Raw genomic sequence first — 144,179 nt, 5'->3', positions numbered from 1 at the left:
GCCATGACTTGCCTTTGTCAACTTAAATGCTCATTGGCACTTTTTCCTAGACAAAACATTCACATTATTCAGTATATAATTTAAGAAAGGGGAAGGCTAGCAGCTACTTTTATAGATTTTATTTTCCTGTTCTTTGTGTAATGAATTTTTACCAAGTTAAAACTATTACAATAAAATTACATTTAAGTTAATTTTAAAGCACTTTTGTATATACTCATATATGCATATAAAAAATCTCAAATGTGACTCTCCATTTTTGTGATGCATTAGAATAATCTGGTGTGCTTTTTAAAAATGGTGATGCCAGTGCTCTAAACCCATAGATTTTGATTCATTTTGCTTGAATGAGTCCCATGTTTCATATTCTCTCCTTCACAAAGGTCAAAATCTCAAGTCATCCTGGATTTTTTTTGCACCTTCATTTTTTATGTAACTAATCCTTGTATATGCTTTTATGGAATTCTTTTCAATATCCACTTTTCATTCTGTATTGCCTACCACTGTGCTAATCTAGACTCTCATTAATGTTTATTAGAATTATCACAACAATAGCCTCTTAAATAGTCTTTCTAAATTTTCTTATGGTACTAGATCTATAAATGAATTGAGTAATAGTTACTATTTACTGAAGATTTCTAGTATGCCAGACACAGAGCTAGTAGCTATATTAGATCATCAGTGACCTGAAATAGATATTTTATTTCCTTTACCCTATTCCAGAGGTGGAAACTGAAGCACTGTGAGATTACATAACTGTTCATAAAACTCAAATCCATTTGAACTTCAAGTGTCTTCCCCTAAAACATTCTGTTTCTTCTCTCTCTTTCTTCCCCTCTCTCAATCTCTCTCTCTCTTTCTCATTCAGTGTAAAATGCTCCTTTGTGTTAAAATTACGTTTCCTTAAGCTTCTATAGTCTTCTGCATGCTCCCCAAGGGCAGGAATTTTATGTCTTTCACGCAAAAATTGTAGTATAGGGATGCCTGGGTTGCTCAGCAGTTGAGCGTCTGCCTTCGGCTCCGGGCCTGATCCCTGATTCTCAGGTTAGAGTCCCACATTGGGCTCCTTGCATGGAGCCTGCTTCTCCTCCCTCTGCCTGCATCTCTGCCTCTCTTTCTCTGTCTCTCATGAATAAATAAATAAAATCTTTAAAAATAATTGTCCTATAAATTATACTGACTAAATGATTTACCAAAATTTACATAGAGAAGACTTTACAAGATAAAGTTTAACGTTTGCAGCATTGATTTTCTATTTTCTCTAAGATTATATTTTTCTTTTAAGTCAAGCATGATCCTTCATCTTCATATTATTAATTTACGTGATATATCCATTGTTTAGATATGGTATAAAGACAAATGTCAGCTCTTTTATGATAAAATCTCTAAGATTCCAAATTAGTGAATGAGAACATTATGAATGAGATTATCTAACTGCCATAATTGAACCTTCAAAATTTAAATGATCTCACGTAGATATCAGATAATATTAGTATAACCTAGGGTGTGTATTATTTTTACAAGAATAAAAATCAATTTAAAAATTAGAAATATAAGGATACCTGGGTGTCTCAGCGGTTGAGCATCTACCTTTGGCATGATCCTGGAGTCCTGGGATCGAGACCCACATCGGGCTCCCTGCATGGAGCCTGCTTCTCCTTCTGCCTATGTCTCTGCCTCTCTCTCTGTGTCTTTCATGAATAAATAAATAAATAAAATCTTTCAAAAAATTAGAAATACAATTTTTCATCTCTTTTATTATCCTAATTGTATATAAAATAGGCACAGTAAAAGAACTAGACTGGTAGGATATGACACTGAAGGGTTAAGCATTTGTGGGGTGATGGGGGATTTTTTCCTATATTCTGTGCTTTTAAATTTTTTTAGTGATATATATATTTTGTACTTGAATGGAAAACAGAAAATTTATTTTTGAAAGAGCAGCATGTTAAAAATAATTACATATTTCCCAATAAAATCAAAGGTAAGTGCCCTAGGAAAACCAACAGTTTGTGATTTTACTTTTTAAGTTTCACAACCAAATAATGAAACAATGATGGAGGTGAGAGCCAAGTAAATTTTATCATTGACTGAAAATGTTAGGATTTTGGTCAATATGTAGAAAGATTCAAAATATAAATATTGAAAGAATGGAATGACAAAAGTAATGACAGAGGTAGGAGCAAAGAAATATCTCTTACCATATTATTTGCAGAGAAAATTACTAAAACAATCATAACCCAAGGCCCTACTCAGCTAATATTTTTTGGAAGAAATTACAGCAGCACAAAAACCCACTGGAAAATGTCACTAAGTATGCTGTGTGAGCCAGAGAAGGAATATCTAAATCATACTAAAGCTATTTCGATATATGACACCTGAACACGTACACTATTTACTAAGAAATGTAATCATTTTTATAGATATAATGATCTACCTTAATTGTTAAAAGGTGAATATTGTTAGCATAGAATAGATAAAAATGCTGAAAAGAGATTTTAAATATCAGCTCATTAGATAATCAAGCAATAAAATAATAGAAAATGAGCATACCAATTATAAAATGTTCCTTAAGTAATTTTACAAATGTTTACTGATCTCTAATATGGCTAGGGAAGCTGCATGTTCCTGGCAGAGGACAGAGTATCTGCAAACAACCTAAAGCAGAAAACTTTATTCACTAGAAAAGCTGAAGGAAGGCCAGTGTAGTGGAACACAAAGTTCAATGCGGAAGAATCCTATGAACCAAGTTCCGCAGAGGAGAGTTGCAGGGCACAGTTCACATTCTAAATGATGCATTGTGAAAAACAGGTGTAATTGGGATGGTGGGAGGTGGTGGGATATATATCAGACAGGATCCAGCAGGAGATAGATGACACACTCAAGGAGAGATAATTGAAGAAATTAATGAAGTGACTTTGCAAAGGTGTGGTCAGGGTTAAAGGAAACCAACAAGTGTTGTTCAAACATCCTGGGCTAGCAAACTTGAAGCAATAAAGGAAGAGGCTATAGGAACCTAAGGAAAAATTACAGCTACAGAAAGAACATTCCTGGTAATAAAAGCTGCGATCTTAAGAAAGAAAACTCATCATTGTTAAACCATGACCCATTTAGGAGGGAACAGGTGATTCCACAGTCACATCTCCTACAGATGACTTCCCGTTGGCTAAATCCAGTGAAAACCAGAGGCTGAGAATCTTAACCTTGGAGATTAGTCTCTAGAGACCCATAGCAAGATGAAGAAGGGTAGAGAATAGATCACAAGGTGCAAGTGGCACATATCTAGTATAGAGTACTGGGGTAGCATAGGAGAATGGTGAGGAGTCTGAAGCACTTGGGCAGGTAAGAAATGATGTGCTTTAACTAGAGAGATCAATGCGGAGATGGATGAGGAAAGGAGATGCCAGAGATATCATGAAGTTGGAATTATCACGACAGATATCTATTTCTAAAGCACTTCCTTTGTTAGCTGTTACCCAGCCAAATTGCATTTAAATTTGTAAGATTGACTCAACGAATATGAATTTTTATATATGATTATGAATAGCATTAACAAGCTTATAACAGTTTTATCATTCTCCATAGTTGTCTAATTTTGTCAAGTCCTGACTATTTGCAAATACTAAGTAGCCTGATATTTAATCCTCTTAAAATCTCTATGAGGTCAATATAATTATATCTATTTTCAGGTGAGAAGAGATATGAAATGAAAGATAACATAATTTGTTCAAGTCAGAGAGGGTGCCACCATTTGAACCCAGTTCTCTTTACCACCAGCCACCATATTAACTTGCCTTACCATTCTACCAAACTATTTCTCTATCTCCCAGAGAGGAGATACTGTGTTTGGTGCTGCGGACTTGAAGAGTATATATGAATCTCAAAATAGACTTTGAATTTGTCACCTCAATAGGGGAAGGGTCAAAAGTGATACATGATACTGTACAAACACAATAGTCACTGTGTAAGTGGTATGGTCCATTTAAGAGGATGTCTTCATTGAGGGGAAGGGACAGTCCAGATCAATAAAATCTAATCTATTCTATAGTTTTAAGAGGAGATTTTATTGTTGCAATTATGTGACTTCATATACACACTCATGTACATGGATCCACGAAGAAATCCAATATGGCATATTCTGTCACAGAAGTACATAAACATGGTCTCACTCCTATATTTTAACCAACAATTCCAAATTTTACCATACCTAATTATAGGTACCTAGTTCATGTATTCCATTCCCACACTGTCTGAGAAATTAAGACTACATTTGTTCCAAAAGCTGTCCTTTTTATTACACATACCAAGAAGAAGAAAGGAGAGACTAGAGAATTATTTGTCTACTATTAGCTTTTATTTTCTAGATGCTTCATACTATCAGTAGAGAAGACTGGCCCATCACATTCTAACATACACTTTTGACGATGTCTTTCTGGTCTGTTTCCTGCCCTTACCAAAGATACGTACCATGCTTTAGAAGCATGGTTATATGTCTCGTGCTTCATCATCACAAACTCAGCTATTGTCTTCCAAAGCACAGATAATTTGAATGGTTTCTGGGTGTTGAGTGTCTGGGACTAAGCCTCAACCAGGACTTCTGCCATTCTTTCTCAGTGAAAGTTTCTAGCATGGAATCTCCCTTCCTTTCTGAAGTCTTCTTATGGGGTATTTATTACAAAAAAAAAAAAAGAGAGAGAGAGAGAGGGAGAGAGAGAATTCTGACTTCTCTTAAAAAACCATTTCTGTATACCAATGACAAGTGGTAACATGTTCTAATCTAATCTAAGACAAATAAAGCCCTGTTGCTCTACATTTTTGTAGCTTAGAAGGCAATATCTGTGGGTCTTAACAAGACTTTGAAAGCATACTAATTTAAAATTTTACTTCAAATTTTAATCATTTAAACTTATTTCATAATAAAGGTTAAAAACTTGCCTTATATTACACACACATAGTATAAACATGGCAATTCACATATTAAAATCATACAGAAATACAGTGATAGCACATAAATATTAATGCAAATAATGGAGAAAGAACTCCTTGGGTCAAATAGACCATAATTATGTTAAATTATTTTTATCTTAACACTATATTTTAAACAGTCTAGAAAATCCAAATAAAAGGACCAATCAATGGGAATTAACTATGCAATTAGTAAGTGTAATAAAGAAAAGATATAGGACGATTTCAGTTCTCATGGTAGAACTTTTAAAGTTTTTTATTTATTATTTTAAAGTTTTTATTCTATTTCCAGTTAGTTAACATGTAGTGTTATATTTGTTTCAGGTATACAATATAGTGATTCAGCACTTCTATACATCACCCAGTGCTCATTATGACAAATGCAGTCCTAATCCCCATTACCCAGTTAACGCATCCCATCCCAACCCCTCTGATAACTATCATTTTATTCTCTATACGGAAAAGTCTGTTTCTTGATTTGTCTTTCTTTTTTCCCCCTCTGCTACTTTGTTTTGTTTCTTAAATTCCACATATGAGTGAAATCATATGGTATTTGTCTTTTTCTGACAGATTTTTTTCACTTAGCATTATACTCCACAGCTCCATCCAGGTCATTGCAAATGGCAAAATTTCATTCTTTTTTTATGCCTGAATAATATTCCATTGTGTGTGTGTGTGTGTTTGTGTGTGTGTGTGTGTGTGTGTGTGTGTGTAACATCTTCTTTACCCATTCATCAATCAATGGACACTTGGGCTGCTTCCATATTTTGACTATTGTAAATAATGCTACAATAAACATAAGGATTGCATGTACCCCTTTGAATTAATGTTTTTGTATTCTTTGGGTAAATACCCAGTAGTATGGTTACTGGATCATAGGGTAGTTCTATTTTTAACTTTCTGAGGACACTCCATGCTGTTTTCCACAGTGGCTGTACCAGTTTGCATTCTCACCAACAGTGCCAGAGGGTTTGTTTTTATCAACATTCTTGCCAGTACTTGCTGTTTCTTGGGTTTTTGATTTCAGCCATTCTGACAGGTGTGAGGTGATATATCTCATTGTAGTTTTGATTTGCATTTTCCTGAAGATAAGTGATGCTGAGCATCTTTTCATGTGTCTGTTGGCTTTCGGTTCATGTCTTCTGCCCATTTTGTAATTGGATTATTTATTTTTGGGGTGTTGAGTTTTAAAAGTTCTTTATATTTTTTTGGTACCAACCCTTTTTCAGACATAGCATTTGCAAATACATTCTCCCATTCTGTGGGCTTTTACTTTTGTTTATTGCTTTCTTCACTGTGCAGAAGCTTTTTCTTTTCTTTTCTTTTTGATGTATTCCCAATAGATTATTTTTGCTTTTGTTTCCCCTTCCCCAAGAGACATATCTAGAAAAAAGTTGCTATGGCCAGTTTCAAAAGGTTACTGCCTATGTTCTTCTATAGGATTTTGATGCTTTTGGGTCTCACATATAGGTGTTTCATCCATTTGGAGTTTATTTTTATGTAGAGTGTAGGAAAGTTATCCAGTTTCTTTTGCATGTTCCTGTCCAGTTTTCCTAACACCATTTGTTGAAGAGATTTTCTCCCATTGCATATTCTTTCCTGCTTTGTCAAAGATTAATTGATCATATACATGTGGATTTATTTCTGGGTTTTCTAGTTTGTTTTGTAATATAACTTGAAGTCTAGAATTGAGGTGGTTCCAGCTTTTCCTTTCTTTTTCAAGGTTGCTTTGGCTATTTTGGGTCTTTCATGGTTTCCTAGGATTGTTTATTCCAGTTCTGGGAAAAATGCTGTTGGTATGTTAATAGGGGTTGCCTTAATTATGTAGATTGCTTTGGATAATAAGCATTTTCACAATATTTGTTCTTCCCATCCATGAGCATGGAATGTTTTTCCATTACTTTGTATCCTTTTCAATTTCTTTCATCAGTGCTTTATAGTTTTCAGAGTATAAGTTTTTCACCTCATTGGTGAGGTTTATTCCTAGGTATCTTATTATTTTTGGTGCAACTATAAATGGGACTTTCTTAATTTCTCTTTCTGCTGCTTTATTATTGGTGTATACAAATGCAACAAATTTCTGTATATTGATTTTGTGTCCTGTGGCTTTACTGAATTAGTTTATCAGTTCTGGTGGGGTTCTTTTGGTGGAGTCTTTTGTGTTTTCTATTTATATAGATCAGCATGTCGTCTGCAAAAGTGAAAGTTTTCCCTCTCTACCAATTTGAATGCTTTTTATTTTTTTCTGTCTGATTGCTGTAGCTAATACAGTACTGTGTTGAATAAAAATGGTAAGAGTGTATGTCCTTGTTTCTTTTCTGACCTTAGGGAAAAGCTCTCAGTTTTCCCCATTGAAGATGATGTAAGACATGTTTTTTTCATATATGACACTTATTATGTTGAGGTGTGTTCCCCCTAAACTTCTTTTGTTGAGGGGTTTGATCATGAATAGATGTTGTACTTTGTCAAAAGCTTTTTCTGATCATATGTATCTTATCTTCTCATTGATGTAATGCATTAACTGATTGATTTGCAAATATTGAACCATCCTTGCAATCCTAAGTCCCACTTGATCCTAATAAATGATTTTCTTAATGCATTGTTGAATTCAGTTTGTTAGTATTTTATTGAGATTTTTTTTTTTTTTTGCATCTATATTCATCAGGGATATTGGCCAGTCTTCTCTTTTTTAGTTGTGTCTTTATTTGGTTTTGATATCAGGATAATACTGGCCTCATAGAATGAATTTGGAAGTTTTCATTCCTTTTCTATTTTTGGAATAGTTTGAGAATAATAGGTATTACCTCTTCTTAAAATGTTCAGTAGAAGTCTCCTGTGAAGCCATCTGGTCCTGGACTTCTGTTTGTTGGTGGGCATTTTTGATTACTGATTCAATTTCTTTGCTGATTACCAGTCTGTTTAAATTTTCTATTTCTTCCTGTTACACTTTTGGTTGTTTATATGTTTCTAGGAATTTATCCATTTCTTCCAATTTGTTGGCATACAGCTTTTCATGATATTCTCTTATACTTTTCTGTATTACTGTGGTGTTTGTTATTTCTCCACACCCATTTGTGATTTTATTTATTTATTTTCTCTTGATAATTATGGTTAGAGGTTTATCAATTTTATTGATTTTTTTCAAAGAACCAGCTCCTAGTCTCATTGATATATTCTATTGAGTTTTTTAATTGCTATAGTATTTATGTCTGCAATTATATTTATTATTTCCCTCTTCTGCTGATTTTAGGTTTTGTTTGTTGTTCTTTTTCTAGCTCCTTTAGGTTGTTTATTTGAGATATTTCTTGATTCTTAAGGTAAGCCTGTAATGCTATAAACTTCCCTCTAAGAACCACTTTTGCTGCATCCCAAAGGTTTGAACTATTTTGTTTTTGTCTTCATTTGTTTCCATGTACTTTTTTAGTTCTTCTTCTTCTTTTTTTTTTTAATATTTAATTAATTTATTGACAGGGGAGGGTCAGAGGAAGAAAGAAGGAGAAAATCTCAAGCAGACTCTGTTGAGTGTAGAGCCTGATGCAAATGCTTAACCAACTGAACTATCCAGGCAGCCCTTTTTGTTCTTTTATTTCCTAGTTGATTCATTCATTGTTTAAAATCATGTTATTTAACCTCCACATATTTGTGGTCTTTCTAATTTTTTTTCTTGTGGCTGACTTCTAAATTCAGAGTGCTGTGGCCAGAAAGGAAGCATGGTATGACTTCAGTCTTCTTGAATTAGTTGAGGATTGTTTTTTGAACAATGTGTGATCTATCTTGGAGAATGTTCCATGTGCACTTGAAAAGAATGTATACTCTGATTTTTTAGAATGGAATGTTCTGATATCTCTTCAATCCATCCATTGCAGTGTATCACTCAAAGCCATTATTTCCTTGTTGATTTTCTGTTTAGATTATCCTCCCATTGATGTAAATGAGCTGTTAAAGTCCCCTAGTATTATTGTATTATTATCAATTAGTTCCTTTGTGTTTATTAACTGTATTTGAGTGTTCCCATGTTGGATGCATAATTATTTACAACTGTGATATCTTCCTGTTGGGTTGTCTCCTTTATTATTATGTGTCATCTTTCTTTGTCTCTTGTTACAGTCTTTGTTTTAAAGTCTATTTTGTCTGATAGAAGTATTATTACTCCAGATTTCTTTTGACATCTATTTGCATGGTAGATGTTTCTGCATGCCCTCACTTCCAATCTTCTGGTGTTTTTAGGTCTAAAATGAGTTTCTTGTAGGCAGCATATAGATGGGTCTGGTTTGTCTGCCTTTTTTTTTTTTTTTTTTTTTGTCTTTTGAATGGAGCATTTAGTTCATGGTGAAATTATTTTAAACAACCTATTTCATTAAAGATAAAAGTGTATGAAGTGCTACAGCTGTTTGTAAAATGTGAGGCCGATATCAGGCTTTGAGGTTGCTGGATGGTTACAATGTTAAATCAAAATGGTGGCAAGACTAATAAATCTGGAACTATATCAGAAAGTACTAAGCAAAAGGAAATTAAAATTTTAAAAAGTGGTAAAATTATTAGTGGATGAGAAGGAAAAATAGAAATAGTATGCTTTATCAGTATTGAAAACCAAATCATTTGTGTATTTCAACAATTACTAAGTATAATTTGAGGGAGGTGATTGTTGCTACATGTTGTAGACAATCTTGAATAAGTTTAAGAATTGGGATTACATCTAAATATCCCATTACTTTCACATTATAAATGAAATAAACAAAACTATGCCTTTAGTGTTACATATTCAAGCCTAATATATTTGTATTAGTTTGAAATAAGCAAACATACCAGTAAGTGGGAAAAATATGATATCTATATTCACTTATAATGTCTTCTTTCATTTTATAAAGATGCTTAGAGATATTTTTGTTTGCTCTTATTTTTTCCTCTTAATAAGCCATTTTATTTTCATTTTTTATGAGTTGTTTTATAAAATTTTGTAATGCTACTCTTCATTCAGCTTAAAACCATAACAATTGGTACATATAGAAATATAGGTGATATTTAATCTTGTATTGATTTAAAAATTGTCATTCTAGAGGAATAGTTTAGTATCACCTGGCTTATGGTAAATGTTATCATGTAATACAAGTTTTGAAATTCCTATGTTATCCTTAGTGTTATGAGTTCAACACAAATTACAACTCAAATTACAGGCAATAGAATTTAGAAACTAAATTAAACATCTGTGTCTTTCTTTCCTTAGGTAAAACTTGATGACAGGAAAGAGACAAAACTTTGGTTTTATAAAAATCTTTGACTATTTTCACAAAGGAATAATCCCCAAAGGAAATAAAGCAAGCATAGATTATTAACATTATATAGGAATAATGTGACTTGCTGGATGGGCATATTAACTACCCTCCTTCCCCCCCACACACACATACATATTTGGGATAATATGTCCTCCTTGTTTATATTTTGGACAAAATTTCATTATTTTTTCACTATATTTTACAGCATGCACCTATTATGACTATTGCTGTGTTAGTGTCACCAAAAGTAAGTTGTCAATATTTCTTTACAGTATATTTTTAAAATTAGTTGTAAACTATCACCTGTTTTCAGATGTTTCAGATCATAGATTTTATTCAGGAGAGGGGAAATAAAGTTGAGGAAGAAAAGCAATCATATTTTTAAGAGGGAGGATATATAGTACAACACAAAGAGCCTTAACTAGGGCAGAAACATCAGATGAGAAAGCTCTGCATTTAGAAAGCAAACTTGAAAGTAAAATACAAAAGAAAGTGCCTAACACTTGAGAAAAAAACAAGCTGTGCTGGTAGGAGAAAAGACATTGAATGATATGTAAAATCAGTCCTCCTTTCTCATTTATCATTGTTTTTTTCTGTAAAATTGCATATAACAAGAGTCCAGTTATATTTTCATTCATGCATTCATTCAATATCTGTTAAATAGCTAAAAAGTTTGAAGCAAGTGGGTGGTGGGGATAGGAAATGAAAAGGAATTATTGCCTCTGGAAGTAGACAGTCCTATTAGAAAGATAAGACACTAAATACACCTCATTCGTTATGTATTGAAACCCTGTAGAAGACAGGAAGTTGTTAGGTGTCAAAACAAACACTAGGAAGCAGGCACTAAAGAAGATTAGAGGAGGGAGCAATATCAGAAGATTAGTAGAGAAGACTTCACAGAAATGGAACAAGATCTTGTAAAATGTGGTTAAGAATTTGGTTTATGATGAGTGGAGGTTTTGTAAGTAGAAAATCCAACATAAGTAGTGGCATGGAGGCAAGGAATGGTGTGAAGGAACAAGATGTATCTGTCTAACAGTAAAGGATGAGTTGTATTAAGGAGTGTGAGAAAGAATAATAGGAGGAAAAGAAGTACCTAGCATTTATTGAGCATTACCATATACCAGACACTTTACAAATTCTTATAATAACGTCATGAGGTAAGTACTATAATCTCCATTTTATAGGAAGAAAAAAAATTAAAGAGATATATTTGGAATTGATTAAAGAGACTTTCATAAAAGAAAATGCTATATTCTGTGTGTTAAGTGAAAGAGACAATTTACAGAAGGAAATGCAGATAACTAAGAAAAAAGGAGAATATAAATTAGAAGTAAGGACAATACACATTTTGTGAATTAAATTTTACTTTTCATAGACCACTGACTATTTAAAAACTAATCTGTAAAGTGAATTAAAGAATGCCAGTCTAGGGAAATTCGGCTTCAGTGAATAAATTCACAATATTAGCACTGAACGGTGAGAAAGCAAAATTGCTTCTCTTTCAGGTAATGGCAGATCTCATTTGATATAATTTTTTTTTAAATCCATCACGGTGATGCAAAAATCTGCCATACAGATTCTACTGTCTGTCAGTAGCTAAGAACATATTATACCCATAAAAAAGTCACTTAATTTTCCTCAGAAATAAAATGGGAGAAGTACAGGGAAGAAAGAACAGCTGGGCATACTTTATAAATGATAATAGACTTGGTCTCTCATTTCTTCTTTAAATTTGTAGAGCTCTTGCATCCCTCAATACTTGCCTATCCTTCCTTCTGTCCTTCTTTTTTATGGCTTGGATGCTGATATATCATGCTATAGGAAGTTCAAAGAACAGATGAAAAATGGTTATGCAGTTTCACATAAGGATATAAAATCTGGTAAGGATGTGAAGCAGATAAAGGTGAAGCTTTATCTAAGGAACATAAAATTAGTAGCTACAATTTTTAATTTTTTAAATTATGAATGAACAAATACAAACATTAGGAATAGGGTATCTTACTTTAGATGAGTTCTCATATTTGGTAAATAGTGGCAAAAGAAACAAAAAAGGCTTCTCTACAATTGAGTTAAATGATATAGTATCCATGGTTTTAGGGCACTGATTTTGAAATTTGTCAAGTTTCACTTGTAATTGCAGATATGCTGAAGAGATTCATGACATTACACAAAGTAGAAGAAGCTGGCAATCTTAGCTCAGTACATGAATGTTAAAAAAAGTAGTAGCATTATCAATCTCAAATAAAAATATTTTATTTGATTCATCAAATTCTTTACATAAGTTCTGTCATTTGGTATCTTTTGGCAGCATCTTTTGGGAACTATTTAAATATTTTTAATCTAAAGGTAAAAGGTTTTTTAGGTTATACTCTTTCTGACTTCTAAATTTAATATAGAGTATATGTTGCCAATTTTCAAAACTGGCTCCAAGAAATCAAGGACTCTGGGGGGGAGAGTTAATACTTAGAATATAGAATATAAATCTCTGATTTATTAAAATATCTCCAAAACCATATTGGTAATATGAGATTAACTGAGCAATTTTTATTTTAAGTATAAGATATGTATTAGGCTGAGAAATAATAAACTACCAATTTTCCAGGCTTAAAATGGTGGACAGGAAACCTGGATGGCTCAGTTGGTTAAGTATATGACTTTTGACATGTTGTCTCTACACTTGGCATGAAGCCTACTTGAAAAATAAATAAAAATAAAATAAAATGGTGGAATAAGGTATTTCCACTTTTAGTCAAGATGTATAATAGGGACCAGATATGATCTTTTATCTGAATCAATATAATGAGGGGAAAATATTTTTTAAAATTAAAGTAACAGTTTTTAAGACTGGGCATCAGGCAGCTAAAAACTGTGATCCATGAGCGTTGGTAAACAATTAGATCAGTTTTGTGTTCTCCCCAGTTTACAGCCTTGGGAGTGTCCAGATATGGTGCAGAAAGGGCAAAACCAAGGGAAGACTTACGGACTTCCTGAATTGAGAAGATTAAGATGAGAATCCAGAAAGATCAAGGTACCTAAAGTTCATAGGACAGAGAACCAAAATGGAGTTAGTTGCACAGAGTGAACTTTGGAGATCTGTAGATTTCCACCAAGTATTTAGCAGAGTATTTGGGAGGAAATTACACAAAGCTAAGAAAGAACCATTAGAAAGGATTAGTGAGAAGAGAGCTGGTTCTGATCCTGGACTCAGAATATCCTACCAGTGAGATTGGAGAACAATATAAATTCAGGGAGCACTGGGTAGAGTACACAGAAGGATCTAGACTCATTACTAGGGATAATTAGATGAAACATTGCTCTAGTACAGCCTAATATATCTTACAAGCAAGAATGAAGAGGATCAAACTATTTCTAAACAATTTAATTGAATTGTAAAACAAAGCTCAAAAATATACACAGGAATACAAGAATATTCAGTATCCAACAAAGTAAAATTCACAATTTCTTGTGACTTTATTTGTGAGTCAAGATTACCAGCCATAAAACAAGCCTCAATAAGTTTGAAAGGATTCAAGTCACACAAAGCATGTTCTCTGACCAATATGGAATAAATTGGAAATTAATGATAACTAAAAAAATGTGTGGAAAAATCCCCAAACATTTCAAAGCTAAGTAACACACTCGTATAGAACCTATGAATCAAAGAAGAAATCAAAAAATAAATTAGAACACAATTTAATGGAATGAAAATAAAAACACAACCTTATAAAACTTGTGGAATATCGCAAAAGCAGTTCTTAGAGGGCAATTTATAAAACTAACTACCTATGTCAGGAAAGGAGAAAAGTCTCAAATGATCTTGCATTTCTATATTAAGAAACTAGAAAAAGAAAAACAAATAAAACCCAAAGAGGAAAGAAAATAATAAAAATCAGAGCAAAAAATAATAAAATAGAGATAGAAAAATAATATAGAAAAATCAATGGAACCAGAAGCTGCTTCTTTGAGATTAAAAAAAAAAAATTGAGGCGGTTTCTCAAAAATGAGAGGTTTCTACCCAGACTGATCAGGATAAAGGAGACTGATCATGAAAAAGGACAAATTACCAATTTTAGGAATGAGAGAAGTAATATCATGACATATTTTATAAATATTAGGTAGATAATAAAGAAATATTATTGTGCCTATAAAATCAATGACTTAGGTGGATAAGACTGACATATTCCTTGAAAAATATAAACTATAAAAGTTCCTCAAGAAGAAACCTGAATAGACTTAGGTTTATTAAAGGAATTGAATTTGTACTTAAAAATCTTCCTATGAGGAAAATTCTGGGCCCATTGGTTTCACTAGTAAATTTCTCTAAATACTTAAGAAGTAAGTAGTACTCTTTTTACACAGATTTTTTCCAGAAATTGGAGAGGAGGAAATGTGTCTCAAGTGTCTTCCCAGGTTCTTAATTATCTTACAAAAAAGAATATATGGCCGCCTGGGTGGCTCAGTTTTGTTTAAGCATCCAACTCTTGATTTTGCCTCAGGTCATGATCTAAGGGTGTGAAACTGAACCTCCTGTTGGGCTCCTGTGCTCAGCATGGAGTTTGATTGAGAGATTCTCTCTCTCCCTCTCCTTCCATCTCTATCCACCCCCCAAAAAAACTATAGGCTATTATCTTTTCTGTATACAGATGCAAAGGTTTTTAAACAGAATTTTCAGCACTGTTGATGTGCTCCAGTAGTACACAAAATACATATTGATCAAGTAGGGACTATCACAGGGATATAAGATTTCTTTAATATTCATAAATCAGTCTATGGTAAATCACCAAATTAGCAAATTAAAAAAAAAATAAGAGCCTTATGATCATCTCCAGCCTGTAAAAAGAAAAAAAGAAAAAAAATTCACTATACATACCTGATAAAAATCTGCAGCAAACTAGGAGTATAAAGGAACTTCCTCAACCTGATAAAAAGTATCTATGTAAAACCTACAGCCAACATTATACTTAATATTTGGTGAGAGAATATATGTTTTCTCCCTAACACCAGAAAAAAGATAGAGATTTGTGGAATAACTAGTGGTTATAAGCCACAGCTATAAAACAAGAAAAATAAGTAAAAGAACTTCAGCTTGGAAAGGAAGTTACAATACTGTCTTTATATACAGATGACAATATCCTCTATCACAATATTCTAGAGAATCTATAAAGAAGCAACTTTAATGAATAAATGAGTTTGGTACATTGCAAGCTACAAACAATACACAAAAAGCAATTGTATTTCTATATAATAACAATTGGAAATTGAAATGTAAAAACCAATACCTTCTAAGCGAGCATCAAAATTATGAAATATCCAAGGTTCAATATGACAAAAGATATGACTTTTCCAATGAAAAACATAAAACATCAGAGAGAGAAAAAAGGTAAACTCATCTTGCTGATGAGTTGAAAGACTCAATATTATTATGTCATTTCTCCCCAGATGGATCAATAGATTAAATGGCATCCCAAAGTAATAGGAAGTTTTTTGTTAGAAATTGAGAAGCTTGTTCTAAAATTTACATGGAAATGCAGACTCCTGAGAAGGCAAACAATGTCGGAAAAGAATAATAAGGTTGAATGATTCAGCTAATATTACTTGATTTCAATACTTATTATAAAGCTATAATAATTCAGACAGTATAGCCTTGGCATAAAGAGAGGCATATAAATCAATGGAACAGAAAAGAGAGTCCAGAAATGGAACCTAACATATATGACAACTGATTTCTTTTCAAAGGACAAAGATAATTAAGTGGAGAAAGGAAAATATTTTCAACAAAATCATGCTAGAACAATTGGACATTCATACACACACACAAAATTGACTTTGATTCATACTTCATAGCATATATAAAAATTAATTCAAAATCAATGTAGACTTAAATATAAGTCCTAAAAGTACAAAACTTATAAAATATAGATAAAAATCCATGTGACCTAGGCAAAGATATTTTAGATATGACACCCGAAGTGCTACCATAAAAAATTATTTAATATCTTTTGGAATTAAAAATATATCTATTGGAATATAAAAGAAACTTCAGACTGGTAGAAAATATTTGCAAAGCATTTATCTGATAAAACATTTGAACCAAGAATATATTATAAACTCTTGAAACTCAACAAAAAGAAAATAATACAAATACAAAAAATGACAAATGATTTAAGCAGACACTAAACCAAAAATCCTATATGAATGATCAATAAACACATGAAAACATGTTCAGCTTCATTAGTCAGAAAGAGAATGCAAATTAAAACTACAACTACAATATCTTTAGAACAGCAAAACAACAACACAACCATACCATGTATTGGCACTATGTGGAAGAGGTAGGACTTTCATATACTACTTCTAGTGTGAATGTAAAATGGCACAACTGCTTTGGAAACAATTTTGCAGTTTCTTAAAAAGTTAAACATACACCTATTCTATGATGCAGCCATTTTAATACCAGAAATTTATCACAAGAAAAGAAAGTATAATTCATTTCGAGATTTGGACAGGGGTTTTCATAGTAGCTTTATTTGCAATAGTCAAAAACTAGAAAAAACTCACATGTCCATCAATAGGTAAATGGAAAAACAAATTGTGATATAGCTATATAATAGGATATCACTCAAGAAAAAGAAGGAATAAACTATTAATTTACTCAGCATGATCTAATCAAAATAATTATGCTGAGTAGTAGAAGCCAGACCTTCCTCCTCCCCCACCAAAAAAAACCACACTGCTAAATATTTATGTGGTTTCATTTTTTAAAAAAAAAATTATCTGTTTTTTTCTTTTTTAAAAGATTTTATTTATTTATTCATGAGAGACACAGAGAGGCAGAGACAAAGGCAGAGGGAGAAGCAGGCTACATGCTGGGAGCCCGGTGTGTGCCACTTGATCCTGTGTCTTTAGGATCACACTCTGGGTTCAAGACAGACGCCAAACTGCTGAGCCACCCAGGCATCCCTGTGATTTCATTTTTTAAAACTCTCAAAAATGCATACTACTCTATAGTGACAGAAAGCAGCCCAGGAGTTACCGTGGAGATGCAAGAGAGGTTGGGGCTAGAAAGAAGTATTACAAAGCAGAGAAAATTCTGGGACAATATGTTCATTATCTAGATTATGATCATGGGTTGATCAGTCAAAACTTATCAAATTGTAGTCTTTAGATAGGTGTAGTTTTTGTATGTCGATTATACCTGAATAAAGCTATTTAAAAAGTTGTAATACTGGCAGTTACATATGTTCAATCTGTACAAACGCTTCATTCTATTTAATCAGAGATATATTTTGAAGGAATAGGACAGGATCTATGTTTAGAATATTGCTTTGTGGTTACTTTGTTATTAAATTCCTATTAACTCATTTAATTGTTCCCTACATATACTGAGGGTCTACTCTGTGTCAAGAATTCTGCTGTGAAAGCTTTTGGCATTGTTTTTAGTTTTTCTTTTTTTTCCTTTATGTAGGAATTCCTTTTAAAAGTTTAGGACAGAAAAATCATTCCAATTAATTGAGCATTCTAGTTAATTGTAAAATGGCCAGTCTAAGAAATTTAGAGTAAATAGAGCAATTAAAATAGTGGTCTTGTAAAGATCAGTTTTACTGTTCTACTGTGTCAGTATCCTCAGTGCTGCCCTTCTTGACATACTACTCTACAAATTTTGAAAAAAGCATATGATAGCATAGCCACTTAATATTTGTGAAATGCAGGCAGCCCTGGTGGCTCAGCGGTTTAGCGCTGCTTCAGCCCAGGGCCTGATCCTGGAGACCCGGGATTGAGTTCCATGTCAGGCTCCCTGCGTGGAACCTGCTTCTCCCTCTGCCTGTGTCTCTGCTTCTCTTTCTCTGTGTCTCTGATGAATAAATAAAATCTTTAATATACATATATATTATATCTTACAAAAAAGAATATATGGCCGCCTGGGCCATATATATATATATATATATTTGTGAAATGCCACAGGCAACTAAAGAGGAAGGAATCAGACCAAATCGTTTTGTCCTCTGGCTTAAAAACATTTAACGCAGCTAGGTGATTTGAGAATTAGTATCATTAAGCACATCATTAATATTTTATTAGAAGAGCACATATTTGAAAACTCATTGTCCAACCTAATCACTCTCAACAATGGAATGATGTAAGAAAAACAAACAGGAAGTTGTCTAAATTGATCTCTGTGGTTCCAGAAAATTTTATCAATTTAATCATTGATCTTCATCCTCACAGTTCCTCAAGAAAGCCATTCAGAAGCCTTTTCATGCTGATATCACTTAAGAAACACATTCAAGTTACCCTAACATACCCTAAGGTGGCTTGCAGGAATTACAGCTGATAAACTCGACATCTGTCACTTTAATAACTTTAGAATGAAATATTAATCAGAACTTTTATAAATATTCAGAAGAGAAATTGATGTTTATTTGTCAGCAACATGGTTCCACTAAAGTTAGTCAATACAAACTAATTTTTTTCCATTCCTAAATTGTCTCATCAAAGTAGGAGAAAGTATAGAGAAGATGTGGATTTTAATAAGGTTGTTGCCAGTGTTTTCCACCCCATCCATACGTATAAGATGGACAAATGAGGCTTTAGTCAAAGAACATACTGGTACAGCAAAGAAACAGGACCTATGGATGTAGTCAGAAAGCTTTATTTTTATGTCTTACTGGCTCTTTATACTAACTCAGAGAGGGACTACTTCCATTTCGCTAGGTGAAAACTGGGGCAGCTCCTGACTTTTCTGAACCCTTAGAGAAGACATTTTGCAGCCACTTTAATCTGCAAACACAGACTTAATTCAGAAATTAAATTTAAATTGACATAATAATATAACTATATTTGATTCAAAATAGTTAAAATAATCTTCTCTCACCCCAACAAGACTTTCTAGGTGGGAAGCTGAAGAAAGAGATCATGTCCCTTTCTCTCTTCCACTTTACCTTGCTTACTGCAGTTTTTTGTTTGTTTTTTTGGGGGATTTTAACGCATTGATTCCTATATATCCTCCCTTCCCTCTTCCTTTCCTCTTTCTCCTTCCTTCCAGTTGCACATCTGGCTCTGACAAACATGAGGATTAGGGCAAATTGGCAAATTCTAGAGCAATAGAAATTCTTCCTTTGTTTTGCCTCCAGTTCAGTAGCCCATTATCAATCCTCCAGATTTCTCAGGCAGAGGCCCCTTAAGGTCAGTGGCTTCCATCAGTATATATATCCAGCTTCTATCTGTATGACTATAGTGGCTTCCATCAGTATCTCTCAGGCTTCTATCTATAAAACTAAATAGGTTCTGGCACTAGCTCCAGTATGGGGGTGGGGTCTTCATACCAACAAGCAATTCTCAGAACACCAGCTGGGTGTCCTACAATTCAATTCAATTCTTACATCATCCACCCAGAAATAGCATCAGATTCCATATGTTAAGGGTTCAGTACTACAACGCTGTCTGTACCGGCACCCTCCACCCTCAACTTTAAAACCAGTCTCAGGTCCAGGCTATTATCTACACTTCTGACTGATCCACTATAAAATCAGAGGTTCCCAAGGCCCCCTCTTTGGGTTCTATTATTTTGCTAAAGTGGCTCACAGAACCTAGAGAAACATTTTATTTGCAATATTACCAGCCTATTATGAAAGGATATAACTCAGGAATAGCCAGATGGAAGAGAGGCACAGGAAAAGGCATGGGGAAAGAGCTCCTTGCTTCCATGCCTTCTTTGGGAGCACCACTCTCCCAGCACTTCCACCTGTTCACCAATCTAAAAGCTCTCCAAATCCAGTCCTTTTTTTTTTCAAATGGAAACTTCATTACATAGTCATGATTGATTAAATCATTGGTCATTGGCCATGAATTCAACCTCCAGCCCCTCTCCTCTCTCTGGAGGTCAAGGGTGGAAACTTAGTGTCAACCCTTTAATCAGCAAGGCTGGTTTTCCTGACAACCTGTCCCCCACCCCATTCTTAGGTGAGGTCTAAAAGTCACCTCATTAACGTAATAAAAGACCTTTCTAGCTCCTATACTTAAGAAATGCCAAGAGTTTTAGGAGCTCTGAGCCAGAAATCAAGACAAAGACCAAATATATATTTCTTATTTAAATCACAAAATCACAATAACTTTTTTCTTTTGATTTGTTTCACATCATACACTGCTTAATCCCAATGGGGGTGCAATATACAGCAGCATTTTCCCAAAGAAATCTTCCCCAAAGAAATATTCTCCTTTCTTCATTTTTGTCCCTTTTTATAACCTTAGTGTGATTGAAAGGTTTTTAAGAGTTAAATCCTTTGAAAATGCCAGACTGGGTAATTTTTATATCTCTGCTCTGTCGTTGTGCCTCAGTTGAAATCTCCATTTTAATAACCTGATATAGTATGTAGTTCTCTACCACTCTACACAGAGCACTAATGAATAGATCCATGCCTATCTGAAACTAGTCTCTGATGGCCTGCTATAGATACATATCCTGTTCAACATTTGAAAGAAATACTTTGGATGAAGATAGTAAAAGCTTGTTTAAGGTAGCTAATTTCTGAAAATATATATTATATAAAATATAATAAAAGTATACCTATAGTCCTGAATTTAGGTATAATACACTACTCTCGGGGATGATATTAAAGGAGGGAGCTGTCTGGTGGGCAGCAAGTCAAGATGGCTGAGTCCCAGGCAGGCAGCTACATCAAAACATAATATCTATACTTGACAGACTACTTGAGGATTATCTCTTCTATTAGACTTTTCAAGTTTCAATTCAAAGAACTCTTACTCAAATAGCTTAAGTTAGAAAGGGAATTTATGTCTGTAATAGCTGAAAAGTCTAAAGATAGGCTTCATTCTCAAATGTATCTAGGTGGTGTGAAAGATCCATTTCTATTTCTTACCTTTTTTTCCTCCATAATACATTATTTCTCAGATAAAATACATATAATAGCAAGATGGCCACCTGTTATTCCAACATTGTAATTGTGGTTTAGCAATGCTGATAGATTTTTTTCCTCAGTAGTTCCAATTTCAGTGCCAGGTTAGCTCAGAAAAGCTTATCTTGAGGCCATGCATCCATCTTTGATCCAATTGCTGTGCCCAGTGGTTGAGTTCAACTCCACTTCAATCATTTGGATACAAGGATGACTTAAAGGAGGGCAAAAATGAGTAGCATACAATAGGAATTCTAGGTATTGTTACCAGAAAAGGGAGAACAGAAATTATATAGGTAGAAATAAAGCTATTTACTGAATCTAGACACAACTTTTCAAAGAAATTTTGCAAACTGTAATGAGTTTGTAACCGGGTAGTGGATTGTGGAATTACTTTGTTCTTATCTTCTCGATGGAAAGAATTCAGTCAAGAAGACTCCATAGAGAGTTAAAGCAGTAAAGGTTTTTAGTTTATCAAAGTGAAACTACACTCCACAGAGAAGCAGGTTGACCTGTGGGTAAGTTGCAGCCTGCTGTGTTTTGTACTGTTTTTTTAGGGGGCCTATTTGGTCTCCTCATACCCCTCCCTGCATTTATCATATTACCCTCTCTGGCTGAGCTCTGGTTACCTCCCCTCCAACATTTTTTGCACAGATTCCTGTCTACCATCTTCCCAGAAGCACCTCAGTGTAACTAACCCATGAGGGAGTGGGCGGAGGGGAGCCCTAAAACAACAATGCAAGTAATATTAGAATGATATAACAGCCTCAGTATTATTAGCAGACAAGGTTTTCTTTAAGTGTAGATGGTCCAAAGTTGGGAAAGCCCCTCTTGCCAGTATATTTTGCTTATCACTGTGCTAAACGCAAAGGGATTGGTCTAAGGGTAACAGATTGGTCTCTGGACGGGGACTGGGTGATCCCTGGCAATTTGCCACCTAACCTTCTCCTTTCTCCCCTTCTACTCGTTTCTATCTAGCCACCTACTCTAGAAAGTTCAGTGAACAATGGGTAAAATTATAAAAGATGCATTAAAAATGTCATGTGAGAAATCAGTGAAAATTAGTCATGTTTCGCTTAAATAAGGGAAAGATGGGGCAAATGGGTGAGGTAGTAAATGAGAGTTGTTTTCTTTTTTTTTGTATTTTTTTTATTGGAGTTTGATTTGCAAATATATAGCATAACACCCAGTGCTCACCCCGTCAAGTGCCCACCTCAGTGTGAGAGTTGTTTTCAAACATTATATAAGCCAGAATGCAAAGTGGAGTTAAATCAGTCTCTAGAAGGCAAAACTTAAACTAGGGGTTGAAACTTACTGGGAATTTATTTTTATATTAACTAATTTTACAAAAATGTGTGGTGATGTTAACCAGTTGAAAAAAGATGTTTCATAGGCAGTATATTTCCTTTCATTGGTAGTACTTAATATGATACTTCAAGGATTTAGATAAAAAAAGTGTAAGGCCAAGCTGGTAGTAACAAATTGACATTTACTTTTCAAAATGGCACAGCATGAAAACATGTGGAACAAACACCCTGCCACTCTTTGCCACAACTTTGCCACTCTTACCTACATGGAAGAATAGTAATAATGCTACTTGCAAATACAGGAGTATATATTTGCTCACTAATGTTATTTTTGCACTAAAATTTATACATTGTGCTAACTTAAAAAAACTTTTATTTTAATCACCCAGTGCTCATTAGGACAAATGCACTCCTTAATCCCCATCACACATTTCACCCATTCCTCCACCCTGCTCTCCTCTGGCAACCATCAGTTTATTCTCTATAGTTAAGAGTCTGTTTGTTGGTTTCTCTCTCTCTCTTTCTCTCTCTTTCATTGTGCTGACTTTTAATATTTTCTGCCGTATAACAAGAAAATTGCTAATTCAGATTTAGCTTTAGTAAAGCTGAATTTTCTTTCTTTCACAGTTTTATGGTTGTATTGTTTTTCTTCATTTATTCAGAAAACAAAAATCAAGAGGACAAATGAAATAATGAGTTTTTCTTATAATATTAGAAATTAATTTGCTAAGTAGAATTTTGAGTGGGATGAACTCTGCTCACCCCATTCAGTAGGCATGACTAATGTTTACTCATTATATTCTTCTGTTGTTCTAATTATCTATTTATGGGTCATCATTCACTAATTTGACTTGTGGAGGAGTTTTGAGTGTAGGAGGCTTGGGATGGGTCTGCAAATTTAAATTCAATGTTCTCCAAGAGTCTTAAAAATTAAAAGCAATCTTGTTTATTTACCTGTCAAGAATCCTACTTCAATAGAAAAAAAAGTCTACAGGTAGAATATTTTCCACTTTACTGTGACATCTGAGAAGAATAAATTATATCTTTGTATATCTGATTACACACACGCACACTTATGCAATTACACACATATTTATTAAAGTTGCAAAAAAGGAGAGACTTAATAAAAACAAATTGAGGATAGGGGAAAGAAAGAATATGAGGTATTCACCTGGACTAGAATTATAAACTCCTCAGGATCTATGCTGTCCAAAAGGAATATATTTCTTTATGTGTGTATGTGTAGATATGTGTGTGTATCTGTTTGCATACATAAACCTATAAATATATTAATATACATACTCCTTTCACAAATATTAGCACTTATTTCAGAGGAAATTGAAACTAATAATGATAGTTACTACTCTCATAATTCCATCTGGTGACCTTTTTTTTCCATATAAACCTCAAACCTCATCTTATATGCCACACCAACTGGATCTAAGATTGGGCACCATACCCAAGGAAAGCCAAACAATAATTTTCCTGTACCTATGATGAGATTATCGTGATTTAGTCCAAATTTATTGGACCAATCAGATTTCTTTTTGTGGGAATTTGAACTAGAGAGAATGGAAAACATTAAGTAGAAAGAGATCTGTAAAGGGGTATTCATGACGATTTATGGCAGAATGAAGTTATAAAGCAGAAAGCATGACTGTTATCGATTGCATGTTTGTTGTCCCCCAAAATTTATATGCTGAAACCCTAAACCCCAACGGACTCATATTAGCAGATGGAATCTTTAGGAATTAGGATTAGATTAGATCATGAAGGTGAAGCCCCCATTATGGGATTAATATTCTTATAAAAATAGGAGGAAATCTCTCCATCTGTTCCCCATGTGATGATACAAGGCCATTTGCAAACCAGAAAGCAGGCGTCCACCAGACACTGGGCATGCTGGCACCTTGATTTTTGACTTTCTAGCCTCAAGAATTGTGAGAAATAAATGCCTGATGTCAAGCCACTCATTTTTTAGTATTCTTTTGTAGTAGCCTGAGCTAAGACAAATCAGCAGGAATTCAAAGTAAGCTTATTGATAAGAGGGTAAGAATCAATCATCTCTAGTGAGAGCTGAAATATTCAGAAAGACACCATGGAAAAATATGGCTTGGGGGAGATCATATCCTTCGAATTATCTCAAATTTGAATGCTATTTCCTACCATTCTCTCCTTCCCTCTTTCTTTGTTCTATTATTTAAATGCCTCATTCTTGCAACTAACTTCTAAACTTACTAAAAGTCAGCATAAATAAGCAGTTAATAGGGGAAAAAATTAGGGTTCAAATTGTATTGAAGCTGTTTACTGTGTGATTTTGAGCAAGTTACTTAATGGTCAGTGGATCAGTTTCTCATTTCTTTTAAGTCAACTTTATGGAGTTATAATTTACATAAAATAAAATACATTCACTTTAATTGCATAGTTAGGTAAGTTTGAAGGAATATATATATATAATATAAATAATATATGTATAACATATATATAATATATATAGTAAACACTACCTGATGATAATCAAGGCCTAGAATAGGTCCTTCCTCTAAAAGAGCACTCTCATGCCATTTTGTAGCCATTACGTTCCCCTCCATACATACACAAATAAACTCTGACCTCAGGCAAACACTTATCTTTTTTCTGTTGGTTATTTTAATTTTCATTTTTCTAGCATTGCACGTGAGTGCAATGTTACAGACTCTTACAAATTCATGCATGTTGCATGTATCAGTAGTATGTTCCTTTTTACTGTTGAAAATATTCCACAATAGAGATATACCACATTTTGTTTATTTAGACATATGTTGATGGAAATTTCTTTTTTTCCGGTTTATTTTTTGGTCATTAATGCAAAGTTGCTATGGACATTTGTGTGTAAGTCTTTTGCGGAGACTGTATTTTCTTAACTTCTCTTGGTTGTTACATTGAGAGGCAGAATTCCTAATCGTGTGGTTTAATTTTATAAGAAGCTACCAAATCATTTCCCAAAATAGCAATGTGTAAGAGTTCTAGTTTATCCACATCCTTACCAATACTTAATAACATCAGTCCTTTTAATTTTAACCATTCTAGAAAGAATATACTTATTTTGTTATGTTTTTGCTTTGCATTTCCCTGACAGTTAAAGATTTTGAGCATATTTCATGTGCATATTGGTCATTTGCATATCTTCTTTTGTGAAATATTTGTTTAAAACTGCCCGTTGTTAATGAAATTATTATTCTTGTAATTTTAGTTTTATATCTATATATAATCTGAATATAAATCTTTATTAGATGTAAATATTACAAGTATCTACCTTTTCATTTTCTTAATGATATTTTAATACCAGAAGTTTTAAATTTTGATAAAGTCTTATAAAATTTTCATTTTATAATTTTTGTTCTTTGGTCTTATATCACTGTCTTCATTAATGTAGCTAGTTTTATTATAAGTCCTCAAAACAGGTAGTATAAATTCTTTAACTCTGTTTTTTCTTTTTTTGTAAGGTTATTTTGGTTATTGTAGGTCCTTCATATTTCCATGTCTATTTTAAAATAAGATTGTCAATTTCTCATAAATCCAGTTGCATTTTCTTAAGATTGTATTTATTTATTCATGAGAGACACACAGAGAGAGGCAGAGACAAAGGCAGAGGGAGAAGCAGGCTCCATGTGGGGAGCCTGATGTGGGACTTGATCCAGGGACCTCAGGATCACGCCCTGAGCCGAAAGCAGCCCATCAACTGCTGAGCCACCCAGCCATCCTTCCAGTTGCAGTTCTAATAGGAATTATGTTTACTCTATAGGTCAATCTAGGAAGAATGGCAGTTTAAAGATATCGAGTAATGAAGATAAATTCAGTCTTTGATTTTTCTTAGTAGTGTTTATTTTATTTTCCAGTGTGCAAATATCGCACATTTTGTTAAATCTATTTTTAAGTATTACAAGTTTTTGGTGGTAACATACATAAATTATGCGCATATGTGCGTATATATACATGTATATACACCTTTGTTTTGCACTTTTCATTGGTAATATCTAGAAATATAATTTATTTTGGTATATTTACATGTATTCTTTGATATTACAAATTCACTTAGTAGTTCTGATACCTTTTTATTTTTGAAAGTCCTTAGGCTATTCTACATTAATTACCATATTGTCTGATACTAGAGATGGCTTTACTTCTTTCTTTCCAATCTCGTTGCCTTTTATTTATTTTCTTATCTTACTGTAATGGCTGGACATCCAAAACAAAGATAAATAAAAAGGAAGGAATACACAATGCTATTTATTATGAATGAATGTTGAATTTTCAGTTCCCTGTATTTATTAAGGTAATAATATAACTTTTCCCTTTAATTATATTAATATGGCAAATCTATTGTTTGTTTTTTGTATTAACTCAAATTTGAATTCCAGTATAAAACTCTCATGGTAGTAATATATTATCCTTTACATACATTGCTGGATTTTCTTTGCAGTATTCTGTTAAGGACATTTGTATCTAAGTTCATGAGAGACATTTGTTTATCCTACTCTTTTTTATGATGTCTTTTTCTGGCTTTGGTTTCAAGGTAATTCTGGCTCCATAAATTTAATTTCTTCTTACTCTATTTGCTGGAAGGGCTTGTGAAGTTTTTAACTTATATCATTTCCTCCTTGACTCTTGAATTGACAGGTACAGACTTTGAGCCTGGAGTGTTCTGTTTTGTTTGCAGGAAGGTTTTTTTATTTATAAAATCAATTCCCTTAATTGACATATGACTATTAAGATATTTTCTCTCCAGCCAATTTTGTTTATGTATGTGACTCCATTTCTTAATTCATAAAATGAGAATAATATCCCCCTCATTAAGCTGCTCTGAAGATTACATGAGCATAAATGCTCTTTTTAAAAAGATTTTATTTATTTATTTGACAGAGAGAGAGAGCGAGAACAAGTAGGAAGAACTGCAGCCAGACCAAGAGAGAGAAGCAGGCTCCCACTGAGCAGGGAGCCAGATGTGGGGCTCGATACCAGGATGCTAAGATCATGACCTGAACTGAAGGCAGATGCTTAATCAACTGAGCCACCCAGGCACCCCTGGTTTAAATAAAGTAGGATCTGACATAGGGTAAATATACCATGAGCAACTGTTAGCTATTAAAGTTCAATAATTATTATTATACACTGAAGTAAGATGAAGAGCATGCAGAGTAGTCTATTATTCTCATTAAATCCTGAGAAGTAATTATTATAACAAAAAACAATATTTACATCTATTGCATTTATGACATGTCCCCACTCATCAATAAACTGGATTTCTAATCCATATGCAAAGCCAAATTAAACCGTTAGAAAAATTAAATTCTTAGAAACTATTTCAAATAAATAGACTAAAAGTTTCAAAGTCTGGTATAAGCAGAGATTTACTAAGTCCTTTATATTTCTTATTTCTTTTTTTTTTTTTTTCCTATTTCTAAGTAAAAAAAAAAAAAGGTATCTGAGCTGTGGAGTTTCACACACAACATTAAGACTGAGGACAAGGAATTAGACCAAGTGCTAAATAAGAGAGGTTGAGTCATGTAGAATTGAAATGCTTTTTGTTAACAAAAGAGCATATCAGTGTCTTAAAAAATGCAATATATTGGTGCATATAACTAGAAGGTTAGAGTTAGTGTTGGCTTCTGAGTTGATCAATCCAAAATTTCATTGATTTCTTCAATTACCCAGTTTCTTTCTCTTTCTCCCAATTGTCATATTCATCTTAAAACAGGATTCTATATACTTTCTTCCACATTGAACAATTCTCCTTCCCCTGGGTTTGAGTCAGAGTTACAAAATATACCATTGTTGAGCCAATAACTGTCAATACCAAGGGTATACAATGCCCTGAATGTCTCAGGCCAGGGTTGCTGAAAAATCTCATATAAGAATGATGATGTTACCATGGTTGACTTAAATAGGGTGCCCTGCTGGAGATGAAATCAATTCTCTAAATTCCACTGCAGTCGTACAATAGGATACAGGTGGAATAAATGTTATGGTATCATTTATGGTATCCATTATTCCTTATCCTACTATGGTAGACACTGCTATTTCTCCCCACATTCCACTGTTTCTTTCCGCTGTTTCCTTAGTAATACTCAGATTTTTGGAATATTCAGATTTTTAGCCATGTATTTGACCATTTCAAATAGTCTGTTTTTCAAGCTAACATGCAGCTAGCTCTGTCCATATGGTTAATTTCTGGTGATAGAAATATCATATGCAATTTCCAGGATATATCCTTAATAGGGAGCATATTCTCCTTATCCTTCTCTCTTCCTGAAGTTTGGGTATCAATTTGATGGCCACAGCTTGAATAACCATCTGGGCCATGTTGAGGATGGCTAAAGGGAGCTTAGTTTCCTGATGATCATGGAACTCAAATCCAGCCCTGGATTTTTCAGCTACGTACTTCTTTTTCATGAGGGATAGGAATAAATTAATATTTTATTTCAGCCATTATTTATTTTAGGTGTTGGCATTTTTAGATAAATCTAATTTTATATTTAATTTTCCAAAACTAATGTCTGAATTGTATTATTGTACTTTTAGAATTCTATTATGTTATTTCACCTCTATCCTAATAGTATTAATTAGTTGGGACCAACATTTGGGGGTGTGTAGCTCAAAGCTCTGTATCCATAGTTCATTAACTTCCTGCAACTTTTTAATATGAAAAAAGATTTCTAATTTTCCTTAGGCAAACATCTACAGGTTATCTACTAAATCGTTTCTGAATGCAGGATATAGATTAGCCTGTGTTTATTTATATATTAATACTTGCAAAACCCACAAAACATGAGCTATGTAAGATCTCCTTCTGTTATCAAACTGAATGATAGCTATAGGGAATCAGTGAGTCCCATCTATTTACTCTGTTCATTCCTTTGCACTTAATGTTCTTCCAGACTCGTTCATCAATTTCACTTTAGTTTATCTCGGTTTCTATTTTTGGCACCTGTGAGATAACTGATGCTTTTTGTTTGTTTGTTCACCTCCCCCCAACCCCTTCCCACTCAGTCCCTCCGGGAATACTCAGACTAGAGAAATCCGTCTTCCGCTACCATGAAAACATTCATTTGGGGTCTAACAGAACTGATCTTTATCTCCAAAAGTTAGGAAATTCAGTTACTTTGGCAACAACTCGGGGATTACCTAGGTTCTCCAAGTTTAACATAATAGAAAACTATCGAAAACACTTCTGTTCAAGATGTCCAGCCAGTCCATAATAGAACTTCTATCCACAGAAAACAAGGTGCCCTTAAAAGGGAAGCGAAGTCCTGAGCCAAACTTTGCCATGCACGTTCCGAGGAGGGAGGGCAAGGCGAGGGCGGCGCGCCTCCTCCCCGGGCTGCCTGGCGGTCTGCGGAGTTGCAGTGCGGAGCATCATTGCGGCGCTTTTTCAGGGAGTGATGCGCTGCGCTGTTTCGGGGCTTTGTCTTTATTCACAACACATTCACGTGTCTCGGCGGGGGGAGCAGGGAGGGGGGAGGAACTGCACAGTTGCCTGCCAGCCTGTCCTCTTTGACTGTCTGCCGAATAAGCCGAATTGTAACTCTCCATTAGAGAGTGATAGATACTGAGAGAGGAGGAGAGGAGAGAGAGGAGAGGCAGGGAGGGAGACAGAGACAGAGACAGAGACAGAGACAGACGCCAGCACACCGAGATACAGAGGAAGAAAAAACACGCAAAAAGGAGTGGGGCGGGGGGGGGGAGAGAAAGGATGCTCTCGGCACACTCCTATGTTAGGTCTCTGTGCAAAGGCGGAAGGCTGCAGGAGCAGCATCAGCTAGCTTTTGGGCAGTAATTCTAACTATTGCCCGCCAGCACCGTTGTCAGGACGACTTTGAAGAGGCAACATATCACTTATGCGTAGCACACTCTAGTTCTGCTAAAACTGGGGGTGCAAACAGCCTCCTTGTTTTCTAATTTAGCGACTTGCATCTTTTTGACACTCAACTCTATCGAGACACTGCTACTACAGGTAAGACGCAGTTAAGATTTATCTATTTGTGACATCATTGTAGTTTTACACACTTTAATCATGACGACTTTTAAATATAATGCCTGATTTATGTTGAACTGTTTTGCTTTATTTCTTAATTATTAGTCTCCCTTGGGTAAATAATTTTTATGAGAGCTGCAGTTAAACGAGGGAGCTACCAAATCTTTCCTAACAGGAATGTACACAATTGTTTGCATTTCCCCTGAGTTCATAGTTAGGAACTTGATCTCAAACTGTGATCCGAGATGCAATTCATATTGTATATTATTTCTAAATATATCCAATTATTTACTATCATTTGTATAAGTCATTATCCTTCCCTGACTACAGGGCTGTGCTATGGGCATGGTACCCAGTATTTTTTTTTTGACTTTTATAGTTTGGGGTAACCAGTGATGAGGCATATAACTTGTAGAGTTTGATCAGATCATTACAATGTGGATTAATTTATTCATTCAGGAGCATGTGCTGGGAGAGTCTTACTAACAAGGTGTTGTCATGAGCAAATATATGTATTAATTAAGATAGCAAACACGTAAAATGTTTGTAATATTAAGAGAAAATGCAAGGAAGTTGATAAATCATATGTTTATTGATATCATTGAGTCTCAGGTTTGCTTTTTAGATTAAAATTTACCTTTGTCTTTATAACTGTGCTCCATGTTTACCTGTCATTATTTTTTAAAATAAGATTAGCTCTTAGGTGAGGTCACTCAATGTTGCTGACATTACTGAGAAAACTGAAACTACAGAAATATAGTAAGAATGGGTTATGAGTTGGTAGATTATAGGAGTAATATTGTCAACAGGTTTGTAAAATTTTGCTCTGCTGAGTTTTGACTAGAGCATCTTGTAGTGTTAGTCCCTTGTAACTTTGATTATATTCTGCTGTCCCATTCAGGGTACCAGGAACTGGGAAGTCTAATTACATTGCTGTATATGATCAGAGGTAAAAGCAGTAGGCAATTTTAATTAGAAAGCCACTTTTTATTTGACATTTTAATTTAAATTAACACCAATTAATATATATATGTTTTCTATCATTGTGTGTCTGTAATGTTCTATTAACTCTATTTATATGAATTGCTCCTAATTGATTTCCTAACCTGGAATACTTAACATGCTAGTATTCTGCAATCATTAGAGTTACACTTGGTAGTTAATGGCTTTAACTCTTACATACAATAAAATGTGTAGCATGAGATTAAAGCAAATCCTAGGGGAGCACATGTTTAGCACTAAAGTATTGTGAAAATAGAAGCATTTGCATGCAAAAATACATAATTCATTGGAAGGCTTGTGATTCTTGTTCCTGTGCCTGACTTATTTCATTTTCCAATTTCACTTACAAAAGGTTTAAATCCATGGGAAGTGTATGTAAAATATTCAATTGACTGAGGATGTGAAAATTAAAGGAGGAAAGAATTATTACTGCAGTGACTTTTTTAGGACTGTTTGGAAGTTGGTAACTGGCATGAATGTAATGAATTCATTTTAGAGTTTCTCCTAAGGTGCACAAAAAATCAAGAGAAGTTGATGTGAAATGTATGTCAATATGAGAAATTTTTCAGAAGAAAAAAGTGAATGCTGAAAGAGTACAGAGGAGGTTTACAGCTTGTAGAGGGTAGAATATTTGCAGTAAATGTAATTGGTTTCTTTTATGAGTGGCAGGGAAAAAGAGGTATCAAGAATACCATTTCTCAGGCATGAATGAAATCCCAATGGCCAAATATCTGATGGAAAAATAACTCTTCTTTTGACTTAGTTACCATATTTGAATATGCAATTACCAAAATTTTATCTTGCCTGAAAGATCTCTTAGAATTATAAAGTGAGAAAAGTTACTTACAAATTATTCAGATTTTTAAAGTTTATTAATGTCCTTTTTTTGACTCATACAGCTTATGTGAGTTTTCTTTTCTCTCTAAGGAATGCATATATAGTCAACAAAATGGATTATGTGTGTTTGTCTTGAAAATACAATATTAATTTTTAAATTATTTACTTAAAGTTGTGTAGTCCACTCATCCTTTTTCTTCAAGAAAAAGGCATGTGCTAGATTTTCTTCTTTGATACACTACAAAAACACCATATTTGTATTTAGACATATCAGGGCAATATGCATTATTACATGATTTATATACATTCAGTATCATGCTCACTTTGTCTTCATTTCCCTAAACTCATTAGTGTTTCCAATTATGTAAGAAATTTAAAAAGGTCTAATAAGAGTAAATTCATAATTAACAAGATTTCTAGGACCTTGGAATTTCTAACTATTTCACAGAGAAACTTTATTTTTAACTATAGAGAATATTCATCCTATTAATAATACTTCTGAATAATGATCCCAAAGTTGCCCAAAACATTGTCAAGAATATGTTCCTGCTCTCAGTTTCTTTATAGTTTCAACTTTCTAATTGAGAAAGTTTGACAAATTTTGCTTTCAGTACCATTTAAAGTTGAGCTACATCACAAATAGGAAGTTTATCTGGATCTTTAGAAAAATGAGATTAGATGATAGAGTCATTGTATTCTCTGAGACATTTGTTGAATTTCAATGTGGCACAGATCATATTGGCGAAAATAGAACTTGGTTAAGTTAATTTTGAGGCTTTGGCTGACATAATAATAATAGTCAAAAACAAAAGAATTTGTTTTCTTGTTATCTAAGAGGAGTTTATACTGTTATCTGCATATATATATATATGTACACACACACACACATATATATATATTACATCAGCTTTTTATAACTTGTTGAAATAGATTTTGTCTTCATTGATGTGACATTGGTCTACTGAAATGTTCCTTCTTGATTTCTTCAGGAATTTGTTCTGGGGTATCAAATGAGTCTTTCATTTGATGGACAGTGTCTCTAAAACTACCAAAAAAAAAAAAAAAAAAAAGGAGAAACAAAACAAAACAAAACAAAAGCATCATGTAATCCCAAGCCCTTTTTCATGATGACTTTAATATGAAACATGAATAGAAATAGTTATGACTAAAAAAACCCTGAAGTAACAAGCAAGAATAAATAATGAGAGATCTCCAGCTAGTTTTCTGGTTCAGTTACTTCACTTAAAAATATTCTTAGACTGTAGTATAGATCCTGGAAAGCAAAGCTCCTTGCTGATCTCAGTGACATGATAAAATGGCAAGTGGCAGCTTCCTCATGCTACCCATGGGCACAAGTTAATGCTGACCCTTAGGAAGAATTTTTTGGACTGAAATAATTGTTACATTTTTAAGTTATCAAACTGAAAAATATAAGTCTCTACAAATAAGTTAAAAATAATCATAATTGTAAATTGTTGATTGGCTATATTGAAGTCAGTTGCAGTCTACATTTTAAAGGTTATATTATAGAAGGCTTGACATAGTCATAAACTTCCAATGTCAAAAAATCTGATCTCTGTATTCCTTTCACCAAATAACTACTAATAATATTTCTATGCACATATTACACAGCCTTCCTTAAAAATACAGTTATAAGTATGTCCTGCTTCCAAGAGGGCTGGTGCAGGTATATCTGTTTATTTAGTAAAATGGTAAATTATAAAGTTTATATTAGCTTTAAAAGTTTTTTTCCCAAAAAGCTAGTTAAAACAGTTTTAAAGAATGTGCTTATTTAAATACATTCAAGATCATTAATTTAACCTAAAAATTGTATTATTCACCTCTTTAGAAGCCTGACCACCAGGCAAAGTGAGGTAGATTTACAACCACAATTACATGAGTGTATGTATACACTCACAAATGGAAACAATTCTAATTTTAAAACAAAGTGCCTATCAATTTGCTTTCCTACAACTGGGTACATGCAAAATGACAAAACTGTCTGAGTTTATACCATCACTTGTATGTTATATAATAGCACTATGTATATATAACAAGGTAAATGAACTTGGCACATATATAGAAAGGTTAAATTGTTAGTTTTGTAGCATATGAAAGTCAGAGATTAAAGAGTTTTTCTTACATGAACCTTCTTTACCAGATTAAAGGGTTTCTGACATTTAGGAAAGTTCTGTTCAGATTAGCTCCCAGTGTTTTCTTTAATCTGCAAAGCCAAATATTACATGCTTTAAGGTTACTCTTAGAAGGAGGTAGATTCCAATTAATTAGTTTCTGCCGATAGATACATACATTGTAAATATAAACCATAGGGTTCTAATATAAATTAATTCAATTTCTACAAGAGAAGACTGAAATCAATATTCTCTTTTAAGTATTATAAGAAAACATACTACCATTAGGAAATTATTTAATGAAGGCAAACTTCTAGTTGTGATTCAAAGTGGTATTAGCACTTCAAAAGAGAGTATGTGTTACTTAATCTGTGATTAATAAACATAAAATATGACTTGGAGGTGCCCTTGAAAATTGATATTATTCCCAAGGTTCTTTTACTCTTTTAGAATGCAAATAATCATTGATTTTTTTATAGAAAATATTTTAAAAATAGATTGTCATATAATTCAATTTATCATTTTTTAAACCATAATCAGAACACTTATTTATGTGAAATAAGGGGAAGACCTATGATATGACTTTTAGTAAAACTGTTTCAGCTTAAAGTATAGTTTTACATCCCTATTTGCTAAAATAAATCTGAAATCATATTTCCAGAATACATTTCTTATCATCTGGAACACCTATAAAATATCATCACCATATCTTCCCTTTTTTAAAAGCTAGTCTTGTAAATGATGTTTCATCTCCAGCTGAAAACATGTGGTAAGTCCAGATGTTCAAACACAATCACTCCCCAAAGGCTTACAGTTACAGGTTGATTCAAGTATGGCTATGGATAAATATACACATCAGATCCCTAATTTAAAATTAGAATACAGGCTGTGAAGTGCATAAAAATGGTAAGAGACCACAGTTGGCTGTGTCAATTCCTTGATTAAATGAAAATGCACTTTCTGCCCCATCAACGCAGCACATTTGAGAGTAAATAAATTCTTACAAAAGTGTTAATATGCATGTAAACGGATAGATAATAGATATGGCAATATTCTCTGAGTGAGAAACATGATTTACCCACAACCTTATTTTAAATACATTTTGAATGGCATTATTGGTCCAATTGGGAAATTCCAGGGTTCAAAAGATTTAAAATGATTCATTTCTCTAGTAATTTACAGTGATTAAGGCATAAAGAAAGAAGTTGATTATAAGAATAATAACTTAATTGTTTTGATTTCCTAACAGTTTATTCAAACTTCAAACTAACAAGGAGAAAATCAGAAAGAGAATGCCTTTCCCTAAGGAAAGCTAGCACTTGCTTCCTAAGGATATTTATGATGCTTTGCTGGCTAATTTATCTAGACAGATAAAACAAAAGCAAGTGGTACATGATGGAGCAGTAGTGAAAACAGCAGACAGATTTATGAACCACAGGGCAACTCCCCTGGGACTTCCCCATAATTGAGTTCTTTAAAATTATACATTTTGTTGCTTTATATTTTCCTTTTCTTTCTGTCCTCTTTATATAGTCACATTCCAAGAGTCCGAATAAGGGTAAGAAAACCCATCTTCAGCTTTTTCTTAGTTCAAAATTTATTATGCATGTTGTAATCAGATCTCCCAAACCACTCAATAACTTTCTTTCTACTCCAAGGGCTGTCACCAAGCCAAAGCTGTAAAGAGGAAATGACCAAGAGAAACTCCGCCATCAGTGGTTGGTGCATGGTGTTGGTTTCCACCTGTCTGGGGAAGGAAATAGACTCTGCCTGGATGAAGTCATGTTATCAGAATCAGAGCCTTACAATTTAAATAGGCTCCTGGTTTAAATCCATTTTAGGTCAATCTTTGGCCCACTCTATGTAAATTAATGGAGGGAAAGCCTTACAAAGTTGGGGAAAAATAATCGAGTCTCCTGCAAAACTACATACAAGGATTAGAAGTATGTGGCTAATATAATAGATACACAGTAGTCTACCTTATTTCTAATAGAATGGGGCAAGGGAAAAGAAGGCAAACAGATTTAATTAACTGCTTCCACTTTCTAAACATCAGAGTGAGTGGCCCTTGGTCAAGTTGTAATTAGAGCAATATTTCCTGATCAAAGGAAACTTTCATAATTAGTAATTACTACTACTGCTTCTGATGTTGCTGCTGGTAATACTGATTGAGTATTTTACCATATGCTATTCTAGACACTTTATATGCATTATCCAATTACAAAAAAATAGAAATCAAAATTAGTATCCCTTTTTAAAAATGACAAAATAGGCCCGTTTAAGTTAGATATTTTGCTAAAGAACTTATTCAGAATTGAAAGGCAGTCTGTGAGTCTCCCAAAACTTATACCCACTAGAATTTGATATTTATTATTTTAATCTAGGATCTGTATACTACTTAGTAGGAGTTAACAAGAGACACAATAGCCATTAGAAAAACAAAGGAAGCAATCATAAAAATATAAAGCTTAAAGGATTTTTAAAATTTGCATCTAGTTAATGAACTTTGATGATCAATCATTGCTAGCAGCTATACTTCTTTTCTTTCTATTTATTTTACAAATCTGCAATATAAACTTCTTGAAAATGATGAAACTGAACCATGTTCAATTTCCTTTCTCATTCCGAGAATTTATGAAGTAGTTTTCAAATAAATTGTCTAAATCATGGACATGTCAAGACATCAGTGTTATATCCTGTCATAAAAATGCGAATAGGTTCTCCTTATTGTGGCTTAGTGCCTCTAGCCAAAAGCAGTGGATCTGCTTGCTGAATTTAAGTCAGGCTGGTTCATTGGCCAAAGAGTTACTATTCCCTCAAACATTCATAAGATTTTGAAATTGGTACTATCTGTGCAATGTAAATTGAAATATTTATTTGTTGCTCTTCTAGTCAATGCCAATCTTTACTTCAGATACTGCCACTTGAATCCCTTTGGAAAGCATGGACATTGATCACTACTACAAAGTATTACCTGAATCACCTCAATTCATTTCATGAAATTATATTTTACATTGTAGATGATATAGAATTTACAGATACTATAAACACTTAAACTGCAATGTACACTTCCATTGTAATTATAAATCATAAAGCTTTATAACATTTTTTTCATGAGTCTCTGAATGCTTGCTTAATTAGTCCTTTGATTTAAATCTGACAAGCTATAGCCCCTTCTACTTAAAATAACAGAGGTCAAACCTTGCAAGCCTTCATTCTACATAGTCTTTCCCAAGCCTTTAATCTAGAAACATTTGTGGGTGTGGGTGTGGGTATGTCTGTTTAAATAAATAAGTAGATAGGTGAGCAGATAAAGAAACATCTCCACATAGAAACTCTAAGATTTGCTGATTGGCTTGCTCAGAATGAAATGTAAAGGCTATTATAAATATCTACATTTGTCAAAATTCAGAAGACTTATCAATGTCTAGCAAAATTCAAAATATTAAGAGTAAGAATTATAAGAAGTCACAAAGATTTGAAGTAATTCATAATTCCTTAAATTTGCTGAAACTACATTTAGAGAAAATCAATAGGGGCATCTACATGGCTCAGTTGGCTAAGCGTCTGACTCTTGGTTTCAGCTCAGGCTGTGATCTCATGGGTTGTGAGATGGAGCCCCAGGTCAGACTCCATGCTCAGTTAGGAAACTGCTTGTTGATTCTTTCCCTCTGTCCTTCCCCAACTCTATGGTCTGTCTCTCTAAAATAAATAAATACATTTAAAAAGTTTTAAAAATTTAAAAAAGAATTCCAGCAAATCAATACTCCAGGACTCTCTTGCACTAAATTGGGTTTAATCCTATCATGTAATAATTGCCTATATGTTTTATGGATTGTCAAGATTTAATTTTTGATTGCATATTTGGCTTTCTTTCTCTTTTTCAGAGAGAAAACATAGAATAGTCCTGCCGTATTTCAATTGTAAGAATTTTTGGATGATATGGAGGTTGGTTGGGTAAATGAATACTTAGCATTTATACTTTTTTTGACAAAACTAGATGGAACATTACTTACTACCTCTTAGCCTAGGATGATATTTTGATAGGGTTATAGTAGCCACAATTCTTAGTTGTCATCATGTTAAGAAACAGGAATCAGTTGGTTACCAATAAATTTCCCACACCACAACTGGTTCTTAAGATAAGCGTGGAGGCAAATAGCCAGAGCTGTGGGTTCAGCTCACATTCATTAAGTATGCTGATCAAGAATATACTAATAGCATTTGGCTAAGATACACATCTGCTCATGAATCAGCTGAATATTGGCTTAAAATATTGGTTTGAACTCAATAATAAAATAATAAAATAGTTTTGGATTGTAACCCAAGGTATATTAATTATTCATATTCCACTTATATATATATATGATTGAAATATATATATATGATTGATAAATATATAAATAGGAGGATAAACAAATCTCCTATACAGAAGGCTGCCAAATAATTTATGTAAATAGTCTGTCCTGAAGGACAGGAAACATAACTCTCCACTCCTTAAGTGTTGGATGCTCCTATTGACTTCATTCCATAGAGTATCCTCTGGAAGTGGGAGGGGATTTTTATAGTGAAGAAAAATATGTAAGCTAACTTATCCAAATTTCTTGTTTAAATGAAAATGTTCTTTCTTCCCCATCAATGTAGCACTTTTGAGAGAGTCAGTAAATTCTTACAGAAGTATTAATATATATATAATGTAGTATTAAACTAACTTACTACCATACCACCTCAGCCAGGTGGCCAAAGTCAACATCTCTAGCATGTCAAATAAAAACAAATCCAGACTTAGACAAGGAGACTTTATTCAAAAAGATTTGTGATAGGGGAGTTGCTCTAATCTTGGAAGTCTGTATGTATCTCAAAACTAAACAGTAAAAGCTTTTCTTCTATATAATAAGAAGGAATAAGCACCAAGTAAGAAGTTGGGTGCTATGGGCTGGATTGTATCCACTCCAAATTTAGATGTTGAAGCCCTAACCCCTAGGACCTTAAAAGATAGGGCCTTTAAAGGGGTAATACAGGTGAAATGATGTCAAACGTGGATGGGCCCTAAAGCAATCTAATGGGTTTCCTTCTACAAAGAGGAAATTTAGACACAGTAAGAGACAGAGACAATGCACACATGCAGAGGAAAGGTCCTGTGAAGACAGCCATAAGGCTAACTATAAGCTGAGGAAAGAAGCCTCAAAAGGAACCAAACCTGCTACCACCTTGATCTTTGCCGTCTAGCCTTTATTACTGTGAAAAAACTAATTTCTATAGTTTAAGCCACCCAGCCTGTGGTGTTTTGTTACAGCAGCCCTAGGAAACTAATACATTGGGCAAAGGAGGGAGAAAATGACCAGTGTGATTTGTAGGAAATGTGTCTCACTATATTCAGCCGATTTTTAGGAAAAGCTAATAAGGGGATACATTCTGAATTTTATTGCTTGCTCAGGCTTGGGGGTAAACAAAGTGCAGGGGTCCATAAAGAGGAGAGAAGCCTGACAAAAATCTGGTCAAGACAATGCAGAGGGTAAGAAATGGGCAATTGTGAACTCTTAGTCAAATGGTAAGTTGTGTAGATTGTATGTTCCCTTGATATAATGTGATGAGAATGGCATTTCACCTTTTTTTGTCTTCTTTCTAAAACCTATAGCTCCGGCATAATCATGAAAAACAATCAGGTCAAAACTGAGGATATTTGATAAAATACAAATCTGTCAAGGTCACAAAAAATAAGGAAAGTCTTAAAAAGTGTCATAAATCAAGAGCCTGAGGAGAATGCTTATTTTTTTTTTTGAAGGGAATGCTTATTAAGTGGAATATGATTACCTGAGATAGGATCCTGGAATTTTTAAAAAGTGACATTAGGTAAAAACTAAGGAATTCTAAGTAAAGTATGCATGTTAGTAGCAATGTATTAATACTTGTTCCTTAACTGTGACAAATGAGCCATAGTAATGTAAGATCTTAGTAATAGGTAACATTCGGTGTGAAGTATATAAGAATTTCATGTACTGTGTTCACAACCTTTCTGTACATCTGAATCTATTTTAAAATAAAAAGTTTACTTAAAACAATGACAAAATAAAAACAAAGAATCTCAACAATAGTCCATTTCAAACAAGATAGCACAAATACATCATTAGAAAGTTTAAATCTGCCTTTAAATATTCTTTTATCTATTATAAATCATGATTTAGCTACCACTTTAGGGGATGATGGTTTTGGCAGAAAGTGAAGTATTTCTGCATTTACTAAATTCTTTGAAGGGAATATTTTGCTTTATGCAAAATGTCAATCAATGCAGAACTTAGAATGCTAACTCATGTACGTTTACTTCTGGAGCATCTTTTCCCCCAAATCTCCAACATAACTTCATTTGGCCTATAGCCAGACCTTCACAGATTTTCTTCAATGATTATGGTATTCAGGGTCATTTTTGACAGAGGCCCTTATTGCCCTCAAGGCTAAGCCTCCCTCCATGTCTACCTTACTAGTTATCTGTTACTCTATCAATTTAAAAAAAAATATTTTTGCACTCTTACAATACATATAGCACTGAATGCAATCCATCTGATAATGTATTTTTTTTTCCAGGAGCAACAAGAACAAAGTCTAATCCATTTAACTACTCTTCTTGTACTCAAATAAAAAGTAACTTTTTTCCTGCCTCTGGTACCATTCCCTACATGTGCAGAGAAACAAATGCTACTTTGTTTCTAAGTGTCAGGAAGCATTGTCTCATTACAGTATCTCCATTGATGAAAATTTTTTTATGAACCATTGTCAAATCAGAGCTAACTCCCACTTAAGAAATCACCCTGCAAGGATACTGCAGAAATAGCTTTTGTGCCCATAGACTTGAAAACTTCATCACACTCTTCAGTTGGCATTTGTATTTAATTATATCTTGCTTTGAATTTTTAAAAAATCATTTCTGTTTTTTAAAGATAATCAAAAAGGGAAATAAGAAGAACTGACTGGACAAAGATACCCATTTGATTTTACTGGCTATTTGTCGTTTTGCTGCTCACTTCATAATTAAAATCTGATTGCTATTAGGACAAAAATAGCTCCCAAGAATAATAATATATATATTTTAAGGATTTTTATTTACCTATTCGTGAGAGACACACACAGAGAGAGAGACACAAACAGGGGGAGGGAGATATAGGCTCCATGCAGGGAGCCTGATGTGGGACTCGATCCCGCATCCCGGGATCAGGCCCTGAGCCACAGGCAGAGACACTCAACCGCTGAGCCACCTAGGTGTCCCAGTGATACTATTTTTTGACAGATTTGTTTATTCTTTGAAAGAATGGGTTCATGCTGGCAAGTTTGAATTATTGCAGGTATAGCATTTTATTTTTCCTAGGTTCAGTAATTTAATATGATTTTGGAAAATGAATATAATATTTCAGTAGCTCAAAAACATGATCTGTATGTATGTATTACACTTACAGTTTAATTAGGAAACTAATGAGGTGCAATTGGCAATCTGATTGGTGAGGAACTGGTAGAGTAAATTTCTATTAGCAGACTTGAGTATTTCTCTTCCAGCTCTGCATTTACCCAACCTCAGAATATAGGAATTATTACATTGGACACCTGCCATCCTGGTCTTTGGAAGCCATCCTTCTGTAAAACCACCGAATTAATAATAGCTCAGAGTAAGGGAATACTGGAAGATTCAACTACTTGTGAATTTGCCTTAAAAGAGAAAACTATGGAATAGATTAAATTTGGCTATTAATTAGATATAACTGAACTAATTAACATAAGTAAAGCTCGATGTACAGAAGAAGCTATTTAGCTAGTACTTATATTTTTATAAAGGTGAGCATTATGTACATACACATATTTGTAATATAGCCTTCAGTATTGCTGGTGAATGGAAGAGATCCTCATTTTCAGTGTCATTAACCTTGCTTTGGATATCAGAAATATTTGTCACCTTTCTATGCAATAGAAACTCCAACACATACAACACACACATGCACACATACACTTACCATGAGTGCATGTCTCATGATTTATAACAAATTCATACTTTAAAGCATTTTCCACACTTACCTTCCAACTATCGGAGTCTTGCAGTCAGAAACACCATAAATTCTAATGATAATCCTATAAAATACAGAGCTTGAATTGAGAGTGAATCAACAATCTCATTGGCTGTTGTGAATAAAACCAACATTCCATTGTTAGATTTCATTTCTATATCACTAAACCATTATTTATAAAACATCAGATTTTTATTTTATTTTTATTTTTTTATTTTTTTATTTTTATTTTTTTAACATCAGATTTTTAGATCTAGTCAATAAAAGACTTAAAACATATTTCTATTTCTTGTTGTAAGCCAGCAGATTTGTTTAGATAGTAAAGCTTGAATCCGAAATAATAGTAAATGTACCAATATTTACTAATGAAACAAGTAATGACAAAACAATATTAATAATACAGCTTTTTTGTTTTACCCAGACACTGTGTAAGGCTGTTTACTGTTATTATTAGTTTATCCTCTTAAAAATCCTATAAGTTATTGTTGTTGCAATTTTTAGTGATGAAGATTAGAGACCAAGAAGTTTAATCATTTGCCTAAAGATACAAGGACAGTGGGTACTGAGATTGAATTTGAACTTAGCCATGCCATTTATTATTTTTGCTGGACTACAATTTAACTACCTGTGAGTGAGCAATATTTTCCATGGAAAAGACAGAAGGATGAAAAGGGTGTGAAAATTAATTTGAAGTGAAATGAAATTCATTATTAAAGAACAATGTTGGTTCATAATTTCTCCTCTACAATGTAACTCAATACTGCAGTTATTCCATAATAAACTGTTTTCCCAAAATGACTACTGCTATAGAAAAAGAAGGACATCTCACTTTTTAAAAAAATCGATAAGTAAAATTAAAGTTTTATTAGTAAAAATCATTTTTTTCTACTTGGTGCTATATATTATATATATAATTATATATTACATCTATTATGTACATTAGTAGTAGAATTCTTTTTGTGTAGTAGTAGTTGCTTAGATCACTAACTGCTTGAGATGGGGGCAGGCAAATTAGAAGAGGAAGTAACAGAGGAGTTCAATTAAAGGTAAATTGAGCCTACTGAAGATCAATCCAAAATGAAGGCTAAGAGCTCTGAGTAGATAATGTAAATCAATAGAAAATATGATTGGACTGCAAAAAGGTGTGATTTTTCAAGCTGCTTTTTAGGAAACTATCTATTGTGTAAATTAATATCCCTGAATTTATTTTTAAGAAGTTTGCAGGTGGCATATTCTTGAGCTCCTCTAGTCACCGTGCCAATTTCTATCCTATACGTTCCTAACATCATCTTGTATAAACTTTCATTCCACATTCTAGATTTCAACAAACATTTGAGCACCTATATGGACAAAGTAAAATGCTCAGTGTTGATGATACAGTGGTAGACAATCTAGCACGGTGACTGTTAGCTTATAGCCTGCAGTCATACATAACCCAGTGTTGAGTGAATGATTAGAAACCCCAAAACAGATTGTCAACATACCAAAATACTACTACAGCTCAAATACTAGGCACTAGAGAAGTCCTGCCTTACCTAATCATGGAGTATTATGAATTTAAATTATACCACAGCTATAACCTAAAAAAATGATAGAGATGAAACTACTCCTCATCTTTAATCCATACTTGGCCTCTTTATAGAAATTCATTTCAGACCTGATAGGTGCTATTTAAGAAAGTTATCTCTTAAAACCACTTTTAGAAAATGGGCTTTGGGTTCTGGGTTTTGTATACTTTAGTTTTTTCCAGCTGTGTGTTACATTGGACTGGCTTTTGTTTTTCCTTCTTTAAAATAAAAATAATAATTGTGCTTATCTTATAATTTGGGATAAGAATTGAATGAGTGTATGTGAAATACTTGCAGCACACATAAATGTCAGTAAGAATTATTATTAGGCTGTATCTCCATAATGTGACTAGTTTATGATGTTTAGTTGAATAAACTGTTTAGTTATTAGGTCAATAATTCATGAAGACATAAGAGAGGGCCTCAAACATATGAGACTTACACAGACGCTACACAGATTAATTTTATTTTAAATGTGGAAACTTAAAATTATTAAATGAACTAAAATTCACAAGACTTCAATCTTTGATAATCCTCAGAGAAACTGAGATCACCTTATTTTTCATTAGTAAAACAAAACTTTCATATTTCTGTCTTGAAAAGCATTGTAGAGGGCATTTTGTCATTGTTATTTAATATGGTTCTTGGAAAATGAAACATCCATCATCTCCTTTTGACTACAGTTAAAGCCTTAAATGAAAACATGTGGATATATGAACACATGTCTGTTAAAAAATATCAGGATCCTAAGTTATATTCTAAATAACTGAATGGAAATACTTTAAGTAGTGTAAATATGCAAGAGTATATCAGTTTTCTTCCATTTAATGTCTCTTTTCACACACTATGGATTTTATAGCTCCAGAAAAATATATGCATTTGCATGATGATATATGCTATTCAAGATGCTGGATTTCAGAAAAGAATGTGAATTAGAAATATTCTTCTAGCAAGGCATCTTAACCTGGGGAGCAGATTATTGATCTAGGTTCTATCAATGGATGGATCAGTGTCTGTGCACTATTATAAATTATATTAATACCTGATGGATGTGCACATATGTACATTTGTACTTTTCAGTTTTCATCAAATTATAATACAGCATGACTTTGGATCTTTAAGAACAACTGTCATAGAAGACATTTTCACAATTGCATCCAACTAAATGAGATTGTTTGCTATAATGCTTTTTCTTTTGCCTTTATTTCTTCAGATCCATGATATTCTTCATCAATCTCTTTCAAATTCAGAGCTTCAAGATCATTTCACTGTAAAGAATTTATAAATATCTCTTTCAAGTCCCAAGTTTTCTCTCAAGCACCATCAAGTGGATAACCATCACCAGCTGGATTATACCCAATTGTTCTAACATTCAATAGCACATTTTCTCTTTCAGACATGCATTCTTCATTCTCATTAAAGGGAAAAAAATCCTAAATAGTTTAGTGTTTTTCACACAATTATTGAAATAACTAGTCTTTAGTTGTGATTATTCATTTATCTCATAATAAAGTGGGATGGTGGCATAGAGATGAAATTTTGTTGACAATCCTGAAAACAAGTGCTTGAAGTAGATTCATCATGATGAGGGCTAAACTAAGACAAATTTCTATTTTGTGGTTGGATACTTTTTAAACAAGAGAAATATGCATTTGTTACACATATTTTTAAAGAATTCAAGCAACACAGGGATGAGTGAGGAGCAAACAGAATAGTTTATTTGAGTGAAATAGTTATAAGTTAATATACTGGTCTGGATGTGCTGTATCTGTTAGCTATTGCTGCATAATAAACCATTCAAAATTTAATGTTTTTTTCCCCTCACAAGTCTATTAATTGGTTGGCTGTTTTGGCTGATTTGTTCGAGTCATGGCGGGGGAACTTGGGTTTGCATGTACATCTCTGGTCACCTAGTCAGTCAGCCAGGAGTTGATTGGTCTAGGATGGTGCTGGTTGGGATATGTCGGTTCTTCTGCACATGATTTTCAGTCCTGTAGCAGTGTAATCCAGACATGCTCACATGCCAATAGCAAATATACAAAAGAAATATAAATGTGTAAGTTTATTGTGAAGCCACTGCCAGAGTCAGATTTTTTATTGCTCAGTTGACCAGAATAATGAACACAGTCAACTCAGATTCTATGTGGTAGGGCTCAAACAAAAACCAAGATTGCATAGAAGGCATTAGTTGGAGCCATCAGTGTAGTTAATATACCATAACTCAAGTTTATGCTACTATTGTGGCAAATGACTCCAAATCTCAGAGAATTGACACACGTGACTGTGGTTTATCTTTCTGCTATCATAATCACTCATGAATACAACCTGATAGAGGCTCTATCTCTATTCCAGATGATGTGCAGCATTGTTTAAAAAAAAAAAAAACATTCAAAAAATCTAAATCCCCACTATGATGGGACTGGTTAACTGAATTATGATCTATTTCATCAAATAATATGTAACTGCAAAATTAATTGGGAAAATGTGTTGATATGCATATATAAGTATTTTAGAAAGATATATAAAAGGATGAAGAATATGTTAGGGCTGGCATAAGAAAAGGGAGGAAAAAGAATAAACGCACATACACACACGTGCATAGAGGCTCTTGGATCTTCATGAGTCTCCTAGAAGTATAAACAAAAAAGGAAAAATAATGGTATAGGAATAAGTTGCAAGAAAACCAGGAACAAAGGGAGTCTTTTCAAAGAATGTCTTTTTCTGCTTTTTAAAAAGTTTTTATTTTTCATTCTAATTAACAGACTATATTATATTAGTTTCAGGTGTACAACATAGTGATTCAGCACTTCCATATATCACCCGGTGCTCATCACAAGTGCACTCCTTACCCCTCATCACCTATTTATACATTTTTAAAAAGATTTCATTATTTACTTGAGAAAGAGAGAGAGAGAGCACTAGTGAGAGGAGGGACAGAGGGAGAGGGAGAAGGAGACTCCCCGCTGAGCTGGGAGCCCAACATGGGACTAGCCCAGGACCTTGGGATCTTGACCTGAGCCGAAGGCAAGGTTAACTGACTGAGGCACCCAGGTGTCCCCATCACCTATTTAACCCATCCTCCTACCATCTTTTTATGTTTTTTTTATGTTTTTTGAAGTTTGAACCACGTAGCTTTATTAGTTATTGATAAGTAAACAAAAATATCATAAAAAGGAAAAACAAAGGAGTGTGGATGGCTGCCAGATATCTGTATTCTAATCCTGACCTACCTTTAACTGATGAGAATTCAGTTAATTTACATAACTTCTGTAAACTAGGGTTTTCACCTGTAAAAGTAAGGAATAACAATACCTCCCCCAAATAATTGCTATGCAATTTAAGTGGAAGAATCCATGTAATGCACTTAGCTGGTATTTGACACAAAGTAGCTGCTTAATGAGTTTAAATTTTTGCTGCCATTATTGTTCATTTCATCATTTAATCAAAAGAAATCAATTGCAAGATAGCTAAGGTACAAGTTAACTTGGATTTCCACTGAGAAAGCATTTCTGGTAGAAAACACTAGAAAGGTCTTTCTTTTACTTGTAATATAACCTTTGCTCTCTTTCTGATATCTGCCTAAATTATTATTGAGAGATTAAAATCAACTATCAAAACATGGCACATAAATAGAGTAACCATATTCTTTAATATCATACTAGAATTTCTGGTTACCCCTTCTTTATGTTAGTTACATGAGACAAATGAATTTGAGAATTTGTGTAGAAAATTTAGTGGGTTGATATTAGATTTTCTAGTGGTGGAAATTTGGACTTTTTTTTGCTTATTTTTGCTTTTTTTGGATCTTGGTAGTTTCAGATGTTTTAAAGAGTTAGAAAATATGGTACGCTTTGCTGAGAGAGAAGTGTTTAACTTTTTATATGAACAGATACATTGGCATTTCATTTTAAAACTTGTGCTTTGGGGATTAATTTAATAGTCTGGGAAGTTTTGTTGTTGTTTATCTGCTTTTGACAACAGAAGCATCTTTCCCCTCAGTCAAAAAATTGAACATAGAGTATTAAATGACATCAAGAAATTAACGTTAATTTTGTTAAGTCATTGTGAATATCTAACAAAATACTGATAATTTTAGAGATATGTACTAAAGTTTTAATGAAGAAGAACAGTTGAGTAGGGTGGCTTATACTGTATTACTGTATAGATTCAGCCACAAAAAAACCCAGAAAATTATGTGTGGTAAGTTATTGATAATTGTTGAATCTGAGTGATATATTTTGTAATTTTAAGTATATTTAAAATTGTTCATTATAGTGTTTTAAAAATCTAGACAAATTTTGTACTCTGATCACTTTTCCTGTATCATTCTCATCTGGCCTTCCAAAAACCCAACCTTGAACATTGATCCAGTGTTTTAGGAGTGTGATTTATGCAAGAAAGCCATCCTCAGAGCCCCAATGATTAGAATCCACCAAAAGGAAAAGCTTTCAGTTCCCAACATATTCTTCTTTCATGTTGAACTTCCATGTTTTACAAAGGACAGCTCTGGGTCCGATCATATTTATTCTGGCTCTTTTCTGGCTACAGTAAATACTGACTTAAGAGAAGGATGGAAGTAATTAACCAGTACTTGCAGCCTAAGACATTTCATGCCTAAGCACCCCTAGTCTCCTTGTTATTTATCTTGTTAAGAGTAAAATGAAGATGGGTGTAAATAAGGAAAAGAGTTTTACACTTACTCTTTAAAAATGAAGAGAATGCCATGTAGACCATAAACTAGGAAACTTCAATAAATAACCAGTGGTGCATAGCTGTCAAGGAAGAATTCATTCCTTATTAATCACAAACTGGATTTTATAATGGTTTATACATGTTTCAAAGTCCTATTTTTCCAACCCCCAAATGAGCAGTGTCTTTTCCTAATTAAATTGGATTTCTTCCAGTATGCATCAGAATACTCACCAAGATTTATTCTTATTTTTATCCATGTGGCAAAAGTAATATAAATAGCAGGCATAAAGATTTTCCTTCAGCCATACTTAAAATTTTAACTGAAAAATTCCTCCCTATATTAGTGTATTCTAGCCACTTGACAAGATAATGCTCCTCTGATATTGTATATCTGATCTAACCTTTTGTCTTTGTCAGGAAAGGAAAGATTTTTCATAGAGATATCTGAGTTTAAAAGAATGCAGTTTGTCTCTTTAATAGTCAGGTCAGGGAGTTGTGGCATGGTATGTGCTATATTTTGGCACAGGCACATATGTCACTTAAAATGAAGTGGTTCATTTATAAAGTAATAAGTACACTAGCTAAATTCATATTCCTATATGGGAACAGAGAAGTCAGATAAAGGTTTTAATTTAAAAAAAATCTTGACTTACAATGTTGCTGGGTTTTTGACAACCTTATTTTGATTTGATTGGCTAGCTTTCATTAGTTACAGGAAGCATTAAAGCCCTTCTGGAATTTAATTTCATCAGTGATAGAATCAGCTGTTATTAGTCCTTAAGCATGTTTCACTTGTTCTTCTGATTGGTAATAATCCTTAATATTCTATTACTAAAATCTTCATTTAATAGGAAACTAACTAGTTATAACTTCAAGCCATAACTTAAACTCTTACAAGTTCAAGAGAAACACTTTTTTTTTTTTTTTTTAATTTAGGGCTTCTTAGTAAAAGATAATAAATGCCCTTTAAAACTCAGTGAGAATTAGTGAAACCTATACTCTTAAGGAAATGAATTTTCCTAAAGAACAAAAACTAAAAGTTTATTATTTTTGTGGGACAATATTATCCTTCCTTTTCTGATTTTTTCTTCCTTTTCTGATTTATCTTCAGTTAACATCAAAATATCCTTATGTTTGTCTTATTTACTTATCAACAACATAAAAATAAAGCAAAATATTGTGCTTCAGTAACATAATATTATGAGTAAAGTTATTAGTATTTAAAGTATTTTCCTTAAGCTATTCATCTAAGAGAGTATGGTTCATATTATATCTTTAGACTAGTGTATCATTTACTTTTAAAGCAATTAGTCATTTTACAGCTGTCATTGAAAATTTAAGGCACTTTTATTTTTAACAAGCAGAAAAATGACTGACATGGCATATATCCTTTATTGTAGAAAATGTCTACATAATTGTTTGGCACATAAACATACATCAATCACCAGTAGTTATCCTGTGTTGCACACCTGGGTGGGTAATAATAAATGGGACTCCAGAAATTCTAGCTTGCATTGTTATACTTTATTTTAAAATGATTATTATTGCACTATATGTTCTTTCAAGGCTATTCTACTTCCTTTCCCTTTAATTTTACTGTCATGAAGGTTAAAGCTTTAGAGCTACAAAAAAGTGATTCTATTATGCAAGAAAAAAATATTAATTTTATTATTCTTTAAATGAGGTAGTCATTTAGCAATTCTGAGCTATTTTGCCCATTAAAAGCATTTTTGGGGTCTATGTTAACAGATTAAATATTATTAAAGATAAATCACCACAATTGAGTAAAATGAAGTAATACTTATGAAAACAGATTGTCTAAAATCAGAGTTAGATGATTATATAATCGGCTTTGGAACACATCATCTTGTAATGTTTTAAGTTCTGAAATACAAATTTTGGGAATCTCTTTATAATCACAAATTCCTGCTAACTTAGAATGGTAGGAGAAAGTTGTTGGTATTCTAGGTAAATAGGACATTGGTATTCTAGGTAAATAGGACATTGCTCCTGTGAATAATTATACCATGTATGATTACTATTCATGTCACAAGTTTAGAGAATAATACACTCTTAGGAAATAGAGAGACCTTATGGATCATCTAATGTGCAATTACTGTTTTGTTAACATGACCTACTTTAAAGTATCCTCAGTGGTCTGCCAGCCAGAGATACAACACCTAAGGTGGTAAGTCTGTGTCTTCTGAGGGGGCACAGTTGATCATTGCTAGCTCAGGTTACTAGAAGCATCTTCCCTATGGCAGTCAAAAATCTTTCTTCTTCTGGCCTCAACATAGTGGTCCTTTCCGCTTATCTCCCCCTTCAGACTACTGCCTAATCCTTCACATGGCAGGACTTCCTGTGTGCTATCTCATTTATTCTCCCCACCATTCTGGGAGGGTGGTATGAATGTCACCAATCTCTGGCTGAGGATTTGGAGAAGCAGAGATATCTAATTAATGAATCAAGCAAGCCACATAGCTGGGATTATACTTCAATTAGTTTAATTTTGATCTAATCTTCTTATCAAGACATTTGCATTTTTCCTTTTTCTTAACTTGAATAGAGCCAACAAGTCCCAAGTGAGATTCTTTATTTAGGGTTAAATAAGTTTTATGGCATAGTTTTGGTTTTCTTGCCACTCTGGCTAAGTTCGTCCGAACAGTTTCTATTGGTCTCTTAATTTGTATTTCTTTATTTCCTCCTTTCATTCCTCCTTCCAAACTTTCCTATAAATATTGGTGAAGCACCTACTTCTTGCTAGGCCCGAGGCATAAAATTGTAGATAAGACTGACACGGCCCATGCTTTTATGGAGCTTACAACCTAGTGGAAAAAGTAAGCTTTTTTTTTTCTTTTTTTCTTTTTTTTTTTTTAATTGTCGTTATAAGGGCAGTGAAGAAAACATTCTCAACACCAGGAATAATGGGAAGTTTATACATTTGGGTAAAGGAGTAGAAGACTTTATTGAATAAGTGACATTTCTTCATTCTTCAGCTTTAATTTAAAATTTCAATGATATCCTTAACATCTCTCTTTAAAAAAATCTCCTTTAGGATAATTTTTCCCAGTTACCAGTCCTCCTTCTCTATGTCTCTATTTCTGTATCTAATTATGTTACAGCTGAATTAGGTTGGGCTTAATGCATTGTTTACATTCATAGCAACCACTTATATGTGCCATGGCTTTGACAAAATACATTGAAGCTAAATTTTGGCTTTTGCTGTTTCATTAGATTGCAAGCTTTATGAAGAAGCCCTGCTTATTCATATTTATAAATGCAAGTTTTGGTATGGTGCTCAGTATATGGTGCTCAATAAACGTGTTCTTGAATTGAAATAGTCAATTTAGGTAAGGTCCTTCAAACATATCCAAACAAACCATCTTTCTTCTGTGTTTTGCCATCCTTTTATTCATTTGTTTAGTCAACACTTACCATTTAATATAAGCCAAGTACAATGGTAGGCACTGAACAAGATTATTAAAATCCTTACCATGATTAAACTTACTTATTTTCTGGATCTGTCAGTTTATGAACATTGGAAACTCATCACTGGCTAATCGTATTTTAGAATTTAATCTCATTGTCATCATATTACTTTATAATAACTGTTTAAAGTACATTGATTAACATTTTAGAATTCTTAATTTTGTCCTAGATTTCCATTAGGAAACTTAAATATAGATTATGAATATAAATAGTGAGAGTTGGAGAAATAAGGAATGTGAAAGAGAGGTAGAGAGTAAGTTTGAAGGTTAAAAGAGAAATATATCATACACACAATGTACACAAAACAGCTGTACTATATCAATTTCCTTTTGATTGTCTTTACTATAAGTTTGACTTTTATGGTTATAAATATACAGAATAACTAAGAAATAGAAACTTGTATTATTTGTTATAAAGTCTCCCCAAAGCTGCACTAGTGTTCCCTGTCAAAACTGCATCTAAGTTTTACCCTGCTAAGAATATGATTTTGTTCTCATTAAGTATTCCCCACCACCAATGCACATGCTAAACATAACTTTGGAAAATGAATCAAGGAGACTTCTAATGTAGGATTTTAATCAATGGCCACCTCATTAATAAAATATCATGGTGATAGTTAGCAATATCAGTCTGCCTGCCCTGCAGACTTGGTATCCAAGTCACTATGTTTGGGTTTTATACATTTACATAACTTGCCCCTTCCTGGTATATCCTTTGCAACAAACTGTTTCCTCCTCCTCAAATCCCACTTTTAAAATAAATATCCCATGGAGCGGATAGCATCAAATATTTGAAAAAAATGCACAATAAATGTTAGCCTTTTTCTTTCCTCTCTATAGCTCTTTATTACTAAGATAGTAAAACTAGTGGGATAGGGGTAAATAGGTAGTTAGACTACTGGAAACAAGTGTTCCCCATGGAGGGAAACAACTCCTTCCATGGGAGTTTTATTTATGAGAAGTGAAAACCGAAACTTTTCTAGCCAGTAGTTGGGGCTTCCATTCCATGCAGAACAAATAATCCCATATTCACAAAATGAGCTTCTTCTTATTGTGTTTAATGGAAATAATCACGTTTAATGGAAAAGCTATATTATAACATTCTATATTCTGAAATATTTACTGGAAGACACAGGATTTAAGTGAATAAAATGGATTCCCTAAGAACAGAAGAATAGAATATTCTAACAGAAATAAGCATTTTGTTGGTTTGTCTTTTTTTTTGTTTTTGTTTTTTTTTTTGTGTATTTGACAAAAAAATTTAAATTATTATCTAAGTAATAATGGCCAGGGATGTTTAATGTGATTAATTGGTAAAATATTCAATACTAGAGAACACAGTTAATGAAATATTTTTGTGAGCAAGACACTGTGGTAAAGTTTAATATGTATAAATTAAATCTTCTACTTGGAAATACACTAATAAAAGCAGTGAATTAAACATTAGGACCAAGAGATTTGGGCTTATTAATGTGGTATAACTCTATTTAGCAAACCTTAATTTGCTGAACACTGATACTACTGGTAAAATTAATAAGTGGAAACAGTATATCCAACAAAATCCAAATTTATAAAATATTAAACTTCCAAATTTAATAAAGATATAATGCAATATTAAAAGTTGGAAGGAAAAGAAACTGAATAATTTTAAATAGGTGTCATGGCATTATTTCTACATGAGCTATAGGAAAACATGTTAGCAATGTTAAATTGTCATTCATTGAAGGCTATGCTATAGTTCAAGAATGAGTTCTCAGAAAGCAACATATATCATTTATCTCTCAAAATTTTGAGATTTCAAATATTGCATTTCAAATCCGTCTAGAAACAAGCCATATACTAGTACTAACAACTAAATGAACAGTTTTACAGTATATTGAAAGACATCAGAGTGATAAGTGTGTTGTTTTCCTTATTTGCTCTCTAGTCAACACAATTCTTTCTTACACTAGAGAATTTAATAAAGTGTGCAATAGAATATTGAATGCCTTTTAAATGTCAGACAGTATTCTATATGATGGGGATACAAAGGTAATGGAGACATCTATGTATTCAGCCATTTGGCACACGTGTTTAAAGGAGACCGATAAAGAACAATTCAATAAATAAAGTAATAAGTGATATAAGAATAAAATTTAAAATGTTTTGACAAACGATAGAGTGTTCATGGTAGAGGGGGACCTGTATGAGTTCAATCAGGTCATTTTACTGTGACCCGTGTAGCTCTGTGTGTGTGTATGTGTATATATATATATATATATATATATATATATATATATATATATATATACAACAGAATTACATATACATATATGTAAATATATATATGACATATTGTAAAAAAACCCTCAGAAGTCCAATAAATCTGGGGGAAAATGTACTTAAAATGAATATTCTTACACAAATTAATGCATACATTTGTTTTCCAGAATGACACCTTGGTACTCTTTTTTAGGAACCCACTCACAAGCATTTGTTATTTTTAATAAAAACATTGTCCACTGGATTCTAAACAGACTGAGGAAATGTTATATGTTTCATAAATTTTTTAAGCCATAAAGTAACTATGCTATTTTGTTTGCTTTTTGTTGTTGTTAAGAGAGAATGACTTTAGTTTTAGAAATATTAAGTTTGGAGTAAGAAGAGATCATTCAAGAAAGTTGAAGAGGGGCAAGACCAGGCAAACAGGACCAGATAAGGATTCTACAGTTGAAGGTTTAATTTTTAATTTTGGAAGTTATCTGTGGGCGTGCGTGTGTGTGTGTGTGTCAATTCTAAAAAAAAAAAAAAAAAGGGACTCAGTTTTGTGTAATTATTGAAAAGGGGAGTCTGAGGCTGACAAGTGTGAAATTTCAGAGGAATCAGTGGTGAATAAAAAGACATGGTTATAGAAATAACTTTTCAGAGAAGCCTAGTGTTTGAGACCAGGATTCCAGGGATGGAAAGGCATAACTTACCATGGTGCATCGGTTTTGGACACATATTTTTAAACATTTTTAACATCACTGATATTGGATATACCATAAAATTGATACTCTATTATCATTATAGTAGATTATTATTTTTTAATATTTATTTATTTATTTTAGAGAGAGAGCACATGAGCAAGGAGAGAAGTAGAAGGTGAGGGAGAGAAAGAGAGAGAGAGAAGCAGACTCCCTGATGATCAAAAAGCACGATGAGAGGCCATCTCATGACCCTGAAATCATAATCTGAGCCAGAATCAAGCATAGGACACTTAACTGACTGAGCCACCCAGGTGCCCCATAACAGATTACTTTTTTTAATAGATTAATTTTTAATGAAATATAAAATGACAGTGGTCTCATATTGATGGTCTTTTTAAATTTGATTAAATAGCTCTTCACTTCCTAGTTGAGAAGTATACCACTTTGGAAAGCTTTGGGCAAGATAATTAGCCTTCAAGGACCTGAGAGTCTCTGTGTTTAAAATAGGAATAATATAAAAGCAACTTGTGGAACTATGGAGGCCAAGTAAGATAAATTATGTAAAAGTGCTTTGTGAAATGCAAAGGGTTACAAACACGTAAAGATACAATTATCGTCATTATTAGTCTTTGACTATAGAGAGTTTGCTCTTTGGCTAGAGAGCACTGAATATTCAAAAAAATGAAACCTGGACTGATTGTTCTGAAATTATATTAAAGCATCTATCAACTACCATCATCATATGAGGCACAACAGAATGTAGGGAAAAAATCACATAAACATAGAAGTATTTTTTCCCCAAATGTAAAGATGTGTATTGAGGTTTTAATGTTAGTTCATATATATAACTCATTGATAATAGTGCATGCCAACTCTGAGCATTTTCAGTTATTTAAATGATCTGATTAGACACAATTTAATAAAACTAAAATAAAAAATCCCAACATTAAAATAAATTTTCTTTTTGGTATGTAGTCCTTCCTGGATATTTGACCATGAAATCTATGGAAATTCCATTTTTTTTTAAAGTTCCCTGATCTATCCAAGAAAGAGAGCTATCACTTCAAACATAGTCTTGTCACCTGTCAGAATCTCATTCTGCCTGAAGATGTACTGTAGGAGATAAAGAATCTGACTCTACAGTTTCCAACATCAAAGTGGATTGAATGATTGCAGGCACAAAAGGTAGAATTAAGAAAACTTACTAGGAGACAGCTTTAGCTTATGACCTCAGGCAATCCACTTAATCTCTCTCTCCCTCTCTCTCTCCCTCTTATAGGCACTCAATCTATAAAATGAGATTTATGATTTCTGCTAGTATCTGTGGTTCTTGAAGCCACAATGTGTATTTTCTTTTTGTTGGTCAGAACGTTGCATATATATTTGCATAAAGGATTTAGGACTTAGTTAAAATGAAATCATATAAAAAATAAGTAGGTTGAACATTTGTCTATTTGACTGAGTTTTCTACAACAGTGGCATTGTTGTGACCTCTAAACTATCATGTTCCAAATAACATACCATGGAAGGAGAATTTGAGGAAGAAACAGGGGCAAAGAAAATATCAAGTAAGTTCTTGGATGAGAATTTATCAGTCTGGGAAAATGCCTTCTTTTGGTAATAGAAGCATATGTGAATAACTACTTTAAACACAGTGAACTCTGATTAGATACCAACTTCGGAGAATGAAAATGTATTGTTGGTTGGTTGGGACCCTCACCAGTACAGAATTAAAGGGTATTATTATAATAGGAGATGATTCTCTGTGTCATGGTTGCTTCCTTTACCTTAAATTTTCTAAATATTTCTTGTTATCAAACCTGGCACTTTATAATTACTCCCACATTTCAAAGAAAGAAATCATGATGCCATTTATGGGAAATTCCTAAGAACCATTTCTTTTTGTGATCGTTTCTTATTCTCATTATTCCTTTCTCACCAATGCCACTTTAAAGATTCCAGTTGTTGCCTATAAAACGTGAACATCATTCTATTCCTCACTCTTTTTCTGCTCCTTTCATCATGTAAGGATTCAGCATTAATGTCTTTATATTGCATAGAATATTGAGAAATGTCAAACAATATACAGCACAGTCTTTTAAAAGAAATATCTATTTTTATGATAGACATTTAAAGATGTTGATCTTGGAGTTCTCTGAACAGAACTATCATTGTCCAGTGTCTTTCTTGTTCAATTCTTCATGGATTTCTCATTGCCAGAAAGTCTTCCTAAAATACCAATTGCATTATGTCACTTTCTAGCTCAAAAATCTTTGCTTGCTGCTATAGCCCTGTGAATTAAGTGTCTCCATTTTAAGGTAGAGGAACTGAAACTCAGAAAAAATCAAGTACATTGTCCAAGTTTATATAACTCTTAATTGTGAGAATTAGGAATTAAATCCAGACACGATACTAAAATGTGTGTTTCTCTTTACCAGGCTAAGCACAGTCAATAGAATGCCTCATGTCTTTCTATTGTTTGTGTGTGTGTGTGTGTGTGTGTGTTTAATAAATTAATTTTTTATTGGTGTTCAATTTACCAACATACAGAATAACACCCAGTGCTCATCCCGTCAAGTGTCCCCCTCAGTGCCCGTCACCCATTCACCCCCACTCCCCGCCCTCCTCCCCTCCCACCACCCCTAGTTCATTTCCCAGAGTTAGGAGTCTTTATGTTTTGTCTCCCTTTCTGACACTTCCCACACATTTCTTCTCCCTTCCCTTATATTCCCTTCCACTATTATTTATATTCCCCAAATGAATGAGAACATACACTGTTTGTCCTTCTCCGATTGACTAACTGGAGGGTATTATGCTGAGTGAAGTAAGTCTTTCTATTGTTTATGCTTTATGTATGGGAATGTTTTCCTTAATCTTCACTACTCATACATATCTCACTTTTTTTTATTTGTTTGTTTCAGTTATAACCTTTTGCAGATAGCCAAAACTGGGCATTTCAGCCTGTGGTTGTCAGTTTCTTATACCTGAATGCATACACTGACAGTATTGACTAATATAGTCTAATCTTGCGATGTCTCTGTTTTTGTAAGTTTTGTTTCCTTTTACAGACATGACTTCTTTTTGGCCTCACACTGTCCAATCACCTTAGTTTTGACAGAAATATTCTTTTTTTTTTTTTTTTTTCTGAGAAACTAACCCCTGCCTGACTCTTAGATTTGTGTGCTAAAGTGTAGTTGACTTCATCCTCTGGTCAGGTGTGAGGGGGAGATCGAGATCTGTTTAATGAATGTATAATTCTCCCTGGACACAAAGATTGGTTCAGGAATAATTATGTGTCATAATTAAAGTTAACAAAATGCAATGAGACTTCTATTAGTAGGAAGGAATTTTTTCCCTTTTAATGATATTGTGGCAGTAGGAAAGACATGAGCCTGGAACCTACCTGAGTCCCCTGCCTGAGACTGAAAATAATGTAGCAGAAGATAGAGCTGAGATATAATAGCAAATTCATTCTGCTAATAGAGTTTGATCCATAGATCAAGCTTCACTTGAAGCTGGTCTCTGGATTTTCATTAGAAGAGTCAATAAATTCCTTGTTTTATTTAGACCAGTTTGTGTTGGGTCTTCTATCTCCTAGTCTAGGTGTTGGCAAGTTGAATAGTTGTGATAGGGACCATATGGCCTTCAAAGCCTAAAATGTTCATTATCTGGCCCTTTATTTTTTTTTAAAGTTTCTGACTCCTGATAATCATATCATAAAGAACTAGCCAAGCTTCTTTTGTTATTGTTGTTATTTTATTTTCCCACTTAGACTTTTTAAGAGAATCCTTTTAAAGAAACACCTTAAAGATTCCCTCTAGGACAGAAACCTAAGTATCTGTTGAGTATTCCCTCTCACTCTTCACCTTCTTGCCACCTTAATATTAATACTTAGCATTGTTAATAAACATCATGTGAATTCAATATGTATTTATAAACCTGCGATTTGCAAAATGTGATATGCATGCAGGAGCCAGTCTGTGAATGCTTTCCAAGTATAGAATAAATATGGAATTGACAGGAAACATTTAGAAAGTTTGCTAGCAGTTTGATTTTTATTTATCTCCCAATGTGTGATCATTTTTTCCCTACTAATTAATTTTATTACATTTTATAAAAGTATTATTCTGTAGTGGAATGCAAGACAATAGCTAATTCTTCAACACAGATAGTTTGAGAATCATTGGGCATGAATACCTGGTTGTCCTTGAATACACATATATGTGCTCCATATATACGATATATGATATATTATATATAATATATGTACATTTCCCTTCCTAGGTCCTGAATTTATTAAGGACAGAATTACATTTTATTTATCTTCAGATTTTTCTCAACATCTCTTTCAATGCAAATTTAGTAGGTACTCTATTCTTACTCACTAAATAAGATTACAAAACAATTATAAACTAGAGGGAAGGGATTGTGTCTTTGGTTTCCTCTTATTTTATACTTTATTAAAAATAGATCTTTGCTTCTTAAATAAAAGGTCCAATTTTCTTTTAGAGATTTTTCCTTCTTCAAATAACCTCAGTGTTCACTGAGGTATCCCCATCCCCCCCAACTGATTTCCATGGTTTATGTAGGATAATATTATCTGCTGCATGGGTAGACGACATAATACTGGGCTACAGTCATCAGCATTCGAGTCCCTTCTCCACAACAGTTGGTTTAGGTATGGGCTGGTGAATGAAGCCTGTAAATTAGAGCTTCTGTGGAGATCGTTTGGGCTAAGAATCTGAACTTTTTTTGTTTTTAATGTTGGATGTGTATATTTTCTATTTATTTTTGAGCCCCAAAAGATATAGCCCAAGGAGATGCTGATGGTTTTCTTATAACCATGAAGAGAAAGGCTCTAAAGGAATAAAAAAAACATGTGGAGGTGAGCAGGGTTTAGTCAGAAAAGAAACAAGAGTCCTAGCAACATTATCTGAAGCCCCTGAATAAAGCTTCACCTGAAGCCTTCCCAGCCACCGCGCTTTCTAAATACATGAGGCAATAAATCAATTCTCTTTGTGTACTTGTTTATTCTCTTGGCCAGGTTCTATTGTGTATTGTAATGCTTTCAAGCAAGAAAGCCCTGGTACAGATATATAGTTTAATACAACTTTCAAACTAGCATTTCTTCATAAATAACTACCACTGAAATAAAATTGAGGTAAGAAACCTAGAACTTCAATCTTTTTCATATTGTTGAATATTTAGTGATAAAAGAATAGGAATTTTATCTCAAAAGGAAAACTTATATGTAAAACATTCTTATAAAACAAACTAAACAGATGAGTAATGTTTGATAAGCACTCAAAGGGCTAAAGAATTCCTGAAAAGACTTTGGAAAAATGGGAAACTTAAGTGCCTCTTTGCCTCTTCAAATGCAGCTCCATGTATTTTTTAAACTGGTTAATCTCTAATATCTGCCCTAAGATAATTATTAATGTTGAAAACTCAGATTTTGGGTAAGTTCAATGACAGGTTCTTCTAATTAATTTAGATTGATATTACATAGAAAGAGCTTTGAGGGACCCAGGAATTCTTATACAATGATCACAAATGGACATATTTACTGAACCTAATTTCATGCTAGCTCATAAGTTCTTTCTATGCTTATCTGGCGGTTAAAAAAATATATAAATATATACAAAATCACTTATGCTCTAAATGCTAAATTTTCTAAGTAGTTATATTCATGTATCCATATATTATTATATCTATAGATCCATTCTTATTTAATGCTTCTAACAACTCTAAGAAGTGCATACTGTTATTATACCACATTATAGAGGTGGAAACAAGGCAGAGAAAAAGTCTTTCAAGTTCTTTCTTAAAAACCTTACCATCCTGTCTGTACCATTTGTATGAAAATAATGAATGACTTATTTTACTTTATTAGAGATAATTGTCAAATTGTTATTGGAGAATCAATCCCTGCTTTCCCACCATTCTGTATAATTCTACACACTCTAAGAAGCACGGCTTTTCAGGCTTCCTCCCCAAATTTAATTAATGCTGCTTGAAGACAATTTGATCATATAAATGTTTGTATTCCATATTGCATGGGGTAAATAACTCCAAGTGTTTGGAGTTTAATTGAGAATTTCACTGCTTGTTTGGATGTTTTTAGTATTATTATAACTTTTTATTTTTGCTAATATGTACACAATGGAGTTGCATTTGATTTATTCAGAAATAGGAAGCCTGAAGGACACTTAAATTTCAGTAACTGGTATTGGGATAATGAGTTTCTAGTGGTGAACAAACTCTCAAGTCAGAGTAGCTTTTGGAAGCTCTCTCTTGTAAATACAAAGAAACTCATTCAGTTGAAAAAGTTCCTAAGTACTTGACAGATAAATTTTGAGTCTCTTGGAAGATACCGCACAATACTCGCCTGCTGACAAAGATTTTGGTGCATCACACACACATACACACAGATAACTGTTGTTAGGTGTCTTCCTTAGGCCTCAGGATATTCATAGAAGCATAAACAAAACATTGACACCTCACATCATACTAATCAATTTGAGTAATCCAGTGTCTCTGATGTTGACAAATTGGCTCTGGAAAATAGTCCTTGTCAACAATGCCACCTTCAAACAGGATGGGCAATATAGACTTTTTGTATTTCCTACAGAAATTTGGCTCAGAGCCCACAGCACAAATTGATAATCTTTTCTAAAATTTTCTAATTATACATTGGTTTGGGACTTAAGGTTGCAATTGCACTCTAAGCTTCAATTCATTTCTAATATCATCCTTAAGAAGGTTGAAAAATCCTCATCTATAGGTGTTTATATATTCATCCCAAAGTAAAATTGTTAACTCAGCATTATAGCTTAGAACATAAATCTAGAAAACCAGAAAACTCAACATCACTGCTCCCAGAGCAGTTATAACTTAGCCTCTTGCACTTAAATAGCTTTTTATTTGATTAGGTATAATCTGAGATGGGTTTTTTTCTTCAGTATTTACATGAAATAAATTTCTTCAATTGAAAATATTTAGCCACATTTTTAGTTTTTTTTTAGTTTTACAAGTGTTTGCCTAAAACTTAGTTAGCCAACAATTGTTTAAAGCCATGTATTTGATGAAGAAGGTATAAGAAGATTTTAGATTATAAATTCATGGAAGAATGGAAGGAAAAGTGGGACCAAATGCTTATAATTCTGTAGAAAATAAAAAGTCCATATTTTTCTTGAGTCCTGATCCATAGCAAATCCATTTACCAATGTTCAACAAATGTATATAGGCATAGAAATCAAGAAACTTGCGAAAAATGAAGACTCTCTGGTTGTACTTTCAGAAATTGATTTTGATCTAGAATGTGGTCATTAATTTTCATTCTTTGCCAGAATTTCAATGATTCTGACACAGGTAGATTAAGTAACACTCCTGTGACTCTAGAAGACACTGGTACAATTACTACTATTGCCAAAATTTATATTTAGTATATATATTCATAGCCTAAAATGTGTTTACAAATGCTGTGTTTAAATACATCTACATACAGATATGTACATATAAACAAAGAATGAGAGAGTAGCTACCTCACTGCTCTTTAAGAATGTTCTAGAAGTCAGAAATTATACCTCTAAATTTTCTGTGTTTACAGATAGCAGTTATTTAGTAATAGAGTGTTAGGTAGTCCTAAAATCTTTATACAAGTTAAGACATCATTTCTTATTTTGATAATGGAGTTATGTACACAGGTATACTTTTCTTCTTTAATTTTATTTTTTAGGGGGAAATGAGAAAGGACCCAGTGAAATAATCCAGGAGTTAGTATCATCTCTTTCTAGGTTTTAAAAATGTATCAGAGGGAAGAAATGAATCGCATTAACCTTCTCTTGGTAGAAAACATTAACATGTCCTTAATTCTCAAGAATGCAATACAGTTTGTGATTAGGTAGATCTGTAAATATCCAGAAAAGCCAGAGATTTTTCACAGAAAGGTATTGCTTATGAAATAAAACTTGCATATTTTTTTTTGTTGTTGTTAAAGAATACATAGAGTAGAATTACACTGTTTACCAGCAGAGATTTATAGTTTTTGAAAACATGGTTAGATTCTCATCAGGCATTCTACATATTGAACAGGAAACGAAAGGCCAAAGTGATAATGATCTTTGGAAATTGTTATATAAGCTCTACAAGACATTATAGTTTAGCTGGTAAGTGCTAATAGTAGAATTTTGCTTAAATGATTGACAATATTGAATATTTTTTTTTCTGCCTGAAATTAGAGCTCTGGTTTACTCAGAGAAAGAATAACTTTGACATAATAATTATATTTCATGCCTCAAAGTTGCCATAATATATGTCCAGTCTCTTGATTTAAAGAAAAAACAGAATTAAAGAAATATACACCCGCATACTCACACACCTGCTTGAAAGAAAGCACGACGCATTTTTAGATAAAGTATAAGCTATAAGCATGTGACTTATACAGCTTCATTTCAATTAAGTGTGAATTTGTTAAAAGTCACTTTTTTGTGTATTTTTACACATACCACTACTAATGTAACTGTAGGATACATAAACTTTGAAATAAAATTATTATATGCAAAATTTCTTGGAAATTTTAAATCTAATATGATCAGTCCTCTCTGCTTTATACTCTGAGTGTTGGGACTTTTTTCTAACACTTGAATACATTTGTGAGCCCTGAAGGCAGTGTTTCTTCTAGTGTAACATTTGGACAAGTTTTTAGTTTTTCAACCCTGAACTTTATATGTTTTTCCTCTTGAGGCAGAGAATGAACAAATCCAAGGTGAAGTGTTTAAATTAGACCGATTATAATATTCTTTTTTTTTAAAGATTTTATTCATTTACTCATGAGACACACACACACACACACACACACACACACACACAGGCAGAGGCAGAGGCAGAGGGAGAAGCAGGCTCCTCGCAGGGAGCCTGGTTCCGAGATCATGCCTTGGGCTGAAGGCAGGTACTAAACCCCTGAGCCTCCCAGGTGTCCCAGGATTATAAAATTCTTCAAAGCAAATGGGTGTTAATGATTCAGTGGTTAAAACCTAGACTGTTCTGATAATACTGAGATGCTCTGACTAAAATGCTCTGTTCCCTTGGGCCATGCTGGGTTATTCTTTGTCTCTCCAAACTGATCCCCAAGCGGAAGAAGAACCAGAACTATACGTAATATATTTTACAGGGCCATAAGTAATGGAATGTGAAGGTTGCTATGATTTTCTTATTTAGAAACCCATCTTTCTGAAATGAGAATAAATTAATTTTAGAGTAAAACTACACATTCCAAGAACTGAGAACTTCATCAAACATTTCTTTATGGTTTAATGCTTTCACCTTTAATGTTAGTTATCCCCATATTTATACTATCACTATTATATAATTTCACATCCTTATTCTTCTTTTAATTGCTTCCAAGAACTTCCACCTCCACCAAGTAATGCTACCCTAATTAATAATGCAGCTGCATAGCACCTTACAGTTTATAGGGTATAGATTTTTTTTTTCTTGAGATGAAATTAGGAGAATTTTCAAAGTACTATAAAGTCTGTATGACTATAAAATCATCCCAATTCCTACCACCTCGCACTTAGTAATTTTAAAATGTTTTCCATTTATCACTACATGGATCCTTTAGATTACCCTACCGAGTAGCTATTAAACTAAATTTTTCACTAGTTGGTAGATGATAAAATAAGTTACAAAATGGGCAAGGACTGTTCAGTCATGAATTTTGTTATTTAAGAAAATGTTTCTTTAAGAAAGGACCCATGACTTCTGTTTGGTCAGATATTTCATTGTGTTTTTGAAAGTTAGATGCTACTGGATGTAATGTTATTTTTAGTTGTGATGACTTGGGTGAAGAAAACAGTGATGTATCTGAGGGAGTTACATATGATTTCTTATTTTTATTTTTTTAAAGATTTTATTTATTTATTCATGAGAGACACAGAGAGAGAGAGGCACAGACACAGGCAGAGGGAGAAGCAGGCTCCACACAGGGAGCCCGAAGTGGGACTTGATCCCGGGTCTACAGGGTCATACCCTGGGCTGAAGGTGGCGCTAAACCGCTGAGCCACCGGGGCTGCCCTGCATATGATTTTTTAAAATAAAATTATTATCTGGTCTAAAAAAAAGAAGAGTTTGAGGAGGAGGAGGAGGAGGAGGAGGAGGAAGAGGAGGAGGGAGAAGAGAAGGAGGAAAACAAAAGAATTATAATATGGGCTAAAGAGTCATTCTTGAATATTCCATATACCTGATTTGATTTTTAAGGGTTTGCTTGAGTAGTATTCAAATCTTACTAGGATATATTTTGCTATTATGGACATTGGGTTATATATGTCCTGAATTTGAATGAACTTTGATAATTAGAAGCCCTAAAGTTTTCAAATGACTGCTCAACTGAAATGTGATGAGATAATATTGTCTTATGAGAAATCTGTACTTTTTTTCCAGTGTGTGAGTTGTCAACGTTTATTAGAAAATGTGAAGAAGGAGAAAGGTATGCATGTATGCTTATCTTTTTATAGAGTTGACAGTAATAATAATACTAATTTTTCAAGGGGCAGCAAATTTACCTACAACATAAATGTGGCTAACGAGAATACTGCTCTGGGTGTCCCATGATAGTCACAAAATACTTTCAATCCTCAAATATAGCTACACTGCCAACATGTCTGTTTACACAATATAACCTGACATGCTCTCCACCGGGACAAGGGGTGAAGGAGCTGGAGACCAAGACGGCTCAACCTTGTCATGCTTTGCCAAAAGAAAACAATGAACTGCTCAACCTCAGAGACACAAAGGCTCTTTTGATTTAATTCCAAATAAGCTAAGCTCTTTGGCATAAAAGAAACCCTTTTGCAGGCATTCTGTAACAACAATCATTTCCCAGGTTTGTTGTAATCATAATTCTCCACAAGACCTCAGTAAGCTTAAAAAGTATTTCCAAATCTTTCCTGGAGGAATAGGTTTTTCTCTGTATTCATTCTGGGGGGTGGGGGGTGGGGGGAGAGCATACCTGTACTTGTAATGGTTTTGCATTTGAAGGTAGTAAAGATGGGCCTATTTTTTTTCCTTTTCTTCTTCTTTTTAAAAAATTCATAATGCTCATCTTTCTTTCCACAATTTAAAGAATGCAATTGCTTTATTTCTAAAGCTGCTCTTTAAACAAATCCAGATCATGGGATTCTAGAATTTGAACATCTTTTATATATTTGGGAAATATGCAAATTAAAGGATTGGTGGGCTCACGTTACTACAAAAGTGAAATAAAGTCACCAGCCATGAAAATACCAGATAAAATGAACAACAAAAGGAAGCAGTTACAGGGATACAGAGAAGCTGAAGAAGACTGTAATTATTTACCCTGGCAGAGAGGACAGGACCAGGACCACAAATAATGGGATGGAATGCTCAAATGTAAGGGGGAGAGAGAATCCTGATAAAATGTGAGTAAAAAATGTTCTGACAGAGGGAATTGGATTCCGAAGTACTGTCCTAAGGGAAATGGTAGAAAATCCATTACTCAGTACACATGTAACAGAACAGGACCGGCCTAGAAACTATGTTATAGGTAGTGATTCTGTAGCAGCTCCTAAGGAAGAGAGTGAAGAAGCTTTTGGAGCTATCTTATTTCTGTCACTGTTTTTGATCAGTTCAAAAGAACTTGACCATTTTTTGAACAGATGTACCCGGAAAAAATGAGACCTAGAGAACTTCTGATAGAATAAAGGGGCTGGGGGAGTGTAATATGCAGTGCATTTACCAGGATTGATGAGTCCAGAGATAACTATCAGGAGGATGGGAGGTCAAACACAATCATGTCATGAGTCCTAGTGAACTGAGCAGCACCCTGGCAATCAAAGGTTATATCCAGATGAATCTGGTGAGATCGTTGCCCTCTGTTGGAATTCCGTTCTGTTTCTCTGAAATACGTATTCGGTTTTTTGGTTGGCTGAAGTTTCCCTGATAGACAAGAGCTCTTATAAATGGTAGGAAATAAAGACTAAGAACCAATTTCCTCATTACCTTTATTCCCCATAAACTTATAGGGGTAATTTTCCCTTGAGTGATTTGACACGTTATAATAGAATCAAATATTTGTATTAATAAATGTAACCTGAAGTTTCATCCTGATTTACCTACTTTAGCTGCAAAGTTCAGTGAAGTGTGCACCAAAAATGTCTAATCAGATTCAGGCAGACCACAATAAAAGAGGAAGGATGAGAATGTAAGAACACCACTTGTTGCTCTGTGACACCCAACATCTGTCTTAATTTCTCTGAGTCAGCTTTTCAGTATTGAAACACATTAGTGACTGAGACAAATTCTGAAAAGATTAAGTATAAATAAATATCTGACATCATGATCAGTAGAATCTCAACTGATATTTCCAACTGTAGAAACTTGTTCTCACGAGTTCATTATGGGATTTATTTGAATGTATTTGTAAACTATGTCTTATGAATAGTTCCATTTCTAGTACTCAGTTTTATTCATCTGTAAAATTGGGGGTTAAGAAGACAGACTGTGATATCAGTATATTCCACATTGTCATAAGATCGTATTATACTTTTGGTGGCAACGTCAATTAATATAGCAAATTTGGAGGGTAATTTGTTCATGATCAAAATAAAAATGCATATATCCTAAGCCCTAGCAGTTCTGCTTAACTGTTATTGGTATTTTGGGGCCTTTATATGCCAACTTATACCAGAAATAAACAAGAAGAAAATGAATTAAGTTATATTCCTCAAACCTGTTGACTCTGGAACCCTTGTTTGACAAAGCATTTCCTGTAACAACTAATTAGTGGAACATATTTTGGAAAAAGCTGATCTGGAGAGTAGGCAAAATTTGTGCATCTGAATGGAGGAACTCAAAACTTCAAAATTATGAATTAACTTCCACATTTCAGGCTCCCCAGTTGGTAGAAGAAAGCAATATAATGACATTCCATAAGAATATAATAAATAAATTAAGAATGATACTGTTCCATTTATCCTTATGACAAACTTGTGAAGTAGGTATTTTTTAAAAGCAAGGCTGCCATAGGTTTAGTCATCTTTCTAAATTTTCACAGGTCCTAGTGATATATCGAGACTTCAATACCAGGTCTGTGCTTTTCTCTCTGCTCTATATACACTTTTCAGTAAGCCCTATTGGAGAAGGAGGTCCTGTTAGGGCAGTGGGAGGCAGAGATAGAATCGGCAATCCTCAGACACTTTTAAGGATAATTAGGAATTTAAACTTGTGAAGACAGAGTCTTAAGTTTCTGGTATCTGGGAATATTGCACCTTAATTTTTTTTAATAAATGGAAGAAAAATTTACATCCCATAGCAGTTGATAAATATAGCAAAGTGATAATTCTAAGAAGTTATGAAGGCTAGATAATTCTAAGAAGTTATAAAGTCTAAATAGAAAAGAGTCAATGTCCCAGACTCATTAAATGCATGTAGATAAATAAACAGATAACATCAGACTAGCAGGCATTCATTCAGTGCCTACTTCATCTTAGATCCCCAGATAGATACTTCATTCATCTTATGTCAGATAACTCACATGGAAAACTGACTGATAAGTAGTTACATCTCTGCTTTAAGGATAAGCTAACTGAGACACAAGGAGTCCAGCAGCTTCCTCAGTAAATGAGCTGAGATTTGAACTCCTCTCCAATGAGTTTCAAATTCCCTATGCATTTTATTATAGTGTGTTGTAATATGGGAGAGGAAAAGACTCTTGAAAGTGAAAGTAAAGAAGTGTCACTGTGATGTTATTACAAATTGAATTTTTGTGCTGTTAAGTTAATGGGCTTTAAATGTCAACTGGGTTTTCAGCGTGTGTGTGTGTGTGTGTGTGTGTGTGTGTGTGAAAGAAGGGAGAGAGGGCAAGAAAGGGAAGAGAAAGGAGGAGGGGAGAGAGAAGAGCCTTCTATAAGAAGCTCTTTATCATGCATTGTTGATATTAATTTTGAAGAGAGATAGCCAGTGATCCACACTGAGACAGGTACTAAGTTAATAGTGGTGGATTTTCAAATCTGGAATCTCTCTTTTGTAATTGTGGGCATTTCATTCAGAAGTACATCATGCATCTCAGCTCCCACATTTTAAATTAAATTTCCTTATTACTTTTTAAGTAGCTTGTCACGGATTATTGAGTATTTACTGTATGTTTATACTGTAATTCTCTGAAATGACATATAGTAATTGCTTTAGCTACTGCATCTGATGTCTAATTACTGTAAATGTATGTAAAGAAGTAATTAAATGGAAAAAATAAACTTTTTTCATAACAGCATATTACAGATTAAGCAGAGGATGCTAGTTCTTTTTCTGATTTTTGGTGAAAACAAATAAACTCACGTGCAAGCAGAATGATAAACAAGCTGTAGAGAGAAATCGAGTCAAGATGTGGCTTGCTCCTGTGTTCTGGCTAAGTTCCACTGAAGATGACAGAACATTCCTGAACCTGAGCAGGAGCTGTGAATTCATGCTATCCTCTTCCATACCCTAAAGACAAGCCAAGGCTTTTACTGTTCAGGATGTTCCTCCTTTAAGGTAAAGGATCCAGATCCAGAATCCAACAGAATGTCTCAAAACACTTTGCATAAAACCGGCCTCTAGAGATTTCTGGTCCAGTTGTGCAGACCAAAAAAAAACAAAAACAAAAACAAAAACAAAAACAAAAACAAAAACAAAAACCAACCATTTAAAATGTCACGTACACAAAGAAATATTTTAACAACTATTTAGTTCCATTTTGCAGTCTAGTTATTTTTTTAAGTGATTTGCAAATCAGCCGCCCCTCATTTTTGTGGATGATGTAAACTATTAAGAGCAAGATGGCGATAGAAACTGGGTGTACAGACCTGGAGTAGGAGTAGCAGGGATGGGGTCTATTTTAACATGAAAATCATCAGCAGTATACTGGTTAGGCAATGCCACAAATCATCAAATGGCCTTTTTCCACAGGAAAAAGAATCACAGCAGGATGGACTTAAAGCAAGATCTGAAATTAAAGACTGTATTATTCCTCTCATCCTTCCAAGGGCAGGTGAACGCAGAGGGGCATTTGCAACCACTGAGATAATAATAAAGGCAGACACAAAGAGCCTATTGCAATCTTGCTGCTGTAAAGTTTAAGTTGATCCAATCTTTTTCTGACCTTTTGAATTGCCAATTGGAAAAATGCACACAAATGGCCCACAGCTGAGAAGCAGCTCAGTGAGAGTTCAGGACAGCCTGTGGTCATCCCCTGTGCAAGGAGTTTGAAAGGGGACAAGATCTGTATCTGGCCTCTCAGGCAACTTTCCACTTAGTGGTTTGGTCTGGAAGTGTGGCCCATACTGCTGTCAGGTTTATACCAGACTCCATTATTTACTTCCCTTTTGGGTGCAATAGAAATATTCCATTACTGCCCCCAGGCTGGCAAATCTGACACTGCAAGAAGCTGATAATCTGAATTTATAAATTTCATTAGTGTGAACAAAGTTGGTTTTTGCCTGCATAACTGCTGGGTAAAATTAGCATTAAGACATTAGGAGAAGTTATCTCTTGCCTACAGGAAAGGAGTGGGAAAGAGGAATTCTTGGAATTCTGTAGCAATTCTTGGCAAACTTTTAGATTTGTAATCTTTTCATCTTTTGTAGCTCTCAATATATAAATTTTAAAAATAGCCAGCACCTAATCATTCAAGGTTTCCTGCACTAGCCCCATCTTTCAGTTCTCTCAAGTAACTAACCCTTTGAAACAAATATTGGGGAAACATAATTTTTGAAACATTCCATTTTTAATTAATTTATTCATTTATTTGTGATTATTTGGCAGTATGTTTATTCATCTGTTCAATCAACAAACATCTTTATTTCCCCATTGAGATTCCCCATTGAGAAACCATTGACATGCATCACTATAAGTATAAGGCATACAGCATAATTTTTTAAAAGATATTATTTATTTGCTTGAGTGAGAGATAGCAAGAAATAGCATAAACAGAGAGAGAGCTGAGCAGGGAGCCCCACATGGGGCTCAATCCTAGGACCCTGGGATCATGACCTGAGCCTAAGGCTGCCGTTTAACAGACTGAGTCACCTGGGTGCCTCATACAGCATGATGTTTTGAATATGCCAGCCACTGGGCTAGGAATCTAATCTTATTTTCTTTAAGGCCTAAGGGTGGCAGCTCACCTTCCCCAAAGACATTCGATCCAGAAAGTCACCTATGAAAAGACTTTGTTTGTAGTCTGGTTGGAAAGATTTGTTCACATATTACTATTTTACTGTTTGTCACAAAATGGAGCTAATAAAGTTTAACTTACAGGTTCAAGGTTAAAAGGGTCCTGTGAACATTAAGTTAGTCAGCATTCTAGCTCATTATATTGATCAAATAACCAACATGTACCTGGAATTTCTTAAAACTATGTGAATTGAATTTGATGCTTTCATCTTCATCATTAGGTAATTAATACTAATTGCTAACATAGATATCATGCTTTCTGGCATTCTTTTTTGACCTGTATATATGTAAATTTGTGTTATTATCATTTTATACAAAAGTCATCTGAACAAAGAATGGTTAGAGAACTGTGCAGGGTCACACAATGGTAGCAAATGGTAGTGATGGGATCTGAAACCAGGCAGATTAGTTACACAGCCTGGATTCATAACCACTCTATATTGGCTCTGGGGATATGATCTAATAAAAAGAGACCAACCTTATAGAAGCAGTACCGAAAGAATCAGGATTTGGAAGCAATAAAGGTGGTAGCTGCAGATTTAGATGAATTTGAGATGCTTGAGGACAGTTGCTTTACCCTTTTCTCTCCCCCAGCCATCCCTCCTTTTACATCAGCCCACACAGATCACATTAAAAAATATCTTCTCTGGCAGCCTGGGTGGCTCAGTGGTTTAGCACCACCTTTGGCCCAGGGAGTGATCCTGGAGACCAAGGATCGAGTCCCACGTCAAGCTCCCTGCATGGAGCCTGCTTCTCCCTCTGCCTGTGTCTCTGCCTCTCTTTCTCTCTCTCTCTCTCTTCTCCCTCTGCCTGTGTCTCTGCCTCTCTCTCTCTCTGTCTCTCATGAATAAATAAATAAAATCTTTAAAAAATATGTATCTTCTCCATTTAGACTAAAACCAAACTTCCATCATTAGAGATTAATTTCTATTACATATAATAGATTATTATACGCTTTTTTTATTATACACTTTTATAGGTTAACAGCAATATATTAAGAATTTTAATTTAGGATAAACTGATTTTGAATTATTTTGACTCAAGTGAACTAGCATTACAGGATATATACTGGGTTATCGCAACTGTGCTAGGATTGATGTGTGTACAAAGGAACTTGGATGAACCCACTGAAAACTGACACAAACGCTGAAGTGTGTCTTTACAACTGAGCTTTTGAGGATTCCACAGCCTCACAAGTGTTAGGTTAAAAAGTATATATGATTGAAGGAGAAGTGCTCAAAATATAATCAACATGTTATGTCACATGAATAGAGAAAGTTTCATTTTGCTTGAAGGTGATAGTTGATGGCAGTGGAGTTTAGAGGGGAAGCTTCATAGAAAAGGTGAAATTGAAGCTGAGCTATGAGAGGGCACCTGGGTGGCTCAGTTGTTGAGCATCTGCCTTTGGCTCAGGTCATGATCCCAAGGTCCTGGGATCAAGTCCCACATTGGGCTCCCTATAGGGAGCCTGGTCCTCCCTCTGCCTATGTCTCTGCCTCTCTCGTATGTGTTTCTCATTAATAAATAAATAAAATCTTAAAAAAAAGTAAATTGAGCCATGAGAGAGGCAGATTTTTGTCAGGTGTGAGGAACTATTATCAAGGGTTCTAAGTTCTAGAAACAAGATTAGGCCAAAGGTAAAGCCCTCAGAATGCCACAGTTTCACTGTGTGTCTTGTGGTCTTATTTTCGTAATGATGTAATATGCTCTAGTGTGTTTTAGTCCAGGGACATTTTTAGATAACAGAAACCATTCTAGCTATTGAGCAGTCAATTAAGTACTCATAGACGGGTTGTTTTTTTTTTTTTTTTTTTCATAGAAGGGGTTGAAAGACTTTACAGTAAGTCCCAGAGTGGGGCTCCAACTCTGATTCCCCATCAACATCACAGAGCTGAGCTGGTCTGCGCATCTCTTCTGGCCACAAAGAAGAGAGTAGGGAAACTTAAAAGTGCTGGCTCCTCCTTAGCTGTGACCAGGGAATCAGTAAACTGCTTTCTAAATTTTCTGGATTCAGGGTCACATCTGGTCAGTAACTGTCTACTCAAGCCAATATGGCTTTCATGAGCACTGCCTTTGTTCCCATATAAGTCAGTTTTGAAAATCAAGTTTCAGAATAGTGAATCTAACTGGCAGAACCTAGTGGGATCTAGACCCTTCCATGCAAGGTAATCTGGGAAGTGTTGTTTTTACCCCAATAACCTCTGATGTACAGGTAGAGTCATGAAAAGGAAATAGATGTTAAGCAAACCTATGCTATTTACCACATCATTTCTGTCTGAGAAGTAACCACCATGTCAACATAATGCCTTGGAATCATTGAAAAGGGGCTTTTGGAGAATCTTTTCTTGATGTAGAGTTGGAGGAGATGTCTGTAGAATAGAGCTGTCACGTGCCATACCAAACATTGCTAACTGATCCTTGCACTTTTCCCACTGAGCTGCATTAAGCAACCTCCAAATACTTTGAACCAACTTCCAAAAAAAGTTTCTCCCAAAGTTGACACGTTAGATAAAAATCTATTTGATGTTCCTGGCTGGGGATAGGGAATATACAACGACAAGCCAGAGGGAATCAGAATATGGCACAGATAAATTGGTGATGCTAGAAAAACAAAGGACTAAGATGTGCCTCCTCACAATTTTGCTTAAGGGTAACCCCAGAAAGAATAGTCACTGTTCAATTCACTAAAATTATTTATACCTTCCTCAACCGAGGAACATAATTTCTGAGATCTTGGCTAGAGCTTTATACAGCAATAGAAAGAGTGCCATTATGACCTAGACGGAACAAATGCATCTAATTTAACTATGCCTGCATCATTGCTGGCAGTGAGCAGTGTTCCTGCAATTAGAGCTCATCAGCCAGGCTGGCAACTTCCCAGTACAGTGCTAGTGAATTCCATCGAGCCTGTGGAGAGAGCAGGGGCTGGGTGACATTGTTGGGCCTCTTTCATTTGAGTTACAAGAGGAGCCACGTCTGGACCATGTGCATAATTGTTTGTTTGCTTTTTGTCACATTTGGAACCAATGTAAATAAACCCAATCTGTAAAAGAGAAAGCGAAAGCCCAAAGCACCTGGAGGGTTTTGATGGAACTCAGTAAACAGGAAGCTTGTTGGCAGCCATGAGGGGGAAAATGACAAATACTGCACGGGTGGGAACAGGAAAATGGATTGAATGGTCAGTCCCTAATGGTTCTCCATTAGTAATTTTCTTAGAAGATGATAAGGACCCATTAAGACAGTCCCTGGAATGGAAGGAAAAGGTGATCTGTCCTGGAGACGTTGTTTAATTGCTCCATACAAAATACAAAATACCTGCCTTTAAAAAAAAATGAGTTGGCATTAAGTTATTTGTTTAAAAGGAGAAATAAGTGCACCTGGGTGGCTTCATTGGTTAATTTCTGCCTTCAGCTCAGGTCTTGATCCTGGGGTCCTGGGATTGAGCCCCACATCAGGCTCCCTGTTCAGTGGGGAGTCTGCTTCTTCCTCTACCCCTCTCCTCTGCTTGTGCTCTCTCTCTCTCTCTTTCTCTCTCTCTCTCTCTCTCTCTCTGTCTCAAAGAAAATACATAAAATCTTTAAAAAAATAACAGGGGAAATAAATTGAGGTGTGTAGGTATAGAATGCAAATTCGTAATGAAACAAAAACTACACATGCAGGATTGGGACACAGCCTGCTTGGTATAGAGTGCTATCTCCACTTCTGCTATACAGGAAGGCCTGGGCTCAGGAGCAGGAAGCTGACTGATGAAGAGTATAGGGGGCTTACCTAAGAATAGCATTTGCAGACCTTTGTGCATTTGATTAAACATTTTATTTTTTTATTGTTTAAAGATTTTATTTATTTATTCATGAGACACACAGAGAGAGAGAGAGAGAGAGAGAGAGGAGAGAGAGAGGCAGAGACACAGGCAGAGGGAGAAGCAGGCTCCATGCAGAGAACTCGATGCAGGATTCCATCCCGGGACTCCAGGATCACACCCTGGGCCGAAGGCAGGTGCTAAACCACTGAGCCACCCAGGAATCCCCAGATTAAAAATGTTAAATGATATTCATCCATATGAAAGAATGGAGGATAGAAACCTATGTAAGTCACTTTTCTCCTCTCCTCCCTTACATACTGAATATCCTTTTGATACTTCTGCAGTGGCTTTTTGATTCTAGATAGCTTGAGAATTTGGTAAAATTGCAGGTTGTGCCAAGTTTATCTCCATAGGCCACAGCCTTCCATTTTATTAACCTTTACCCTATCCATCAGAAGGCCCACACTGCTGTTTCCTTTCCCTTTGGAAATACAGTGACCACTTCCTCCCCATCTTCATCTCTCACAAATATTCTGTTTTCTGGGAATAATCAAATACCACTTATTTGTACTTTGTGAGTTTTAAATTACAGTATATTCCTCAGAAGTATCTCCTGTTACAGGAGCCATGAACGATAATTTTTTTTAACTCTTTTTATATTCTTTTTAGTATTACCTTTTCCCTCTTTCTTTTCCACACATAGTTTTAAGCAAATATGTCATACTATAAAGTGATAGAGAAAGTAAGATGCAAACAGTGTCTTCAAGTAGATTGCATCCAGTGAGAAAGAAAGGCAAATCAGAGAAATCCATATTATGGGGTGACAGGGGCTCGAATTAAGGTTGGAGCAGGTGCTAAGAGACAGTCGGGAAACTTTTCCCTGCCTCTGGACATCTTCTAGGAAGTAATATCTGGACTAAAGCTTAGTCTGAATATGATTAAGGCAATGAAGAGAAAGGTGGTTCTGTCAAAGAGAACTTCAGACGTGAAGATATGGAGACCAGAGGGCATGATCACATGGGCAGACAGTACAAACACGGAGTATTTCACTTCATCTACAGCCCTGGGCTCCCCTGAAGATGAAAGAAAAACATTTAGCTATTAGATTAGATAGGGTCCCATGAAGAGGGCTTGCATGCACCTCCTTGAGAAGTTCTGACTTTGTGTTAAAGGTGTTGGCAATCCACTAAAGGATTTAGAGCTAAGGAATGATTGAAAAACACCATTTTGATTCACTCTCCACTAGTACTTGAGTCTGAAATTCCTACCATCACCCCCTCTTGCTTGTGTCGAGAAGTAGTTCTTTCTGTGGAACAATAGGTGTCTGCAGACCAAAAAACAGGTGCTGTGGCTGCTGACCTGTGGAAAACTGTGTGCAAAACAGGACTAAACTAGTATCTTTACTACAGAACTGCTCAGAACCTTTATTGTGTTAATGTGCATGAAATTACTCCAAAAGGGGAAATTTACAATAATTAGAAGAATTAATTTTCTATGAAAAACATTGAAAATCATTTTTCTCCAGGACTACTCTATAGAAACCCAGGACTTTGTCTAGAATTTTTGATTTGTTAGATCTGAGAGAAATGAGGTTTCAAAGGGGAGCTTTTATGTTTTAAACTTGTAATTTTTCAAGTTTTTATACAAACCCAAAGAGAGAGGGGTAATATAATGAATCTCTATATATTCATCTCCAGATTCAGTAACTGTCAACATTTTGCCATTTCTTCTTCATTTATCATTCCCTTCCCCACTGTTCATTGTTATATACTTTAAAACAATTTGCTCCTCAGAAAGTGTAAATGTCTGTCTGGTAGTCTCACTTTTAGTGATGCAAAGATTGATCCTTGATTCAATAGGCTGTTGCCAGATTCTTACATTGACGAGTTCCCATCAATCTCTTGTGCTATTTTATTTAGTTATAGTAGTAATATTTCATTAGTGTTTGAAAACAGTGGTTTTTCTCTATCACTTTGTCTACAATAAAAGATTTTGTTTTCTATAATAAAATCTATAACACAGATTTCCCAGGCTCATTTTATACATTCCCTGTCCTAGACTGGATTCAGACATTTTTTCTAAGAAACCTTGGTTTTATTTATTTATTTATTTATTTATTTATTTATTTATTTATTTATTTAATAGCATTTTGATCACTTTATTGTAACCTCAAACACATCACTTCTTTTTTTTTGTTTAAATTCAACTTGCGAATATATAGTATAACAGCCAGCATTCATCATATCACATGCTCTCCTTAATGCATCATTTTTAAAATAGAATTCATCATCATTCCTGGACTCTTCCCCCAACCCTCATTCCAGACCCCTACTTTTCACTTCCCTGGTTGTGCAACTTATCATTGTCATAATCTTTTTTTTTTATAAATTTATTTTTTATTGGTGTTCAATTTGCCAACATACAGAATAACACCCAGTGCTCATCCCATCAAGTGCCCCCTCAGTGCCCGTCACCCAGTCACTCTCAGCCCCCGCCCACCTCCCCTTCCACCATCCCTAGTTCGTTTCCCAGAGTTAGGAGTCTCTCATGTTCTGTCTCCCTCCCTGATATTTCCCACTCATTTTTCCTCCTTTCCCCTATTCCCTTTCACTATTTTTTTATATTCCCTAAATCAATGAGACCATATAATGTTTGTCATTTTCTGATTAACATATTTCGCTCAGCATAATACCCTCCAGTTCCATCCACGTCGAAGCAAATGGTGGGTATTTGTCATTTCTAATGGCTGAGTAATATTCCATTGTATACATAAACCACATCTTCTTTATCCATTCATCTTTCGATGGACACCGAAGCTCCTTCCACAGTTTGGCTATTGTGGACATTCCTGCTATAAACATCGGGGTGCAGGTGTCCCGACGTTTCACTGCATCTGTATCTTTGGGGTAAATCCCCAGCAGTGCAATTGCTGGGTCGTAGGGCAGATCTATTTTTAACTCTTTGAGGAACCTCCACACAGTTTTCCAGAGTGGCTGCACCAGTTCACATTCCCACCAACAGTGTAAGAGGGTTCCCCTTTCTCCAGCATCCTCTCCATTTGTCGTTTCCTGCCTTGTGGTTCCTTTTATTTAGAAACCTCCTTCCTGGCACAGGAGAATGTTTATTTGCTGTCAGGTGATCTGCACTGCCCATAAGCAAGCTTTTAAAATTATTATTATTAGCTTTCAATTAGTTGTTTGTGTTTCCTTTGGCAAAAATAAGAAAATCTGTACGTGTATTTGTATTTTCTGTCTTTCTGACACAAAAGTAGCATGTTATGTTAAGTATTCTATCCTTTATTTTGTTTTGTTTTCTTTACTTAATGGCATATCTCTGATATCATTCTATATCAATAATGTAGCCCTTCCTTATTCTTTTTTGTGGTTTCACAGTACTCTGTTCTGGGGATAGTTTATTCAGTTTTCTCTAGATGGACATTTAGTATTATTCCTATCTGTTGCTATTACTAATAATGCACCAGTGGATAATACTGTATAAATCATTTTGTCTTTTTTTCAGTATAACTTTGATCTGGCTTCCAAGAAGGAGGATTGTTGAGTCAAGTGGTATCAGCATGTACAATTATGCTAAATATTTACATATTCTTCTTGGGGAATCTTTGGGGATTGTACTATTTTGCATTCCTACTGTCAAAGCATGAGCAAGATTTTTCTCACATAGTCTCAACAGCAGAGTATGTTGTCATTGAATAGAAATTTGGTGATCTGATGTGTGAGAAACCCCATGAAGTTTTCTTTGGCACTTTTTTTTCCCACTTCTAATGGTCTTGTGCATCTTTTTCATATAAAGGTCACTTACTTGTATATCTTCTTTCTGAAAAACTGCATGTTCATAAATTTTAGGAAAGAGAGGTTTAATAGGGAAGGAGGAGAGAGTTCAGTTCACGTGTATGTTATCTTCACATCTTTCACTGACGCCTTCTCTCTGCCATTCAAATTAGAGGGAAGGTGAAATAGGGTACCCTCACATCAAGGTGGACTTTTAGTAACCAGGCAACAGATGACGGTACCAAAGCCCAGAGGGCACCATACTTAAAAAATAAGATCCCATAAATGAAATTTGTCAGTGTCTCCTCCTTTTTCTTCCTCTTAACTATTTTCTCTTTTGCAGATCATAGAATTTGAAGGCAGGATAGATTCTTTAAATTATTAAAATCTAATATTTTCATTTTATACATAGATGGAGTGGTGGCCAGACTCTGTTCTCTTGATTAGTTTCTTTCCCCAGTGCCACCTCTTCCCCTCTCCTCCTCAGCTGGGTCCACTGGTGATATTACTGGTGTTAGTATTATTTAACTCTTCTTGAATTAAACAAGAAATAGGAAAGATATACTTATCTCTTTTTAGGGATGGTAATACTTACTAGCTGTGTCCTATTGCAAATTCACATCTTGTAATGTGTATATGAGCCATTAAAAATGTCCTTCCTCCCAATCTAAATGCCTAGATATTCCTGCAGTCTCCTTGTGTTTACTTTATCATATAATTTGCTCTTATTCCCAAGAGGAGGGGTCAATGAAATATAGCTTTTCAATGTGTTGATTATGGCATGCTACTGAATGTCAGGAAGAGTAAAGAGCACCTCAATTTAATATAACACATATAACACTACTTAGACAAATCACGTATAGGGGAATTAAAAGTCACCACAATCTAGTTGAGAAGATGAGATATCTGAAGGAAAATTTTCTAATGCAATGCAGAAGATGATGGTCATCACAAATATTACCAAGTTAATAGAGAGTAATGCAGAGTAAGATAAGGAATCAGCAAATGGAGAGTGTACGCTATGGACTTAGACTTCTTGTTTTTAAGATGCAGCTGCGTTACTTATTTTATCTATATTAACCTTAGTGTCTTATGCAAATGGATATTAGGCAGAAAACCTACCTGTTCTATGAGCTAGTGTTCTATGAAGCTTCAATAAGAAGAGCATGTAAGTGCCACATAGGGAAAGCTCAACAAATGTCAGCCATAACTGATAAAGTGGCTTAGAGAAGTTAAAAATAAATTGAGGGGAGGGTATCAGAGAAAAATTGTTAGATTCAGTCATTAGCAAATCTCAGATGAGTTTCAATAGGGCAGTTTCCGCCAAGTGAAAAGGCAGGAAGGCAAAGTGCAGCAGGTTGAGGGGTAAATAGGCAATAAATACTTGCCATAGAGAAATCAATACAAGCAGAAATCAATAGAGCCAAGGAAGTTCATCTATTTGAGATATTGGAGAGCAAAAATAAAATAGTAAAATAAAGCAAAATGGTAATGGGATAAAACGGGTTTTCTGTCACTTAAGGAAAGAGTAATGCTTGTGAGCGAAAGGCAGTAAACTGACGGGGGTGAGAGAGCACGTTTTGGCAAAACTGAGGGTGCTTTAGGTTAATGCCATAAGAGTCTTGAGTGCAGCTAGAGGGAGGCTCATTCTTAAGAGCAGCATGCCATCAGATTTATATCCTGCAAGATCAAAGGCATTTTCTTACTAGACAGAGTAGCTTCCCACTATATCTAAAGCTAAAGAACCATAAAGAATTATATGACCCTGACTAAAGGTTGCACAAAGCCATGGCATTAATGAATTAAGTTGCAGGACCTTAAAATGTGTTTCGCTGTCATTTGAACAAACGGTCTTGAGTACAGATTAGGTCTGTATGGCCTGCTGCTGGGAACATAACTGGCATCACTGTACTGATGGAGGATGTCAGGAGGGAAGAACTAAGTGTGGCAAATATCAAGTGTAGTTATTTATGCCAACATAGACCAATTTAAGCAATATAAAAATAATTATCTCTTGATTCTTGCTTCGATACAAGAAGTGACCTAGATTATAAAATCTCCTGTTCACATTTCAGAAGTATTTTTCTGTTTTACAATGAGTTGGAGAGGCTTGGATTATCATATTCTTTAATGCAAAGTCCTATTTTAATGGCAATTATAACATACAGTAGAAAGCAGATGTCCATTCTTCCAGGCTGTTGTGATGAGTCATAACAAATCTATCATAACAATTGTAATAAACAGTGTAATCTGCTCAGTGAAGCAAGAAAAATATCTAGAACACAGGCAATATCCAGAGGGTCATAATTACAGTTGTCATAATGAGAAAGTTATAACAGCCTTGCATGGCTACAGATGTGAGGACCTTCGAGCAGGATGATAGATATAATTCTATTTTACCATTGAGAATTTTCCTTAAATTCTCCAATTCTCAGTTTCCTCATCTTTGTGATGGAAATAATAATCCATAACCTTCAGGATTAGTGAGATAATGGAAGAAGAATGGATGAATACAATGTGCCTAACCATTAGGTAGCATATTACTGCTTAAGAACTACATGGATCCCTATGTTTATTTCTCTCACTTCATTTACTTCATCTGCAAATTTTAATCTCCTATCTGAGGGTGCAAATTCCCTTGGCTGCCATTCAAAATTGCTGTTGAAAACTGCTTTGGATGGCACATTGTCGACGACAGGCATTCTGCATCAGTAAGTCCAAACCAAAGTTCTCTCTCCAGCTCTGAGATGGGTGACTAGTCTTCTGGTCGAGTACTGGACATCTGGCTGGAGTCATTGGTTTATATATAATATAATTTTTAAAAAATATTTTGAAGAAGCCTTATACTCAGATTGCTGCACTTAGGAACTGAGACTGAGGAAAAGAAGATGTACGTTCCCTGGCTTATTCAAATATTGTAGTTACACCATTAGTTAACTGGCCTGTGTATTCACATGCATGACAAAATGTCACTCCCCCTTTTCCTCGTCTAAGAATATGTATTTGAATTGGCCTAAAATTACAGGAAAATATTCATTTCCTGTATTTTTGGCTGGTTGAAGCAAACAGAACTGGAAGTACCTGGCAACTAGACTTATAAATTCAGAAGGGTCATTTTGTGTATGCCCCTGCTCTAAGTCATTTTCAATTATTATAGACAGGAACGCCAACTGAAAATAAAATTTAAAAATTAACAACAACAAGATTTAAAATGTCTTGTGGGCTTCTTTTCAGGTGTGCCAGAATGCCTAATCTAAGTCCCTTAGGTTATAATTGAAGCCTTAGCCTTAAATGTTTTCTCTGATTTCCTAAAATGGTTTTGTTGAATTTCCCTGCCTCCTGAGTTGATCCTCGCCTTAGAAAACTCATCTGCCAAAAGACATTCCTGTGGAGATATACTGCCAAGCTAGAAACAAAAAATAGTAAACATTAGAGGCATTTTTACTGCTAACACCCCAGAGGCAACAATCTTATCTCTAAGTCTATAAGGCAAGCAAATTAATCTGATTTGCATGTCATCTGAACAGAGTATGGGTTTGGATAACTCTGAATCATCTCAAATGAAAATTAGATTAGCAATGTGGTTAAATGTTGGCAATAAAAGAGAGGAGAAATTGTGTATAAATATTTTAAATATAAAAGAATAAAAGTAATGGAAAATGTACAGATCTTTCTTTAAATAAAAAGCGGCTACTGTTCTATAACAATGATATAAGGCATTATAAAAATCTACAGCCTAAGTTGATAAAGTAATGGGGTTAAAAGTCTATTTTTCTGGAACAGAATATAACTTTGGATCTTAAACACTCTCATGGATCTATAACAGCCATGAAAATATTCATTGGTCACTGTAGCTAGAGCTTAATATAAGTCACGGAGGTGGATGACGGATGAAATCCGTACACACTTTACCTTGTGCTATGCTTGCCTACATGTTTAATTTACGTAGACTCCTTTGGGGAATATTGACTGTCTTTGCTAAAGACACATTTTGAGTTCATCATGTGTTTTATCAATGTTATCACTTAGGAAAGTGGTATGATTGTTTTATCAATATTTTATATAAACATGGGTATTTCTACCGACAAAAAGAACTTTAATCACCGAAACTGTGCTCTGTTTTTATTTTTCTCAGGGATGCTTAGTATTCCATTGAGTTTCAAACTGTGTTTATATTTTCACAATGTAAACATCTCTCAAAAAAGATCACTTCTTACCATATCCCAGATTGACTCCCACCATCAGCACCCCCAAGGCCCTCTTCCCTAAAAATAAAAGGTGTAATATATCAAGTGAATTGCAATCTTTCTTGGTAAACAAAACTAAATTTCATAATTAAAACACATTGGCTCAGGGGTTCCAACATACTTACTCTAAGAGAGAAAGCACTAGGATAAAGTCTTACTTCCTTTGATGATTAATCTCAGAAGTCATCTAATGTCACTTCTGCTTCATTTTATTGTTGAAAGCAATTATAAAGTCCAGCCCAGTTTGAAAGAGATAGAAAATAGACTCTACCTTTCACTGGAGAAGTGTCAACGTCACAGTAATTTCTTAATGTGGAGTGGGTTATATACAGGTTCAGCCTTTTCTGAAAAATGCACTATGCCACCCCATGGCTCACATCTTGCTAAATTCAAGCCATTAATTTCCTCCTTGGCTGTTACCCTTGTTCAGTGAACAACCTTCATAATCATACATCATGACCTTGTTTAAAGTATCAAAAAGGCCTTTGTTTGATACCGTTTATCCCACTCTTCAGGTATACGTGACTTAGGAAAGTTATTTGAAATTTCCAAATCTAAATTTCTATACAGTATTGCAGTGAAAGTAAATAAGGGAATGTATTTAATGTGAACAACACAATGATCAATATAGATGTTGTCTAAGCCTTGAAGGTATGAATCTACTAGGTTGAACCATATGAAATTGCTGTCTCTGAATTTAAAAATGGTGAACCATTTTTATGGCTCAACCTCATATATTTTTTATGGATAAATAATTGGAACAACGTTTTATTCTGTTAAATCACAAATTATCCAAAATTGCATAGAAACTGGATTTCTTTAGCTATTTCTGATTTTAAATAGATATTACTTATGGACTTAATTAATATTAGAAAGTAAAATAAAATAAAAACTGTGGCAAATGACAATTGCATATGTGTCTTTGAATTCCTCAAATCCATTCCTAGTATAATTCTTGAGCATATGAGAACCTCTTCTAATATTATCACATTTTTAATTGGGCTAAGGTTGATATTGGCCAGAAGAAAAGATATCATAAGTTTGGTGCTTTTTTTTTCTTATCCTTTATTCCTCCTAAAACTGAAGAAGTCTCTAAACAAAACAAAACAAGAGAGAGAGAGAGAGAGAGAGGTTTCTAAACAGCTTACTATTTTTTTTAAAGCTTATGCCTTCTCTACATTCTTTTGAGATCTGCCCCTCAGCACCTAAAAGGCCGATCATTAGCTCAACTTTCTTCATTGTGAGCATCAAGATTTGAACTCATAGCTTCAGAAGTGACAGACCAGCCCATTAATCCATTGTATCTCCCTGGATCTCTGCCCAGTTTTGCACATTTAGAATGATTTACAGTATTGAAATTTTCCACATTATTCAGCATTGCCAATCCATCATCTGAACAAATTATACCTCTTGCCTCCCATCAGTCCAAACGTGTTCAGATAATGAAGGTTCTCCAAAGCTTCAGTCAGCTTAAAAAAGAAAAGTGCAGAATTCACAAAGGTATATTGGAAACATATTACAAAGTCATAAAGTTTCTCCCTTCTGACAGCTTTTTTGTTTTGTTTTATTTTGTTTTGTTTTACAGCAAGAGGAAAAAAAGTCAAGTCAGTCAAGTCACTTTTTGAAAACAGGATAAATTTAAAAAAAGGAAATATTAGAGGAGAGAAAAAATGGATTATAGTTCTATGTTTTCTTCTTACTTGATTCTTTGGCATGTTTTTATTTACATGGAGACATTATTAACTATTTAAAGGGTCATCTTGGGATCCCTGGGTGGCTCAGTGGTTTAGCGCCTGCCTTTGGCCCAGGGCATGATCCTGGGGAACCGGGATCGAGTCCCATGTCTGGCTCCCTGCATGGAGCCTGCTTGTCCCTCTGCCTGTGTCTCTGCCTCTCTCTCTCTCCCTCCCTCTCTCTCTGTGTGTGTCTTTCATGAATAAATAAATAAACTCTTTAAAAAATAAAAATGAAAATAAAAGGTCATCTCTTGTTACATTGATATCGTGACCCATCATTAAAGAGCAAAAGAAAAAAAAATCAAAAGAATCACAATGATATATTTAGGGAAGAACAAATCCTCCTGAAATATCAGCGTCCATGATGGCCACTTCTTGGGGAGGTTTATTATATATCTGAGTTTTCTCTGTAAACATTTTTTTCCCCTACATTTCAGCTTGACAGAATATTCCGATTTACCTCTGTTGTTCCAGCAGCCTATCCTATTATTGCCCTCTTTCCACTCTCAGAAGTAACCAGGTAAGGGAAATAATGTATAACATTTCCCTCTCGTTGAAAATTATAGCAACTTCTTATTGCTTTGGAGTAAAGAAAGAGAAAAACAAAATGAAAAAAAATGTTCATAAACAAATTAGATGCCTCCAATTAAAAGCATCTCAATATTGCTAATGGAGAATATAAAAATAAGTTTAACATAAGGAGAGAAGATTTATAATAATGTTTTAACAATTCACTCAAAACTTAGTAATGAAGGGACAAGTGGTAATATTTTCATTCCTTTGACACCACTAAGATACAATTAATGAACAGTGCAAATCACAGTTAATTAGTCATTAAAGTCAAACCCTTCAGTTAAAACTTTTTCTCTCTTCTAACTAGTGACTTGGTGTTTCTATCCTCTCTCTACTAACCCCAGAAAGTGGCCTCCAACCTCTATTTGAATATTACCAGTCATGAAACTTAAATCATTTTGGAAATTCTCTTGGACAACTCTGTTAATACTTTCTTTCTTGTACTGAGTAGAAATCTATTTCCTCATAATTTCCAATTATTCCAAATTCTGTATTCAAGACTCTTTCTAACAAAGCAGTCCTTAGAATGTTGAAGTACTCTTCCTACGTAACCATTTCCATATGTTTTTTTTTTTTTTTTTAGTTTCCCATCATTCTGGCTTTTTTTCAGTGCTTGCAAATGAAATTCAGTTTGTTAATGCTTCTCCTATAATATGATACTCAGATCTGTAGGTGGCTTTATGAAGCTTAGGTGATATGTTTGTTCTCCCCAGGTAGCAAAGTTTGTATGATAAATATACAAAAAGAGCTCTAAATAACGTTGTTTTCATATTTGCTGAACATTTCATATTCTTAGTCGACACTACTTCCAAGAGGTAGTTAGCAATTTCCATATTATACAAATGAGGAAATTGAGCCTGGAGAAGTTAAATAAAATGCCAATGATAACTCATGTAAGAAGTTAAATAGAATATAGGACTTAGATCTAGGTCTGCCTGATTCCAAAGTCCATACTCTTATTTATTCTCTTATTTATTCTAAACTTACACACATGCTTTTTTTCAGACTGACTATATTCCCATTAAATTCCTTGTAATTAGCATCATTGAATATTTTTAAATCTTGTTAGGTTTTTTGGCTTTAAATTCTCTCATCCTGAATATTGGATATCTCTTCTAGCATTTAATCACCTTCACATATGTTTATTTTGCTTCTAATGTCTTTGTCCAAATCCTTCATGAATGTATGAAATAGCACATGATTGGAGAAAGGGGTCAGAGTCTCTAGAATGAGATTTTTCTGCATATTGGTGCTATAAACACACACACATTATATATATATGTAATATATATATTATATATATACACACTAACTTGTACTGAATCAATTGACTTAATCATTGTGATTTGGTCTATAATTTTCTTATTTATTTCAAAGACATTATTTTTGAAAAACTTTAGTAGAATTCTATTTAATTATTTTATACTAAATATTAATGATTAGACCAATAATTCTTTTTTTTTAAGATTTTATTTATTTACTCATGAGAGACACAGAGAGTGAGAGGCAGAGACACAGGCAGAGGGAGAGCAGGCTCCATGCAGGGAGCCCGACGCGGGACTCAATCCCGGGTCTCCAGAATTAGGCCCTGGGCTACAGGCGGTGCTAAACCACTGAGTTACCTGGGCTGCCCTAGACCAATAATTCTTATGTTCACTCCCTCATTCATTCAATCTACTCTCAGCGGAAAACAAACAAGCAAACTAACCAACAAATAATTACTGTTGTTAAGTGATAAGAGAATTGGATATCTCTATCATTTACTACCAGTTATTTATCCTCAGACAAGCTACTTATTATCTCCATAAATCTCAGGTTTCTTATGAAATGGAGATAAGGAAATTTATGTGGCTGAAATGCAAGAGATATGGGGGAAATAAAATGAACATGATTGTGGAATGCTGCTGTCTGATATGATTTAGAGTCTGTGTATGTTATTATTTTGACCAATTTATAAGATATGATTTATGTTTTATAAAGTTAACTCTATCCAATGGTTCTCAAATTTGAACATGCACCAGAATCATCTAATTGTTTGTTTAAAGAAAGATGGCTAGATCACATCTCCTAGAATTTCTGATTCAACAGGTCTGGTGTGGGCCCAAGAATTTGTATTTTCCAAGTTTCCAGACGCTTATAATGCCACTGACTGGGACACTATATTCAGAGAACCACTGGGAAGATGTGGAGAATGTTAGAAATGATGAGTACCTGAACTAGGACATGGACAGTGGAGAGGACAGTAGGGACAGGTTCAAGATACTCCCTGTATTGATGATGGAGCAGTTAACAAAGGTGAAAGAGGCAGAAGAGTCAAAACTATCTTCAAGGTTTATAAATGGGGTTAAGTGATATGGTGCCAGCAATAAGGAATAGAAGAAAAAACAGCTTATGATTGTGAGACAAGCTCAGGTTTGGAAGAGCTGAGATTTGGTGTTTGTAGGACCTGTAGATGGACATGGTAGGCATGGTAGGAGTGGAACTGGAGGTAAGTTCTTTTTTTCTCCAAATAAGTGGGCCTTTCCATCCATGCAGAAAGGAGACCTTTTGGGTGAGGGTCAAGCACAAATAAGCTTTAATGCCTTTGCCTTTCTTTCATATTGATCGGAAGATTATAGTTGCTCACCATGTGAAACAGAATGGCTGAAACCAATAGCAGAACAGAATACATTCATTGACAGTGGAGGTAGAAGGGTGATCTGGTGCTATCAGGTTCTTTCTTCTGGTCAGGAGATAACCTGACTTTCTGTCAATGGGTCACATGAGGCATAACTGTAGCATCATGGTGGGTGCATTTTCTGTTGTCACCAATCTTCCAAAATAGAGGACCATTGTGTCTTGTCTCTTATGAAGCCACTGGGTATAGTCTTTTATTAAGAGAGGCCAGGATCCTAAATACAATAATGACCTTATGTTTTTATAATCTATAGCAAAAAAAGTCACATTCACATTTTAAATGTAGTATTAGACCTGTACTATATACATTAGTCAGACTCCAGCTGCTTTGGGATGGAGTCCATTGACCAATAAAGACAAGTCACATTCAAAGGAATATTTACGTGGACTGGGAGTTGGAGAGGAAAGGAAAAAGGAGTTTGATCTCTAGAGGGGATTTTCTAATGTTCGTATATCAAAACAGGGACTATAGCTAAAAAGAAAAAAAATGATAGCCAGAGATAAAAAAATGTGGAAATATTTAAGAATATCCAGGATTAATTGGAGCCATTAGAAAGATATAATCAAATAGGGCTGAAATTAAAAAAATGGCTGATAACAGAATTCTGGAAGAAAAAAATGTAGGGATAGACAGAGGAATGGGAGTTACTAAAAAAAGATAAAGAAGAAACTGTCAGAAAAGTTAAAAATTGGAGCATCAAAAAAGGGAAAACTTATTAGTCAGTTTCAACAGGTGATTTCAATTGTTTCCTAAATATTTACACATCTTCTGTCTTCCGATTTTTTTAATTAATGAAAAATTTCAAAACTTTCTTTTTTTTTCTATAATATTTATATAGGTAAAAATGCACTAAAAAAGAATACATTTGAACTCATGTTGATAAAGTCATGTTTCAATAACTACTTGTATTTTTTTGGTGTATTTGGTGTTTCTTATTTTAAATGTTCAGTTTTTCAAAATAAATTTGTAATTATAATAAATCCCTTGTTAAACTATACCCACAAGTAGGAAAAATCAATGCAAATACAATAAATACATGTAATTTATTTTGATAAAACCCGAAGACACTTCTATAGAAGTTCCTAGAAAATCCAGTTTAGGATCTGGTGAAGATGTCAGTGCTGATATATTAGGGCCAGATATGAAAATTCAGCTTCTGAAGTCACAAGTTATTTTGTTATAAGAAATTATAGACACTTAACTAATTGTAAGAGTTCATTTATCATTAGAGTTGGGGGCAATTTTGATAATATAATGTTACTAGAAGTTCAAAGTGATGATACATAAATAATTAGGTATGTCCCATACAGACTGAACTGGGAGCCCCACAGCTACATGGTGAGATTTGAATATACCACAGCATCAAGGGCTGTAGGCAAAGTGGCATGCTTTGTATGTAGTCGTGTCTGCTGGCAATTCTTGAACTGCCAGAAACTAGAGAATAACAACTGAGTAGAGGACAATGCTTCCACATGGCTGGGGTGATTATGGAAATTGTGTTACCAATTAAAGTGTAGCAGTTTACCAGTTCGTATTCTCTGTGAAAGGAGGCTTGAGGGAAAGGAGATGGTAATTGAGAAATCAGGGGGGCAGGGGAGAAAAAGCTTTAAGTTTTGGTTTGATGCCATCTTTTTCTGATGCTCATTCTTTCCCCTTTTTTCACCTGGCATCCCCAGATGCTGAGGGATTGGGGACATTAATCTCTAAAATGAACGGTCATTCAGTAGCAGTGGGCTATGCATAAATCACGCAGTTGACTCTCAGGAGACATAAAGCTATTTCCAGAAAGGTCACATTAAAATTTAGCCATCATAATGTGAAAAAGCAATCACATATGATATTTTAAGCAAACTAAGGGGAGTTTATTTGCCTATAATAATAATCATCTCATTGAATTGTTGCTTGGAGACAAAATTATGCAACGTGGGCAAAACATTCATTTATTTAGTGAAACAAAATAAAACATAGTAAATGTACCATAAAAAGTAGTTAACATTATTATGGTAAATTCCTTTTGATTTGATTCTCATCTCTGTCACTTACTTTGAACCTTAGTTTATATGTTTGTGAAACTGAGCTAATAATATTGCACAAGGTTGTTGAGAGCATTAGAAGGAATTTTGTATGAAATGACTAGTACATTTTATGGCGAATAATAGGATCCTTGTAAATGAGAGAGGGAATGAAGGAGTGGTGGAAGAAAGAACTGGAGAGGGAAGTACTATCTGTGTGCCTAAGTAATAAGTGTAACTAAGAACAATGATAGTTTTCCTTCTTTTTTAGTACCACAAAAGATCTAAAGATACAGAACTATTTGGGGGTAGGTTGTCATGAAGGTACATTAGCCGAAATTTTAAAGATTATAAGAAGCGGAGATTCAGAAGCCAATATTGCAGATTAGGAAAAGGACAAAATCCGTGTAACAGGTTCAGAAAATTCAAGGCATAGTAAGGAGAAAGGCTGGTAGCCCTGTAGGTTAATCAGGGTATGATTAATTAGCATAGAAGGAGAAAGAATAAAAACTGCAAAGAGGTCAAATATGAAAGAAAGAGTTTCTATGTAATTTGGTAAGCAAAATATATGGAGGTAGAAAAAATTTTGAAATAGGAAAAATCAAAATGATACCAGAGGAAAGATTGTATTTGGCTAGAATGTGAAGAGTGAATTACAAGAGAATCTGAAATAGACAAGGCCATTTATAATAGATCATTATCAAGGCCAAAGCTCATAATTATGATGCCTTTTCCAAATCCTTGAAATCACATTCATGAAAAAGAAATACAAATATTTGTGCTAGTAACTGAAAGTTAATACCATTTGGTCATAAAAAAGCATTTAGTAATTAAGTAATGTATTAAGATCTTTAAAATATGAACAATGAAGATTTTTTTCATTTCTCTTTAAGATTTTCAGATGGCTGTATATTATCCATTTACACAAAATAATTTAAGAGAAGATACAGAAGAGTCACACTTAAAGTGTGTTTAACAGTAAACAGTCATTAATATGTATCAACTTTATATTAAAATAGAAATCTATAGGCATTCCTCATTTATCTCTAGGGATTTGAAAACATTTATGTTCACTTGGATTTCCTTTTTTTAAGCACATGGCAGTAAATACAGACACATCTTCATGTAGTCATCCCTTTATTTTTTTTTATTTCATTGCTTCTTACATATTAGGGTGCTTAAAATTGCTGTAGAAAGTTGTATACACAAACTTATGAACATTTTATAGGATATTTAGGGAATTTTCAAGGATAATTTTGACCAGAGGGAGTTTTCAATACTCTAACTTGATACCATACTCGAAGTAAACTGTCACACATGATTTGAAAAGAATGCAGAAAATAATATTTAAAAACTCCATGCTTATTTTGTAGGATAATTTGTTAAGTTACAGGTCATTTTGTATTTGACATTCCCACTACTCTATAAAAGCCAATCAAATTTTTTAAATGAACCAACTTTCCTTGTTTGGATAATGTAATATAAATATAGAGCTATCAGGTTAGAGAGGCAACATTATAGAATAGCTCAATGTCACTGAAGATGCAAGAATTTTGATATGATGAATGGACTCTGCCCTAGGAAGGAAAAAGCATGAAAAATAAGCCAACTTACTGTACAATCTTACTACATGTTTTTGGTCACATAAACATTAGATCTCCTATTTGATATTGAAACTTCTCATTCAACAAGACATATGTCAAGGCAAATTAGTGTAGATGGACATCATATTTTTTAAAGAAGATTGACAAAGGACTCAATCTTAAAATAGCAAGTTTGAAAACACTAGTTATTTTGTTATAGCCTGTTGTTTTTGTGTAATTCAGTGACAGTTTAGCATTGATACCCACTGCTGGCCTTATGTTCCTGCATCTGCTGTGTGGAGAGAACATTTTTCCCTTAAAGTAGCATTCACCATACTAATTGTTTTCACTTTCAGTTCTTGTTAAGCATTAGAGGAACAATTTGTCTTTCAAGGCATGTACATGAAATCATTTGACTAAGTCAACAGATTCTTTTTCATAGGATTCAAAGAGTTTGTATGTAGCTCTAGGACACTGGGATCACCTTGCATCCGTAGTACTTGCCTCTATTAAGTCTAACCCAAAGTGAATTTATACAATACAAACAAAGCAGCTGAAATGTGAAATAATCGATTGACTCTTCTTTCTCCATGACACCAATGCAACAGGCTAAAATGAAAATTATGTACTGTTTGTTTGTATGCCATATAGGCATTATTATCAAGCTATATCTATAACATTCCTTGAAGCGGTTTTATATTTTGGTCTGCAGAGAACCATATTTTGGAATATTTCTGAACTATATCCATTGTTGTTTTTCATTTGACTCGTGTTATCTTTAGTATCTTCCTTCATTTACAAATATTTGAAAATGTTCTCATTATGTTGTTATTGGTATCTAGCTTAATTTTGCTATGTTCAGATACTATACCAAATATAACTTTGTCCTGAGAAATTTGTTGAGATGTTTTTTAGAACACAGTATACAGTCACTTTTGGTAAATGATCCATGTTCTTAAAAAAAAAATGTGTGTTGTGCAATTATTGTTTGCAATTTTCTGTATTTGTCAATCATGTCCAATTTGTAAATCGTGTTGTTCAAAATTTCTATATATCGATTGCTGTTTTTGTTGTTAATTTGTTCTATTTGAATAGACGTGTTAATATTCCTAGCCCCTTATTCCCTCATGTTTTGGGCTAATGTTTATTTTTATTTTCCCATGTATTTTAAAGGCAAAAAGACAGTTATTATTATTGTTTTATGCAGTCAGTGTTCATTTAGATTTTTGTATATGTTTATTTATCCTTTTGTGTTCATGCTGTCATTTCCCTCCTTATGTTTGGGATCTTTTTCCTTCAGTCTAAAGAACTCTTTTTAGCTTTTCCTTTAATGTATGGTTTGTGATTGACAAATTCTCCTAGTCTTTCTTTCTCTAAGAACATCTTAATTTTACCTTAATTATTTGAAGGATACTTTCAATGATGGTTATTATTTTCTTTCAGCATTTTAAATATGTCACTCATTTGTCTTCTGGTATATATCCATTTATGCCTAAAAGGTAACTGTAACTCATTGTTTTCATTTTTAAAGATAATGTGTCTCTTTTCCTTTAGTTGCTTTGTTTTTTTATATATATATTCTTTGGTTTTTACATACTTTACTGTGATGTGATTAGGTATGGATTTCTTTGTGTTTTCCCAGCTTTAGTTTATAGAGCTTTTGACATCATTTGCTTGGGATTTTTTTTTTTAAGCTTGGGAAATTTTTGGCTAATCCATCTGTAAATATAGCTTCAGTCCTTTTTTTTTTTTTTTTTTTTAAATGAGACTCTAACTATACTGCCTTAGAGTTTCACCATTCTAAAATTCTCATAGTTTCTTCTGAATGCTTCAAATCATTTCTCTAATCTCCAATCTAGGTACCTATTAACCAATATTTCATTTATCAGCTTTTCTCCTTTTTATAATTTTGCTGTTAAACATATCTATCAAATTAATGATTTCAGCTATTCTACTTTTTTACCTAGAATTTTTATTTTATTTTGTAGCTTTTATATCATTTATTTTGTTACTAATTGTTATTTTAAACTCTGTTTCTAATTATGCTAATATCTAGATCATCTGGGGATTTGATTTTATGATCTTTTTTCTTTTGGTTTTTGGTCATTTGTTCCTGCCTACTGGCCATTTGTTATTGAATGTATGAAAAATCGTAGAAGTTTTGTATTTTATCTTTCTAGAGAAGATTCTTTGCTTTCCTTTCAGCATGCTATTAAAGCAGGAGCCGATTACCTCCATTCATTAGAGACTGACATTGTTTAAGGTTGAATTTCATTCTATGTGAGGTCTGGTTTACTTCAGTTTTGGCTTTCCTACTAGAACATAGCCAGCCCATGATGGATATTGACTAAATGCCAGTGCTCTTTCCCATAGCTCCTCCTGTTTGATGATCACTGAGTTCCATTTTTTTCTTCAGTTCTGCTTAGTATTTTAGTCACTTGGGAGTCACTTTTTGTTTGTCTTGTTACTTCTTGTCCCTTAATAAGAGAAAGCAAGTCACTTGAAGTAATATCAATAAAGAATACTACTCTTTTGGTTTCTCTATGGTTACAAAACAAAGACTCTTAGCTTCCATTTTCTGCTTGGTTTTTAGGCCCCTTGACACTAACCACTCCCAGAATGCACTAACACACACAATTACAGAGGAGAAAAGCCAGGCTCAATGCAATACAATTCTCTTCTTTCTGAGATCTTGACCCTCCAAGATTGACTCCTTCACTGATGCCTTCAAATGCTGATTTTCAAAAAAAGATCTAGATTTCATATTTATTCTTAGTAGATGGACACTGGCCTAACCAGAAGTGGAAAGCCTCCAAGTTTCTGAACATGATATAGTTTCATAAGAATTATTTTTAGCCATAACAGAGGAGGGAAGATAAAGAAGCAGCAACAACAAAATAGAAAAGAGGAAATAAAATAGAGAAAAATAGTGTTTTTTAAAACAAGATTTATTTCTTTTATTTTAGAGGGAGAAAGAGAGATGGAGAGAGAGGGTGTGTGTGAGCAGCAGGAGAGGTGGAGAGAGAATCTCAAGCAGACTCCCCACTGAGCATGGAGCCTGATGTGGAGCTCAATCTCACCACTGAGATCATGACTTGAGCTGAAATTTCACCAAGAGTCAGACACTTACCCAAATGAGCCACTCAGGCACCCCAGAAAAACATAGCCTTTAAAAATATATTTGTGACAGAAAGACTTAATCCATGTTAACTTTTGTCAGTCCTTTCATGATTACTACATATCATCTCTTAAAAAAAATTATGTTCAGCATGGTTTCAAGGCACTATTTGAAAGAGATAGAAAGGGAGAATGTAGATTAGGAAGAAATTTCCAGTCCTTAATTCCCATAGTTCAAGAAAACAATTTCCCACATCTATATGAAATTCTCAGGGCAAATTTCTTGGCCTACTAAGCCATTTTGAATGAAATAAAATAAGATCTATTGCTCCTACATTCTAATTTACAAAAAAAAGAAAAGACAATTGTTAATTTTAGTTTGATGTAATTTTTAGTCGGAAAAAGGTATTGCTTTTGTTCCTCATAAATAAACTTAAATCACTTATTTATACTGTATAAAAAAATACATGAACTCATTTAACAAGAAACGGTTAAATGCTACCATAAATTCACATAAAGGTGACAAAAATTTGAATAATGTAAGTAATGCTTAAGAAAACATTTGTTTTCTCTCCTCTGACATGCTTTGAAAGCAATAGTCAGCTTGGGATTTAAGTGCCATTCTCTACTAAAAGGATTTAAGGCTTCTTAAAGAAATAGTTCATTCATTTGTAGGACAGCAACATCAAAATGAGCCTGGAGCATATTTTCATACCAGAAAGCCAGGAAACTTTGATAGACTATTAGGGTCTCTTCAAAAGGGTTGAGTAGGTATCTGAATATGTTCCACTTGTCGGATATTTAACAGTGTGATACATCAGCAAGGATAACAACTGCAATACATTTAAATGTGTAAGTTCTAGTGGTACTAAATCAAACAAACGAATAAAAACACCATTGTTCCTTTTAGTAAGATGCTAAGAAACAAACTCATTATTTTGAAAACTGAGAAAAGGAAGTACTCAAATAGTTTTTTTCCAAGTTAGTATGTAAACTGTGTCTCAAGGTAACCATGGTTGATAAAGAAAGTTTTTTACTTTGCTAAAGTATTTCATGAATAAATAAATAAGAGATGATAGAATTAGCATTTCACTATTTTACAAACTAAAATAAAATCATTAATCTAGGCAATGATAATCAATGGTCTCTAATGTTTCAAACAGATACATTATATGCACATATTATAATCCCTGATGGAAAAACATTTAGGTACTTTTTTTCATGGAAGAAAACTACGCTACTTGTGATGTAGTCTTGTCCTCTGCTCCCCAGAAAAATGAAACCAGAATCTCATCAATCCTCTAGATAGAATTTAACTACCAACTTAGAAAATACCGGGGCAGAGTTACTTGTTAACTCTGTAAGAGGATTCAAGAGAAATACTCAAACTTCAAGAAACCGTGTAGGATAAATGTTTTGTTTTATTCAACAAAAATTTATAAGGAAAAGAAAAAATGGTAATTTATATATTAGGAGACACTTAAGAAACCTGTTTGTAAATGGACCTTATTTAGATCCTAATATAAATAACATAAAATATTAAACAGCTTTCTAAGAAAACTAGAGGGAAAATATTGAATAGATATTTTGTAACATTAAAGAACTATCATTAAATTATTTTAGGTATAATATTGGCATATAGGGCACCTGGGTGGCTCAGTTGGTTAAGCATCTGCCTTTGGCTCAGGTCATGATCCCAGGGTCCTGGAATCAAGTCCTGCATCGAGCTCCCTGCTCCCCCCAGGACCATTCCCCCACCTCCCACTCATGCTCAGTCTCTCAAATAAATGAATAAAATCCTAAAAAAATATTGGCAGACATATTACATACTTTTATTGTTTATTGATTTGTTTATTTGTGGGGGAAGAGAAAGAGAGAGAGTGTGTGTGTATGCACATATTTGAGTTGAGGGAGGGACAGAGGGAGAGATAGAATCTCAAGCAGACTCCCCACTGAGTACAGAGCCTGACATGAAGTTCCATCTCATAACCCTGAGATCATGACTGGAGCAGAAATCAAGAGTCTGACACTTAACTAACTAAACTACCCAGATGCTCCTATATAATTTTATTTTTTTTTTTGTATATTGTTTATTTCTTGACTCATTTTGATGTTTCCCTATCTTTTATGTATATAAAGTGACATATTGACAGATAAAATAATATCTTTTGGATTTCCCTCAAAATAATCTGTAATGAGAGGACTTGATAGAAATATAAATGAATCAGAATTGACTATGAGATCATAATTTTTGAAGCTAGGTAATAGGCACATATAGTTGCAGTATAAAATTCTGTATACAGTATATGGACACATAAAGAAATGAAGGCATATGATACTGTATATTAAGCAAAGCATAATAGATAAGGTACATTTAAGAAAGTACTTTGAACAGCCCAATTTTTTCTGCATAAAGAGATCTTGCAAGTAAAATTTCTTTTCTGAAGGTCTGAAATTTGTCATTACCAAGATGGTTTTCATAAAACAATATTTCATGTTGTCTTCAGTAATCAAGTTCAATAAACATGGGCAATTTTTAATTAGAGGGAAGGAGAACCACTTAGGCCACTTTACTGCCCACAAGTACTCTAATGGGGATCAATCACACCCAATTAAAACTCAAGGAATTATGAATCTTTAATAGGCTTATCATGAGATAATTCAGCTGTTAAGTCCTCTTTAGGTTCATGCTAAGCAAGCTTTCTCAAGCTGGAAACCAATCATCTTCATGACATCATTTTCAAATAAGCTTTGTGATTTTTGTTTGGAAAGAAGATAAAAGGGCTTTGCAATTTGCATCAGAATTATATTCCCATATATTGATTAGAAATTTCTAAGCTCTACATACATGGATGAGCTCATGTTTACATTAAAAAGAACAGTTTTGATAACACTAATTAATGACTCTAAATAAACTTAATCACCTGAGTGACTTTTATGTATTTTCCTTTAATAGCTTAACCCGGCTCATTTCCATGGCCCTAATTTAATCTATAGTTCATAGTAGAACCTGCTGCTTATTTTATTAAAGATAATACTAAACCAGCAAAACAGACTGGAGTGTTGTCTTCTTGATCTCTGTAACATAGTGGTAAAGGGAGAAGATGTTAGCATCAGGCCACCTGGTTTGGCATTTTCTAGATGAATAGCAAATCAGCAGCCATTCCATGCTTTCTTTTCTTCATCTATAAAATTGTAATAGCATTTTTCTTGTATATTTATAGTGAGTGTTAAATGAGATATTACGTAGAAAGCATTTTAAAACATGTCAAGTGTATGATTGCTCTCAGTAATTGTCAACTGGCATAGAGAAACGGTAGTGCTGTAGAAAAACAATAATCTTTTCTTCTGTGGATGAAACACATGATTTACAAAGACTACATTGGCATGATGCTATCCTTTCTCATACTCCCTCAGGGCAGATCATTTCCTTAACCAGTGTGAAAGTGCAGGTGTGCACATGTGCCTGTATGTGTGTGTTGTGTTTGGTACAGAACATCATGTGTCGTGATACAAATGCCTGTGTTGGTCGCTGGCTTTGAAATGTTCTGAGAGGTTGGAATAGGGGAAAGGAAGATTCTAGTCAGATTGTTTTGGCAAGACTATTTTCTGCAATTTATTTTTAGATCTGATGAGACCGTGACTTTTTTGCAGTGTTAAGAGGAATAACCAAGGAGCCATATTTGAAATGTTTGACAGAACCCCAACTGGCCATCTCGTATTCATTGAAATTTTCTCTGCATACTCATTGTATCTACTAGTATCTATTTAGAAAATATTTTTTCCCAGCCTTAACTTCTCTAGAATGGCATATATTTTTTGTAATATAATTATACTTGTATAATGAGTATAAATAAGTTTTTAAGATTCACCAACATAATGCATAATTAATTGATGTGATTATAATAAGAAATGAGGACACAGAATACATATCTGTATATAAGCCCATTTAACCATGTAAGCACTGCAAATACTAAAGTTTAGTTAACACAGTGAGTAGCAAACTCACTTATCAATGCCTACAATCAGACACAAGATGATTCTAATGAAGGAATTCCCATACCAATTCTACAAGCGTGAACAATTGGGAGTTTTATAGATGCTTTCCAATTTTAACAAGTTTATAAAAAGGTATTATGGTTTTGTGCAATGAGGTAATACCCTAACTTTGGCCTGAGACTATCACTAAATTTCATAACATTTGGTATTTCTCTCAAAATTTCCATTCTAATGTTTTATATCAAGTCCACATTGCATTTGTTGCTCAAAAAGATACGTGCTCTAGGTAGCTTATTAATTTGAGTCACTCTTTTTTTTGGTAAGCTAACAAATGAATTTATATACTCATTTTTCTATTTGTTCATCTGTTCAAATATCTGCTAGGACTGTGTGGTATGCATGTGTGTGTGTGTGTGTGTGTGTGTGTGTGCATTTCACACATACGTGTATCTGCACCCTCAAGGTCTGGTTTCTTAATGGTGAATATAGCTAATATGAAACATGATTATTTATTGTATTACTTTTTTATTTCTCGAAGCCATGAAATAAGATGAACCACTTAACATTTTATATCTAGAATACATTTTGTTCCATAAGTACAAATAACTATTTTTAAAAAGTCATTGGATCATATTGTATTGTTTCTTAAACTCGAATAAACATGACAGATACTTAGGCAAGTGAGTAGTTTCTGTAGTTTCTGAAAGCTAAAAAGATTTATAGGAATCAAAGGATATATTTACAGTGTCTGGCATATGCAAAAAATGGAATAGCTCATTCTCTTAAGACAAACATTTAAGTTTCTCATCCAAAATATTGAGTACTTGAGCCTTTCCAAGTCTCTGCTAAGATATCCTGACTCATATTCTTGTTCTGGAAGAAGGCAGGTTATTGCTTTACTAATAACTGTTCTATGAAGTTGATTTGTTTGAGATTGCCTATTGGGGTGGCTAGAATAATAGCATTATAAACCTGGCTCCATTACTAGATATTGGCATCACCTGAGCCAAGGGCCCTAACCGTTGCTTCCCCTTTTTTGCCAAGGTTCGCTTCACACTAGCTAAGATAATTCCCTGTATCCATTATGGCACTTCTCTTGCCTGCTGCCAGAAATAAGACATTCCATCTGCCTGTCTAGACTCTTTTCTGTCATTACTTCTAAGTGAATTTATCTGTGCCATCCTGAATGATATTTCCCTCTTTCAACCATAGTTGGACTCCTGATTCTGACAGTTATTATCATAATTAGTTTTTATTATGAAACTCTATAAAAGTAATGATAATAGTTTATATATAACGAATTTATAGTCTTTTGGTCTTTATATATAAAAACTAATTTTATTATGAAAATATGTTAAATTAATTGTCATAATTAGTTTTTATTTTAAAAATTAGAAGCAATCAAAGATAAAAGATTGCCACACATGTAATTTAGGTCTTGGACAAATTTTTAGGGTTGTGTTAAGGCTTAGATTACAAAGCCAGACTACCAGGTTGAAAACCTAGTACAACCACTTCTTAGAAGCAGAGTGACTGGGAAAACTGCCTAAATATTTTATATTTCAGTTTTCTTGTATGTAAAGGACATAGATAAAAGTACTTACCTAATAGGATTAAATGTGCTTAACACAATGTCTATACATAATAAGAGCTCAGTAACTCTTATAGTTATTTTTATGTCCAGGAGTAATATTAACAATATTTAACAAATACTATGACAGGCAGTTACTTGGTAGGTTTCCAAAGTCACTGCTAAAAGCACCATCTCATCCTTTTTTAATATATGTTGATCCTTTATAATTTGTCATCTGGAATCCCAAATCCCAACTTGATGTATATGCTTTGAATTCTCTTTTCCCTTTAAGTAAAATAACACTCCGACAATACTATCCGTGGTTAGATAATTTTCTTTTAAATTTTGAAGAGAGTGTATTTAATCTTCAGCATAATGATGTGATATTCTCAGAAATCACACACTTTTGGTTATAGAGTACTAGAACTTGCACACACTCAGAGCAAGCATGCATACATAACCTCTAGCGATGATAAGAGATGATCTAGGAACAAAAACTCTTGAGTGAAAATGTATTGTTTTGTGCTTCAATGCATTTGTGCCCTGGGATAACCAGAAATAATTATTGAAACAAGCCTCTTGTTAATAATAATTACACTTCGTTCTATGAAAACAAGAACAAACAGCAATTATCTATAATTTCTCATTTGCAAAACACTCTCATTATGCTGAGACTTCTTGTCTGTGTTTGATAATATTATGTTATGTGTGTTGGAGAAACTACAGTTTTTTTTTTTATGTTTCAAACTATATTGGGCAATGCTTGATCAATACAATGCAGGCTTAAATGATTCCTGTTTTAAAACAGAACAGCTTCTTCTTGCAGCATAAGTTATCATAGAATAATGTCTTTTGGATTCCTTCAAAGAAGACAGGTTCATTAAGCAAAATAAATACACATTGTTCCTATATCAGCAAAAATTGAATTAGGAATAAAGAAATAGAAATCAGCCAGTTGGCATTACAAATAGATTCTTAGGAAAACTTAATATATATGAAACTTTACTTATGTATATAAATGAGGAAGTATTTCCATTTTGAAGTCTTTTTACTAATATATTTACTTCCGTTCCTATTTTGAATATTTCTTAGTTTGTATTGCCTCAATAATTATGTGCTTAATTTAAAAACAATAATTTTGTATTTTTTTCATATTTCTTTAAGTATATTATTGCATTTTTCTTGATAGATTATAAACTCTTTGAGGGAAGGAATAATTTAATTCTCTTTGCTTCAGTCCTCCACTGTCTTATTCAAATCAATGGTTTGCATAGCACTTTTAAGTTTTTGTAACATGAATGGTTGTTTATCAATCAACTGGCTCAATAGATTGATTGTTTTGCCATACTGAGCTCTAGTTACCTCACCTATAGAAAGAAAAGATGATAATAATACCTAATTTTCCTGGTTTCTGAGAAACTTGACCATGCTTTCAAAGCATTTAGCACAGTGTCTGGCACAAATTTAAACTCTCACTCAATACATATTGTGGTTTTATTTTCCTAATTATAGAGTTGAAAGTAAGTCACATTCTTCTGTGAAAGGAAGGGATTTGAGTAATTATTTCACTTCTCTGAAAGGCCAGTATTTTGAGTAATTATATATCTGCCATTTCTTACAGCCTTTAGTTCCTTGATCACAGCTCAAGCCAATATTTGGCAACCAGCCATTATGATGCCAAGAATAAGGCAGACCCAGTGGAACAACAACAATTAAACATGAACTGATACTCAAATTCTTTTTTTTAATATTTATTTATTTATTTATTTATTTATTTATTTATTTATTTATGATAGACATAGAGAAAGAGAGAGAGGCAGAGACACAGGAGGAGGGAGAACCAGGCTTCATGCCAGAAGCCCAACGTGGGACTCCATCCTGGGACTCCAGGATCGTGCCCTGGGCCAAAGGCAGGCACTAAACCGCTGAGCCACCCAGGGATCCCCAGATACTCAAATTCTTTACATGAATTATGTCAGATACCAATACCCCCTCAAAAAATACATGAATAAGGTAATATGGTTACCTCAACTTTCAAAGTAGACTTCAAATAATCTTTTTTAATGTTGCATAAATGATAAATGGAGGATTTTGATTTAAACCCAGTCTGACTGACCATAGAGTCTACAATCACCTCTCCCTAACAGGAAGGTGGATGGATGGTCCACTCACTGAATATGGGTTTATCCTTCTCCTGTAGCTGTACACTGTGTCATAGTAATTTATAGAGTTAGAATCTGGGGAAAATTATTAGAGTTTAGGGGTTTCTCTTTGGAAGTCAGAGTCTAACTCTTCTTATCCTTTACTCCAAGATGTTTTTAAATTGATATAAACGGCTCCTAACTGATATCATGCTTGTACAAGTTTTCTTCCCAGATATGAAAGTGAGTACACATACACAATTGTGATATCAGGCCTCTGTATCATCTTTTTTTTTTAACCTTGTCTTTTTATCTTTCAATCTGACCACCTCCCACCCAATTGATGTTGACACTTTCACTTTGAACTGTTGTTATTCAGCTTTAATACATATGGAAAGAAAACATTCATTTTTAAATTGATATTTTCAAAACCTGAAATTTGTTCATGTTTTTGATAATCCATTTTTTAAATCTAAGCAACTTTTCCATATTAAAAACTAACAGTGGCCTAGTAGATATTTGGAAATTAAAGACCTTCTTAGATTTGTTATTCTATGAATTCCTGGTAAAGATGGAGACATTTCATGTTTAATTTAAAATATACAGCATTAATTTGTGCACAAGAAAATATTTTTCACAATAGCAGTTATCCTGCAACTAATTTGCCTTTAGAGCTTTATGCCTTTAAGCTAACAAACAGTCTAAGTTTGTTTAATCTTAATTAAACTTTTCTCTCAAAATAACTTGCTTGACTGGCAAATGAAAAATGTTTTCCCGTTGGACTCATACATACATGAATTAAAATGCAGGATGCTTTGAATCCCTAAAGAGCAAAACACTTAAGTTTTCACTCTGAAGCAGATAGCTTAAGTACTCAATAATATCCATCACTTATATATTTCCTAGAATCAGATGTGCCTATTTCTTGGTGGTAATATAGACACTAAAGTAGCCTATTGATGTTAGGAGGGAAAGGTATGGGTTGACCAAAACCTATTTTATCTTATAGTTTTTAATTTTCATCTCTGATTTTGTTCTTTTAAATATATATGTAATAACTTTACTGTTGTCAAAATGTTGCTAGTTGTGAAGGAAGACAGGGTGGACAGAGGTATAGGAGCACAATCATCAGTGGTTGGCCCCATTGTTTGAAAGTTGTATGGTTTCTATGGAACTGAGACTATAGCTGCTGGAAATATATTGGATACATCTCTCTTACTTAGCATTTAACATTGGTTTGTATGTCTGACTCTCACTGTGACTCTTTTATTATGACATCTTTGTGTGCCTAAAATTTAGCTCAGTAGGTTTATCTCAGTAGTAGATATTAAATAAATGTTACTTGAAGGAATAAATGAATTAATTGGCCAATTTCTGAATTTTAGAGAACTTAATAAGGTTACACATATTGACTTTTACCTCCTGGTTTTGCCATAATACCATCTATCTAAGCAGATTCTATCACCCCAGACAGGATGATACAAGATAGCTGATGATGCTGTTCATAACATATGGCGAATGTTTTGTTCTTCCTGAAAGGCCAACTAAAACAAACAACTGAATTGCTAGATGTAATTCCAAATTACACTTCCAAAGATAGTATACAGAATTTAATAAAATAATTTAAAAATTCATTTGGAAATTTAAAAAGCACTTGAAAGCAGCAAAATATGTATTATTGACATTGCATCCAATATATAAATCAATTTCTGAGGATAGAGAGCTTGACAATATCAAGTTTGACTATCCAGGAATATGCATGCCTCCCAGTTTATTTATTTTGTTTTAATATCCTTCAGTATAATATTGTGGTTGCCTCCATATAGACCCTGTTTACCTACTAGCTTTGTCAAAGGCATTTTATGTAATGTTTTTGCTATTGTTCATAGTCTTTTATTGTATTTTCTAATATACTATTGCTAATATATAGTAAATTAAATTATTTTGGTATATTTTGGTATATTTTTTTCCAAATATAATTTCGGTACTTTAGATAAGTAATGATGTGGAAAGTACAGATTTTGTTTCCCTCCTTCAAAAAGTGAGATCTTTTCTAATTCTACCTTACTTCAACGTGGGCTAAAAACTTTGAAATATTTTAAACAATAAAGATGAAAGGGACGATTCTTCTATACTCCTTGACACTGATGAAATTGCTCCTAGTTTTTCTCTATTAGGTGTGATATTGAATATTGATTATTGGATATGAGTCTGGTTAAATAATCCCAATTATAATTAGAGTGTATACAAACTAAGAACTCTTTTTTTTAATAAGGAATTTTATTAAATGCTTTTAAAATCAGTCCAAATGGTCAGATACATTCTTCCTTAAAATATACTGTGGCCAATTATATTACAAGCCTTGAAATTAAATATTCTTGCATTTTAGTGTAAAGTCTTCTTGGATATGACGAATTCTTCTTTTAATTCATTGGTTAGTTCATTGTGACTTTTTATTTACCTTTTTTTGTTTTTTATATTTATAATCCTTATTAGTCTTAAGTCTTCTGTTTTTATGCTCTCTCAGATATTCTTATCCATATTATGTGCAGTGTATAAAACACATCAGGAGCTTTCTCTTTCTCTCTCTCTCTCTCTTTTTTTATGCTCCAGAGGGCTTATATATAAAAAAGACATTATTGTGTTTTGAAAGCTTGAAAGAACTGGGCTATAAAACTGCATAGACCTGAGGCTATTTTGGGAGGCAATTTTTTCACTACTTTTTTCAATTTCTTCTCCATTTGTTGGTCTATTCCATTTTCTACTTCCTGAATATGTTTTAGTTATTTATGTGTTTGAGATTCTGTTAGTCAGTAGATTCCCTAGTCATTCTCAAAATTAAAAAATGAATTTTGTATTCTGATGGTGTCTTTTCTTCTTTCTCCTTCTGTTCTCTCTCCTCATTATCATAGGACAATAATATTAAAAATATGGATTCTTCATCCCCACCATTGTCAGCAAAAGCTAACTTTGGGACCTCTGCTTACCACTATGCACTGTAAAGAAATGCTTCAAATCCATAAATCACGAGTATACAGGCCCATCGCATATGCATGATAAGATGTCAGCTCAAATGTTATTAATTTAGTCAAAACTTAGATGAGTTTTGTACATATCTGTAAACATCTGCTCACTTCAAAACATTCTTGATTGATTGAAAATTATCATTATATGTAGATATTTCACATAACAGGTAAAGTTATTAAGTATACCATGTTTATGATTCAGAATTCAAAATACATTTGGAAATTATTATATAGCAACTGAAATGATTGAGATAATTATTACTTAAAGGAAAGGAAGATAGTTCTTTTAAGACAGTCAATGGACCCCTTATGATAGAATTTCTCCTTGGTGGTTAAATAAAAAAAATCTATAGTTGTTAAAGGATTCTATTAAAATATTAATATTTTTTTCCTTTGAAAGTTTTTTCCTTCCCTTTCCATATGCCAGGCCCTGTTCTAGGTGCTGCGAATAAATAGAACATGGTATAAAACAGAGACTTCCTTTTCAAAGAGTTAAGGTAGAGGGAAATAGTAAATACATAAAATGAATGTCAAGTAAAGTAGCATAAGAGACAAAGTGATGGGATGGAGAAGGATTCTGTCTATGATAGGGTAGTCAAATGTGCCTTTCCAATGAAAAGACATTTGACAAGAGACCTGGAGGAAGAGAAACGGGAAATCATGTACATATTTGGAGGAGACATATTTTAGTCAGAGTCAAGGCATCCATTTAGGAGTAGGTCTGGTGTGCTTAAGGAACAGCAAGAGGGAGGTCAGTATGCCTGCCATGGTGAGTGAAGATGGGGAGTCAGGAAGCTACATGGAGTGATTTTAATGCCATCTCGGCATTCAACTGTGTAATCATGTGCATGCCTAAAGAGGAACCATCTGTCCTTAGATAGTTCTTATGTTTCCCAAGGAAATATTTCCTATATTTTCTCTAGAGGGGTGGATGATCATGGAGGTGTGGATGATCATCTGCCAAGGAGAGTGGAAATATATGACAGATTTCTTTGAATTAGATGGACTCAAAAAATATTTCTGCTCTAAGATTTTATGATGAGATGAGCCTGTGGGACACACACTTCACCACCTACTAATAAGATCTGCCTTTTAACTCTTAGGCAATTTTTGCAGTGAGGTGAATTGGCATAAAGAAATGGACATTAGTTTCAGATTCTGAGACTAACTCTAGTCTAAATTGTGCTTCACAACAGCTACGTGACATTAAGTGTGGCTCTTGTTTACTTTTTCAGGCTTTTACTTCCAAACAAGAAGTTTTTAGGTAAGTAAACAGGATTTTTAGTGATATGAATACTTTATTATGCAATACAATGCCTACCCACCTTCCCCTATGTCTATTTCTCATTCCATTTTTCCTCAAAGAATTTGTGTCTTCAGCTTGTTCTTCCTATAAACCTGAGAAAAGGCTGGCTTCTCAGATATTATTTAAAAAATAGCTAGCAACTGCTACAACTTATTTTCATAATATCTCAAACTTATCAAAAATTATATAATCTCATTTTCATATCAAAATAACTCCATGTCACCATAGGGCAGGTGTTATCATTAGTTTTTGATAGAGGAGCAATTTAAAATATTAGTGCTAATGGTTTACTCAGCATCACATAGCAGTACCTGTTAAATAAGAAATAAAACCAGGTTTTCAAATAAGCTGCTTTATTAATGCCCTACTCTGGCTGAAGTAGAATCAAAGTGCCACCCAACCCTATGCATTTGATCAAGGATTGAGTGGGAAAGGCCTTATTCACTAATATTTTATCTAACTGGTAAATGTATGGTAGAATAAGGCCAGAGAAGGATATTCCTTAGATTCCCTTATCTTATTAAACAATGGTTACCTCAACCGATCAGTTCTATTGAGTTAGATTATTTCTACATGTAAATTTGCTTTTTCCACTAGAGCATTTTTTGCTCTAGGTTTTGTCCCCTCCAATTAAATTTTTTGGCCAGAGTAAACAACGCATGACTCTGGTATGGAGCTATGTTATGGGGGTTAAATATTTAACTCCTATGACATCAAGGCACATATTGTGTATACTCTATAATATTGGATTATTTTTTACTCCACAAAGCTCAGCATTCTTGTTTCCTATCTTAAGCAGGTTCCTTATTCTCCAGCAGTGTGGTAGTTAGAGCACTGTCGTTGTCTGATAAAACAAAATCATTCAACAGCAGATGAAGCTGTAATTACAATCAGAGTTCATACTTGCGGGAGATGAAATAAAAATTAAAAGTACTAACTTTGTGACATTATGATTATCTGGAAAGTCTCCCAGGCTGACAGATGACTGTATGGGCACATGGCTACATTTAAATGAAGAGACAAGAGGCTCCTTATAAATCAAACATAATTGTTCTGGACTGGATGTCACATTATTTGCCAATTCTCCAGTTTTTGTGAAATTCTAGGTTTTGATTAGAGATTTAGTTATGAATAATGGACATTTTTCCTTCAAATTACGGTTTCATAAAATGAAAAACTAGTATGTTTTACAATCGAAGAAAAGAGAGGAATAGTCTTTTCTAAACAGTAAAGGAAATGGTACAGGCTTCCTGGTTCAAAATTTACATGTTCTTATTTATTTAAAAACATAGTACACCTAATAATAAAGTCCTTCTTTTGCTACACAGGTGGCTTTTCAATTAAGACATCATTGTGTTCAGCAATAAATCAACATTCATGGAATCATTCACTTTGTTCACATCCTCCAACTCACACAGCAGGGTCTTCCTACATTTTTCAAATAGAAATGATACAGCCACCAGTTCAATAACTCCAAGCGACACCAACAGTATCCAAATTTTTTTTTTAAGATTTTATTTATTTATTCATGAGACACACACACGCAGAGGCAGAGACACGGAGAGGCGGGCTCCGTGCAGGAAGCCCAACATGGGACTTGATCCCAAGACTCCAGGATCGCGCCCCAGGGCTGAAGGCGCTAAACCGCTGAGCCACCCAGGGATCCCATATCCAAGCTTTTTATAAAAGAACACCGGAAAGTCTAATGCAACTCCTTCCCCAGCTCTATCTTCCTCAACTCAGCTTGAATGAGTGAGAGCATTATTTGAGGAGAAAGGACTCATAAATCTAAGGACTTTGTCTTCATGGCTGCTCTCAGAGAGAATGGGGCACTCATACCAACCTCCAACCAGTTTGGTGTCTTCTTTAATACTTGAATTGTTTCTTGTGCAGTGATGGAAAAGAAAAACCAACTAATAATGATTGGGAAGACAATTTAAAGTTTATAACAGCATTGTACGATTATAAAGTGAAACTTAAGCTTAGAATCCATATCTATCAGGATTCTTCTTTAAAGTTTTTTGTAACAAATACAACATACAACCATAGTAATTGTTTTCTACCAAACACAGAAAAGAAAGTAATAATTACAGGAGACAAAAATTAGTTCTTTTTTTATTTTTTTATTCTTCATACTTTAAATAATATGCTTTATTTTATAAACTTTGTTGTCGAAGTATAGACACATGTTATTACCTGTTTCAGGTGTATAGCGTATCGATTCAACAACTCTGTATGCTACACTATGTTCACCATAAGTATAGCTGCCATCTGTCACCATGCAATACTATTACAATATCATTGACCATATTCCCTATGCTGTACCTTTTATCCCTGTGACTTATTCATTAAGTTCTGGAAGCTTGTACCTCCTGCTCCTCTTTACCCCTTTTCGCTTGTTCCCACACCCTCCTCCGCACTGGCAATCACCAGTTTGTTCTCTGTATTTATGGATCTGTTTCTGCTTTTCTGTTTGTTCATATGTTTGTTTGTTTGTTTGTTTTAGATTCCACATGTAAGTAAAAGCATATATTTGTCTTTCTCTGTCTGACTTATTTCACTTAGGATAATACCTTCTAGGCCCATCCATGTCATTGCAAATGGCAAGATCTCATTCTTTTTTTTTTTTTATGGCTGAGTAATAGTCCATTGTATTTATATACCACATCTTTATTCCTTTATATATCAGTGAACACTTAGGTTGCTTCCATATGTTGGAATGGAATGTTGTAAATAATGTTGCAGTAAACATAGGGGTACATATATCTTTTTGAATTAGTGTTTTTGTTTTCTTTAGGAAATACCCTGTAGTATTATTGGAATTACTATGGTTAAATAACATTTATTAAAATGAGTGTCTGGTGAGAAATCAGATTTCAATTTCAGTTCAGTCACTTCCTATTTTACCCCTAGGACAAAAACCTAATCTTTTGTAGCCTTGTTCTCCTTATCTTTAAAGTGAGGGAAATACTCCCATTACATTAACAACACAGGGAGTTGTGGGACGGAAACCAAAACTGTGACAGAACTTGATAAGAGAGAGAGACAGACAGAAATAGTGAGAACTTACTATAATTATCTGTGAAGAAATGAAATAGCTCTGGCAAAAGCATGATTGTGAGCCACATGAAACTCAGAAATACAATTACATTAAGTATCATTTATACTGTGCTTACTTCATGCTGGACTGTGTGGAAAGTGCCTTCCATACATTCTCACAATTATTCTAGTAGGGAGATATTAAAGCTGAGAGAGGTTAAATAACTTAATGAATGTTAATATGTGTCAAAATCAAGTTTATCTTCCTCCAGAATCCTTTAAGTCTCACTATTAACCTCTTTAATATAATCTGTTCTTCCAACTCTTCAGGGTGATCAATGTTTCATAAGAGTTGTGTTCAAGTGATAAGTGACTGGGGTGGGACCCTCATTTATCTCTGTAAATCACCTACCAGAAAATCAGAATAAGTGAACATTTGTATATGTCTGACAAGATGAACTAGAAATAAAATGACTAAAATTAAAATGAATACTTGTTTAAATCAAACCAAGTTATGTCAGATCCTTAAAATGAGCAGGATTGGTAGATTTTAAGTATTTGATCAAAGCCATTAGTGCTTGTAGCCCTTGAAGATATGTTACAGGAGGAAAAAATTTTAAAAGTAAAGGCAGAAGTAAGTAGTATTGCATCTTCAGGAGCAGAATAATCTATACTTGGCCATATTACACAGTTACCTACGGTAATTTTTACTCTTTGATCAAAATAAATCACTTATTGGATGTAATCCCAAAATCTTGCAGATTTGTTTTTCATGTAGAAAAGTCAATACCCTATGTTGGATTTTAGGTCTAGGCAACTTTTTAAAAACCAAACTAGTGAGTGAGGAATTTGTCTTCTCTTCTTTCATTAAGGAAAACAAAGAAGACTTTGAGAGTTGTAATGTTTTAGAGTTTCGTAATTGACTTGATGGATTGTGCTTAATTGATTTAAGGTCTTTACTTAACAGTTAGACTACAAAGGTTGCACTAGACAATATGTAGGGAGCTAAGTGAATAGTGAATAGAAAGAGCAAAGAGCTTTGTCTGCAGGGCTAAGTATTTGAATGCAAAGCCAGAGGAGGAAATACTTTTAAAGAAGGAAGGAATTAGAGTTAACTTTCCTAGGAATGTCTTTTATAAATGAATCATTATTATTGGAAATGATTTGTTTTATAGTTAAACAACTGCTGAGCGAATTTTATAACTTAATTCAGGCTCCAGGGAAAATAAATGAGTTATTGGACTTCAAATTAATTTTTCATTACGAAGATTTTTGTTGTTGGCCCTTCCCCCCTACTACTTTTTTATACACCCTCTTAACAAAGTAGTCCACCATGCTATTTTCTACTCTTCCCTTATGACAATGAGTCAGACATTCACAACTTTCTAGTAGATTTAATTTCTCTGTGCATTCACTTAGTGCCAAAAACTCAAAATGGGAAACACTAAACTTACTCTGCTTCACACAGTTCATTATCTCTTATCTGGTAATAGCAATGCTGTTCTTTTATTTATTTATTTGTTTTAAGATTTTATTTATTTATTCATGAAAGACACACACACACACACGCACACAGAGAGAGAGAGAGAGAGAGGCAGAGACACAGGCAGAAAGAGAAGCAGGCTCCATGCAGAGAGCCTGATGTGGGACTCTATCCCAGGACTCCAGGATCATGCCCTGGGCTGAAGGCAGGCGCTAAACCACTGAGCCACCCAGGGATCCCCCAATGCTGTTCTTTTAGATGTAGAAGTAATGCTGTCAACCAATCACAATTCCATAAACCCTCATATCCAATCAGTCATAGGTTTATTGCTTCATCTCCAAAGCAAATTGAGAACATCATGGCCTTTTATTACAAACTCTGCAGACATTAATTCCCTTAAGAGCACCAAATATCTTTCCAAGATGGAGTTCTGATCAGATCACTGCTATGTTTAACAAAACAAAAAACAAGTCACTCCTAGCAGTTCCATCTATTTTCTGTTGTGGCTAGTGAGTGCATCATAATCAATACAGTCTACAATCCACTATAGTCTCATGCTTTTTTTTTTTTTTTTAATCCAGCTTGATTTCCCACTCTTTCCTTTCTCTCACCACATTCTCATTCACTAGTACAAAAAGAATGAGAATGAATTCTCATTCATTCATTAGTACAAAAAAGGTGTGCTAGAAGTATTTACCAGCCTCACAAGTGATCAAGTTGACGGCAAAAATGGTAGGGCGGTGGAATAGACAAGCATCAACAGAGTTCTGGGACCCACTCTGGAATCATCACAGCTTCGTATTTATCCAAATTACAAATTGAACTACTACCGACGTTCTTGCTTGGAGAATCGTTTTAAAGATTGGTGTCCTTTAGAAACATTCATACTGAGCATTTCCAAATCTTATACCCATTGCTTTGTTGCTCCATAAGTCTTGGTGTGGTCTGACTCTGCCTTGAAATGCCTTCTACTCTAAGAGTTACTCATAAAAAGGATGAGCAGTATCCATGTAGTCCAGATGCAAGTGATGTTTCCTCCAAGAACCTTTCCTAACCTTTTTTTTTTTTTTTTTTTTTTGTGAAGTATGACTACTTCCCTCTCTGAACTTTCAAAGCACTTTGGGTATGTCCCTTTCTGTCTTGTATTATAAATTCCTGTGTGTGTCTCATTTCTTTTGGTGGGGGTGGGGAAGAGCTAAGAGCCATTTGGGGACAAAGATAGGGTCTTAATTTATTTTCAGTTTTCCAGTAAGTTTAGCAGAGACCTTTGACCCTGGTGCATACTTAAATTTATTGGTTGAGTATATAACAGAAAGAATATTGAGACACTATTTTTCAAAGAAGTCACAGAAACTCATTTCTTAAGAATGTTTCAGCATAAGACACAACCCCTTAAGTACTTAGAATCCAGACAGTTTCTATGGGTGTTTATGTTTCTAAAATCCCATATCATTTATAAAGAGAAGAGTTATAAAATTAGGTATGTGCATTATTATCTTAATATTTTACAAATTCCTCGGAATAAAAATAAAGACAATGAAACTTAACCTAACATCAAAGACTTTAAAAAGTGTTACTTTTTCCAGGTCAGTAACTTATTTCATAAAAAATAGAAAACTAGAATACATTTATTATAGAGATCCAAATTTTCTTTAGTCATTCATTTCATATCTTAAGTTAATGTGATTATTTTTTCTCTGTTCTGCTGGCTCAAGCAACATATGCCCTCCACCTTGAACGGATCAGCATATCCTCCAAATGTTCTGTGGAACTGTTCCTTCCTTTTGACATTCTTGTACGATTCTTGTTACTTTATGTTCTAATCAAATCACGCTGGCCAAAACTGCAATTACAATTAATCAATGTTTATATCGACAGAAACAGAGCAATAATGAGAAACTGCTGATCAGTAATAAACATGTTTAGGCCACATTTTATAAATAGCTCGCAATAAGGGAGGGCTAGGTCTTATTGACTAACTAATAAATGACTTACAATCTATTTTCGAGCCTCAACCAGGCAAGAGTATCTCAAAACAAACAGTAGAGTGGTCATATTTGTAGTGAGAAAAACAAAACTTTAAATTATTATTGAGTTTGAATGGAATAAAGATACAAGAAGGGTACAGGGAACAGTCATAAGGATGAGTCAAGGTTTATGCAACATTAACACAATGATACTTTTACTCAGATATATAGCCTTAAAATTGTTCATATTTATCCAACTTACTTAAATCTAAATCTGGTCTAACTTTAAATTTCTTTCTAGCCATCAGGCCTCATTTACTTTTAAGATACTCACTCTTTTTTATTTTTGACTAGTTAACTATTACTTATTCCTCCTACTTATTTGTTCTTAAAAACACACAAGTTTTAAGTCTTTGGTATGCATAATACATTCTTTTAAGCTTTCCCATGTATGGAATCCAATGTAAGTATTAAATTCCACCCATACGTGTCTCAGTTTACCTACTGCATTTGCTAATTAAACTGTTACTATTACTATTGTAATATTTTTGCCCAATTCTCTACCCCTTTGTAGGAATTTTAATATTCTTAGCAAGGCAGAAAGCTGCTTTAGGACAAGAACTGAGTCTTCAACTTCATTTGTATTCATATAGCTCTCAAAAATATACAAGCACAAAGCAATACTCAAAATTACTTATTGAGTGACGGGCTTTATAGATAAGATTATAAATCAAGGACTTACAGGGACTAAATAGGTAATGTAAATATGTAAACTTAACGGATATATGATGTGAGAAGGAAACTGAACTTTAAAATTGGAAAGACTTTGCAAATAAATGGGACAAGTGATTACATGGGAAAACATAGGTCCTCCTGTCTCCATATAGTAGTTACTGTTCAGCTCTAATTCTACTCCTGGAAGAAAACCTGGGCCCAGTACTATCAAATATTCTAGTTTTTTCTGGAGAATATATTGTCAAAATTCTATTAGAATTTCTGATTTTTAAACAATTAATTCTATTTCAACCTATCCTAAAGAGCAAATGCTTATTTGCAGACTATTGCAAATAAGCAAGAGGCAGTGACTGCCTCTTTCTTTATCCAACCAGTTAAGAATCTCAGCTTTATGGGAAATTAATCTTAATATATTGGTAATATTGGTGAGTTTAAGTTCTAGAAGTTTGTATGTCTATATAGTTGATAGTTCAGTGGATAACTGTAGCAATTTCCTAGATGAAATCAGATGAGTCTTGTGTGCTTCCAATTTTCATGCTTAAAGGTAAAATTTTTGAGTTAAAAATCATAATTTGATGCGGAGTACCTGACTGGCTCAGTTGGTAAAGCATGAGACTCTTGATCTTGGGGTTGTGAATTTGAGCCTCATGTATGGTGTAGAATTTACCTAAAGTTAAAAAAATTGATGACCATTTTTGATAGGATTTATTACTGAGTATCTCTTCAACCAAAAGAAGTCTCTTCTGAATTAAAATAGTATACTATATAGCTTTCAAAGACTTAAAATACACAACCAAACAAAAAGGAAATATTTCTTAATATAAATCTGCAGAAAATATTTTGCATTAAATTCTCTAGGAAACTTGGGAATTACAAAGATATTCTTGCAATGTTCCTCAGCTATCCCACATCCAGGCTTTTAGCACTTTTTTCTAGCCACAGCTGAGTGGAGGGAGTGCTGTAGAATGTGAGGGAGACCTTAAAGCTCTAAGTGTTTGTAAAAATGTGGAAATAGTGAAAGAAAGAGGACTTTGGTCCCTGCTTTCCATTATTTTTCCACCAACTGATTAAACAAACAAAAACAAAACAACAACAAAAAAATTATCACACTTAACAGAATAGAAAATAATGAAGCAAAATTAACCTACCATTAAGTTCTTTACTCTTATATAACCTGCTGGAGCTATTTAAACTTCTCTTAAGGATCCTCAGACACTTCCTTCTCATTGAGTATTATTTGCTTAGAAAATATGTTTTTTAAAAAATGATAGTTAAAAGCAGCCTAAATGCATAAGCTTATACTGTATCAAAAGGAACCCATTTGAAAGAATTAGGTGGCAAAAAGCATATCTTTCTCTTAATAAATGATACCTTTACTATGATATATGCTGTCTGGTGATGCACTGTATTTATTTTAAATGAAATTCTTTGATGCAATATTGCTTTGATTTATTGGGTGGTTTTTTGATTTAGTAGGAGACAGTTTTAAATCAGATGGTGAGGCTGATTTACTAGAGAAGGTATTTGATTTGATAGATGATGTATCTTCTTCAGTATTCAATAAGTAATGATTCAATAGTGAATGTCTGATTTGGTAAGTGAACTATTAGATTTGATTTTGATCTATTTTCTCAGTAAGAGATACATTTATTTTAATAGTTGATGTATCTATTTTAATGTAAAATGTGTCAAATTTATGACTCCATGTTTTTTTCTTCACTTGTGATTTATGAATTTTACTAGTAATATATATGTTTCAATTAAAGGTAATATGGAACATTCATTACTACCACAATTAAAGTACTCCAAACCTATATGAAATTTTTTCCCTTTTTTTCTGAGAAAATGTTTACAGTTATTAAGGTGAAAATATAAATTTCAGTTCAAGGAAACATAAGCATATCTAGGCAGAAAGAAGGTGTGTGTGTGTGTGTGTGTGTGTGTGTGTCTTTGAAATCAAAGTTAAATTATATTACAAATTTAGGTAGTAAATGTCAAATCTTCTCTTTTCTCCTTTGCTCCACAAAAGTAGCTACTCAAGTTACTGTTATGTTTCCATCTTCTTTAATAAAAAGCTTGCTGATGTTTCTCTTTTTATTTAGAAATACTGATTAGTCTAGCTACTGCTTTTGTTTGGATTTACTTTCAGGTTTTCTTAGCATCATGGTTTACTTGTCTGAACTTCACAGGTTGATAAATGAATTACTATAAACTTCAGACAATAATTCTACTTGACATGTTTTTGAACCAACATTTGTAGTATCTGCTTAAAATATAACTCAGGGGATCCAAGATTAGAAAAGCTATACACCATCACAATAGAAGCTGGAATACAAAATGTAACTAAGATTTGAGAGAAGCAAAGAGTCTGACATAAGTCATCTTACTGCGGGTTTCTTTAAGTTTATCCTTATAATCTAATCCTAAAGTAGGAGTCTAGCTGCAGTTGGTAGCAACAAAGGAATTAGTCTTCTGCTTTTTAAATTTTTTAAAGATAACCCATGGATTTACTTTAGGGAAACTCCAGGGAATGCATTCTCTATCTGGGCAGTATCACCCTCAAGAGTTTGAAAACTGGTTCTTGGTAGTGGTAGTAGATGGAATCTTATTCTTTCTTGTTCTTTTTATGTATAAAGAATGGATGTACATACAGCACATAAACAGATACACAGTATATCTGTGATGTTAATATTTCATTTGGAAAAGTGACAACTAGGTTTTGTCAAGAAAATCTCCTTTAGAGGGGCAGTGATGAAGAAAAGGTTGAGGAACATGGTTGTAGGGGATTAATAAATATGTTTTGTTTTTAATATTTCATGATTCACTCTATGTTCAAATACTAGATTATGGCACATAACCTGGGCAAGACATGAGACTGTCAAGTAGACTGTTGATGTTAATGATATAAAAAGCTCTTACAGCCTCCATATTTCTTTATGGAATGTCTATGCCAATGGAAGGTGAGCTGAAACCTAATAGGAATCTACAGGGAAGTCATGTGCTTCCTTTTAGTCACTTAGGCAGCTTAAGCCTACAGCACGAGGAATGAGCTATTGAAGGCTCATTGAATGGCAAAGGAGGACATCATCCATATCCTAATATGTGTTTATGGTTTTAGTGATGCATCTGCATGAAGCCTTTTCAGTTCAATGCTTAGAGAAATTAGTTTCATTTTTTAAGAAGCAATCTGTATTTTCTTTTCAAAATAAGAAACTCCCTAAGAGGAGAACCTGGGTGGCTCAGGGGTTGAGCATCTGCCTTTGACTCAGGTCGTGATCCTCGGGTCCTGGGGTAGAATCCCACATCAGGCTCCCCACAGAGAGCCTGCTTCTCCCTCTGCCTATGTCTCTGCCAGTCTCTCTATGTCTCCCATGAATAAATAAATAAAAATTTCAAAAAAGATTTAAAAAGAAACTTCTTAAGAAAAATTAATATAATTAAAACAAATTAATATAATACATGTTAGTCCCGCAGGAAACAAGTTATATTTTTAGAAGGCACTTTTTAGTGACACTTAAGCCACTTCTCTCCCCCATAATTCATTGTGTGGACCATTCCTCCAAATACCTCTTAACAAGCATCCCATCCATATCTTTCCCCTACCTTCCTCCTAGACCAACCCTTTTCTTCACCCACTTAGCTGTACACTCATGTTAGTATATTTGTTGTGTGCCGTCGTTTGGTTTCTTTCATTCTGATCTTCTACCCATTATGCTCATCCCACAGGCATGATGAAAGCCCCCAGGGGTGTAGAAAAAAAAAATGAGAATCTGCCTCAGGAAGCCAGAGTAGAAAAGGTAGTGGACATTGATACTTCCAAAATTTTGTCAATGTTATATGAACATACCAATACCTCATGAAATACAGAAAAAGCAATCAACATGCACTACTATTCTAAACACTTTTCAATATTCTTTAGACATCTCCTAATCCTTGCCTCAAAGCCTCTGTTTAGGCCTGACAGTCCTTAGAGAAGCCATCCATCAAACTCCTCCCTATACAAATTACACCTCTCCTTAAAAGATCTCAAGTTGCATCTCCACCAGAAAACCTTCAGTGATTGGCTTTTTAATTTCTTGCTTTGTGGAAACTCCTTTGACTTATATAGACTCTAATACAATTAGATTTTCAAATAGACTTCTAGATTTCTTTTATGTGTATTTTTCTCCTCATCTTATATAGCGTGGATATTTTTCAGGAAAATCTTGTGTTCTAAAGATGTACATAATTTCACAAATGAAGATGTAAGATGAAAAATATATATATATTAGGAGGTTCTAAGGCAAGATGCATTGCAGCTGTCTCCCTGCTGTTCTCACTGTATTCTTAACCATTCTCAGAAATAAAATAGAGAGATAATGAAAGAAAACGGTGAGAAATAAATGTTTGAAAAAGGCATGTTTGAAGAGCAAAAGAGGTAAGATAATTTAAACAAGTAAAGCTGAAACTCAGTCTAAGTTACATATAGGCTTGCTATGGTTTTGACATCCTTCTTGTCCTTACTTTTTAATAGCATGACAATTTATCCAGTTTCAGTAGTAATATTAAAATGTTGTACTCCTGAAATGCAGCCACAAATGTAGCCTAGAAGTAGAAGGAATTTTGTATTGTCAGATAGTACATGGATCATTAACCATTTTCAGGAAGAAAGGTTCCAGAAGTGGATTTTGACATAAGTGAAGTTGAGAACATGATTCATGAGCTTGTTCTAAAGACTTTCTCTGGGTTATTTAAAGTAAGCAGAGGGAATAGGTATTACCAGTTCGTTTTTTAAACAAAGTCATATTTCTTGAAGGGGCAGAAACAGGAAAGGGGGACACAGAGTAAAACACCAGTTTTATGTAACAGTAAATTATCAAGACATGGGTCAATTTAAAATAATTTTAAAGAAGATGGTTAGGAGCTGAATTGTGCTCTTTTAGAATTCATATATTGAAGCTCTGACAGTACCTCAAAATGTGACCATATATGGAGATAGGGCCTTTAAAGAGTTAATCACGTTAAAATGAGGTCATGAGAATGGTCTCCAATTTAATATGAGTAGTGCTGTTATAAGGAAGGGATTAAGTCATAGGAAGACATCGGGTGCTCAGAGGCAGGACCGTGCAAAGAGGAAACAAGAGAAGCTATCTGCAAACAAGGGAGAGAGTTCTCTGAGGAAACCAACCCTGTCAGCACCTATGTCTGTTGTTTAAGCCAGCCCGTCTGTGGGGTTTTGGTTTGTTTGCTTTTGTTTTTTGTGACAGCCCTAGCAGACTATTATAATATTCTAGAAAAAAATTTTATTGAAAACCTGTTCTAAATACTAAATATTCAACTTCTAAATATAATTACGCTAATACCAAATTATTTTGTCTTATTTAAGGGATGCAATGGTCTGAGTGTTTGTGTTACCTTAAAATTCATATTTTGGAATTCTAACTGCCATCGTGATGATGTGAAGAGGTGAGGTCTTTGTGAGGTGATTATGTCAGGAGGGTGGAGCCCTCATAATATGATGAGTGCCCTTATAAAAGGAGCCCCAGAGAAATCTCTCCTCTTTGTCCAGTGAGGGCACAGCAAAAAGATGATGTCTATGAACAGGAGGTGGGCCCTCACCAGATACAGAACCTACTGGCACCTTGGACTTCCCAGAACAGTGAGAAATAAATTTCTGGGTTTATAAGCCACTTAGAGTATTGTATTTTGTTATTATAGTAACCCAAATAGACTAAGACGAGTGGCAAAACAAATTTTTTATAGCAAAAAGTGAGTTCTATATGGGTCTTTAATTTTTCAGATATTTACCTTGAAATCAATTTAAAATATGTAAGTTAAATACTTTCCTACATGTGTCTACATCCTTACTATAGTAGGAATGATTGAAATGCAATGAAGCAATGAGTTTAGAAAATATTATATGTATGTAGATATAAAATTTTGACTTTGCTTAATAAAAAATAGTGTTGTGGAAGTAGAGCCCTGGATTAGGTGTAGAAGAAATAGACTCACCATTATTTTGAGAAAATTTGCTTGTTTTCCTGGACCTTTTCCTTCAAAAGTGAATCAAACAACTATATAAACGTAGCTCTAATATTCTAAAATAGAATATGCAAGAAAGTACATTTTTTCATGTTATATTTACAAAAATTCTTAACCTGTTTTGAAGACATGACTTACATTTAATGTAATTATACAATAATAATAGCTAACATTTATTTTTCACTTCATATGTGCCATGAATAACCAAGTAGATAATATTATTGTTCCCATTTTATATATGAGATAATTGAGGCAAAGAGAAATTAGATAACTTGCCCAAGATATCATTTTGTAAGCTATAATTGAATCATAAACAAGGAGGCTCCAGAGTCCAAACTATTAACTTTATGCTTTATTTAATAAGATTAAAGGTAAACATAGTCTTAGCTATTATTTTTAGAAATCAATTGAAATGATTCATTTGTACACAGTCTAGATAGACGGTGGGTCAAAATTACCCAACAGAACCTTAGAAATAGCACATTGTGTAAGCTTGTACAGCTGAAAGAAGCACCTACTGGAGATTCCCTCTGTAAATTATACTTAGGAGAGATAATATATTTAGTATTCTTTGCCTTTTCAAGTAGTCTTCCCTTTCCTATCTAATTCTATTCTTATAGTCATTAGCTCAAAAGTAGAATTTTCCATCCCTTCTTCACTTCATACATATTAGATTCCAGGTTTCAAATTGTTTCTACTTTATGCTAATTCCATTGGTTTCTGTTTTTCTTATCACAAAATTTGAAATGGTTTGCTGACTGCTTTCCCTAAGGTTCATAGTCAGTCTTGTTATGTTCATGAGATTCCAATCATGTAGCAATTTTTCCCTCCCTGTTTCTGTTTACTCAGTCAGCCCATATTATATATTACTTCCTTCCTTTTATAACAATATAAATAAAAATTCCTTTTGCAATTTATATTGATAATGTTGATAATCCTCTCCCTCGGCTTCATTTAAGGAACTTGTTTCCTGGGCAGCCCCAGTGGCTCAGTGGTTTAGTGCCTGCCTTTGGCCCAGGGCATGATCCTGGGGATCCAGGATCGAGTCCCACATCAGGCTCCCTGAATGGAGCCTGCTTTTCCCTCTGCCTGTGTCTCTCATGAATAAATACATAAAATCTTAAAAAAATAAAAAAGGATCTTGTTTCCTGTTGTTACTCACATTCACTGTGTTATGAAATTCCTGTCTACTGGATTTTGAACTGTGAAATCTACCCTCATACTGCTTAAGGAATATCAAATAAATATTTGCTTAGTGAATTATTCTGTATTCTGAAAGTATGATTTGGATATATATTTTTCTAGAATAGCATAATTGCTTATTTTTTTATTTGACTATTAGCACATCATTTTTTCGTATTTCATACATTTTCATTTCTTAAAAATGGCATTCTCTTAACCTAAATGTCCTGAATTTTTGGGACTGGCTATTGTGTCATTAATATGTTTTTTGTTGATCAGTTTTGTTATTTTGTTTTTTGTTTAGAGAGAGAGTGCACTCGAGCAAGGGGAGGGAGAGAATCTTAAGCTGGCTCCACACTCAGTGAGGAGCCTGACAGAGGGCTCAGTCTCATGATCCTGAGATTATGACTTGAGCCAAAATCAAGAGCTGGTTGCTTAACTGACTGCCACCCAGGTGCCCCTGTTGATCACTTTTTTATTTGCAATTTTTTTTCCCTCTAACCAGACTGTAGACATGGGAACTCCTTGAGATCTAGTGAATGGCTTCTAAATTTATATCTCCAGCCAACATCTCTCCTCTGAGACTAGTTACTTCTATCTTGCACCGATTCATCTATGTTATTGGGTGTCCTAGTAACACTTCAAACTCAACATCTCTGAGGCCAAATTTAAAATCTTCAATTTAAGATAATATCCTCTTGTCTCTTGATGTTACATTCCTCAGGAAATGGGACTAACACTCATCTGATTGAACAACTCTGTAATATAAGAGTAATCTTTGAATCCTCTCTAAACATCTCTTGAATTCACTGTCCCCTCTATACCCCACACTCTACATGCTGTAGTCCCACCTAAACTACCACAGTCATCTCCTTACTGATTTCCCTCCATTTACTTGGCCCATGCCATCATGTCTCAGAGATTTTTTTTACTCTGATGCTAAAGCAAACTTAATAACTTAAATGTGACCTATTTATACATCTGTCAAAATTTTTCAGTAGTTCCTGCTGAATCTAGAATAAAGACCAGGATCCTCCATGTAAGCTCTAATCTTTGCTTATGCTAGAAGAAAACCTTTTTAGCTTCATTTCACACTTTGTGTCCTTCACATTCTGTTCTTCAGTATTCCTGGCCTTTAATTTTTTTTTTTTAAACCTGGCTTTGATAATGCTGCTGGTTTAGGTCCAGGGACCACACAGGGTAACAAAGTCCTACATTAAAATACGGCTGGAAGTGCTCACTTCGGCAGCACATATACTAATATTGAAACGATACAGGGAAGATTAGCATGGCCCCTGTGCAAGGATGACACGCAAATTCATGAAGCGTTCCATATTTAAAAAAAAAAAATACGGCTGAAAGAAGTTGATGCTCAGATGGCTAAATAATGGTCACGGTATGGTAATAATTAAGTAGCACCTATTATGTGCCAGGTCCTTCTTTAAGCATTTTGTTTGTTTATTTTTAATTTGGGTTTATAATTTTCCTTCAAATGAATCACTTCCCCTCAAGATTATAATCTGTCTCACATGAGTGACCTCTTTGGTGTTGCACCCTATAGAGCCACTCTGTTGCATAGTTTGCAATTATTCATGCAAAAAATTTGCAATCCCCAAATTGAAATTTATGTAAATAATTCTGGAAGAAATAAATTTGGTGCTGAACTATGCTTTTGATAATAACTTTATTCTCCTTTATTATAAAAGTAAAAATATGCATTACATATTATTCATAAAAATATAAAGTGGAATATGTCTATTTCCTACTATTCTAGTACCCATATATTACTCTGTTTACTTTGGAATGAATAAACTTTCTCTTTTTACCTTTTGACCTCCTCTGTTTGATTATTATTCATGACATATATATAAAAAATTGACCAATGTCTTCAAGAAACTTACAGATAAATAGAAAATTTACATTAATGTTGAGGTTGCTCCCTGCCCTCTGAAAGCCAGAAAATTAGTATAAAAACTACTTATTCTCATAAATTTAGTTTCTATTATTTTAAGGCAGATGTCTTCTTAATGAACAGTGTTACTAATACTTAGAAGCATGTAGATTCAAATATTACTTTGCAATGATTTGTTCTGTATCTATCTGCCTTCTGAAGTAAAATATTTTTTACAACTGACCTGGTAGTGACAGTTATGATGAAAAAGCCATTTCACATAAGCTACTAAAACCAAAACCCAAATCAAAACAACCCATGCAACAAGGGCTCTCTAAACATCTCTTGAATTCACTGCCCCCTCTACAACACTCACCCACTTCCTTGACTCAATCATTCAACAAATATTTTTTGAAGCAGGCCTATCTGCCAGTTATAAATGTTCTAGAAGTTTGGGCTACTATATCTGTCAGCAAACAAAAGAAAAATGTCTGCCTTCATGGAGCTTATGTTCTACCAAGGGGAGACAGACAATGAAAAACATGATATGTACACTATGTCACAAGGTGATGAAGGCTACGGAAAAGAAAAAAAAAATTAAAAGAAGAGAAAATATAAAGGCTATTAATTTAAAAAGTAGAGCAGAATAGTAAAAAGAAGAGAGAGTATGGGAAATCGAGCAGTTTGCCACTTAAAGTGGGTGATCAAGGTAGGCCTCAGCAAAAATGATGATTTTTCAGTAAAAACATAAAGGAAGTAGAGAAGGCAGGTATATGGCTACCTTGGGGAAGAAAACTGCAGACAGAGGAAATAGCCAGAGCAAAGACCCTGGGGAGGGAAGAAGCCCAGATGTTAGAGAAGAGGGAAGGGAAGGGCAGGGATAACATTAGGGCTTTCCAGGCCATTGTGAGAAAGTGGACTTTTAATCAGAGGGAAATGGGAGAGCCATTGTTGAGTGCTAAGTGAAGGGGTGATATGATCTTTCTTACATTTTAAACTCTGTTTTTCTCTGTGGAAAAACTCTGATGGCCACAAGGAGAGCAACAGGGAAGCTAAAGAGGAGATAAACTCAGTAATCCTCATGAGAAATGATGATAATGACTACGATCAGGGTGCTAACAGGCTGACTGTGAAGGTAGTGAAAAGTGCTCAGATTCTAAAGACAGAGAGACAGACAGACATAGACACGCACACTCATGTATATTAACTTTCTTTCTTCTATGTTTAGAAAAATTCAGGTGTAAAGAAAAGTTAGACTACTACAATAAATATTTATTATACAGTACCTGGATCTAGCAGTGTTTAATCTTTTATCATGTTTATCTTGGGAAGTATTTGGAAGTGGCAGATACCCTATTCTTCGTCTTGCCATACTTCAGCATGAGAAAATTAAGAATTCTGTAATATCACTTAATATCCAATTTAGATGGATATTTTCAAATTTTGTGAATTATTCTAAAAATATCCCTTACAACATGTGTGTGTTTATGTGTGTGTGCATGTGTTCGATTCCAGGACAGGACTTAATCCAGGTTCATGCATTGTATTTGAGCATTAAATCTCTTTTAAATTAGCATAATTGTTTATCATTACATTTCCTTTAAAAAATCAGAATATTTGTCTTATAGAAAGTTAGCCACATTAGACTTGCCTGATTGTTAATCATAGTATTGTTTAACTTTTGCTGTATTTCCTTTAAATTGGAAGTTAGACCTTTAATGTGTTGATTAGATTCAGATTAATTATCATTGACAAGGAGACTTCATCAGTACAGCTGTGAAGTTGAAATATAACATATTAGGAAGCACATAATTCTGTGCTATCCAATTATTAGATATGTTAGAATGATGTACAGTCAGAGGTTGCTTGAAATAATCCTTTTTTCTGTTACTATTTTATCAAATTGATGTGTGATTAGATTATTTTGTGTCTATTATTTTGAATTTGAAGGTTGTTTATTTTATTTTTGAATGTACAAAACATTTTCATGGTTCAAAAGTTAAAACTGTATTAATAAACATACTTGGGGAAGTCTTGCTTCCACCCTTAGCCACTCTACTTTGTAATCTTCCACTCTCATAGAGAAGCATTTGACAAAATTTGTAAATGGCCAGAGAATAAATAAGTTAGGTGTGACAGGCCATATATAAATCAGTGGGTGTGGCTGTATTATAGCTGTCAACCTTAAAAATGAAATATCCAGGGGATCCCTGGGTGGCTCAGCGGTTTAGCACCTGCCTTCGGCCCGGGGCGTGATCTTGGAGTCCCAGGATGGAGTTGCACATCGGGGCCCCTGCATGGAGCCTGCTTCTCCCTCTGCCTGTGTCTCTGCCTCATTCTCTCTCTCTCTCTCTGACTCTCTCTGTGTTTCTCATGAATAAATAAATAAATAAAACCTCTTTAAAAAATGAAATATCCAGTTATTTTCTAGCAAAATGAGTTTATTCAGGAATAGTAGAGGAGTCACAAGTTGGCATGTGTAAGCTATGATGAACCATATGCAAGTCCAGAGAGACAAAGGGAAAAAATATAGAACGTTACATAGCTGCAAAAAGCTGTAGCTCTCTTTAATAGAGAAGACTTAGGAGTTCTAAATAACCAAAGACCTGAAAGACAAAACATAGAATCTTTGTTTCTTAGGTGAATTACATTAAAGAAACTTTGTTTATAATTTCCTGTTAAGAACAGACCAATAATCTAAGAAAACTTTGTCCTTCTAACAGAGAGAAAACCAAACTCTAATTTTGCAGTGTACTTTTGATATCCAAAAATCATTCCAAGTAAATTCATATTAATCTTACCTTGACTACATATGAAATTCCTTTCCCAAGGTTCCTTTTCCATAAACCTTTTATGTCCATTTGAATCTGTCCCTTATTCTCCTCCCCTTTCCAAAGTAACCAGCTTTACTTTAGGAGAAATTAATTTTCCTCAACAAAATGCATTTCCATTCTTCATACCTTCTTTTACCAAAAACACACTCCTGATTCCTTGGCTATTTTTCATATACAGCGATTTTTTTTGTCTTTACTATTTTTAGTAGCTTTGTTTTTACATGTACTAATTAGATTATTAACCCTTAGAGTCTTTAATCCCCAGGAGATACTAAGAAATAAACAATTTTGGACTGGCAAATTCATAAAAACATAATTTCTAGAAGAATATTTCCCTCTTACAGTAAAAATTGTTATTGTGGAATAAAAACTATTTGTTAATAGATATAAATATTTTTACTTTCTATAAAGAAAAATGTATGGGCAGCCCAGATGGCTCAGCGGTTTAGCGCTGCCTTCAGCCCAGGGTGTGATCCTGGAGACCCAGGATCGAGTCCTACATCGGGTTCCCTGAATGGAGCCTGCTTCTCCCTCTGCCTATGTCTCTACCTCTTTCTCTCTCTCTCTGTGTCTCTCATGAATAAATAAATAAAATCTTAAAACAAAAAGAAAAATGTAAAAACCTAAATATAAATAAAATTATGTTTAGTAGTCAGTATCTCACCATATTACCTTATTTGGAAATGATCTAGATATTTAGTGAACATCTATTATGTAGTTTAACTTAGCATGAACTTTGATCTCATTTGCATTTATTTAAATTATTTGTTTTTAACAATTATACTTGGATTTTACATGAAATGGCTAACCATTTTAAGTTATTTCTGATGTTCATACATTTTGTAACAGAGATAGCATGAGCTTTTATGATTAGTATTACATTTAATACTGATAACTCCAAAGAAATGTTAGTTTTTATTAAACTAGTAAACTTAAACTAGCATTTATCAAATATTATTTCAGATTATATGAATTTGAAAACATTTGGGCTGGTTTCTTTTTTTTTTTAAGATTTTATTTATTTATTCATGAGAGACACAGAGAGAGAAAGAGAGAGAGATAGAGAGAGAGATAGAGGCAGAGATACAGGCAGAGGGAAAAGCAGGCTCCATTCAGGGAACCGGACATGGGACTTGATCCTGGGTCTCCAGGATCACATCCTGGGCTGAAGGCAGTGCTAAACTGCTGAGCCACCTGGGCTGCCCTTTTTGGGCTGGTTTCTATTATATTACTGGAGATTTTTGGAATATTTAATTTATGTATGTGTTTAATTTTCCATGTGAGCCAATGAAATAGGATCTTTTATAAATTAATTTTGGCAATACTATCTGGAGGTGGGAAATATGTATCTATGACACATATACATAGATAAACATAAGGAGAAACCTTAGAGTTTTATTTTAAAATTCATGTCATCAATCTGGAACAAAATTTTGAGGGTACTTGAATCTAAATTGTGTTTCTAGGAGATAAACTAAGTAAGGTTATCTGCTCAAATGACCAATGCCTTTTGGTAAGGATTTTTATTTGTATACAGTAAAGATCCTTTTAAGGCTGTTTTTTATTTATTTGTTTGTTTGTTTTTGGAGTAATTTCGGAAGGTTCTTGTACCAATCAAAAAGAATGTATTCCATTGTCCCCAACAGGTTTAGGATCTTTTTTTTTTTTTTTTTTTTTTTTTTAAAGGAAGTCCCTTAAGAGGGATTTATCTAAAAAGTTCCCCAGGTTGGCTATGAGAAGACTGAAGTAAGGAAGTGGAGGGTGCAGAGGAGGTGGAGATGCCACAGAAGAGAAAGTGGAAGAAAAGTGGAGAGCAGGGCCATTGCAAGATAGCCATTGCAAGCCTGAAGACAGAGGAGGAGGAGAACAAGATGGCTTCTGAGACAAAGAGGAGTGAAGAGAGGGGAAGAAGACTTAGAAGACTTTGTGTCTTTCTTCAATCATGTATTTGCCTTAGTTAATTTAGAAATGATATATTTAAAGAGGCAATTTTAGAGACCTGAGTATGTTTGGAATCCCCTAGGCACCATATAAAATATGCATCCCATTCAGTCTGTTTAATTTCAGAGTCACTATCTTCTAATTTAGTCAAGGAAGGGAGGTTGAAAGTTCCCAAAATGGTCATTGAATTTCTAAGGTAATTTTGGTTAAATCTGTCCATTTAGTTAAAAGTGCACAGAAGGAGGGACCCAAGTTTTTAAATATAAAACTGGCTGCCTTCCCAGGAGAAGGATCCTCCTGGGAGAATTTAGCAGTATGGGATCCCAATTCCCATCCAGAGGTTCAGAAAAACAAAGGAGTATTCAACAGACAGGGCAAACCCTTTAAACAAATAAATCCTGGAGAAAGTTGGAGCTCCACCAAGGGAAGGAGCTTGAATCTGAGAGACTTGCTGAACAGATAAGACAAGAAAACTCCTGCAAGCACAGAGTGCAAAAGATTCTTTCTGGAACTTGTTAGTTCCTCTAACTGTCCTTTGAATCCTACTTTTGATCATCATGTAATGTCATCGTTAAAAACAAAATAGTCATTTTACTAGCAAAACAAGTTTATTCGGGAATAGCAGAAGAATTGCAAGTTGGCACATGCAAACTTATGGTGAGCCATTGGCAAGTCTGCAGAAGCAAAGGGAAGGTCACTTTTAGGAAGTTTTAGGAGGAAATTGGGAAGGGCTGTTTTGAACAAAAGTGTACTGGAGAAGAACGAGAGTTTAAAGTTGTGGCAGTTTCTCAGTGGCGGCAAGCAGCGGTTAGCACATTGTTGCAGGGGCACAGAGGGATCGTCCTTCTTTTTCTTAAAAGCAGGAGGTGAAATTCTTTTGTGAAAAATGTCCTCTCTTGTCAATATAACTCCATCATTTTTCCTGATGGTTATGTAGAACACAGTGAGAGGTATGTGCATGAGAGCTCCATCTTCAGGGATTCCTGACTCTATTTTAGATGAGGTTTCCTTTATTTATTTTCACACAGTAAAACTTAATTTACAAAAACATGCAGCAGGTTGCATTTGGCCTGTGGGCCACAGTTTGCTGATTCTGCTATAGATATCCATTTTTTAAAATTAGCTTCTGTCTTATTCTTCTTGTGTTTCTTTTTGCATCTTATTTTTCTTCCTTAAAAATAGCTTAGTATATACACTGTTTTTTGCTTTGTTAATTTTACTTAAATCACACATATGCAGAAACACAAACAGGCACAATATCCATGCATGGTATCTTCCTTTTTCTGTTTTGTAACTGTATAGTATTTCATTGTGTGGATGTGCTATAATTTATCCAACAAATCTCTTATTGATAGGTATTTGGATTGTTTTCTATCTTTTGTAACTGAGAATTAACTGGCTTGTGAGATAAAGGAGATACATCTCCTCAGAATAGAGATATATCATCTCTGGAAGTAGAATTATTGGACCATAAAGGAAACATACAATTCTGCTTAATATTGTGAAATTCTGCTTCATATAGACCATACCATTTTGCACTCCCAGTGTCAAACACATGAACATGCCAGTTTTCCATAGCCTTGCCAAAAGACTGTGCTGTCAAGTTTTTGAGTGTTTGCCAACATGATATATGAGAAATAGTATTTCATTGTAGTTTTAATTTTTATTTAACTTATAATGAGTGAAATTGAGCATCTTTTCCTACATTGAAGGGCCATTAGCTGTTCTATTTCTGTGAACTATTGTCTTTGCTCTCTTTTTCATTGGGTTTCATGATTTAGTTTCAAATTAGAGCCACTGGGCTTCCTAACAAACTGGGTATGGTATGTGAAAAAAATAGATTCAGCTCTAAGGTCTTTGTAAAGATAAAACTGGGTTGGGGAAGGGTAGACTTTGAGCAGGGTAAGGTGATCAGGCCAAGGGAACTGATATTTCAGTTTTGGTCATTGTTGAGGTGATGCTGTTCATTAGATCCAACTAGAAAAACAGAGGCATTTGGAAATATGAGTTTAGATATGGTAGAGAGGCCTATGCTAGAGGTGGAAGACTAGGAATCATTTAGATTGAGATGCTAGTGACTGCCTTCAGATTGATGAGGTCATAATGCCACTGTGGAAAAGAGAAGAGAACCAAGGATTAAATCTTGGGTCTTTGATATTAAGAGTTAGAAGAAGAGGAAGAGGAAGCTTCAGTGAAGAATCAATGATATAGACAAAAACCAGCAGAAAGTAGTGCCCTGAAGCCAAATCAAGAACCTGTATCAAGGGATCCCTGGGTGGCGCAGCGGTTTAGCGCCTGCCTTTGGCCCAGGGCGCGATCCTGGAGATCCAGCATCGAATCCCACGTCGGGCTCCCGGTGCGTGGAGCCTGCTTCTCCCTCTGCCTATGTCTCTGCCTCTCTCTCTCTCTCTGTGTGTGACTATCATAAATAAATAAAAATTAAAAAAAAGAACCTGTATCAAAGAGAAATGAATGACTAAGACTATTAATAGGCCAAGAATATAAGAATGGATAATTTAGGATCGATAAGTTGGAACTGCTCCCCAGACTCACTCTGGAACTTCAATTTGGAACTCTCTACCCCCACTCTACAATTTTGTCTGGCCACCTTTAAAATTTTTTTGCATGAAAAAATAAAATAATTAAATAAATAAAACAAATAAAATTTGTTGTACAGTGAAGCCTTCTCTAGATTCTCAGACAAGCACATGACCATCATTTGCTTTCTCTGCCCCCAGAATTCTGCTACATAGAATTTATTGGTCTCTTTTAAAGCAGGATCTTTCTTTTAGTATTATAATAGAAGCTTCCTGAGGGCAGGAGCCATGAATACCTTTTTTTTTTTTTTTTTTTTTTTTGGCAACTGAATTACAAGCTGCAATTATAGTTAGAAAGTACTCAACAGGGCACCTGGGTGGCTCAGCGGTTGAGCTTGAGCATCTGCCTTCAGCTCAGGGCATGATCCTGGAATTCCAGGCTCAGTCCCACATCATCGGGCTCCCTGCAGGAGGAGGCCTCTCCCCCTGCCTGTGTCTCTGCCCCTCTCTGTGTGTCTCTCATGAATAAATAAATAAAATCTTAAAAAAAAGAAAAGAAAATACTCAACAAATACTTGTTGAATAAGTGCCATTATATCTATGTGTCCTTTCCTATACCATCAACACACTTGTAAATTACTCAAGTGCCCTCTCTTATCTTTTTTCATTTAGGAATTTTAAGGCCTATTTTCCATAAGTAAAAAATGATGTATACCAGATATTTGAATGATGGTGATATGATGCCATTTTGGAATCAGTTGTCAATGGGAATATTGATAGCTACACATCATAAATGGAAAATGATGATTTAAAATTTTAAAGAAAAAAAGGCATTAGGAAATAAGTAAATCTTCTTTGCACAGTTCATTTTGAGCATAAGAAAAGTCCTTTTAAATCTCTCTGAGGAAAAAAAAAATAATTGCACCATACTCTAAAAGAACTATTAATGAAAGGTAAAACACGTAGATTTTGAAAATCAGACCTGTTGATTGACTTAAGCATTGCCCTTTTTGTGAATAGGATACAGATGGAGCCATGATCATTCAAGTAATAAAATATGGCATGTAAGGGGTTGCAATACATCAATTTTTAACTTAAAAAACACATAATCTGAAAATCCCCACCTGTGACTCTTCATAGCGTCATGTTTGAGGAAGTGCTAGGGAAGATACAGAGGACTGTATGAAAGCAGGAGATATAAGATAGGAAAATTCCATGAGGCTTCAGAGGAAGGATACATTAGTACTGAGTGTGGTGGGAAAGAGTTTTTATTCTAGAACCTGATTTTAAAGATGGACAGGGCTGGCTTCAGCAATGAGTGACCTGCACCATTACGAGGGCCCCTCACTTAGAAGGGCCCCATGCTTGGTTTCATGCTCTGCTTTGGCCTTGAGATTCTCCATAATACTTGAACAAGGAGACTTGCATTTTCATTTTGCAATGGGCCTCACAAATTATGTACTAGTCTCGAAGACATATCATCGTGGGAAGGATCACTACAAGAAACTTAAGAAAATAACACAAGCATAAGATTATTCAGGGTCTGTGAGTTCAATTTTATTAGAGTGAAAGGTTCACAGGGAAGTAAGAGTGCTAAAAAAAAAAAAAAGTGAGTGTGCTTTTCAAAAGAAAAGGAATTGTGTTAGGCATGAACTTGAACAGCACAGGACAACTCATTTCTCTTCACTCTCATTTGTCACCTGTCCTTCCAGGTGCTAACTCATTAGTTCTAAAAAAAATCCTGAATTTATGAAGCTGCAATTTATAACATCTCCATATATCTATCTATATGTATTTTAATTACTGGGTTCTGATTTGCACAGCTTGATCAGTACTGCAATGCTATGTCTTAAGGACTCATGATTCATTTCATCATAAGTTAGTTATGCAAATGAAATAGAAAACAGAGAAAGAGAAAGGGAGAAGGGAAAACAGGAACAAAGCCCCAGTAACCTGTATTGATTGCTTGCTATAGCTCTCTTTTATCATATCCTACCCTGACAGCCTTGTGACTTCCTGACTCTCCAAGGCAATATCTTTGTTGTCTTCAACCAAACTTCTAAGTGTTCATTAGTAATAGTGGATAGTCAGATTTACCATTTTGTGGCTTATAACCACAGTTAAGACACGTTTGAATTTATCTTGCATATAAATGTGGGACGGTTAAGAAATGAGTGAATAGAGCATACTATTATTCTTACATGGAGTATGACAGATATTGTTGATTTTAATAAGAATTGACCAGTGTGGTTATGATAGAATCATTGTTCAGTTGTAGCTCATTTTACAATGTAAATAATTTCAAGTAGTTTGCATTAATTTCAGATAAATATTCTCAGTAATTGTAGCACAGTACATTATACATTCAATCATTCACACAATTGTCATGAAACAAACGTAACCAGTTTCTTGTTAAAAGATAATCCTGTATAGTGCACCTCTGATGTTTATAGCAGCATTATCAACAGTAGCCAAATTATAGAAAGAGCCCAAATATTCATTGACAGATGAATAAAGAGATGATATATATATATATTAATATATATTAGAATATTACTTACAGAAAATAATGAAATCTTGTTATTTGCAATGATGTGCATATAGCTAGAGTATTATGCTAAGTGAAACAGGTCAGTCAGAGAAAGAAAAAATACCATTTGATTTCATTCATATGTGAAATTTAAGAAACAAAGCCAATGAACATGGGGGGAGAAAAAGAGAGGCAAACTATAAAACAGACTCAGCTACAGAGAACAAATTGAGGGTTGCTGGCTGGGTGGTAGGCAGGGGATAGGCTAAGTGGACGATAGGTATTAAAGAGGGCACTTGTTATAAGCTCTGAGTATTGTATATACGTGATGAATTACCAAATTCTGCACCATAAACTAATATTACACTGTATGTTGACCAGCTGGAATTTAAATATAAACTTGAAAAAACAACAACAAAAAAAAGGATGTGAAAAAAAAATCATGAATGATCCACTGGTCTTTTAAAAAAGGAGCAAAAGCAGTTCTATGAAGATAATAGTCTTTTAAGCAGATTGTTACTGGAACAACATGCAAAAAAATAAAATAAAATCACATGCTGACCTTATGCCTTTCATAATGATTAACTCAAAAAGGACAATACACGTAAATGTAAAACAGAAAACTACAAAACTCCTGGAAGATAAAATAAAGAAAATCTAGATGACATCGATTGACAATGAGTTATTGGATATACCACTAAAGCACAATCCAAAGAAGAAAAGATTGATAAATTGGACTTCATTAAAATTTAAAACTACTTGGGACTCCTGGGTGGCTCAGCAGTTGAGTGCCTGCCTTCGGCCCAGGGCATGATCCTGGAGTCCTGGGATTGAGTCCCGCATCAGGCTTCCTGCATGGAACCTGCTTCTCTCTCTGCCTATGTCTCTGCCTCTCTGTGTGTCTCTCATGAGTAAATTAATAAAATCTTTAAAAAAAATTAAAACTGATTTGTGAAAGACACTGTTAAGGAAAAGACAAACCACAAACTGGGAGAAAATATTTCCAAAACACATATCTAATATAGGACGTGTATTTGAAATATGTAAGGAATTCTTAAAACTCAACAATAAGAAAACAAAACAACCCAACTAAAAAGTGGGCAGAAGATCTCAATAAATACCTCCTGAAATATGGAAATGGAAAACAAGCATATGAAAGGATGATCAACATCATATATCATTAAGGAATTGTAATTGTAAATTGTAAATTAATTGTAAATTAAACAGTAAAATACTACTGCACACCTATTAGAATGGCTAAAATCCAGAACACTGACAATACCAAATGCTGGCAAGGATGTGGAGCAGCAGAAACACTCAGTCATTGCTGATAGGAATGCAGAATGCTACAGCCACTTTGGAAGACAATTTGGCAGTTTTTTATAATACTAAAAATAGCCTCACCATATGATAAAGTAGTCATGCCTGTAGGTATTTACCCATAGGAGTAGAAACTTATGTCCATGTAAAAACTTAATATAAATGTTTATAACAGCTTTATTCATAATTTCCCCAAATGAAGAGCAACCAAGATGTCCTTCAGTAAGTGAATAAACTTAATAAATGTGAGTGTGTATTGTGTGATACTTCCATACAATGGAATGATATTCCATGATAAAAAGAAATAAGCTACAGTTTCTTGATAAAACCACAAAAAGACATGGAGCAGCCTTCAATGCATATTATTAATGACGGGAGCCAGTTTGAGAGTACTACATACTGTTAATGATACCAACTATATGATATTCTGAAAAAAGACAAAACTATGGAGAGAAAAAAAATATCATTGGTCGCCAAGGTTCAGGCAGGAGAGGGCAGGGTTGCGGGGGTGGGGAATGAATAGGCAGACCAAAGGGAATTTTCAGTGCAATAAACTTATTCTGTTTGATACTGTAATTGTGAATATGTGATATTTTGTATTCGGCAAAACCCATAAAATGGGTGACACCAAAAATGAACCCTAATGTAAACTATGGACTTTAGTTAACAGTAATATATTATTATTAGTTCATTAATTGTAAGAAATGTGCCACACTAATGCAGGGTGTTGATAATAAGGGAAAGTAATTAGGGTGTTGAGGAGAGGGGGTATATGGGAACTCTTCGTACTTCCTACTCAATTTTTCTAAAAGCCTAAAACTTCTCTAAAAAAGAAGGATCTATTCATTAGAGAAACAATTATGGTAGTCTTCTAAGAAAGGATACTTCTTCATATTAATTATTTAGACTAAACATCATGAATTTTAGTAGACATAATATTACATTAAATTAAAAATACATATACTTTTAAGAATTGAAAATATGTTAAGAAAGAAAGGTGTACCTCGGGTATTATGGTCAAAAATGGAGTCTTGACCCTCCCCTGATAGCTTATTAACCTTTTACATTAGTTTGGTTCAGTTATTCCCTTAGCTTTACTTTCTAGATTCATAAAAAATAAGTAGTGATGAGTTTTCCCAGGCTTCAGAAGAGGCCTCATGGAGAATTTGTCCAGTTGAGAAATTTGCCTTTCAGGCTCAGAAAAAAATGAAGAGGTGAAAATGGTGCCTCTGAGAGGGATGTATAAATGCACACAAAACCTTTATCCACATAGAAAAGGAGATAATCATTTAGAGTTTGGAACATTCAAAGCCTTTATGCGAGCTATTTTCTTCTTAAAGATAGATCTACAGAAAACTACGTCATTAATAGAAGGTTTCTTGGAGGATATTGACTTAATCAGACCAGAGAGAATTCCACAAATGGAAAGTCAGGAGAGAGTGTCTGTCCTAACTCCTCTGTCTCACACTGTGATTGGCCTTTTCATGGGACTCAGGGCCCTTTCACAGAGTGAGGCTCTCCATTACTGTAATGGCCATGTCCATGTTTGCTCAGCAGCCTTTTTTTTTCCACATTTCCATAGATCTCCAAACCTCCTTTTAAGAATATGTTATTTCTCAGGTTGGTGACTATATCTTCAATCAGAAAGGAGAGTGAATCCTTTCTTTCTCTCTTTCTCCTCCCTTCCTTCCTTCCTTCCTTCCTTCCTTCCTTCCTTCCTTCCTTCCTTCCTTCCTTCCTTCCTTCCTTTAGATTTCATCAGAGAGCAAGAGCTAGAGGGGGAGCAAAGGGATAGGGAGAAGCAGATACCCCACTGAGCAGGGAGCCCCATGTAGGCCTTTAACCCAGGACTCCAGGATCATGACCTAAGCTGAAGGCAGATGCTTAACTGACTAAGCCACTCAGACAATTCTCTTAGAATTTCTCTAAGGGAACTTTTGTGTGGCTAGGCTCTTATAGACTCTATGCTGATAGAGTTGTGTTTTAAGTACATGTTTTTCTATTTGGCTAGTTGGATTCAAATTTGGCTCCACTTCTCTACCACTTGCCTCTCCTATCTGTTTGACCTTACGCAATTTGCTTAACTATCCAAGCCTTAGTTTACTTACCATTAATTGATGATAGTAATAGAGTAATAGTGACTATTTCATTAAAAAATGAGTGATATTATGCAAATAGAGCATACAGTTCAGTTTCTGACATCAGTTAAACAATAGGTATTATCTGTTTTGATTACTATAGGACACTTTTATTTCCGAATTTTTGGTCATGTGTTACCTTTGTCTTCAAGTAATGAATCAAATATATGATTATACTCCTTGGAGGAAAAGGTGTTTTGGCCATTGTTCCTTCTATTTCTGGAGTCAGCACTTAGACTTGGGGTGCCTGGACTCTCCCTAGATGTCCCTCTGGTTAGAGTAAAATATGTTGTAAAATATGTTGATTCACATGCTACCAAATATCAATCAAATAATACACCAAAGTGCCTCTGGCCACAGTAAGCAAATGCATCACTTTGGCACCATACTTCAGAAATAAAATGGGCAAGATGAGCCAATCCTAAAGAACTTGGATAAGAAAGGATGTGTAGGAGGATGAAAGTGGTGGACCAACATCTGAAGCTTTGGATCTAGCCATGCCTGAGTGTTGGGCTTTTCACTTAGATGAAACAACATTGTTTTGTTTCTTAATCTAATTTGGGTTGGACTGCCTGTTACTTGCAAACTAAAGCTTCTTAATTGATAGGGCTTACGGCACCGGGCTTTTTAAAAACTCATGAGAGAATACATAACAACACTTAGTAAACTGGGAAAAATGGAATGAAATATATAATAATACAATACTTTCTCTAGCATTTTTGTGCTACCACCATTTTAAAGTAAAGTCCTTACTACCAGAATATTGTAAATCAAACAAGAAGGAAGAGATGTAATATTACTATCTCTCACAAAGCAACTGCAGGCCTACTGCTTCTCCTCCTTGTCAGGAGAACAGAGAGCTGAAAGCCAAGCTGAGGAATCTCTTGTGTAGCCACTTCCAACTCAGCAGTAAGCAGTCCTGTGAATGTGGGGAAAAGTGAAGAGGCTAAACCACGTGGCAGCAAAGTTCCTGTCACTGAGAGCACTGTAGCTCTGCCTCCGGGTACCTTGATCTACTTATGGATTTCAGATCCCTTGAGAAAGCAAATAGATGGGCCCTATATACTTGGCAGGGAATGAATTCTACTCTTGAGTAAGAGTTCCATTGACTATGTAAAATTATTTCTTACATTGTTTTTCCCATGAGATCTGATTTCAAATCCTTTTGGAAAGAGACAGTATGTGTATATTTCAATTAATAAGCCTCAACCAAAACTTCTTTGGTATAATAACTCACCAGAATTATTTTGTAGTTTGACTAAATGTATATGGAGATTGTAAATAATCATTAATAACAATTGAAAATGTTTATTTTAAATATATAACAAAGTTGCGGAAAAATATATATGATATTTCTGGGTATGTTCTAGTTTCTTAATAGATTTAATTTTTTTGTGTCGTTAAATGTAAAACTTATAAAACTTTGGAATGCTCTTTTTTCTATGGTATTATCTTTATTTATTTGTCTATAAAGAAGAAATGTTCAGAGAGGCCATTGTGAATCTGAGTATTAGAATTCCACGTCTCATTTTTATTCTCCAGTATCAATGCTTTATTTACAATTTTTGGATCAGGACAATGGTTTTAACCCAACAGCCTTTATTTAAAGGACTTCTTTATATATATAACATATATTCATATATAATACCTATATATGTGTATGAATGTATAATGTTATATGTATATATGCATATAATCTATGTATGTTTAATAAATATCTTTAACAAATATAAGTGTATATACAGGTATATACATCTTTTCATTTCTATCAATAATCTTATGGATATATGTGTGTGTGTGTATTTATATCTCAGCCCCAGTTTAATAACAAGTAACTGTTTGTCCAGTTTTACTCTTATTAAATATTTCCACTTAAAAAATACTGTTTGAATTTAAAATGTATCCTGAAACATTAGCATACTCAATCAAAAAAAATCCTTAAAGGTTGGTCAGACAAGGAGTCCATAAATGAGTATATAATGGTAAAAGGTTTTCCCAGAAGCTGTTTAGGTAGAATAAGCATATAGGGCTGACAGAAGAACGTTCGAGTGAAAGACCTCTCTCTCTCTTTTTTTCTCATCCTTTTCATTCCTCCTTCTTGCCACCAAGGTCCCCATGCTGAACGTGGCCCTTAGTGGGCACCTAGTAGTGCCTCTTGCTGTAGCCTTAAACATCTCTTTTTTCTGAAAAATCTAATTTTCCTTGTATCCTTCTCTAAGAACCTTGCAAGAAAACCTATGTGATAGCATCTCCAATTAATTAGCTCATATAATTGTGTTAATAGCTTAGGATTTTGTTTGTTTGTTTTCTTATTTTGAAAACTGTCTGCTGGGAATATTTGTTTTTTGAAAGAAGACTCCTGGAGACTTGAAGACAATATCATAGATTAAATCATGGCTGGTAAGAATTTATGAGGCCTAGGAGAGAGATATATTATGAAAGCCTATGGGGAAGGAATCTTTTATAACATTTCTCAAATTGTCCCAGATAGACAGCCTCTTCTCTGTTCACACATAGATAGATCCTAATTCAAAACTGCTAAACCTTTTGATGGTGTTACTCATATCATGAGGTCTCCATAATGTAAAGAAAAAAAAAGGGGGGGGGGAGAAAAAAAAAACAGAATAAAAGTAGGAAATAAAATGTGAAGAAATGAGTAATATTTCTGTCTTTCACAGGAATTCATGGCTCAGACACAGGGTCACTGAGATTTCAAACCTTGCACATTAGTAACAGCACAAGACAAACAAAATATAAAATGGACATGACAAATCGGATTTATTCCAGGCAGATATTTACCAACTGAGGGATAACTATTGTGATATGAAATTATAAATGCTACCATCACATGCTGGAAAACATAAACAGTCTCTTATTCACTTTGATTTTTCCATGTTTAAATTTAAATTGGAAAAATGCTTTCCACTTATGTACATTTAAACATTAAATCCTATGACCAAGGTAAAAATAAGCACCAAAAAAAAAAAAAAAAAATGGAGTTTGATTTAAGCAGTGCTGCTAAACCTCCTCGTCATTCCAATAGAAGTGATTCATTGCTTGGTTGTGAGTCAAGATGTTTGATCATTATCATATTATTATTTATGTTTTGATTAAACTCTTCTAACTCTGGGGCACCTGGGTGGCTCAGTGGTTGAGCATCTGCCTTTGGCTCAGGTCATGATACCGGGGTCCTGGGATTGAGTCCCACATTGGGCTCCCCCAGGCAGTCTGTTTTTTCTTCTGCCTCTCTCTATGTCTCTCATGAATAAATAAATAAAATGTTTAAAACAAAACAAAACAAAACAAAAAACATCCTCCTTTCTGCTTCATGCAAGACCAAACATTTAAAAAGTCTTAGGGATGCCTGGGTGGCTCAGCTGTTGAGTGTCTCTTTGGCTCAGGACGTGATTCTGGTCCCGGGATCGAGTTCCGCGTCGGGCTTCCTGCGTGGAGCCCTGCATCTCCCTCTGCCTGTGTATCACCGTCTTTCTGTGTCTCTCATGAATAAATAAATAAAATATTAAAAAAAGAGAAAAAAAAGTCTTAGCTAGTTCCTTTATGTGTTATGGTATGCAGTTTTCCTCTTTCAGATACTTTTTTTCCATCAAGTGCTTGTACTTGGAGAAATTTTTGTATGTTCTCTAAGGAAGTTGAAGGAGGAGTTTGCTAAAAAGTTTAGTGGATGAATCAGTAGTTAAATTATCTTCAAATATTTAATAGGCCTTTAAGGTATTATAGTTTTCTGTGGATCTGTTTGACTGCTGTTATCAATTTTGGGTGACTAATTTTCTTCATCAAAGAAATGGAATCATTGGTGGCCTCTGAAAAATATGCTTAACTTTCATTGTTGACATTTCCATTGATGGAATAATCAGTGTAATTATTAGGATTTTCTTTTTTTTTTTTTTTTTTCTTTTTTTTTTTTTTTAATTTTTTTTTTTTATTGGTGTTCAATTTACTAACATACAGAATAACACCCAGTGCCCGTCACCCATTCACTCCCACCCCCCGCCCTCCTCCCCTTCCACCACCCCTAGTTCGTTTCCCAGAGTTAGCAGTCTTTACGTTCTGTCTCCCTTTCTGATACCTCCCACCCATTTCTTCTCCCTTCCCTTATTTTCCCTTTCACTATTATTTATATTCCCCAAATGAATGAGAACATATAATGTTTGTCCTTCTCCGACTGACTTACTTCACTCAGCATAATACCCTCCAGTTCCATCCACGTTGAAGCAAATGGTGGGTATTTGTCATTTCTAATAGCTGAGTAATATTCCATTGTATACATAAACCACATCTTCTTTATCCATTCATCTTTCGTTGGACACCGAGGCTCCTTCCACAGTTTGGCTATAGTGGCCATTGCTGCTAGAAACATCGGGGTGCAGGTGTCCCGGCGTTTCATTGCATTTGTATCTTTGGGGTAAATCCCCAACAGTGCAATTGCTGGGTCGTAGGGCAGGTATATTTTTAACTGTTTGAGGAACCTCCACACAGTTTTCCAGAGTGGCTGCACCAGTTCACATTCCCACCAACAGTGTAAGAGGGTTCCCTTTTCTCCGCATCCTCTCCAACATTTGTTGTTTCCTGCCTTGTTAATTTTCCCCATTCTCACTGGTGTGAGGTGGTATCTCATTGTAGTTTTGATTTGTATTTCCCTGATGGCAAGTGATGCAGAGCATTTTCTCATATGCATGTTGGCCATGTCTATGTCTTCCTCTGTGAGATTTCTGTTCATGTCTTTTGCCCATTTCATGATTGGATTGTTTGTTTCTTTGGTGTTGAGTTTAATAAGTTCTTTATAGATCTTGGAAACTAGCCCTTTATCTGATATGTCATTTGCAAATATCTTCTCCCATTCTGTAGGTTGTCTTTGAGTTTTGTTGACTGTATCCTTTGCTGTGCAAAAGCTTCTTATCTTGATGAAGTCCCAATAGTTCATTTTTGCTTTTGTTTCTTTTGCCTTCGTGGATGTATCTTGCAAGAAGTTACTATGGCCGAGTTCAAAAAGGGTGTTGCCTGTGTTCTTCTCTAGGATTTTGATGGAATCTTGTCTCACATTTAGATCTTTCATCCATTTTGAGTTTATCTTTGTGTATGGTGAAAGAGAGTGGTCTAGTTTCATTCTTCTGCATGTGGATGTCCAATTTTCCCAGCACCATTTATTGAAGAGACTGTCTTTCTTCCAATGGATAGTCTTTCCTCCTTTATCGAATATTAGTTGCCCATAAAGTTCAGGGTCCACTTCTGGATTCTCTATTCTGTTCCACTGATCTATGTGTCTGTTTTTGTGCCAGTACCACACTGTCTTGATGACCACAGCTTTGTAGTACAACCTGAAATCTGGCATTGTGATGCCCCCAGATATGGTTTTCTTTTTTAAAATTCCCCTGGCTATTCGGGGTCTTTTCTGATTCCACACAAATCTTAAAATAATTTGTTCTAACTCTCTGAAGAAAGTCCATGGTATTTTGATAGGGATTGCATTAAACGTGTATATTGCCCTGGGTAACATTGACATTTTCACAATATTAATTCTGCCAATCCATGAGCATGGAATATTTTTCCATCTCTTTGTGTCTTCCTCAATTTCTTTCAGAAGTGTTCTATAGTTTTGAGGGTATAGATCCTTTACATCTTTGGTGAGGTTTATTCCTAGGTATCTTATGCTTTTGGGTGCAATTGTAAATGGGATTGACTCCTTAATTTCTCTTTCTTCAGTCTCATTGTTAGTGTATAGAAATGCCACTGACTTCTGGGCATTGATTTTGTATCCTGCCACGCTACCGAATTGCTGTATGAGTTCTAGCAATCTTGGGGTGGAGACTTTTGGGTTTTCTATGTAGAGTATCATGTCATCGGCGAAGAGGGAGAGTTTGACTTCTTCTTTGCCAATTTGAATGCCTTTAATGTCTTTTTGTTGTCTGATTGCTGAGGCTAGGACTTCCAGTACTATGTTGAATAGCAGTGGTGAGAGTGGACATCCCTGTCTTGTTCCTGATCTTAGGGGAAAGGCTCCCAGTGCTTCCCCATTGAGAATGATATTTGCTGTGGGCTTTTCATAGATGGCTTTTAAGATGTCGAGGAATGTTCCCTCTATCCCTACACTCTGAAGAGTTTTGATCAGGAATGGATGCTGTATTTTGTCAAATGCTTTCTCTGCATCCAATGAGAGGATCATATGGTTCTTGGTTTTTCTCTTGCTGATATGATGAATCACATTGATTGTTTTACGGGTGTTGAACCAGCCTTGTGTCCCAGGGATAAATCCTACTTGGTCATGGTGAATAATTTTCTTAATGTACTGTTGGATCCTATTGGCCAGTATCTTGTTGAGAATTTTTGCATCCATGTTCATCAGGGATATTGGTCTGTAATTCTCCTTTTTGGCGGGGTCTTTGTCTGGCTTTGGAATTAAGGTGATGCTGGCTTCATAGAATGAATTTGGAAGTACTCCATCTCTTTCTATCTTTCCAAACAGCTTTAGGAGAATAGGTATGATTTCTTCTTTAAACGTTTGATAAAATTCTCCTGGGAAGCCATCTGGCCCTGGACTCTTGTGTCTTGGGAGGTTTTTGATGACTGCTTCAATTTCCTCCCTGGTTATTGGCCTGTTCAGGTTTTCTATTTCTTCCTGTTCCAGTTTTGGTAGTTTGTGGCTTTCCAGGAATGCGTCCATTTCTTCTAGATTGCCTAATTTATTGGCGTATAGCTGTTCATAATATGTTTTTAAAATCGTTTGTATTTCCTTGGTGTTGGTAGTGAACTCTCCTTTCTCATTCATGATTTTATTAATTTGAGTCTTCTCTCTCTTCTTTTTAATAAGGCTGGCTAATGGTTTATCTATCTTATTAATTCTTTCAAAGAACCAACTCCTGGTTCTGTTGATCTGTTCCACAGTTCTTCTGGTCTCGATTTCGTTGAGTTCTGCTCGAATCTTTATTAACTCCCTTCTTCTCTTGGGTGTAGGATCTATTTGCTGTTTTTTCTCTAGCTCCTTTATGTGTAAGGTTAGCTTTTGTATTTGAGTTCTTTCCAGTTTTTGAATGGATGCTTGTATTGCGATGTATTTCCCCCTTAGGACTGCTTTTGCTGCATCCCAAAGATTTTGAACGGTTGTATCTTCATTCTCATTAGTTTCCATGAATCTTTTTAATTCTTCCTTAATTTCCTGGTTGACCCTTTTATCTTTTAGCAGGATGGTCCTTAACCTCCATGTGTTTGAGGTCCTTCCAAACTTCTTGTTGTGATTTAGTTCTAATTTCAAGGCATTATGGTCCGAGAATATGCAGGGGACAATCCCAATCTTTTGGTATCGGTTCAGACCCGATTTGTGACCCAATATGTGGTCTATTCTGGAGAAAGTTCCATGTGCGCTTGAGAAGAATGTGTATTCAGTTGAGTTTGGATGTAAAGTTCTGTAGATATCTGTGAAATCCATCTGGTCCAGTGTATCATTTAAAGCTCTCGTTTCTTTGGAGATGTTTTGCTTAGAAGACCTATCGAGTATAGAAAGAGCTAGATTGAAGTCACCAAGTATAAGTGTATTATTATCTAAGTATTTCTTCAC

At 34.3% G+C, this 144,179-nt stretch overlaps 1 non-coding gene across 1 annotated transcript; it reads left to right on the top strand.

Annotated features, from left to right (window-relative positions):
• The first annotated feature begins 122,651 nt into the window (after positions 1 to 122,651).
• Positions 122,652 to 122,758, top strand: LOC140632841 (U6 spliceosomal RNA). Its single transcript, XR_012030509.1, has one exon. It is a non-coding gene; the product is annotated as a U6 spliceosomal RNA (small nuclear RNA).
• The last annotated feature ends 21,421 nt before the right edge of the window (positions 122,759 to 144,179 follow it).

The sequence above is a fragment of the Canis lupus genome, chromosome 4 (genome assembly GCF_048164855.1).
Source record: "Canis lupus baileyi chromosome 4, mCanLup2.hap1, whole genome shotgun sequence".
Classification (NCBI taxonomy): Eukaryota; Metazoa; Chordata; class Mammalia; order Carnivora; family Canidae; genus Canis; species Canis lupus.
The sequence above is the reverse complement of the archived record's forward strand: the minus strand, read 5'-3'. Positions and strand labels throughout refer to the sequence as shown.